Genomic DNA, 139,489 nt, shown 5'->3' on the forward strand with positions numbered 1-139,489 from the left:
AAGTAGTAGTTAGTGAAACAAAAATTTTAAACAAATAAATCGATATCCATCCTATACCGAGGATAAAATAATTATTAATTTGCTGAATGTGTAAATAAAATAATGTTGATATTAAGTTTACACGTAAACAGTACATTTTGTTGATTTCACGGTTTTTAGTAAGTAAATAACGTAAATAATTTCATTTGATATGTGTGCGATCTTTGCATTACAGACATTATAATGAATTAATTATCAATCTTGTTTATCTTTAATATGAAATTGCAACTAATTTGTTCATTAAAATCAAACATAAATTATGTGTGAAACATGTAAACAAAAATTGCTTCAATCCATACTAATATTATAAATGCGAAAGTAACTCTGCCTGTCTGTCTATTACTCAATCACGTCTTAAGTACCTACTGAACCAATTTGCATGAAATTTGGTATAGAGATATTTTGATACCCGAGAAAGGACATGGGCTACTTTTTACCCCGAGAAATAGGATAGGTTTTAGCTCGGAAATCCCACGGGAACGGGAACTATGCGGGTTTTTCTTTGACTGCGCGGGCGAAGCCGCGGGTGGAAAGCTAGTTAACAATAAATACTGAAATAAATACGTTCATCAAAGTTTGATTAATTTTAGCACAAAGTTATTTTAAAAAATTTAAGAAAAATCATTATTTGTTTTAAGTGTTTTTAATTATATTCGTTGTGTTAAGATTTTCTCTTTTATCAGTCTTATTGAGGCACAGCCCGATTTAATTACTGTCTAGTGCTTACAGATAACAGCTGACCCGATTGGTCAGATAATGTGCCTAGTCTAGTACAATTTATGTTATGTTATATACATAGCTGTTATATGTTTATATTGTGATTGCCTAAACTCCGTATTTAGGGCATATTCTATATCCCAAAGGCAGGTGATACACTTGCGATGGTGGTATCTAGGTATTATAATTATTACCTGTGGTGGTTTATAGATTATCATAATAGGAGTCACTGATCACTTACGCTATACTTACTTAGGTAACACGCATCCTTTTTAGTAAAAGAATAAAATAAAATAATCGAGCACTAAAATACGAAATTTTAAGAGGCATCGTAATTTAAATAATCAAATGCCTATTTTTCATTATTATTATCAATCATAGTAAATACACTTACCCAAAAAGAGAAAGATCATCTGAAAAAAATTATGTACGAAACATCACAATATGATAATTTATTCATTGTAGTAACAAGTTACATTAACACTGCATTGCAATCACAGCAGTATGCCCTTTGTCTGATTTGACTAATCTTATATTTGGATAGATTCTACAAAACCAAGAAATATATCTGTATCATACTAGAATAGAAATAATAATAGTAAAATATTGGAATAATATTCTATGCAGAAAGTTATAGTTAAATGCATGTAACAGAAATAAAATGTGTTGATGAAAAAGAACTGCTACGGGCAAAGATTATAATTATTATGTATTAATTGATCTATAATATAAAGTATTCCCAATTAAACTAATTTTCGCATAAACCCGTCAGTCAGTATATTTACTCAAGAATATCACTGCGTAAAAATATAATATTAAGTAGGTATGTAGTTAAAAAGAAGCATACCAAAGTACCTAATACATTTCCTTGCTAAGCCCACACACTAATAAAATCTCGAATAAAAACAGCAATATAAAAATCTAGAGAATAATGGATGCCACATTACATGAAGACACTGTGAGAGAAAATGGAGGGAAAATGCGATCCGAATGATGAAAATAAGTGCAATGCGAATCGGATAGATTTCATTGTATTAGAATTAACATTCATATAAACAAGACGTTTTGTAGGATTTTTATTTTTACTTTGTAACATAAGTATTCATAATCTTAATAAACATTATTTCTTCTCCTTAACTGTCCATAATTGGTTTGAAAAGCCATACAACAACTTCAACATGAACTAATATCAAAGATTTTCCAATTCAATCTAATATTATAATCTCACCTACGAGTTTCATAATTCGACTTTCAATATGTTATACATTTGCCTCTAATAATTTGAAGTAAGTAGAAAATTAAGGTGTGATATGCTGTCTATTTCAAGTCAGTAACGCTTAAAATAAATGTAATTTGCAAAGGTAACATAAAACTTTCTCGGTGCCAGAATTTTATTAAAATCACGTCGCAAAAAGTGTAAAAAATGTAAGAACCTTGCGTTTATATTAGAGCTTAAATTAATAAGCAGATTAGCTCCTTTATCACCAACTCACTTTTTGTGCGTAACGTGACTTGAAAAGTTTTTGTTAAACTCTTATATTATTTTTAAAAATAATAAATAATATTTCTGTATATTAAATACTATTTCTGCCCGGTGGGTATATCCGCATTGGTCTATTGGTCTTAGCGTGATGATGATAGCTTATAAGCATTCTTTAGTAAACTGGCTATGAAATAATCTTTCAAATCGAACTAATAATTGTTAACACACAAACAAACTCTTCAGCTTTATAATATAAAGATATTCACGCAAATATACATACATAGTAGGTTAGACATAATATACATATTAGAAAAGATGTCTTTCTCATAATATTATGTTTGTCTACTATGTTTCTGTATTTGTGAAGAAGAAGTGAAGAGGTGAGCTGATTAATAAATTATTTTGTTTATTTAATTAATTAATATTACTTATTGCAAGCCTAGACCTACCTACTATAACAATATAGGATACCATACTAATAGATAGCGAGTTATTAACAAATTATGGTCTCAGGAACTTGTAGTCACTTGAATCTACAATTTGGTTAATAGACAGCCGAAGTCTAACCATAATTTTATCTATCATCTAACCTAATCTGTTCGAAGGCCAAATGATCAGTCATCAAGCATAAATTATTTTGTAATAACTTTTATAAGTTTTCTTACAACTTTAAAACTTGCTAAGAGTAGTTCTGCTAAAAGCTTCACAGGAAAAAGAGATTTTCACAGAAAATATTGAACCAGGAAGCCGCGGGCGAGAGCCTTTTAAAAATACAAACACGTGGTAAATGTTTAATACACGTGTAACATGTAAACTATCAATAAAGCTATATAAAATATAGGTAACACTAATATAGGGACAGTAGAAATGTTTGTTTGAACCTGCATATCTCAGAAACTACTGAACCGATTTTAAAAATCATTCTAATGATCACTAAGTCTTACAGGTTTCTTTTTCACAAGTGAAGACGGTATGGACCACTAGTATAACAATATATTCGTCGTGTAAAGTTCCAATGCTTTAATTTTTAAACACTAACTAGGTACATAACTGTCTTTACAAATACCTTCGCAAATATAATTTCATTCAGAAATAGCATTTCTAATTAGAATCCATTGCTATCATAGAAATAGCGAGTCACTTATAAACAATATATCACGCAGCAATGAGAAAATGATATTTCGAAGCGGGAAATGCGTCGTTAGCCGACACTCAATGGATGAGATGAAACCCCGCAGGTGACGGGGAAATTACTTAACCCTTGATTATTGCAATGGAAAAAACTAAAGATTTGTATGGATGTGACGTTTATTCTGATGTATTTTATATCTGTAAATATTATGATTTAGGTAGGTAAAATGCGGTTGATGTGGCAATGTAAATCAATGATCTAATTGCAAAATAATACACATTCTGTAGTTTATTGATATTTGTAGTTTATTTAATAATACAATACGTAATACACAATAATCTTGCATCAAATCAACACTGAAGTAGGTAATGCCTTTTTAAGTACCTAATTTATTAAATTTATTAATAATGTCTCATTTTTTTCACTATTTACTTAAGATACTCTCATTTCGACCTACAAATACCTATTAAAAATAATAATATCTATCCAATCACACAAATATCAGATCACATGGAAAAGCACTTATCCATAAAAGCTTTCGTCCGTTCAAGCTCATTTTACACTTTAAGGACGCAATTGCATTCCATTGTTGTCTCGGAACATTCAGGATAAAAAGTAGATTCCATGGTAATTATCCCATGATTAAGAAGCTCTTCTGTTTGATAGTTCCTAACGAGGAACGAAAGAACAACGGCATACCTAAAGTTTTACTAAACTATTTTCGACTCTGAATAGTTCAGACTGATTACTGGGTAGAGTTGCTATTGGCTAACTTTAAAATGGTTTTGTGAGGTAATTTTATCATAAAATTCTAAGCAATCATAATATGCGATTAAGGTAATAAATAACAATGAATAAAAATACATGATCAAATCTATTGTTATATATTAAACTAGCTTTCCGCCCGCTGCTTCGCCCGCGTTTTCAGAGAAAACCCCGCATAGTTCGCTTTCCCGTGAGATTTCCGGGATATAACCTATTATATTGTATATTAAGATGAATTATCAATGTCTTTGGTAGATATATTTATCGATCAATATTTGAAAGTTTATTCATGTCACTTTTCTCTTGAAGTTCAAGTTTTTTGAATATCTCTTAACGGTTACATATAGGTACATTTTAAGGTGAGCTTTTTGATACCTCAAAAATATTAAGGCCTCAAAAAGCTTAGGTTCAGTAAAAAGGTATTCAAATTATTTTTATGTCTACTCAGTAGGTTAACGTCAAACATCGATTGCTCAACACATCATCCTAAGCAATTTAACAGTGACCATGCATTCATTACGATCAGACAGGCATGAAATTAGCTATTATATTATAGTGCATATCTTATAATGGTATCTAAAGTATTTTATTGTGCAATACCTGATCTTTTATTTGCAAAACGATGAATATTTACTTACCTTAGCTTTACTGCTTGAAATTTATGTTGATGTATGAGCCATCACATATTTTTAGAGATATTTTCCTAAAAAATCGCTCTACATTATAAAAATACATAGGTAGTAATTCAAATGATTGATGAAATTCATATGGAAGAACCTATATCTGGAGAGTTTACATACATTTTCAAAATCTCTTCCGGCAAATAACGTTAACTGCTAAACCAATATTTACGTTCTTCCACTGCTAGATAGTTTACTTGCAACAAAAACACGTTGAAGTAAATTTATATCAAACGAGCGAATGATCATTCTAATTTTATTATTTTTATTCATTTTTATTTATTTTAGTGTAAGGCGTAGAGTATTCTTTCGTTGAGTAATCTTTTTGAACACAATCATTTAATGCAAGTCGTTTTGGAGGACTATGATAACTATTGTGACACGGGTATTTTATATAATACTAGCTTACCGCCCGCGGCTTCGCCCGCTTTCTCTAAAACGATTTGAGATTTAAATTATCCTATCTCTCAAGTTGGATCGAACTGCACATGGTGTGCGAATTTTATTATAATCGGTTAAGTGGTTTAGGAGTCCATTGAGGACAAACATTGTGACACGAGATTTATATATATCAAGATTAGAATGCTTACTATTATGATCATGTATACGTATATGTAACACAGGTTTAAAGGGAGAAAAGGTGAGTAAATAAAATGCAAATAAACTTTACAGATATTTTATTATGAAAACTTTCACAATCGTCGTTACAATATCACTTAATTAGACGTCAGTCGATTTCCTAAAACAATATTCTACAACAATTTTAAATTCGTAACAAACGTTTAAATTTCCAACGTAAGCAACAAAACCCTTTGGAATAATTACAATAAAAGAATACTGCATATTCGCGAAAAAAATTAGTTCATAATAATATAAAGGAAAAACACGTAAAAATATTTTTGTAATATTAATAATTTTTATTAAACATTAAAAAAAACATTTTAACTTCACTTTGGACGCATGTTTAAACAATTCATATTATTCATCAAAATTGACAACGCGCAAGCAAAACCTTAAAACATCTCAATATTCAAACAATGACTTAATATTATACACAATAAGATATATTATTATATTATATAAGTAATAAATAAAGAGAAAATACATACAATTACATTCATTAAAATCGATAAATTCTCACACATTAAACAATTATTAACAACGTCAATTGATATCATTGATATTAATTCTTATACCTAGATAAAATATTCACATTACAACTAATTTCTTAAAATTCTTCATTAATTCACTTTATCTTAAATAATATTCAATTAAATGCACAATGAATAATTACAAAACTATAATAAATCAGCCTTTAATTTATTAAAATATATAACGATAATGAACTGAAATCTAATTCACAATCGAAAAGCATAATTATATTAATCGAATTTATCAAACTTATTGAATTTATCAATCGAATTTATGAAAATATTTTCGGCTGATTTTTTAATCTTTGGTTAAAACTTATTCATCGAATAACGTATTAAACTACCATTTCAAAAATATATTGTAATTGTCCGTATTTGACAGTTTACAGGTGACATTTTAAAATGTTCGTGTAATACTTTATTGGACGGATAAATTTTAACCGAGGACTGAAAAATCGGCGCTAAATGAATATACGTAGACCATTTATTTACATATTATTATCTATAAATTGCCTATCTATCTTAAATTCAAGTGAGAAATTACAGTTTCTTACCAATTGTATGAAAAACTTGGACTGTTGATTTTTTGAGATTTCATCAAGAAAATAATAAGAAATCCGATTGTTCCATACATATTGGACATTGGCATTGCCATTAATTAAAAACTAATTTTGAAATATACACCAAAAAAACGACGGTTTAGAAATTGTATGAAAAAAAATCTTGGGTAAAACTAGTTTTACCAGCATAAATTAATAATTCAGAAAAATATTTAACCCTACAATGCCGTACGCATTAAAAATTAAGCATTTTATTTTCGACATTTCCTGTTTAACTGTTATTTTGCTATTACCTTATTGCTTAATCCGGAAGAGATCTACTCGTATTAATTTAACCTGATCCCAAATTTTACGAAAATTTAATTTCCCTAGATATTATTAGTAAGATTTAATATGCAATTATAATTATTTAAAATCTATCCCTTTGATATCTAGCTCACTAATATCTATCAGATATAAAAAAATATGGTAAATGACAAAATAACTTTATTAACTAAAAGAGTATATTTTAAGCCATAATTTTCATAACAATAAACATACCTATTACTTAATTATCATACAACAATTCTCTTAAAGAAAAGTGATATAATTTTTATCCTAAGTGATTTTTTTCGCTTATCTACCTATTTACAAATTTACCGAATATAACAGAATTTGTTATTATTTTAATTTGTGTAGGTACTTATATCTGAATACATTTATAATATCTGTAAAACGTTAGAACCATGTTTTACATTTTGGCAATTCGTGCATGATAAGGTGAAACATCTTTCTTGAGCAATTACAATCCGTGCATAATATAAAACTCCATATAATCTCTTTTTATTGCTACAGTTAAAACCCATTTTTCGTTACAACCCACTTTCTCCAGTTAGAACTAGTTTTTATTAAATGCTTTGGATAGAACTAGGCAAAACGCGTTTTAACTGTAGCTTATAGAAATAATCATAATTCGTATAGATACATAGATTTTGTATGCTATGACGTCACGCACTTTAAAACTATCTTTATCTATACATACTATCATAACTAGTAATGTACAGAATGTAGTTCCATTAAGTAGTTAGGAGGTAGGAAGAGGAGGTTAGGTGTGAATGATTTACAGCAACAGTACTGTACATTTCATGGGAAAACGCACTTGGAAATTACAAATTACTTAATGGTAAATATATTTTAACACGAATTGATAAAAGAATCAAAATTACAGTCTTTTAAAACTGAAACATAGAATCAATCCAGTGTCTATATTTTCCTATACCATACATTTCCAATCCACAGCTTCCTTATAATATGTTTCCTTTTAAAACTGCTATGATTTACCCAGTCCAGTATCTATCATCATACATACATCATAATATATATAGCTTAAGAAATGCACAAAGTTTGGGCTGGAAGCTCTTGAATACATTGGTCTACTAAAAAAGGGGAAAAAATATATACATATCTATCTATAGATATGTATATATTTTTTCCCCTTTTTTGCATTTCTTAAGCTATTGCATAGCTTCTATCGCGGGCCTTGAGAGCGGGGACCGAATCTAGAAATTCCGTAACGAAAAAACCTCACGCTCCCCACTCGGACGGGTGGAGGTGTGGCTTGAAGGCATAGCATGCAATAGCGCAACCGCGGCAGTACCCGAGTGACACACGTATTTTTTTTCTTCTCCAATCCAATCTATACATATATCTTGGTAGGAATAAGGAGGGACCAATCCCATTTCTAAATTTTCCCATACTGCAGCAGTCTTCTGAATACAGGACCCATCTAGTATCTGATATATTATGTGTTTGTATAGTCTATTTCCCATACTGCAGCAGTAAATCATGGCATATAATATACTAGCCTATATGCAGCTCTCTCTGACGTTCGGCAGAGCTGCGGCAATGGCGGCAGCTCGGGCTGTTACACCGCGGTTCACTACTGATATGTTCTGGTGGAGAAAGGTTTGGTTAGTCATTAAAAATATGTGAAGAAAAGGAAAACATTAAACACATTTCTAAGATAATATGAGTTATGGAGTGATTGATTATTAAGTAGGTACTATCTAAAAAATAAATTTACCATCTTGTGAGTTTTGGACAGTGGACACTTCCCGTGAATGATAGAAAAAAAAATTTGAAAGGTGTCAAGGTCAAACACCGGATGGAACGAAGTTACTCAAATAACTTTTCATAAGAAAAACAAAGAAACACGGGCAAGCCGCACGGCTTACAAGTTACAACCATAGCAAAAAGTGTCACCCGTTCGCAACGCACAATAAGAAACTTCGTTCCAAAATCAGATTAATAGTGATTGAAATAATTCCGGATATTCTTTTCGTATTGTTGAATGTAGTTTGTGTAGAAAACTGATAAAATAGCAACTATTGATTTAAAGACATTTGCAATGATTTCAGTATCTTCTAAGTCTCGAAACGTTTAAAACCGTTGCAAATAAAAATCACAAACTACTCAAAAAACGAAATACTCACATAATTATTAGCTACACTATTAAAATCTCGATCGTTGTATATCCGCATCGTGTCGCTCTCCACCACACACGTCTTGTATTCTTCTATTTCTATTCGCTTCTTATCTATGACAATATTCATTTCATTAGAATATCGATTATAAATTAAAACATATTCTAAACAGAAAGTGATAGAGCAATTACTAAATCTAAACATCTTCAAAATTTTAATTTATGTAATATAAAATTGACTCATTCAGAGGTCAAACTATATTTGCATAAAATATTGCAAATTACTATCTAGAGGGTCATAAATTTTAATCATCAAAACGACATTCAGATTTGATCCATTTATTATAATAACTATTAATAACTAGCTTACCGCCTGCGGCTTCGCCCGCTTTTACCTACTTAAACCTAATAAATTATATGTATACTAAAACCTTCCTCTTGAATCACTGTATCTATTAAAAAAATCACATCAAAATCCGTTGCGTAGTTTGAAAGATTTAAGCATACAAAGGGATATAGAATATACATAGGGATAGAGAATTCAAATTCAAATTCAAATTATTTATTTCTTCCTTTTACAATATGTCCATAACTAATTTGTGATTGGAACACTCCTAGTAAGCAAACAAATGCTTGTGTCAGGAGGTTCCGATCTTCCTTAACACTATTAGATACAGAAACAGAAAAAAAAAACCAATAAGAATACAATGCAAAAACAGAAAAGAAAAGAAATAATAAAATCTCTGTGTGTGTGTGTGTGTGTGTGTGTTTGTGTGTATGTGTGTGTGTGTGTGTGTATGTGTGACAGCACGTTTATTTTTTATATTGGAGCAAAGGTTCGGTATCTGAGTAGCTTAAGGGTTTCAACCATTCCATTAATACTTTTTTACAGTTTTTATTGAGCAATTTACCTATATTTAATTTTTTATTTATTTTATTGTACAAGTTTGAAGATTGAGCAGCGAATTGTGAGAGAAAGTGACTTTGTTTTAAACTATGAAGTAGTGATAAAACCATCACGATGATACTTAAGAAATAGTATTAATTTAGGTTACCACAATGCCCATATTATACTGAAAAAGTCCAAAATTTAGAAAATATTTGTTATCAATAGATTGTGTTATCCAAAAAGCTTTTCCAATTCAATTTTCCCCCAGTTCAATACTCTCCACTTTCTAAACGTAAGCGATACGCAAAAAGCAATCAAAACATTAATTGGCTATTATCTAGATGACCGCCACTTTGATTTATTCGTTGAAACGTTAGATTTACAACACTGGGTAAAGTTAAAAAGTTAAACAAATAAATAACACTTTGATAAACACTTTTGATTTATTTATTTATTTATTCAGGGCCACTTACAAAACATACACCAATAAAATAACAGATATACAAGTTACAAATATATATAGCTAAGTGTTGTTTTACTTAAAAGTTGCCACGGCTTGTTAACGGACAAAAATAAAAGAAAAATATACAATTTATTCAAATGACTAAATGACTATTTTGATAATTAACAAAATAAATCTTAGTTAAAAAAAATACATATTTAATTTTAATACAACTGCAGACTACATTAAAAATAAAATTCATTAAAATATAAACATTTAAATTCATAAAAATCAGTAGGGAATATAAAATATAACTTAATCCACATTTAAAAAATTAATATCACAGCAAAATAAATAGGCACATTTAATACAATAAGCAGGTAGGTAATTAATTATAATCTGACTAATATGTACATTAATCCATTAGTCTAAACAATAAAACGTAAATTTCAACTACAATTAAAAACCAATTATTAACAGTTATTAACAGTGTAAATAATGTATAATATGAGAATGTAAATAGAGTAAACCAATAAAAATAAAATCAATAGTAAACACAAGGCAAACACACAAAACTTAACCGAGACCAATGATGTTAATCATGAAACAAATGAAGCAACAACATTATTTTTGAATTTTGGAAGACTGTCTGAGAATATGTCTATGTCTATTGCACGATCTTTTGACAACTTGTTATATTGTTTTAAGAGCCTATTCATTGTGGCATTCTGACCCAGGTTGGTTTTAGATATTTTGGTCGAAAAAGGGGCGTATTTATCTATACGGGGCATCCTCGAAGGTGCGTTAATATTTATTCTCTCAATAAGAAACGGGCAGTCCAACAAACCATTAACTAATTTGTACAAAAAGCTCATGTCCAATAACTGTCTCCTGTCCGATAAACGATGGAGATTAAAGTGTTTTAATTGATTTTCATACGTCGTTAACAATTTTACTTTATTGCATTGAAACGTTAGGTGCCACAGGAAACGTTTTTGGATTTTCTCTAGACGCTTAATATGTACCTCATAATGCGGTGACCAGACTTGAGAGCAATATTCAAGACCGGGTCGAACTAGAGCCGAAAAAAGTTTGATCTTAGTTTGTGGTTTCCTGAATTCTTTTGTGTTTCTAATTACAAAGCCTAGCATTTGAAAGGCTTTATTTGCAACAGTGTCGATATGGGTGTTAAATTTAATTTTATTGTCAAAAACAACTCCGAGATCTTTAATAGTGGTTACCTCTTCCAATATCTTATTATTTATAGTGTATGTCTGTGTGTTACTGAGTATACTTCGCGAAAAACGTATATACTTGCACTTATCTATGTTCAGAGCTAAACCGTTTGTCAAACACCAGTCCACCAAGCGATTTAAGTCAGCTTGTAAATAAAGAGCATCGTCTTTATTATTTATTTGTTTTGCGAGTTTGAGGTCATCAGCGTATAGAAAACATTTACTGTATTTAAAAAGTGGTACGACATCGTTTATAAAAATATTAAACAGGATTGGTCCCAAAACCGATCCCTGGGGAACGCCTGATAGGTTTGGAAAAGGTTGAGACGAATATCCGGCAACAACCACCCTCGAAATCCGACCGTTTAAGTATGAGGAAAACCAATTCAGCAAGTTTCCTGTGATACCAAAAGAAGAAAGTTTGTGAATTAGAGCCTTGTGGTCCACGGTATCAAAAGCTTTGCTTATATCAGTATATATGGTGTCAACAGGGATATTAGCGTCTACTGAATCCGTCAAAAAAGTCGCAAACGAGGTGAGGTTCGTTGTCGTGGATCGAGCTTTGTGGAAACCAAACTGTTGGTGTGAAATCAATTGTTTTATGTGCCACGTTATTTTTGGTCTTATCAAAATCTCGAACAATTTGCCAAAGACAGGTAGTATAGAAACTGGCCTATAGTCCGTCACAGATGTTGAGTTACCACATTTGGGAATGGGAACAACCCTAGACTCTTTCCATGCACTAGGAAAGATACCAGAAGCTATTGACTTATTGAATATCATTGAGAGGGGTAAGGAAAGGGCGACATGACATTCAATTGCAAATAAAGAAGGTAAACCATCGGACCCGGCTCCTTTATTACGGTCTAACTTTTTTAGGCCAATACGTACGTCACTTTCCGAAAAAGACAATTCAGCTAGAATATTGACTAATGAAGAACATTGTAAATTGGAATCATGATAGTGTAATGAAGTGGTAGAAGGCGATTTATAGACAGATGCGAAAAAGGATGCAAAGAGATTGGAGATGTCAGAACCATTAGAGGCCTGCCTGTCACCTAGATACATTGAAGAAGGATAGGTACTTTTATATTGGCGCTTGTTTTTCATATGTGTCCAAAATAGTTTTGGATTTTTTGATAAGGAATCCTCAATGTGCTTTATATAGTTCTTATAACAAGATTCGATTAATGATGCACAACGCTTTTTCAGTAGCAAAAAAGAAAGCTCATCCAAAGGGTTTCTGTACTTAATAAATCTTTTTCGTATTTTATATTTTTCATTCATTGAGATAATATTAATATGGAGACGATACCGCCTACATCACTTATGTTCCACTCAACATACGTCATGTGGCGTAACTGCACTCAGTCGCTTGCTCGCTCATTGGCGCGAACGTCACGCTCATTTTTTATTTGTTTTAAAGTGAAACGCATCAAATATGCCTACGTGTGTGTTACGATATTGCACAAATAATACAAAGAATACGGAAAAGTGCAAAGGAATAACTTTTCATCAGTAAGAAACTAGATAATAATTTTTAAAACTTAGTTAGAGCAAAATTTTTGGCGGGCGACATTTTGTCATAGATTAAAAATTTAAGATATGACATTGGGCATGAAATAAGTGTTGTTAGTAATATTTGCTGGCGTATATTTTTATAGTATAAAATAATAATTTTACATATTTAGAAAAGCATAGACTGGTTGTTAATTGAAAAAAGGTGAAATCATGAAATATGAAAATCAATTACTCAATCACCAATTTTTTTTTGTTAATTGATTTTAATCAAGTTTTTAATTGATATTGTATAAGCTACTGACTTGAACGTATAATTGAATTATTATTTATTTATCTGAACTAATATTATAAAGAGGAAAACTTTGTTTGTTTGTTTGATTGTAATTAATAGGCTCATAAACTACTGGACCGATTTTGATGAAAGGAGAATGCCCATTTTTGGTACTGGTTTTTCTCATGCATCAAGACAACAATACTATTAAAAAAAATCTCGGCAATTTAGAGGCCTTCTTACCATCGGAAAATATATTTTGAACAGGGAATGTTTTGTAAAATCTAATAAGACATGTAATTGTTTAGATCCGTTATTATAGATTTAGTGTCCATTACCGGTTACCACGGTAACCAAGCGGTAACTTATTACATTTACTATGACAAATAGCTAAATGTATTAATATCGATTATTGTTTTCATTGAATTACAAAAAAAAAATCAATTAACATAAAATCACTCTTTAAGGTATTGTTTATACACTGTAGGTTGTTTTAACAAAGATGGTGAAGTAAAATAATATAAATATGTATATATAAAAAAAATATTATTATGACATAGCTTGGTAGGTAACCAGTTATTTATTATTTGTTTCTTTCTTCGAATATGTAGTGAAAAAATGATTCAAACAACAACAACATGTAAACCGAATAAAAACTCAATTGGCATTTTTTAAGTATATATTTAGGTTTTCTTGAAATCCGTCCCGGAAGATTTCTGGTGCCTACCTACACTAGCCGATGAACAGATAGACTTTGTCTGAAAGCATAAACTCTACGCATAGATTAAATATGTTAATCGAAAAATAACCTTTGGACGATAAAATGTTACCTAAATCACACATAAACCTAACTAAATCGGGGTTATTTAAGTTTTGAGGTTATTTCACATTTTTCTCAATATCTTGAAAACCCCTGTTTTTATCACAAAAAAATCAATTGGTAAAAATCTTTTGAATATCGAAGAACCCTCCAAAACCACTCTGACATTGACGCAACACTGTACTGTGGTCCATACTTTCATGGGCATTCTCCTTTGGCACAGACAATCTTAAGACCCTGAGAAAGAACATAGTCTACTTTTTATTGCGAAATATGTGCCACGGGCGAAGCCGGGGCGGACCGCTAGTTCAGAGATAAGTAATTAATATTTTTTCTATTCAAGGTTTCCATGTCTGGGCCGTGAAGAAAGGGAAAAATTATTTTTTTTCTAAAAAAGGCTCAATTTGTAAGGAATAAAACTTCCCATAGCCCTGACTGAACCTAAAACACGAAAAAAATTAAATTATTCCATATGACGTCACTATTTACATCATCCTATATTATATGCCAGATATTGTTAACCCGCGTAGTAAAGTCAGTTTATACCTAAAATAAATATTAAGTAAGTACAAAGAAAATTTCAAGTCAACGTGCATGTAAGAAGTGGCACCCAATAAAATAGACAGAATGAAACAAAGTGTCGCCTCTACAGCGGTGAGTCAGTGACATCGCATAATCTATGACTGTCTAGCCGTCATTCGCGCGCCCCGCGCCGCCGCGCTTGGCGCACAGATTTTGTTCGTGGTGTCTGCTCCATATTAATATTATCTCAATGTTTTCATTAAGCAATTTTATAAGTTCTCTGCTGTACCAACAGGGATATTTTTTATGTTTGGTTTTACATAAAGGTACATGTTTCACGATGACACTTCTTATTATTTTATAAAAAATATTTACCATATCGTTTACGTTCGTTAGATTTGCGAATTCATTAGTCCAAGATATAGAGTTGAGTTCGCATATAATTTTATCAAAATCTGCTTTGTGGAAGTTATATTTATCACCAGGAGTTTGGGATGGAAGACTTGGACTACTGTAACAAGACAAAACAAACTCCAGGGGCGGATGGTATTGGTCAATATTGCTGCTAAGCACATACTTGCTTTCCTGCATATACTCAACGGTCTCTGTCGATAGAATTAAGTCCAGAATTTTACCTTGGTGATTCAATACTGTATTATATTGTTTTAAATTATTTAAAGCTGCAAAATCGATTAATGTCTGCCCGAGTGGACCAGGTAGAGAACAATGATGAGATGTGATATTTTTATCATTAGGCCATAGTACCGAACTTAGATTAAAATCACCAATTATTAGTGTACTGTCGCGAGATTCTAAAATACGATTAGTGTTGTCAATAAAATGCTCAAGGATATGTTTTTGAACGGGGGGAGGTATATACACAGCACATATGCATAACTTATTTAAACAGTCTCGATTTCTATACAAATCAAGTTCAACCCATAGATCTTCGCAACCGCTCTCAAGCTGAGTTAATCTACGAGACTGGAAGCGCTTAGATATGGCAATCAGAACGCCACCACCTGATTTATTTTTGTGATATAAACTAGTTTCTCGGTCACGTCTATATGCCACATAGCGATCGTCAAATAATTCCGAGTCAAGTATTGTGTGGTTTAGCCAAGTTTCACATAGTACAATAACATCATAATCACAGCATAAAACGTTTCTATACAAATCTAATGTTTTAGTGCGTAAGCCTCTAACGTTTTGAAAGTATACATTTAGGGACGAGAATTTAAACAGAATAAACAGTCATAAACAAATGATTAATTTAAAAAAGAATAAATAACCAGTTACAATACATACAATTACTGATTACACAGACTATCTAGAGTTCCTGCGCTACGAACATGGATATATTCTGACGTATCGGTTTTACGCATATATATGCGGCCGCTGCGCACCCATACGTGTTTATAATTCAATTCCCTGGCTTTGAGGCGAGCTGCAGCATGAAGAGCCTTGTTCTCGGGGGATAAATTTTCGGTGACGTATATAGCCGACTTTTTATTTTCACCAAGACCCAAAAGACTGGAGTTCAATTTATTGTCAGGGTTTTGCTTGTTGTATTTTACGGTGGCTGCTAGAAATGTATCACGAAGACGGGGACTGCTCAGCCGAACCAGAATGGCACGGGGCCTCAAGCTTTTAGGGTCTTTCTTAGCGATTCTACTACAGTAAGATATGTCTGTATCGTTTATGGGGCATGCCACTACTTTGCTTAGTTGTTTTACTACTGTAACCAGGTTTTCGGACTTATGCTCGGGTACACATTGAACTTCTAAATTTGACGATCGCATGAGTTGGTCCAGCTGGATGTATCGCGCGGAGATGGTTGAGAGCTCGCTTTTTAATAATTCATTTTCTTTCTTTATACGTTCGATATCAATTTTGTATGACTTTATTTCGGCATTTAAATTTGTTTTGTATAAAAAATTGGTCTAGTGCCAATAAAGTATTTTATGAAAATTAATGGCAGAAGTTTTGAGGTTCTTAGTAGACATTGATAAGTCTTTTGGAAAAACTTTAAGGATTCTCTATAAGGTAATCAGAAAAACTTAACAATAACATAAGAAACGCACTAGTTGAAAAATTCAACAGTAATACTACTACGATAAATTTAAATGTACCGTCTGCCTACCTTATAAAAAAATGTTAATACATTTGCCTTATATTTTACCGGAACATTCCTTTTACATAAGAAGCTACGAACCTCAACCGGTTCGAAAAATCGAATAATCATAAGAACCTACGTCTGTTTTTGGCAGACCAGAACAATTATAAATTTCTTATTACATCTTACCATAATGTACAGGAATGATATCAGGATCTTCATCTGGATCCAATTTGATCTCGAACTGGCTGCTGTAGTCGATCTTCGGGGATGCTGCGTACGAGTTGATGTGATCTCGCTTCGGGAACGAGTCGATACTGTCCTCTGTGTACAGCGCGTTGCTGGGAGAGACAAATGTGAATTGGTATTTGGTAGAATAAAAGAGGAATATTTAATTGTACTGAAATAGTTGATGGGAGTAAAAATAATGGAAATATTGGAAGAATACACGAAATAAAGATTCGTTGGAATCTAAAAGATTAAAACAAGCAAATGTAGATAATGTGATTATTGAATATGTTATAAGAATGCAGGCTTTACTATTTTACTAAATACTTTCAATTATATAATAACATTTCAACTGATTTGAAGTTAATTCTGCATTATTTGCTTAGCCACTCTTACTGATGCTCATAATTCTATGTCTACAGAACTATGTCTATAGAACATTAACAGTAGCGAAACCTCTTATAAATCGTTCGAAACAGTTTACTCGCACTACTACAGCTGTTTCGAGCGTTTGATGGGGAGTTTCGCTACTGTTGGTGTTGTGTATACTGTGTCACTACTCACTCGTTGGGCGGCTTGTCCCGCGCGCTGCGGCGGCGGTACGCGGCGGCGAGCGCCGCGCACACGGCCGCGCCCAGCAGCGCGCTGCTAGCCACCACACACACCACCACCGGTGAGAGGGACAGCGGGAGAGCTGTGTCTGGGTAAGAGACGTTTCTTTAGCCTGTGTAGCCATGTAGCCTATGTAGCCTATGTAGCCATGTAGCCTATGTAGCCATATAGCCACACACAGTTTCCTACCAATAATGTTATTAATAGCTCATGGCTTTGTCAAATAGAACGCGATATTAGCACACGTCAAAGCACTAAGCGGACGCTGCGCTACGCCACCGAGATGTGCCTTATAGACGATAATGTATCGACAAATAGAACGCCAGCGCTAACAGTGCGTACGCTAGCGCTCTGTTTGACAGTTTGTTAGCGCGTAGTAAATATCGGCGTCATAGCACGGCGGCCGCAACGATTTGACGCGCTAAAAATGCATCCCTTGCGACAAAGATATTAAACGAAAAAACTAGCCTATGGCCCTGTGGCATAAAACGGTAAAAACTTAAGTTTTTCAATCGTAAAAAATATATAAAACAAAAGTGTTTGTGTCAAATAGTAACATTAAACGTGAAATTAACTAGAATTTTTTACTAAAGCAAAACTGTCCATTAGGAAAAAAATTACTTGTTTAATTGGTTTGTAAAACAAATCGCTTTTCCCTACAAACTACAAAGCATTTTTAAACCCAAATAAAGTCGCGCGTACATGCCCCTGGTACAGAAATAAAATTAATATACTTAAGGAAACTCATCGGAACTTTCCCGCTTAACGCAATTAATCCATATTAATAGCATACATAATACATTTAATATCCCCGTATCAGAATTTCATAAATATCAATTAATTTATGTAGATTTAGTCTCGCCCTAAGATGGCCGAGTGGAGGCCGAAAGGTCGGGAAAATTCCTCGACACTTTATATTTCGGGAGAAATTTCTAAATATATTGTTTTATTTTTATCTTTGCTGTTTATTATGTGTAATTTAATATTATGCTAATTTTGGCTTGTAATTTCCGGTGTAAAGTGGATAAATTGGATGAAATGGATGGTGAAACAGTATATTCGTTTTTTTAATATTAGATTAATTTATATTCTTAAAAAAAATGTTTGATTGGTAAATTTTCATATTGCGTACCTATATTTAATTTTCCTGTTTCATTCAGACCTAATTACGTAATACTTAGTGATCTAGGTAAATAAACTTTGTGATTTCTATTCTATTTCATCTATATGCTTTAGCTTTTCATACCCTGCAACACGGTCAATACCAATTCTTTACAAAGCATATTTTAACAGCATACATTAATATTATGAGACCCGAGAACTTAACCAATAAGTCTCTCTCAAGCAAGTTATAGATTGGAATTAGATAGTAACACGGTTGAACCTCTTCAATATTTATCAAAGCCGAAACTCAAGTTATGACGTAAGCATCAAGTGGTTCAACTTAGTTCAACGATTAGCAACTCCTAAGTGCGACCAGCTACCAAACTTGCACCGTAACACAACTTATTCAATTTAAGTTTACTTGCATTGAGATAACTTGTAATATCTTGGATTAATTGCTATCACATAAGTGTAAAGTACTATTGTTGTACTTAAGTTGGAATTTTTCAGTTAGTATACGATAAATTTCTAAAGTTTATTTCTAGATCGATTTTTAGAAGCTATATTGGTTAACTCGTAACGCACATAATTGAAAAATGAAAAAAATGAAAAAATATTTATTTAGACCCACATTATAAGAAGTTTACATAAATGAGACACGACAATCGCCTAAACTAGGTACTAGACCTGTGCTATAGGCGATCGACGCTTTCCACTCCATAAGACACAGTGCCATTATAACGTGAGTAAAAGCGAGTTTGTGTTTGTGTGTGTGAGTGAGTGTGTGTGGGTGAGTGTGTGTGGGTGAGTGTGTGTATTTGAGTGTGAGTGTGTTTGTGTGTGTGTAAGTGTAAGAGTGTGTACGAGGTTGCGTGCATAATATAGTAATAGATAAGTTTCACATACCTAATACATTTGATTTTTAAGAAATTTAAATTAATACAAATTACATTTTTACACATTAAATTATTACACATTACATAATATTATTACACAATTTACATTATTACACATTATTAGTTCATAATTTTAGCAATTCTTCGGTTTCTACGTATGATAAGGTAAGTAACATGCTTGTGGTTTTATTTTTTAGTTTAAAATATGTCATGTTGCGGATATTTAATATTTTATTTACTTTATTATAGAGCAAAGGACCCATATAGGCGGGACAACGCTTAGCTGACACAGTATGAACAAGAGGTAAGTTAAAGATTCTATCATTACGTCTTTTTTCAGTATGATTTGTATCTCGAGCTGCCAGGTTATGAGTGCCTTGAACACAGTCCAATATATAAAGTTTCCTGACAGAGAGGAGGTTACAATCATTGTAAAGTGTTAAGGTAGGGTAGAGCATTGGCTTAGCCATCATTGCTTTGAGAACTGCTCGTTGCGCTCTTTCAATCTTGAGCATGTGCGTTTTTGCCGCTCCGCCCCATACTTGGATGCAATAACTTAGAATCGATTGACCAATGGCAAAATATACTTTTTTTTAAATATCTATATCAGCGATGTCGCGAAGCTTCCTGAATATTACCATTAGTTTGCGAGTGCGTGATGCCAGAGTTTGAATTATTATAGCAGACTATATTCAGTTATTAGAATATATACAGACTAATATTATAAAGCTGAAGAGTTTGTTTGTTTGAATGCGCCTCAGGAACTACTGGTACGATTTACAAAATTCTTTCGGTGTTAGATAGCCCAATTATCGAGGCTTTTATATATCAGTTCGCTAAGACCAACAGGAGCGGAGCCAAGCGGGTAAAACCGCGAAGCGTAGCTAGTTATTGTTAAAGATACGAAATGAAACAATGAAAAGAGAAGAGTCACGAATAAAAAGCATAATTGTAAAAAATAACATTAACGAAATTTTTTAAATCACACACATATTCATTTGGAATATAGTTTCGACAACGTTCATTCAACTAACTACACTCGACCAAAATCATTAAAAACTATCAACCCACAGTTGAAAAAAGCCATAACAAAACTATATCCAAATCAAATTTTAGTTACATCTCCTAACATATATATCGCAGGCAAATTTTTTCCGTCCGCGTAGGCCCCCAGGGACCGCGCTACGCTTTGCGACTAACAATGGAAGAACTTTCGAGGCTTTGCGTCCGAAATTCACACGCTATTGTTTTTATTCAGCTACCCGCTTTAAATTTATTGAAAAAACTGTGGTCTGTAGTTTGGAATGCATGGGGTATTGGGTGTGCCTCTAAATACAAAGAGCCTTCTTCTCTGATAATATTGTTCACAGTTTGATAATCGTAATTTTAGGGTTTTGCTATCGCTATTGAAAAAGAAGTTAATTAGGGACCATTTTAACTGATTTTAAACGTTATTTATTCATTAAATAGTTCAATTTTCATCAAATTAAAGTATATATAACTATGTACTTATGAAAAGTATCATTACAATCAGTTTTTGTCAGTTATTTTCTGGCAAGAAATCTGGTTTCTAAAACCATACTCTTTAAATTTAATCCGCGGCAAAATGGCGCACAAGGGATAAATTCCGCGGACGGCATCAAGCCGGAAATCATGTTGTAATGAGGTTTTATGAATACTCTCAAGTGCTGTTGTTTATATCGTTTATCTGTTCTTTCATCTCAATGTATAAACAACTAGCTCTCAATTGGATAGCTTCTACGAAAACGGAATGAATTTCAATTCGTTCGTAGAATTGGTGATTATGTATGGTAAATGCAAGTCGACATAAATAGATCTGAATCTTGTTTGGATGGACTAATCAGTGAATATACATATTAGATTTTGTGATATTCTTTTTAAAAAGAATAGAGCAAATGATACGATACACACAATTCGAAAATTCTTTATAGGTTATCAATAAATTATTTATTTATTGTCATAATAATACAGGATGACTGGTAATTCGACGTGATCCTTCAAAGGATAATATATAAATACTTGAGGTCATTTGGTAGTTTTTTCATAATTAATTGTTTTTGGTAAAAAGGCAGAAAATTTTCATATCAAAATCCGTCATAGCTCAATAACCATACTTTTTTGACCCCTGGTTAACTGGACTTAATTTGTTGCAAATGAACTCTAGTATAACCCCTTTGAAGGATCACGTCGAATTACCAGTCACCCTGTATAAACCATAATACTAACTAAGATTGTCAGGTTTCTATTTATAATATACATTGAATTTTACCAAACCTGAATTTCCGATACAACTAAATTCACTTAAACATTGCAGAACAATGAATATTTTATTTGATACTAGCTTTCGCCCGCGACTCCGTCCGCGCGGATGTCGGTCTTCGCGTGGATGGTTTATTTCTCCATTTTGAGTAACTCTGACATCTTATAAATATCTATTGGACCCAAATACGGCTAGGCCTATAATAATACGCAACGTGTGTTCGCGGTTCTACAGAACAACGTCTATGGATAAAACTGAAAAATTAAGTTTAATTTTTTTCTACGTATTTTTCCAGGATAAAAAGTATCCTATTTTACGGCCAGGATAATAAGGTATAATTATACCAAGTTTCATCGAAATCCAACCGTTAGTTTTCACGTGATGCCTTCACATACAGACAGACAGACAGACAGACAGACAGACAAAAAATTTTTTAATCACATATTTGGGTTTGGTATCGATCCAGTAACACCCCCCGCTATTTATTTTTTCAATATTTTCAATGTACAGAATTGACCCTTCTACAGATTTATTATAATATGTATAGATGATAAGGATCGATAGTTCAAATGTTTAATAATTAAAATGGGTAAACTAGATGCTTACCTAATAGTGAACAGGAATTTGCGCAAAACGTCTTTATAAACAGGAAATAGCTTTAAACTGTTCTAACATTGCTAGAAATTGATTACAGATTAAACTAATTGTAAAATACATGAATGACTTAATTTCAGTACATTTATTAAATTCAGTACAACACAAGGAAAAGGAACAACTTCGAGATTTTTGTGATAACATTATTATTACTTTGTTAAAAAAAAACTCTGGCGGGGATGATTTCATTGTATACCTAAAGGTTATTAAAAGTTACTGATGTTGAAAATTTGAGTACTTGATATGAATATGAATTCAGTAATTGATATGAATTTAAGCGAACTAAACACTTGCAATAATAATATTATGTCGGAGTAGTTTTACAAATGAAAAAGCTCAGACTGCAGATTCAGGAAAAAGATAGGGTTGTTTTAGGGCTGGTACTTTTAAAAAATTAAATACGGAAAAAGTCGCGATCATTCACTAGACACAGAAAGTGAAGTTAAGAGGAAATTGAGGTATATTTAATCAATAATCACTCGTCGTGTGATCCATGAATGTAACCACACCATTACGTGGTCGCGTTATGAAACCGACGAGCTATTATCGTATGTAATAAATTACGGTTCGGTTATCCGTAATATACGGTGCATTTTGTACAAAAACTTGTGATTATGCGCTGGTGGTTACGGTTAAATTGATCAAAAAGTTGTTTGATATCAAATTGACAAACATTCAAATTTTGTTAGATGAACGCGGTCCAAACGGTGGACGACAAATAAATAAAATTGGGATTTTGATTTGGCCAATATATAATTCACTAGCCAGCATAGTAGATTATTGCTTAAATGGTCACAGGAGATGCTATTTATAGTTCTCCTGTGACCATTTCATTTGTGACTGTCATCAGTGATATAATATCATTGATGTATAACACAATGTATAACATTAATTAAACTATCAGTGAATAGTTTCAGCGCTGGATATGTTTTATTTAGCTAATATCTGCAAGTTAAAACACCGAAAAAAAATGGAAATTTATGTCAAAAACTATCAAATAGTACGTCTTTGATAAGTCCACGGAGGCACATATAAATCGGTCCACCCAGACTTCTGAAGTAATAAAAATCTGTCAAATCGGAACCTCCTTTTTTTCTGGAGTTGATTAACAATTAACATACCTATAACAAAGCTTTCAAATAAAAAATAATCATCAAAATCGGTTCACACAGTTGAAACTTCTAAAGTAACAAATAAAAAAAAATACACTTAAAACCCCATTTTTTGTGAAACTATCTACCCTCATTTTCATAAAGTCGGTAAACCAAACTCACCAGTATATCTATCAGGCGACACCACACTATACAGCGACAGCACTTCCCCGCGCCCCGCGCCGTTCGCCGCGTACACCCGCAGTAAGAGGCCCCCGCTAGTGGACAGGTTGGACACTGTGAATGTTGGCGTGTTTGATGTTATGTTCGCTTGTACCTGGGGGGAAATGTTTGTTATTAAATTGTCGTAGTCGAAAATTTTAAACAGGAAATACGTACCCACCACAGCAAAAATTGTTACGGGCATTTTAATCAAAACCGTATTTTAAATATTGAAAGGTAAATCTCACTGTAAATACAGATATGGTGCCATTTTTTTTCTTTTTGTACTAGACAGCAATTCGAAATTAAACATGAGTCTAGCCCCGTTAACTATGCATTACGTTTTTATATTTTTACTGGACTTAAATGTCCAGCTAAAATGTATCTAATAAAAAAAATCATATAATATAAACCCATAAATTTGACTTGTCAAGTTATAAAGATCCTTCCGAAACCTAATCTACTAATCTAATCCTACTCACAGTGAGCGTGGGCAGGTCCAGCACCTCGAGATGGAAGGTGTGCCGGCGGGTCCCCCCCCCCGCGCCGCAGCGCACCGCCAGCGCCGCAGCGCTCTGGTTCAGCACCGAGCAGTTGTGGAGCGGCCCGGGGACACCTTGGGGGTACAGGTTTCATGTGGAGACTATTATTTAAGTCCAAAAAACGGAAAGTGACTTTTTTAGACTTCACATTTAGACGTGACTTAGCTGCGCGGCAGTTGAACTTAGCTGCGCGGCAGTTGAACTTAGCTGCGCGGCAGTTGAACTTAGCTGCGCGGCAGTTGAACGAATGTGGAGATGTCTTAATTTCATAGTATAAGCGTGGCCACCGCGCGAGCGATGAGACAACGTTGCGAGCGCAAATAAATATATGAAATATATATATTTTTCTTCTTGATTATAAACCTTCTATCAAAACAAGGATCATCAATGGAAATTTTGAAATAAGTGTGCCACTCTGATCTAAGCAGAGCTCGCTTATCATGTAAAGGGATATGTTTCTGCCGCGCTTCAGCTGTCGCGCTGCTCACATTGTTATAACAATTATTTCTTTAAATTTTACACACATAATATTTTGTTTTATTCTTTGTAACTTACTGCTTATGTCAAAAGCTTTAAAATTTGAATATGCCACTTATTTTATTCATATTTAATCGGAACATTAAGTCACATCGTTTATTCGCAAAAACAGTATGTGGGTGTTACATTAAAGCACACACGATAAAATAAGCATAAATTGTTTATTGAATATTTCATATTTTCATTCGAAAGCTTAAACAAAATGGTTTATCATAAATAACGCGCCATAAAACATTCAGATATCGCTTATATACAATTCTGTTTACTGCAACAGCGTAAAATTAACTAAATAGAAGCGAAACTTGGAATTTGTGAGTGAAAACTATCTCGCAATTTGGACCATCTAGAAACTTTTATAATAAGTAGCATCTCCGCTATCCAACTCTTTTGGAAAGCATTTGAATTGTAATTTTTGAACAATTTACCGCAGTCGAGAAGTTGGCTGAGAATTGGAGGGAATTCAGTAAGAAACTTTACCTCAGTTGATGTATGCCAGAACTATTATTGGAAAATGATAGTAATTTATACAGAAACTTCGATGAGAATCTATTGGGATGATAATGTTTTCCAATGTTATAGACATGTTTTTGAATTGTAGCGGTTTCGCTGCATTTCTGCTGCGTACAAGCTTTTGTACTGCTAAGTTAACCTATTAAATTATGTGAATGACACCATTCACATAATTTAATAGGTTGACTACTTTTTAATAGTTATCTGTGAAATAGGTACGAAGTTTGTGGGAAAAATAATTTTAACAAGATCAGCGTGGGAGTGATCATATTCAAATTTGTCTCATCACAGAGTATTAACAGACATAATTCGATTAATAAATTGAAAAATAATAAAAAAATTGTATTGATTTTTTTGCTATTACAAAGCTCCGGGTCAATTTATAATTTTCCGTCTAAACTCTATCAAAGTGAAGCCGAGTATCTGGTCAATCATAAAACCATCTCTGCATATACCAAACAAGCTTTCATTATAAAATTTCATTTTGCATTCAACCGTAAAAACAAGGTAAAAACTATCCAACATGCATCTCTTTGAATATCTTTTTATTCGACCAAAACCAATAGAATATTCCCTTACAATTTCTGTGAATATTTATTTTATGTGAAAAATGTAGTGTAGCGGTCAGACAAATGGTCGCCGGCAATGAGGCAGGACACAGCTAGCGGAAACTATTTGTACTTTATTTTTCGGTTCTCGTTGGAATTATTTTTTGTTGGAGAATATATATTTTTGAATTCTAACCATTAGATATTGTAACAATTTCATTTAGAAACTGTAAATAGACCTCCTTATTGTATTGCTATGAATACAAAATGTATGCGAAATAATTTGTATGGGAGCGTTTAATGTAACATTTTTGGATTATTTCTCGTTTTATTTTTAATAATTTATTCTGGCCATTTTACTCATTAGGTTAAGTACTTTCGATATCAGTTTAAAGTTTTTTGATATCTGCAATAGTTACGGAATAATCGCTTGTGCACACTTAACGACAACACCCTGTACCTATATTAGTGACACGGAAAAGTATAATACAATGAACTACTTAAATCTCGATATGTGAAAGAAGGAAAAACAAAGGATACACACTTTCGCATAGTGTTACTAAGTAAAATATTAATTATTAAATCACATTATATTACTAAAGATTTTACGAAAATTTAAGTAAAAATAATATTATCCTAATTATATTATAAATGCGAAAGTTTGTGAGGATGTATATTATATGTGTGTGTTAAGTGTTTGTTACTCTTTCACGCAAATAAAAACCGATTACAATGAAATTAAGCACACATTAGAGGGTAACTTGGATTAACACAAAGGATAGGTTTTATACCGGACAAAATGTGGGTTTTTCTTTGAAAACGCGAGCGAAGCCGCGGGCGGAAAGCTAGTAAGTAATAAATAAAGAATACTCACTAGCAGCCACAACACTAAACCAGCAGTGTTCACTCTGCAAGCCCGCCGCGTTGGTTGCTAGGCAACCGATAGACCCGAAGTCGGTCGCAGATCGCGGCGTGTAGCGGAGTGTCGATGTGTGACCCGATTGCTGGGAGAGGCTTTGGGAATATAGTTTAAATAAATAATTATTTTATGCAAAAAAATAAAGCGTCTTGAAATCGTCAGAACTAGAAAAAATTTAAATGGGAACGCAAGGCACCAGTTTTCAAATAAGAAAGAATCAACAAAATCGTTTCACTCAGTCAAACGTTCTAACTGAATAAATTTTTTTTCAATTCCAAAGACTTGGGAATTTCTTCCTTTTTTTTAAATCGATTGAAACACGATTGAAATCATGAAATTACTGTATTTTCACCGATACAAACTCAATATCAAATACTACCTACCAAAACGTGTTAATATACCTGTTTTTACCTAGAATAATAAATATTTTCCATGACGTAAGTAATTAATATGTACCATTCATTCAATTATACAATTAAAGTCTTATATCTGACTCGATGCTGATAAATTCTACGAATTTTTATCCAATAACCGGATTTTATCAAAAATTTATGACCAAAAGTATTAAATTTGGTCGAATACATTCCCATTTCCTGTTAAATATACTTAAAAAAATGTAATCAGATTAATTTGTGACTATTACCGTTACTCAGTAATAGGGAACTTTACAATTTTCAATTATCAAAATAACTAATGAAACATTTTTATAATACCTTACTGAATTTATTTCAGGAAGATTAAAGTAGCAATTTACATCAAATAATCAGCCAACAAAACAATCCAACGATCAACCAATCAAAAAATTTCACCATCAACAATCAACCATTCACCAATCAATCAAACTTTATTACTCGTAACTTCAGTATACCTACCAGCAAAGTTTGCTTGGAATGTTCGCTGTTTAGCGATAAGGCCGCGCTTCTGTACGTTTTTGAATTCACTGTGTGTTTTCTTATCGTTTCCTTGTTTTGGAGCAAATAAAGTATTTTCATTCATTCATTTGGCCAACTATTCACCAATCACTTCACCATATAACAATGAACATCACTTACCCAGGTTCTATCTCTCTCCCCCCTGTACCATTGAGTGTCCACACAAAGCGAGCTGGCGCCGGGCTGCCGTCCACCTCACAACTTAGTTCCACCACTTCATTGAGAACTGCTTCATATGTGTGGTTTGGTGACTTGCAGGAGGGGGGATCTGGGGGGAAAATATTTGTTACAATATCTTTCAAGTGCCAATGACTCAGGGATACTTAATGTGTTTGCAATGGATGATAGACTTGCCGAATAGGGATATAAACTTATCTGCTCATGATTCTGATTTCAGCTCGCATTTTGATCTAAGTTCTAATTAGTTTCACTTTTAATTCATATGCTGATTCTGTTTCTGCGTTGTCGCGTCGCAGGTGACGTTCCACGCAAATGTAATCCCCATCAGCACTATGTTGTACATTATAATGCAATTTCTGTTCCAACTATTACTGGGTATAACCCTGATATTTTTCCTCACTAACATAATAACTAAATATCATTGACTCTATACTAAACTCGACCTCTAGCACTCACACGCAACCTGCAAGCTGACAGTATTACTGGCACTCCCTTCTTCGTTACTTGCAGCACACGTGTAGTCCCCGGCTGCACTGCGCTGTACATTGTGAAGAACTAGTCTTTGTTCCCCAACTATAAGTCCGCTTGCGTTGTGAGATAGTTCTGTACCCTGGAGGAAAAGAAGTACATATAATATGTAGATATAATACTAAAAGTGCAGAGAAGAATTGGGATTTATATGTTTGTTCTTTGACAATCTATTATCTACCTATCTGTATTAATTCTTAGAACAAAACAGTTTGGATTGTTGGTTACTAATTTATTTTTTAATGTTTAAATAATAAGTAATCTCTGGAATAACTAAACCGATTGAAACAAATAAAAGAAAATAAAGAGTGTGGCTAGTGGTATAGCGCAAAATTCTTCTTGTAGAAAATATTATGAGTTAGCGTATGAACGTTGTAATAATTTAAAAAGTTATATATTTAAGCGAGAGATAGGATGGAAATTATGAAAATATTCTGCTGGAAAAGAAAGATTTAAAACAATAATATTTTCAACAACTGACCAACTTTTAACGTGATTTTTTTTAAACAATAATTATTCTTCAACGCACAATATACGTATATTCAAAAGTGTCGAAAATCAAATATTAATTAATATAGTTTAAAATCATGAAATTATCGTAGTGTCACCGATCCTTGACAAATGTTCAAAGTTTTAATTAAATTTGTCCTTTTCAAGTGGGTCAAAATCGAGTCTAAAGGTCGGTTACATACAAACATACACAAGTGAAGGTTATAAAAGTATATTATTATCAAAGAAACCCATAATGTTCTTATTCTAAACAGGGCAAGAAAAATCAAACAAGAAAATATCATCCACATTATAAAACATTAAATTTAGTATTGTTATTTCATTACATTGGTATACTTCTGCTAAAAGGTTCTAGAATAAATAGTAACATACGAACCAACTTTTATGTACATATCGTGTGAAAAGCTTTTAGCCAAACTGTAAATATAAGTACTGTGATAAACTAAATCAATGATAACGACTTTATGTAATATATACTAAGGTAGGTTTATTTTTATAATAACTTTATTATAATATTATTTTTCCGGAGCTAAGTTTATTTTTTTAACAAAATTTTTCGGAAAGTTAGAAAACTGTAATTATATACACACCGGCACAATTAGCGGAACAGAAAAAAAAGTGAGACTATGAGATAATCTATACATATAATAAATCTGTAGAAGGGTCAATTCTGTACATTGAAAATATTGAAAAAATAACTAGCAGGGGGTGTTACTGGATCGATACCAAACCCAAATATGTGATTAAAAAAATTTTTGTCTGTCTGTCTGTCTGTCTGTCTGTCTGTCTGTCTGTCTGTCTGTATGTGAAGACATCACGTGAAAACTACCGGTTCGATTTCGATGAAACTTGGTATAATTATACCTTATTATCCTGGGCGTAAAATAGGATACTTTTTATCCCATATCAAACAATCGGTCAGCAGGTTTCAGCATGGTTTCACAAAAAATAGATCCACCAGCACAAATCTTCTACTTTATCTCGAATGTCTTGTAGAGGCTGTTGAAGCGCATACTTGTGTTGACGTCATATACACAGATTTCTGCAAGGCATTCGATAAAGTTGATCACAATATATTGATCCAAAAGTTACACAACATAGGTATTGGCGGTGGTCTGTTGGGATGGTTTTCGAGTTATCTTTTGGGTCGCTATTCTAGAGTAGTGGTAAACGGTTTTGCCTCTGAGCCCTTTTCAACTAAATCCGGAGTTCCACAAGGGTCCCACTTAGGCCCCATTTTATTTAATATATTCATAAATGACCTCCCACTTAACTTAAAGTACTCAAAAATATTTTTATTTGCAGATGACCTTAAAATTCTGAGAACAATTAAATCAACCACTGATAGTACTCTTCTCCAAAAGGACATAAACTCTTTGGCAGAATGGTGTAACATTAACAAAATGAAACTTAACTCAGAAAAATGCTACCATATACGATTTAGCAGACATAGAAGTAGAGGCATTATTGCACCCAGTTACCAGATTAATAATCATATCTTAGCAACAGTAGATAAAATAAAAGACTTAGGTGTTTATTTCGATGCAAAACTTAATTTTCACGCCCACTTCAACAATATAATTAATAACGGTTTCAAAATGTTGGGCTTTTTACTGAGAACTTGTAAAAATTTTAGGAACCCTCTCACAAAAATTACCCTCTTTAATGCCCTAGTCAGAAGCAAATTAGAATATTGCAGCGTAATATGGAATCCAAAATACAAGATTCATATTAACAATATTGAACGCATTCAAAAAAAATTTTTGTGGCATCTAGCGTATAGTTGCAACGTAGCCAAAAAAATTCGTAGTTACTCAGAACGTCTTGATTATTTTAAAATACGAACACTTTATCAGAGGAGGAAGGTTTTGGATCAGGTCTTTTTACATAAATTGGTGAATGGGTCAATCGATTGTGCGTCATTGGTATCTCAGCTTAACTTTAAAGTTCCAGTCAGATTGCCTAGAAATTCTAATAATATGCCGTTCCATACAAAATTCCACAATAGTAATCTAGGCCATTATTCAGGCATTTCTCGCCTTACCAAAGAATATAATAATATAGTTTCTGGCAATAATAAGACTATTGACATTTTCTCAAATACTGTACATAAATTTAAAAAGGAATTGCTCTCGATTGAACCTTTGCCAAAACCCAGTTGATCAAATGTAGTTTTCTTTTAACATTAATTTGATTATTTTGCCGTCAAAATTGGATTTATGTTTTATGTATTATGTATATGTGTATTTTTTACCTAATCTGCAGTTAGCTGCAGACTGTGTGTCTTAGATTTGGATTTAATGTTGTATTTGTTAGTGGTGGTTGCCTATAATTGTGACAGCACTATGTCTACGATTGTAATTACTTTAATGCTTTTATCTCTGTATCAGTGTATGTCATGTTGGTGATCCTTAATGAAATAAATAAATAAATAAATAAATATCCTGGAAAAATACGTAGAAAAAAAATTAATCTCAATTTTTCAGTTATCCATAGACGTTGTTCTGTAAGTAGGTACCGCGAACACACGTTGCGTATTATTATAGACCTAGCCGTATTTGGGTCCAATAGATATTTATAAGATGTCATTGTCCGAGTTACTCAAAATGGAGAAATAAAACATCCACGCAAAGACCGACATCCGCGCGGACGGAGTCGCGGGTGGAAGCTAGTAACGCATATATTTGACGAAAATGTAATTAGACACAAAATAACAAGTTGATTAACATCTTTTAACAACGACTTTGAGAAGTCTTCGTTATTTTTTATTGAAAAATAAAGAAATTTGAAATAAGTGAAATTTTTAGATGATTATGAACCATCACAAAAAAATAAAAAAAGTAAGCATTAAATGATTTGACAATAAAATTAAAGTAAAAATAATAACGAGTGTTTCCCCCTCTTGCTCTGATTACGGTTTCCATTCGTCTGGGCTTGCTACAGATTATGTTATCGATGATTTCTTGAGGCAACCGCTCTCACTCCTCAAGTAATGCGTTTCCAAGTTCATTCAGATTGTGGGGGGGTGGCATTCTGGATTTAACCATTCTTTTTAGCAAGTCCCAGACATGCTTTATCGGATTCATATCGGGGGACTTTGCTGGCCACTGCATCACCGGTATACCTACGTGGTTCAAATATGCCTGTACCGATTGTGCACTATGAGCACGAGTATTATCTTGCATTAGAATAAAGTCGTCACCAATTAATGGGGCAAATGGTACAACATGTTCTTCTTAAATGTCTCTGATGTATTTATCTGCTGTCATGGTCCCTCCTGTGACTATCACTAACTCCGTGCGAGCTCTCAAACATATCCCTCCCCTAACCATAATCGAGCCGCCACCATAAGCCACTGTGTGTTCAAAATTAGACTATATTTGGTGTTCTATTCTGTGTCTCCATATTCGCTGCCTCCCATCGATCTGTTTTAAAAGAACTCTGCACTCATCAGTAAAGAGAACCTGCTGCCATTCGTTCAAATCCCAGACGATGTTCTCACGTATAGGTTTCTGTTCCGTTAATTGTGCCGGTGTGTGTATAATCCCACCAAAAACATAAATGTAAAAATTGGAGCCGAGTTCAATCGTTGACTTAATTTGCCAAAAAAAGAAATGAGATCTAAATGTGTGCCAAGTTCTGCAGACAGTCCAGAAATTTATTTACAAAGATGTATTAAGTTCTTAGGTTGACTGAAAACTCAATTGTTTTATTTACCCTTAGAGAACAATGTTTATTCCAAAATATAACTTTTTTAATTTGAATAATACAATTATTTTCACAAAGCAAACAACTAATGACCTATTGAACCCCATAATTTGATGAGGCTAGTTTTTAGAACCTCACAAAATATAGACAGTATGTAAAACTAGCCTCATCAAATTATGGGGTTCAATAGGTCATTAGTTGTTTGCTTTGTGAAAATAATTATATTATTCAAATTAAAAAAGTTATATATTGGAATAAACATTGTTCTCTAAGGGTAAATAAAACAATTGGGTTTTCAGTCAACCTAAGAACTAAATACATCTTTGTAAATAAATTTCTGGACTGTCTGCAGAACTTGGTACACATTTAGATCTCATTTCTTTTTTTGGCAAATTAAGTCAACGATTGAACTCGGCTCCAATTTTTACATTTATGTTTTTGGTGGGATATCATTACTTTTTGTACAGAAAATTACTCTGCAAATTTGATTTACTTTACAAATATAATACTTTTTATATACGTTTATTTTTCTTGCGGTTTCTCTGTATGGTTTGTTTAGTATTATTTTCTATATTTTCTTGTATGTTATGATGTCAGCGCACATTGCCCCGTCATTATCTGGAATTTTTTAAACTCGTTTTCTGTTTAAAAGATTACATGATTTTCTAAACATCCAGCGTGAATTTGTACACACACTATTACCAAGATGCAAAGATCGTTGTAGAAGAATCGTCGCCTTACTCCATGACGTTACGGTATTGCCATGACGCGATCTTGAAATTTTACTCTAAACGCGCCTAAAGATGTTTCACTCATATTAATATTACGCAAATTAAATCATTTCGACCTTCGACGAAGCCTTCTTCCATTACACCATTTATGGTAATTATTTTTGCATGCTTGTATTGGCTAAACATGTTTGTGCTTTATTAATATCATTGTATCACCATTGAATACCATGTTTAAAGCAAAATAAAGATTTTATTTATTTATTTATTTATTTACACTGAAATTAAAACTAAACTAAACACTCATAAATAAAGAATAAATAAATGTGAATATGTAAAATTATATATTATTTTTAACTGTATGAGCAATAAAGGCAATATTTTTATTACAATTTTCTTTTATTTTACGTTTAATAACAGTTTTGAATAAAGAAATCATGCAATCGAAGTAATCCGCCCCAGCGATTCTAGCGCGAGTGAGTGTGATGTCAGAGGCGCTTCGAATCTACGGATGTTTCGTCCTAAAATATGTAAACTTCAATAATCTATATCTCAGTCATTTATTGATGGATTTCAAAATTTTTTTCGGCCACTGATTAGTTTTGATCTATTTTTAAGACTAGTAAGGTGAATATACTATTTTCTTTTTTTTTAAACTTTTCCATTTTTCCATACAAACAAAATTTATGTCATTGAAAAAAAAATTAAATACAAGTAAATTCAGTATTTTCTGATTTTTTCCTTTGTACACTCACTATTACCTAGTTGATTACAAAATTTGAACTTTCTAGGTCATCTGGAAGTGGGTTAGGTTTTGTATATGTCTATAAGTCAGTCAGTCTTAAAAATTGCGATTTTTGGATATTAATATCTACGCAACTGTTTTATCTGTATTTATGAAATTTAAGGTTCTTGTTTATCTTGAGGTCCTCTTGATATGTACCAAATTTGGTTTATATAACTTAAATAGTTTTCGAGTTATAAGGGGGTGAAAAGTGGCTCGAAATGGTTCGTGTAAATATACACACGGCTGCTGCTCGCCAGTTCTCTTCGCTTGAACTCGGCTTGACACGCTGCCGCGTGTCTAGATATTATCGTTATGAACTTTTTTATCAGTTGAAAGAAAAATAGGACACGACATTATTATAATATTCGTATCTTCCTATTTTTGTTATTTATAACTTAATCGAAAAAGAAATATATTCGAAAGATATGAGGAATTTTTAATATTAATTTGCTTACGTTCTGAATAATATTTTATTTGTTCTTATATACTTCACGTAAATACGAAAATATACTCTTAACCCACCGTTACTCTATAACTTTGCAATATAAACCGGTAACCACTTACACGTAACATCAATAAGATAATTAAGGGTCGTTTATCACAAAGAGTAGTTGAGTGAAACTAAATCCAAAATATTGTTTTAATTACAACGTAACTGTAGGCAAAACACGTGTTAGATCAAATAATAAAACCCATATATATTTTATTTTTGTCCTTATCTCACATAGGAAAATAAAATTCTCATGTGACAGTAAATTGTCATAGTCATTGGTACTTCTCGGAAACGGCTTGACCGATTTTTATGAAGTTATATCTACACTAATATTATAAAGAGGAAAACTTTGAAAAACAATCAAACAAACAAATTTGTTTGATTGTTTGATTGTAATGAATAGGCTCATAAACTACTGGGTCGATTTTAAAAATTCTTTCACCATTCGAAAGCTACATTATCCACGAGTAACATAGGCTAGGTTTTATCCCGGAAATCCCACGGGAACGAGAACTATGCGGGTTTTTCTTTGAAAAAGCGGGCGAAGCCGCAGGCGGAAAGGTAGTCTATAATATTTAGTACTTCTTAGAATATGTTGTAATGATGACATGATGTTATTCCCTAAGTGACAAGTAAATGGCATGTCTAATACCGGTTCTATTCCATAAGTAACTTACTTGGTTCATATTTTAATGGGAAAGATTGTCAATCTGTCTGTTATGCTTTGACCACTCAATCACAGGACCGATTTTGTTGAAATTTGTAATGAAATAGTATATGCTTGCTATCGACTTATAGAGGATGAAATTTTTAGATAGGTATATTTTTAATTTATTAATAATTATAATATTAGCCCATGCTTTAGTGCAGTAACAAATAACAATACATTACATTACTCATAAATTACGTTACAAGTTATTAGTTACGCCTTCCATTACCAAATTTATAATACTCCAGAGAGCTCGTGCATAAAACTAAATATTATTTACTAAATAGGTATTACATATTGGATTTTCAATATCTCTATTAGCAAATATTGAAAATCATTATGGACCATTGTGAAGATTATTCTTCATTTACACAAAACTTGCATGTTTTAGATGTTTTCCGAAGACGGTTATTTGTTAGTTGACAAGTGACTGAAAAGACTAATTATATTTTGTTCAATGATTTTATGCATTTTCTTTTATCTATACTAATATTATAAAACTGATGAGTTTGATTGTTTCTTTGTTTGAACGCGCTAATCTCAGAAACTACAGGTACGATTTGAAAAATTCTTTAGGTGTCGGATAGCCCATTTATCGAGGAAGGCTATATATCATCTCGCTAAGACCAACAGGAGCGGAGCACTGCGGGTAAAACCGCGGGGCACAGCTAGTCAGTGATAGTTAAAATTTTCTCGTGTATCTAATATTCGCCTTAACAGCAATTTAAATATTCTACTCTTACAAGTTTTGGGTGATTTTGAAATCAATAAATTAAATAAAAATTAACTTACTTGTTTAAACCAAGTAAACTTATCGGGCCGCGGGTTTGCTTGCGCGCTGCATTCGAAGTAAACATCGTCTCCTTCCTTTATGTGTTCCGGACTCAGGTTCGATCCCAGCTTGAGACTCACGATTGGCACATCTGGTATAACATAAAAAATATAACAATATATCGAAGTACTTATTTTTAACATTTAACCACAATCATAAACTACCTTATGTATTGAACAAAAGGTAGTTTACGTTTTAAAATGGGGAAAAAATGGTATCTGTGATTTCATCTCAATTTTATTGTTCAGCCTATTTGATCCAAAAATCTTTTTGAATTAACAAAAACATAATAAACTTAAAAAAATATAGCAGAAAATACACTAAGAAAGTATAAAATCGTAATTATTTATTTATTTATAAACACACACTAACATTACAGTTTCCCAATACGATAGTGGTTTTACATTTAATTGGTTACATCGAAATTAGAAATATTTAGTTATTATAATAGTTCTCGGACCTATAGGATTGTAGTATAAAATGATCGTGTAGTCTGCTCTTTATTTTTATCCTATTTCAACCCAGAGGCTACCGAGGCTAGTTGCTAGTATACACGAACACAATACAATAAGGATAATTTAGCATAGTGCTACAAATGCAGCTGCACGTCAGTAAACTGTCGGAGAGACAGCTGCTGAATGCTGCTGACGTTTGAATGGAAATATACGGGGATGTACGTGTGATTCGTACTAGCTGTGCTGGGCGGTTTCACCTACGGGCATGACATGCTAATCCGAATCAGTTTATAGATTTAATTGTTTAATGCCATGGCAAAGATTGAATTACTTCCAAATCTTTTTATTTTACTGTAATAGTAATAACTTTTTTTATTACAAAATTCAGAAAATAATATTTCTTGAGCGACCCATTTGCAATCCATTTAATTAATGTAAATGTATCTAAATTTAACTCATAACTACATCATACAATACGCAAACATCATTAAAACTAACAATTCACAGAGCAAACACCAAAATAGTTCCCCACAAAGTAAATACCAACCCACCAAAAATACCTACAGTTTATAATCATTATAGGTTGCCCCAAACCTTAATTATCGGCTGGTCGATTAGAGCCAACGTTGATGGACAGTTTCCCCCGACCTCCCCTCTCAATATATTGCAATTATTTACTCCCAATTTTGCTGAGAGCTTTCATCAAATGATATCGGTAATGGTATTAACTATTCAATATAGCGGTTTGCTTGTTCCATTGAGCTTATATTTTATTCTTGTATATAGATATTCTTAGTTACTAGCTGACCCAGGACCCCTGGCGGTATAAAAAAGTATAAGTAGAATATATAGAAAAAGGGAACCTACGATGATCAAAAGATAAATAACATAGTGAAGCGAAAATTATAAGAAGATTTTATAAATAATTTGCAAAAGGTGAAATAGAGCATGAGTAGGTATCTATTGTGGGGTGACTAAGAAAAATAACTAAAGGAAAAGCGCAAATTAATCGCTGACTAACAATATTTATAACATCAAGAAGAGCATAAGTATGTTAATATAACATCCTTAGATAACATCATTGAGTATAACTAATACGACCGGAACAATATTAAAAAAAACTGTCAAATTGATTCAGTCATTGTTTAATTTTTTTTTCATAACTTTCCGCCCCGGCATCGCCCGTGGTACATTTTTACGTTTTCTCTCCATAAGAACCATCCTCGTACTTCAAGAAATGTAATAAAAAAAGAATTAACGAAATTGGTTCAGTTGTTCTCGAGTTATGCGCTTACCAACACATTTTGCGATTCATTTTTATATTATAGATTAACTTCTGATACAGAGACATTAAAAAAAAGGAAGATAGATTACTTCATCTATATTTTTATTACTCTGAATAAATATAATTTCTTATAATCGCACACTCTAGCAACCACGAATATACAGAAAATCATCAAGCTTCCACGTGTAGCAAACTCTTTGATATTTATATGTATATTTGTTGCTAAAATAATATTACATTACAAGTCAATTTCGTTGACAATGCCTTGAAATATAAACTAGTTAAATGCTTATTTTCCCAGGCCTTTATGTAAGGGCAACGACCCTATAGACGGATATTGTGATATGTTGATAGTTTATGTATATTATTTTCTTCTTTCACTTGAGGATTGTTACTAGGTACTTAGTTCGATATTATAATATTATTTTGATTACATAAAGTGGTTATTGTTGATAACTTCTTTAACCGACTTCAAAAAAAAGGAGGAGGTTATCAATTCGGCCGGTATATTTTTTTTTATATGTATGTACACCGATTACTCCGAGGTTTCTGAATCGATTTACGTGATTCTTTTTTTGTTCGATGCGGGATGGTGTCGAATTGTTCCCATAAAAAATTTATACAGATAGGCCCAGTAGTTTTTATTTTATGAGCATTTTTGTCTGTCAAGTTTGAAGTCGGTTGTTTTTAACGCAGTTATCACTTGTTACAATTATTTTTGACAAGTAAAGTTGTTGATAATTTGGCATGAAACCACTCCCACCCTGACATAGATTTTTTAGGGTGGGAGATATTCCTAAAAATACATTATGCAGCAATTACAGTAGTTTTCCCTGTATTATAACTGTGTCGTTTTTCGAAATTGAAATAAAGATATCCATTTTCATTCTCATTCTGATCATTCTTATTTTCATTTTTATTTACTCATTTTTATTTTCATTACTGTTATCGTTTTAGCGTTCTTAATAAATAAATACATATTTCAGGACAATTTTCACACACGGCACGATCTGATATATCATAAAATAATAGAATATTTTAACATTCTCTGTTTCTTTAGAGTGCAGGCTCACGCGCGCATTTTTGTATAGGTATGTGTGTGCGAGTCTCACCATCAATAAATTAACTAACAAACAAAATATAACTCACAATGCACATCCATCTTCCACGTATCTTCGAGCACAGCATCAGAGAGCCGCGGGTTCTCCGCCCGGCAGCTCACTTCGCCGCCATTATCCCGCGCTTCGGGAACGAACTGCAGTATACTGGTTGTGGAATTGCTGTCGGAAAACTGTAGGGAATGTTTGATATTATAGAAAACTATATTTTTTAATCCGTTTTTATCAATAACATATAAAAAGGATAGACAGGACACCAACAATATTGTATTGTTATAATATTAATTGCTGTTAAATGGCAATGACCGTACTTGGCTAGGTACCATGAAAAGTTAACCATGTTACTCTGGTGTACATTTCCAATGGATTTTTATTTAAATCGTAAGAAATTTAAAATAAATGTCGTATTAAAATTGATACAACTCGGGTACAATGTAACAATATATTGTTTCCTATTTACCATTAAAACATTACATATCTGTATTTGATGTGTATTTGATATATTGAAGATTGATTATGAAAATATTATATCCCAGATGATAAAACTCAACCTAAATAATGAATATTCAATCATGGATATAAGAAATAATAAACCAAAGAATATGTAATAATACTTCGACTCGTGTTTGTGTTTTGTGTAAAGAATTAATGGATAGATACATCGAAAATCAATTAACCTCGACCCTAATAAAGTAAACAAATAGATTATAATATAGTACACGTTTCTTATTTAGTACTTTGCGAGAAAACCCACGGTATAAAGCAGGTACAGCCTAATAAGTAGAAAAATTAGAAGTTATTTGGTCATAGCCAAAATTAATCAGGAAAATAGATAAATCTCTCAGAAATTAGTAGCCTTATTTTAAAGCTCAATATTTGCAGAATACATAACATATCGTATGCATAAAGAACTAATTACCAACTAATAATAAATAAAGGATAGCATGAAACATGAATTGCGCCAATGAGATCGAATTCATCTCATTGGCGCAAACTTTTTACAGTCCATTCGCTGTAAAAGTAAAACAAGCCAATAAAAATGAACGAGAACTTGATATTATTAAATTTATCAGCCAACTGGTGCATAATATTCTAAAAACTAAACTAAAATGTGGGTCGTTTTGATACTTGAAATATTTGAACGTAAATTTCACTCGACGCTAATTTTAAAACCTCGTTCAGTCGTTCACGTCAGTTTTTGGCGCAATTTGGACCAATTTCGCTTCGAATACAGGAGTTTATAGTTCAACTTATATCCTTTTTGTTCCCGGAAATTAGGGGACATGTTCAAACTCACTGCTTCGAATATATTTTTCGTATTTGTATGAGCGCTCGCGTAAACTGCAGTTTGAAATCTCAAAAGCAAACAAATTAATACATTAGATGAACTAACAAGTTTAGCTGTGGCACGTGAATTTGTCTGACACTTAATTTCAGACGATTTAAATTGAAGGGTAAATTTACCAAGTGTGGACGTCACGGTACCTTTTTGAAAAAAATAAGCAAGCAAATTAAAAAGTGTAAACTCATTCATTGTATTCAAAAAACAATTAGCGAAACACATCCTGGAAGACCACACGCTCAAACTTTGAATGCAATGAATGAGTACCTCACCTAAACTTATGTTTATAGTATGTAACTTACTCTAAATTTTTAATTAACTAACGAATGATATTTTTTATAAATACCTATGTTTTAAATTTAAGTTTCTCATGTAAGTGACTTAATGTCTTAATGGGAATAAATGTCTTTAAACCTTAAACCTTTAAAATGAAGAAAAATGTATTATATATGGGGAAACTATAAAAATAGTCCCGTTTATTTTTGTGGTGATGGTGTTACTCAATGACATTTTAGATAAACATCATATAATTCTTAATTAATATCTTAGTAAGAAGATGCTTGCAATGTAACAAATAACAGGAAAATACTCTGAAAACCATGTTCGTAATACGACACAGATTTCCAGAGACAAACTACAAAAGTCCGATTAGGTACAAGACAATTTCACTGCTGTCCATTGTAATTATTTTCCAACGTAAACAAAGAAAGTCCCTTTACTGTCAAACGCAAAACGAACTTTCCAAAGCTTTTTACTTTTATTTACGCACAAGTCGATATTGAGCGGCACCGCGCACCGGTACAAACAAACATATAGCGTGAACGTCCATTTTTAAACCATTGAAGCAAATTCAAACACTATTGATTTCTTAATTGAATTCCAGGATATACTATCAACACAAACTGTATTTGTCTATACGAAGCTTTTAGTGAACTATTTTTCCTTTTACATCTTGTTTAGCTGCACGCTATAGTTAAGCATTTATGCGTGATGGTCGATTGCGCAATTTGAAATATAGAGGTGGATTTTAAAATGTAGGTTTTATATTGAAATTCATGTTTGAAAAACTGTATCTATTCTAAACTCTACAGGTGAGCAGGCACTTTTTTATTTTAGCAATAGGTATCAAAAGAATACTCAATCGATTAATTTGAAAACAAAATCTTTACCGTGTAACATAAGCTAGTATTTCACTTTCACTAATTAATTATTTGAGCAAAAAAGTTTGTAAACAAGACGCTGAATAATAAATAAATTTGCCGCGCCCACAAAAAAGTTTACCCAACCGTACCTGTAGTAATCATCGACAATTTCAACCATAATTAAACAGCAAAGGCGCTGTTGAATAATATTATTCTAGCATTATTTTCGATAACTTTGATGTACAGGCCGGCTTCGATTACCCGCTTCAAGTTTTCCATTAAAGCGGTAAAAATACAAAGTCATTTCTGCACTTAATCGCGCGTAACTCACCGCATTTTTTTTTTTTTTTTTTAATTATTCATTGTAATTTCCGATATTTAAATCATACGATTTTTAAAGCGCGGATATGTAAAATAATATTTTAAAAAGTAAATAGTTGTTAGAACTATGTTTCACAAGCGATGTTATAAGAAATTATTAAACTCTATAAGAACATTTCCCAGTTTGTGTATGATGGATGAGTGGATGTTTCTCGTTCACAAGACTTATATCACGTAACTGTCAATCTTGTGAATCGATTACGAAGGTGAATTTACTAAAGAAATTTGTTGTTTATTGGCATTTATAACGTTAAAAGTTAAGTGTTTCGTTTAATGTAACTTGTTTCCTTGAATTAAAACTATAAGAATATTATAACGTTGTTGAAAATGAATCACTTACTTAATTGGAACTCAAAGAAAATGCTTATGTGCTAATCATAACAGTTATTTGACAAATTTTGAACAAATACATCAGGAAGTTGCATTATAAGAATGAAAAGAAAACAAAATATAACATAAACATGCGCGCACGCACACTATTACACAAACTCTCTTTCCGACTCACACACACTGTTATTCGAGATTATGCAAATCTTTAAAAAAATCGATGAAATTAACTGTATGAGAGATTGGAGTACTTACTGAACTGTCTACAAAGGATAAATGACATGACAGGAAAGGAAAGAGATAGGCAATACAAGAGTGGGATAACAACACGTAAAATCAATTACATTAATTACAATTCCACTTACACTCTTAATATTCTTCTTAATGGGTTTGTCCCCCTTCCACCACGTGACCACAGCGGGAGGTCTGGACCCCGCGCTGACGCAGCGCAGCTCGTAGCCGCGGTCCGCCGACAGCGGCCCGCCCGGACCCACGATCTGGACGCTCAGTGGTTTTACTGTAATAGTGGGGGATTATAGCCTTGGACACAGGTGGCATAAACTCGAAAACATTAATTATTCCATAATTCAGTGCTGAGGCATTATGCCTCAGGTATCCTGAGTGGCTTTTTAGCACGCAACCACATATAAATTCATGCTTTCTATTACTATTTGATATGTGTGTTGTGTGTGTTGGAATGAATGGTTTCATTCTTTCTTTCTTTTTCAATTAGACTTCTTCTATAAACACTTTTAAATCGTCATAACATAGTTTTAGCATTTCCCATATCATATTTTATTAATCATGTTTCGTTAATTCGTACTCGCTTCACTCTAAAGCCAAGTGTTGACAACTTCAGAGTGGTCATTAAAGTTATAAACAGCTTGAGTTTAAATTGTAAACAACGCATAACAAACAGCATTTTAACTGAAGTTATTAATTAAAAATAAATATTGGATGAGCATATCTTTTTTATTTTTGCTATTTTATTATTTTGAACAAGCTTGTGTTCCTGACTTTGTCGGTATAAAAATATTACAAATATGATACTGTTATAATAAAACGAGCGTCGAATGTCGAAATCGATTAAACAATTTTAGTATTTAAATTGAATACAAAAGTTGCGAAGTGAATTTAACAGATTTTATGCATTCCTTTAACTGTGTTATCAAATTTTATATACGTTTTTAATGTTCAAATTTCAACGTGAGTTAAAAAATAAATTAATTTTAAAATATTAAATTAAAAAATACGTCATTTTATATTGCAGTTATTACTTTTTTATTTTGAAATTATTATTAAAACGATTTTATTTATCCAATCCATACTAATATTATAAATGCGAAAGTAACTCTGTCCGTCTGTCTGTTACTCAATCACGCCTTAACTACTGAACCAATTTGCATGAAATTTGGTTACATAGAGATATTTTGATACCCGAGAAAGGACATAGGCTACTTTTTACCCCGGGACATAGGATAGGTTTTATCACGGAAATCCCACGGGAACGGGAACTATGCTTTTTCTTTGAAAACGCGGGCGCAGCCGCGGGCGGAAAGCTAGTGCCTAATAATTGTAACTAATATGTACCTACCTATTGTTTTATAAACGCTTTAATATCGATAACGTTTTAAAAATAGCTCCAATTACGGAAAGCTTTCCCAGAATTTGAATATTGTGTTAGTTTATATCCAAAAATAATATAATCTCTATGAGAGAGACTAGCGAGTGTTGTTCAGATATTTACAAATCAAATCTCGTAGAATTTCTGTGTCGGTTGTTATATTTTATAAATTGGATCCGTTAGTCCCAAAATAATGGCTTCAAATTTTATCAGCTAGGCCTTTACTGAAGTTTGTTTTAAAACATTTGTGTATGTGTATATTGAACACAATAATTGTAAGCAAATTCGCTTCAATATCATTTGACTCCATATAATTTTCATTGGCTTCATTTGTTACTTCTTATTAAATTATTTTATTGAAGCTTTATAATGATTAGGTAAAATATCAAAAAAGCTTCAGAGTAACAAATGGAAACAGACACGCATGAATTATGTTACATAGATTGGATAGTTACATAGATTTACTAATAAACAGAACAGTAATGATATAAAAGTGCCTCAAAAACTATTCGCTGGTTAAACACCGCTTTCTATCTCTTCATAAACAAGAGAATAAAAGAATGCATTTCAAACCACACACAACAACAATTGCACCACCCTTAACTTACTTATTCTCCCTATAATTACCCAAAAATACTTACAATTAATATCCAAAATGAGCAATTTACTCTGCGGCGGCGCCAGGTTAGTATTCGACGCTTGACAGATCAACCTTGCGTTGAGGTGCTGTCGTCCGACGCGCGGGAACGTTAGCGTGTTTGTCGTCACGCCGTCGTCACGCTGCTCGTACGACTCATCGATTACCGTATTCTCTAGATACCAGAGTACGGATGGTCGTGGGTCACCTGTTTTAATGGATGGTGTGTTACAAAATTGAATTTGTAGACTAATAGATTACTAAAGACTTCCAAGGCAATCAGAGAAAACAAAATAAAAATATATAACTTATCAGTCACCGATAACGTGGTTTTATGTTGGTAAAAAAATCGGTTCATTCGATGCAGATATTTACACCCTACAACGTCACAAACTAACAAACTTAACTCTTTATAATAACAGAAGATAATAGGTACAGGTGTGATGAGCCTGTCTGTTCTGCGCACTGTATGTTCTATGCTAAGTTTTCATGGCCAAGCCTGATTCAGATGAAATTTGGAATGAAAAGGATCTATAAAGAGTAGCACAGATTTATTTGAAACTGAGTCGCAAAACTTTTTAACTTTTCGTGGAAAAATAATTAGGTTTGACGCAAAAAACAATTCAATTATTCACGTCCTCTTTTAGCAATAATCGCGATAGCTATTCCATAACATTTTTAATCCAAATGTTTGACATTTAAATGTTAATTTGCAGAGTCGTTAAGCCAAAAACAAATGAAAGGCAAGGCCTGTTCGAAGCTTCCCAAGAGATCGAATTTCAGTTGCGTGTCGACACCGAATCTCGATTCCTAGAATTGAATTGTAGGACGGATTCGCAACGTTATTCCACCATAAAGCTTGCTGCGTATCGCTTTATGTAAATAAGAAACCCACACATAACAAGCAATCAAAAAATAGATCAAACTAATATAAACTTGTATCTGCTCTATGTACCTACAAGAAATGTTAATTTCTTCTATCGATAATTTTATAAAAATAATCGTTTGTGTGCCTGATTTTCAGTAACACTATTCGTCTTATTTTCAGTTTAATATTGAAACCTGAGACTTTGTGTTTAATGTGTTTGAATTCAGGAGAATGTAAATAACAAAATATTAAACACCGCAATGTATATGAAATGATGTTCATTTCAGAGCAAAACATGACTTTAACGACCTTTTACATTTCACTTATAGCAATAATTGAATTGAACTCGAACTGAAGATAATATTATGTCTATGGAAAAATATGTTTTAGAAAATATAGTAAGGAAGCGTATACTCTAGGGTATGTGCCATTTTCTAGATTTATGAGTGAGATCTACTAACAAATCTATAAAATTGCATCATCGCCATGACATATTTCAACATTCAATTACAACTCTCCTCCCTACATTTTATTTAAATCCATAATTATACGATATATAATTAAATCATCCAAAAATACACCGACAAAGCTGTCGACTCAGAATAATTTGTAACAAAACTCCAGCAGCAATAAATAGTTATTATTTAATGCATTCCCTGTGCGGTTAATGTATTTTCAATATCCAAGAGCTGAAAATAACGAGATATGTTGATATAATTACTGTTAACTTTTTAATACGCGCGCGTCGTTTTTACTCATTTTGTACGAAAAATTGTTTATTTTTCATAATTAAAGTTTACTGATGCGTGTACAGTATACCGCTGTGAAATTTCCTGACGACTCTTGATGGGGATTGTCTGGTGGTAAGCAAATTTCATCAGATTTACTTATTAATATTAAATGGACTTTGCAAAAAGAAATATATACAATAAAAATGTTCACTTTGTTTCCTCCAATAAATATTTCTCTCAAAGTACCTAGTACCTACCTATATAATTATTATCTACTGTCAAAAAGGTAGGTGTCTAGTTCTTACGTAAATATAAGGAAAGATATTAGACAGCTAACATCGTTATAGAAGATTAAGCGGATATACATATCTAAACGCGCTGACGTAAACTTCTGCAAGATTCAAATCGAGATATGCACCACCCGCCGTATCTCAAATCTGTCCATTTCACTGTGCAAACCTATCCACCTAAATCAATGGTTATTACAATATCTTACAATATTTTCTTTAATAAAGAATTCCTGGAAGTAAAAGGATCAGTCTTTCAACGTGGTGAATTTAAAAAAATATCTAACAATATTCTTAATGAATTATGGGAAATCTTCTCGAATATAGTAAAAATTCGCATTTATTCTCACTTCTTAGAAACCAATGGACAGATTTTCTGCATAATTATGGTTCGTGTATCAAAATATAATACACATGATATCTAATGACTTACTTTTATTGTATCTAAATGAGAAGGAAAACTGTATTAACGTATATTGGTATTTAATATGAAAAAAGAGATACCAAAAATCGTCCCCTGACTCAATGACGTGACGGTATTACCATGCCGCGACCTTACAATTTTACTCTCAACGCGCCTAAAGAAGTTTCACTTCAATAATAGATTGCATTTAAATAATAATTTTATTATAGTATGAGACTACTATCAGTTTGTAATTATGTATGTATGTATGGTTTTCACGCATAAACTACAGGACCGATTTTGATGAAATTTGGCACAGATAATCTTTTATTGCGAAATATGTACCACGGGCGAAGCCGGGGCGGACCGCTAGTGCTTAGATTAAAAAGTTGTCATGAAAAGTTACATTTTTCATACAATTTTATTATTTTGTTCCATATGTTTCAAACAGACATTAACAACGGAAAACAAGCGCTGCAACCGTAACACCAGCTTTCCGGAATTTAGTTCACAGCAATTTTGCGTAATTAGTACATGAAATAAATGATTTACATAATTTACTAGCATTTCACCTGCAGCTTTGCTTTTGTGATATTTATTTGCAATTTCAACATTTATATTAATATCTATACATTACGTTCAATAATGTGAACTATTACCTATGACCTACGTAATACTATTAAGAACTAGGAAAATTCCCGGAATGAGTATAACATCTGTTGATTTAGAGAGGGAAATAATAACAGATACCAAAGTTTCCAAAATAGCAAGGGATAAAGATAAGATTGAGGGTAAATATTATTTGATTACTGAGCATTTTTGCGAAATAAAGTGAGATTATCCCAATAAATAAGTATTTGACATTGCCATTGTATTCAATTGAAGAATATCACGCGTAGGCGTTGACTTTAGGATTTCTCTACAGAATAGATGGAAAATAAACAGCGAAAATATCATATTTGTCCCACATACGATATTAGTGATTTCGTACATATGTGCCTTCGTGTTGGCTTCTTTTTTTGAATTATTGTATCTGGTTATTCTCTCTCTGGTATATATTATTATGTACAATAAAGTATAAATAAATAAATAGATATTATTAAAATGAGGTACAAACAAAATATAGGAAATTGGCTACTGAATAACAGACACGAATTTTTTTAAACATCGTAGCATGAGTTGTATTGTTTTTGTCAGAGATGCACTTCGTCTTTGCAATTTATTATTTTTACTATAAAGTTTAGTTGAAATTATTATTATTTTAAGATATCCTTTTAAAAATATTTATTAGATTCCTTATTATTGAATAGTTTTCATTGATTTAAATTTGTTTCAAAGTTTCAGTCGCAGTTTCGCTATCCTTCGCTATCCTCAATTTCTTCCCATCTCGCTTCAACAATCAGAATTACTTCGACATTATTTAACCTTTAATCATAATTTACTTAAGTTGAGCCACCGACTCTACTATGATATTATTATGTCACGTTTAAAATCAATTTAAAAATAATTAACATCTATTAAAGTTTTTAGGTTAAAGCCCATCGATACTTATAGATGAACTTATCCATTTTTAACATTAAGAATTAATTTCTCATCAAATAAATTAACAAAACAATGGCGATTACCTCCAAACACTTCACAGAGTAACTCCAAAGTGTCTCCTTCGTTATACGGCTCTAACAGCCGCGTGTGGTCTCGGGTTCTGGCGTCCATTATTGTTGGCCGATTCGCTGGTGCTGTAAGAACATAAATATATTAATATTTAAATTATATTACATAAATTATATTCTATACTAGCTGTGCTCCGCAGTTCCACCCGCATTGCTACAATCCTGTTGGTCTTAGAGTTATGATATCAAATCGGACCAGTAGTTCCTGAGATTAGTGCGTTCAAACAAACAAACAAACACTACAGCTTTTTAATATAGTAAAGATTTAAATTTAAAACGTCTATCACCGCTCTTGCCGAGTGGTGTTTAAACGCTTCATACTATCGAGAACGCATGTTTTATTTATTTCATTTACTTTCTGCTTTTTTACTCCACTTTGGGACCTGTATAATTATATATATGGTCAAATAAATGTTTCTACCTTTCCAAGAAGTCAATGACACAGAGGAAATATTAAAACTGGAGTTATATTGCAATTATAAAAGAACATTACAACATAAAAATTAAAAATAAAAGAACAGACTCCAACTCTATCAAGCTATAACATTTCTTTTAATTAATGTTTCCATCTGCAATATTACGCGGACGTAAAAACTTTATCTTTAATTAAATAACAAGGATATGATAAAAAAAGAACTAGAAGTGATCGGAACAATAAAAGAGAGCTGTAATTCCCGCGGCAGCGTGCCAACACGGAATGGCTCAGTCTACGAAGGGTTAACTTGTAAACAATTTTCACAATATCGAAGTATCTACTTTTATGGATGGCAAAGAAACTAACTTGTCAAGTAACTGAATTAGCTGGGTGGTTTACTAAGAAAGGAATTGTAAGTATATTTTGTACAAGTCGCTTCTAACTGGTTGACTCCGATACAATAATAAAATATAGCTTAAGGAAAAAGGAATAATGAAACATTCAGCATGCTGGTGATGGTTTTTTAAATCGATTCCGTTCTTTTTGAGTTATTCCCAAATTGCATGCGGGTCAAATCGTGAAATGGTTTATTTCACCGATTCGAAAATTAGCAGTATTTTAAGCAATTTCAAACGGTTCAATTTAGCGAAAATGTTTTAAAAATTGATCCATTTTAAGTTAATGAAATGCTTCTTTTATTATGATTGGTTAATCGAGCCAAAAATAATTGTTCAGTTTGTTACTTTGGTCTTTATTTAAGCAATTTATTAAACATTAATTAGGGAGAGAGCGATTGTTCTAGAAACTTGCTGCCACAGATACACCAAGACAATAAAATTAACACAGGCTAATTCAATTCCAACATTTTTACATTCAATTCGACTACTCGGCCAAATGAGTTTGCAAATGCCGATACTGTTACATAAAAGCTAAAAGCATCGTTTTCATGGAACTGCGATAAATTACAATAAAAGAAAATGGTTTTGGAAATAAGGAAATTGTAACGTGGAATTAAATTTAATTGCGATTTCTGTTCGATATTCATAATTATAAATTCATGTGCTGTTAGCTATCAAATTTTGAAACACGGTATCTAAGCACGGTATAATATACACAAAAGCAACAACTTAGGTAAGTATCAAATTTGTATGTGTAATGTGTATAAATTACGAACGATTTCGGTTTCACGTCAATCAAATTTCGTAAAATTACTATATCATGGACACGCGAAAAATGATTTTCAAAATTTACATAAATATTTTACATCGCAGGCAACATATAACTGAAATACATTTTATAAAAGCTACATTATCTCAAATATTTCTTATTTTTATGTATAAAATAAGTGAAATAAACCAATGATAATATTATTTTTATTAGGAACAGTACATAATGTTTACATTTCTTTCCATTGTTTATTCTTAACGACAGTAAACATCGTAAATATTTTAGCGTGAAACAAACATTCTACAACATTTTTAAGCTATTGCATAGCTTCTATCGCGGGCCTTGAGCGCGGGGACCGAATCCAGAAATTCCGTAACGAAAAAACCTCACGCTCCCCACTCCGACGGGCACGGAGGTGTGGCTTGAAGGCATAGCATGCAATAGCTTTACCGCGGCAGTCCCCGAGTGCCGCGCGTCTTTTTTTAAATTATTTACCTGTGGTATCTACTAAAAATAATGTTCACATTAAGTTGTTATTTAACTATGATACGCGTATAATACACACAGAAAACAAAAAATGTATACTATGTATTTCTTTCTTGAAATATACGTATCAACGTGCGTGCCCGAATTTCCCTAAGAACGTGGATTTTTTCCCAAAAAATTCGGGAGCTATGTAAAACCTAACAAATTTTATCACACCCTGGATTATCGGAGGTTGCGGAAAAAGACATCCGTAGCGGATCCCTCAAAGAAATACGTGTCGGTATACAATGTATCGATTTAGCAAACTTGTACATTACACTTTTTTTAAGGCTCTTCACACACCGAGGCAATTTCGCGAAGTTTTAAAGCGGTCATGCTGCTGCTCATTTTGTTGCTTTCAAAAAGCGCAATTTAATATCTTAATAAGTATAAAATTATACTATACATTAATTATTTATGTAATATATGTAAACCATTGCTCTACTAGCTACCTGTATGTATGTATATATAGATGTTGAATTCGCCACTTAACCACACAAAGCTGGCTACCAAAATTTAATTTATCTAACCATAATCCCGCTTTAATTATTCATATAACACAATTTAATTCCAATTCAACGCAATATCCTTAAAAGCATATGCAACGAATCTTTATTTTACTCTTCGTTTTTTTTCTCAAAATGTTTAAAATGTGATGAAATAATTAGTTATAAAATATTAAATTATAAGCCTCATTAAAATTCGCGATAAAATTCTCTACTTGACTTTAAACGCTCCGTGTGCCTCAAGCCTAACTTCATTGGGTTACGAGGGTCGGGCGGCAAGGTCAACGACATAAAGACTGAGGTGTTAAGACACTGGGACATTTTACTTTTTCCAAACCCACGTAAATAAGCATTTAGTTTTGTTGGGTAAACAAGGTTGAGTGTGTGTTTTACGGACAGAAAAAACTCGGATAAGTTGAAATAGTATTTGTACTGGGGGATGGTATGAAATAAAAGATATTTATGTTTCATGAGACAAAAGATTTATTAGTTTATATAATTTTTGTGTAAGAGAAGATAATATAAAATTTAATGTCCAATCTGTTGTGATTACTTTTACTGTATGTGTAATGTAAATTCAATTATACAATCAACATCATCATCTTCTTCACAAAACAAGAGTCGAAGATAAATTATTATTATTGTAAATTCGGCTATGCCTTTAACGCTATTAATATTGGAAGTCAAAATAATTATAACCACTTAATTATTTTACACTTTACCTACATGTAAAATATAAATAACCTCTTCATACAACATTTTGATAATACATATTAACAAATATCGTGACTTCATTAAGTTTTATACAAACCCAAGATGTCAAACACGTGCAAATTCACGAAAGCATGTACAATGGCCGAACTATTAGCATTTCTCGAACATTCTGCACCATCTCGCATGACAGTACTCAAAGCTAATGTTCCAAAGACGGGAGACTTCCCCTTAACTGATTATTGCTAACTATATGCAGATCGTCTGTACTTCTTGTTACAACTGCAATTGGATAATTTCGGGGAATAAATTTCAACATCCATAATATGTCTCCATATGTAGTAAAGTTCCAATTTATTCCATACTTAGATTCCATACATACGTTCTGTTATAAACGTCAGTAAACGTCGATGTGAATTTGGATGTATTTTGATGTGCAGATGAAAAGTTATAGAAGAAGGTGATGTGATGTAGGTTCTATTCCAAATACTATCTATATTTTATTGCTGACTATTATAATACCTTATATTATATCTACTTTATATTATATTATAATGAAGATATTTATGTGTAATTATTTATCTGGATAATAGTAATATTTGTCTTAGCCAGTCATTTTAAAACATACCTTTCGAAAATTAATTTATTCACAATATTACCATCACATCTTTGCAATCTATCGTAACACCATAACCAGAAATAATCCCTAGACCATATCAGAAAACGACCATAATATAAGTCCTACGTCCTACACATAAGTCATAAGCACATGAACACACTATCCACAATAGCATAAATAAACGTGACAGTGTACCCTACTGTGTAGTTGTGTACAATACATAGTATAGATCCTTCGCCAGTACATAAACGCAAATCCCCGGTTTGAGCGACACCTCTGAAATCGGCAAAGCTTACGCAATCAAACTCAGGATAGATTTCAACTAGCAATCCACATGGGAACGACTGTTTGTTGGATGTGTGACGTGTGCTCGCATGTAATAGGAATGTATATAGTATGTATATAGTATGCATACTGTATAGTGTATAGCCATGATCGGAAATTGTTACCTAGCACAAAAATCAGTGACTCATGTAAAAAATCCCCCTTAAAATTAGATACCATAATTTTTTATTTCAAACGGTTTTCCTACAACTCAAATGTGACAAATAAATACGCATAGATACTTACTCGTACTTAATTTTTTTACTACCCACCTTTTTCTGTTGATACAAATAACAAACTAATTTTATTTTCTCAGATTCTTCTGCTTTATATTGGTATCGAAAATAAAATGAAAGAGTGGGTAGATAATAGTATGTAGGTAAAAGTATATTTAAGTTAAAGTTCAATGAGAAAATTATAAAAATGGAATGAAAATTAATCCGGCAAAGTAACGAGCGGTAACGGTTACGTTTCGTGAAACAAATTTACAAAATATTCAAAAGTTGCTGTTGAATTTAATGCAATTATTTATCAGACGGAAAATTTAAAGAGAATAGTTTACGTATTTCCAAACTCTACTCGGAGTTTCGATACTATTTGCAAAAGTTATTGAGAAATCAGACAAGGTGAGCAGAAAAACATATTATCATTTCAATGTATTTTTACATTTAGGTATAGTTCTCAGAATTATATTGTTCTGTTTTTCATTTAAATGTTTCACTGCCTTAAGCCAACGGCTGCTCTCCTGTAGCACCTGAATAAAAAAATGTCTATATGCGTCAATATCTATTGACTACTCTTCAATATTCTTTTCTCATGAGTAAAAAATATCTATTTTGCTCACAACACGGTCTATTTTTCTCACAGCGACTCAAGCGTGGAATAAACATTATAACAAGATTATATAGAATTAACACATTATTGAAGTGAAACTTCTTTATCGGGTTTGGAATTTAGTGTAACATTTTTTTCCGTTACGCGCCATCTTTTTCTTATCCCTACCACGCGTGATTTGACCGACGTATTTCTGTAAAGTTGCATATAGTAAATTATTCTTTGAAAAATAAGGTCATAAAGAAGTTTCACTTCTTACGTGTGTACACTAGTACACGCACACATTTTTTTTCTTTCTACCCACCACTACATCCTTCTACAACAAAAATAAAACTCACTAATAACAGTAAAATTGATCCTCAGATTCCTCGTCGGCGAATTCTTGAAGTCCACCCTGCACCTATACACCCCGCTATCTGTAGTAGCTACGCTATCCACTAGGAGCGTGGCAGGCGACGCCGTGGCGCGGAAGTAGGCTCGTGTCCCGAACCCAGTTGGAGACGACCATAGCTTCGGCTGGTAGATGGTCCTGCCGCGGACGTCGTAACTGAGAAGAAAGGTTAATTTTATCACAACGTTGAATCTCCAATATCCTTAATACGTCTATATAGGTAGTAATACTGTGTTGAGACTGTTTACTTTTTATTTAATACTAGCTGGCCTATGGTTTCACTCGAGTACTTGCACGAGATAGGGCTAATAGATTTTTGGAGCTTATAAAATAAGTCTATCAATTTTATGATATTATTTACAATAGAATGAGATTTTACACTAATTATCAATACGTAAACGTTTCTTCAAATAAAACTCTCATCACAACATATGCATTCCCGTCCGATTAGGGCCCTTCTGGCCTCCTCCACTCAAGCGACAGCTCAAGCCGAGGTTCGTGGTCCCCGTGGCGGGGGGACGCCCTTGTGCATGTCGCTACCAGGGTGAACCTTCAGTTCACCCCCGCGTCCGCGTTAAAATGTAGTAGCCCTTCTGGCTAACATTGAGAAACACCATACAAAAAAAAAAAAAACATATGCATTATTTACATAAAACTTTTTTTATATACAAAATATACTTAGTAACCTAATACGAACTATATAAACGACACACGATTTAACTATCCTCTGTAATGTAATAACTCTGTGTGCTCTGACCATTTAAACACATTGCTAATCTAAAAGCTTTTCATTTAACGAATTCTCTCATTAAACCTTTATTCCTGCAGGTCGTGAGTCGTGACCATAATGTTTATACGCTGTGCAAAGATTTTAATTCAACACATTACATAGGTACAATATGCAGTGTATAGCTTCATATTTAATATTGCATTTATATTACAAGAACGAATTAACAATATAATATTTATATTATGTGTTTCTGTAGAACAATCAATTTAATTCAAGCTCAATCTTTTTTTTTAATAAGTATAAAACGAGTTCAAATATTAAAAAGCAACCAACTTATTAAGCGTAAATTCTCCTGAAGTGTCAATCCAGCGAAATTACGGTGGATTAAAATTGAATCTAGACTTGAAATTAAATCTAAGATTAAATAAGTTTAATATTGTAGATGAAAGGCTTTATCACACTACAGTTGTATAATTACAGTTGAATAAATTAAAATATTAAACGCACTTCACACACGATGAATTCACAAAACTTTGTTGTGAATTATACTTTTGTGTTAGTTCTGTTTGAATTTAGCTTCATATATCTTAGAATTGTTTGGTTAAATTACTTAAGACGATTAATTGGCAAAGAGTTTGGTGAATATATGAGTCTAAGAATGATAGATACTAATAAGAAGGCTAATGCGTAGTTATTATAAAAAACTGATATTTTATGCAATCAAATATAAAGTAGGCATAATAAATTTAAACAGACGTAACTTTTTCACAAGTTTCACGCCAGAAATTACTGTTATAGCTATAATATGGCAATTTTATCGATTATTAAGTTCTTAATTAGCAGGTAAAAATCATCCGAATTTAGTGCATTTAACAGTTTCTGATACAGCAATTTATATCGGTTAGTTTCTTATAAAAAAGTACGAATATAACCACTATCCTTTACTTGATAACAAGATGCATTTCAATCTGTTAAATTTTCTACCCTGTTCTAACGGACAAAGGCCTTTGAAATTGCCCGCCGAGGATGATCCAGATTTGAATGAATTTGAAATATAAATAGCTACCTTAGAGGACATAGGATATTGTTTTCTTTTGTTTGGTTTTAATACAGTAGTGTCTCAGTGGTAAATGGTAATATTATGATGTTTAAGTGTGGATGTATGTTTCTACGTAAGCATTAGAAAATACCGATTACATTGATAATAAGAAAAACAATAACTCTCTGATGGAATCTGACTATTATGGAAATAAAACATTAAATAATAACAATAAGTTTTATTGAATTTATATTTTTTGGTTTTATGGCATTCAAATGCTTTATAAATATAAATTTATAAAGTATAGAAAAGATTCGAGTTGGTGAGGCATCCGCCCCGGAATGGCGCGAAGGATGCGGGTTCGAGTCCCGCCTCGTAATCGAATTTTTTCTATTCTTTATAAATTTATATAATAAGTTTTATTTTAAAATTCGTACTAGCCAATAGATGAATAGAACATAATTAACATGTAATCTACCCAAGCATAGTCACAGGCGGAAAACTAGTTAGCTTATAAAACATTAAAATACGTAGGTACTACATAATATTTAATCTTGTTGCGACAATCTATACATATAATAAATCTGTAGAAGGGTCAATTCTGTACATTGAAAATATTGAAAAAATAAATAGCAGGGGGTGTTACTGGATAGATACCAAACCCAAATATGTGATTAAAAAAATTTTTGTCTGTCTGTCTGTCTGTCTGTCTGTCTGTCTGTCTGTATGTGAAGGCATCACGTGAATTAAACTAGCGGTTCGATTTCGATGAAACTTGGTATAATTATACTTTATTATCCTGGGCGTAAAATAGGATACTTTTTATCCTGGAAAAATACGTAGAAAAAAAATAATCTTAATTTTTCAGTTTTATCCATAGACGTTGTTCCGTAGAACCGCGAACACACGTTGCGTATTATTATAGGCCTAGCCGTATTTAGGAATTGGGTCCAATAGATATTTATAAGATGTTATTGTCAGAGGTACTCAAAATGGATAAATAAACCATCCACGCGAAGACCGACATCCGCGCGGACGGAGTCGCGGGCGGAAGCTAGTCATCAATAAAAGCATTGTTGACCCAGTGTTCATTTTCAGGTCACATCTATAAAACACTAGGCTTATACTTTATACCCAACAGAGTACAATATAATGAATACCGACATTTTACGTTGCAAATAGTTCGCAGATTTTTTTATACTAGCTTCAGTCGGTTAGATAGTTATTTAAACTATAATCGAAGCGACTGAACCGATTTTAAACTGCTTCTACGAGAAGATAGATCAAAATATTATCAGTAACTAAATCTAGTCCTACGCACAAAATGAATGCTTTAAAATTATTATGCCTTTTTTTCTTATATGCATGCAGTAAATAATGGTAACACTAAAAATAATATTTTACTATAGTGAAATTCTTTTACAAATGAACACTACAAAGCTCCTTTGCGACTTTATCCGTGATTAAAAAAGGGCGAGCCGGGGTCAATCGACTAGTAAATTATAATGGTCTTCTGTGAGAATCACAAACCAAATCACCCAATTAACACAATATCTATTCCAGACCCAAAAAAAACATCAATTAAGGCACATAGGGCTTGTTTGTAAAGAAAGTCAATCTATGAAACATATATGCGCCACTCCCAAAACCCTACAAGGGCCCGTCACTTCTCATGCTTGTAAACTAAATTACTTGAACCCTATAAATTGGTATAATCGTGATAAAGGTCCAACCTACATCGAGCCTACACCACAGGCTGTATCGTTTATTATAATTACTGCTCCTACGTGGACTAAATTATTTAAATTGGACAATTTCACAATATATATTTTCTAATTAAATTTCGACACCGCTATAATCACACTGTCGCTTTTAACGGTAAATAATTAATTAAAAATTACTTTTTATGATATGACACGAAATTAAAATTGTATTCTTCGTTAATTGTTCTATTTTATATCCTTTTATGCTTATAGTTCATCATCTTATTATGTACAATGTAAATAATCTAAACTATCAATTTTATATTAAGATTGAAATACGAGCGAGGCCTTTACCGCTGAACCACCGCTACAATATTATCAATTACCCTACAAGATTTAATCATTAAATTTGCTATTACTACAAGGACTTCAAAATCCACCACTCACTTCACTACCATCGAAAGACTATCTACAAAACTATCTCCATTAAATAAAGGTGAAAATTTATATCGAACAACTTTCCCGTTTCACTAAATCAAGATAAGCCCATCCAGTGAGAATTAACCAACGGTCCCCGGTTGCTTTGAATCGACGACCGTTTCCAGATGTTGCCAGCTTGCTAGAATATTCTATCAGATTTATAAGTTTTAATTGCTTGCCTGCGCAAACTTTGTTGGGCTAATTTTTATCTAGTTTATGTGTGTTATCGAATTTGGTTTCGATACATTTGTTTTTTTGGATTTAAATCTGTCTGGTCTGTATCTTTTTACTACAAATTGATTTGAAATTTAAATTCTCTAATTATCTAACTTCCGGTAAAATTTTAATGTGTTATAAACTAGCTTAATCGCGCGGTTCCGTATTTGGTTTTATAATCTTCTATATTCATACCTGCTAGATTCAAATATATAGGTTAAACAGGTGAATAAGATATGAACTTGAATGCCATAAATCATTATCATTGATCGTGGCACATAATATCAGATTTCTTTGATCGCGTCCGCGTTAAAATGTAGTAGCCCTTCTGGCTAACATTGAGAATCACCACACAAAAAAAAAATCTTTGAGATCAACAAATAAACATGATATCATCCAAAAGATGTATTTATTTATTGCATTGCCCCTATGTTTATAAGCTCACCTATACAGTGGTTCCCAGTCTGCCTCCTTGAACCACAGCACCATCGCGACTCTGTCGTCAGATGAGAGGGGCTGCGTGTCGCACGGCAGCGACGCCTTCTTCCCGAGCACGCCTGTCACGTGCGCGGTTGGTACTGTAAAAAATATATGATGTTAGTTAAATACAGCACAAATTAAAGTCATTACCTAACACATTTTAAAAATAAGTAAATCAGCAGACATTAACAGATTTTAACACTTTGCAGTGAGCGTGTTCACGGAGAGGAAATCAAACGTAAGTAAACACAAAGTACAGCAGTTAAAAAGGAATAGCCATATTGATCACATATCGATATCAACATCTTTGAAATGGTTAAGCTTGTGATTGATGGTTATGTCCTTTATGGGGAAAAAAGTCTTTTATTTCATGTAAGCAAAAAGAATCATACACTTTAGGAAGAAATGAAAAACAGACATGTAGGTTTTGACAACTCTCACAGTAAGGTCACGATACCTAGCAAGAAGCATTCCTAAAATTTCAGCAATATTAATATACACAGTAATTTCCTTTGTTATCATCACTCGAAATAATTTCGTATTCTAATGCAAATGAGCGCCATAAAATTACAGCCCGGAGATAATAAGCGCATAATTAACTAGATAATTTAATACAATATTTTAAAATTCAATTTTTTTACCAATAAAAGTAATGAATAATCATATTTTCTCGACCTTATTTAAATTTATATTAAATCGTGATCATGTAGACAAATCTATAGAATATAATTATGTATAACAAGATACGTATAGCATTCATACATACAAAGCAGACAATAAAAATATCACGTGGAATAATCGATTCGAACAAAGTTCCTTTCGTTTTGAAATAAGTAGGATATTATAGGAGGTATAATTAAATAAATTAACAATATTTAGGAGTTAAATGATAAATGAAATAAGTGAAGGAAAGCTCATATACTTTTACAAATAGCAAAAGTGTCGTGAGGATTGATCTAAATTACTAATTATAGACTATTTTACTCAAAGGCAACGCTCCTCTCAATTTACAGTTCAAGCGCACTCAATATCATCATTCAGTCGAATCCCATCATCATTGGCACCATACAAAATGTTCAAATGAGCCACGATGAATTATAAACGATCAAAACGTTTTCGCCGCACTACAAATTACTGCTTTCATGATAAACAACGCTTTTCATTAACACTTGCTCTGTTAAACGTCGAGTTTCAAATTTCATGAAGATCAAATCGTGGCTCAGCCAAGTTTTAAGTGCATTAATTATACTCCGAAATTACTTTGTTAAGGTTAGGATGCATTGATTACATTTATTTATACTTGTTGTGTTGTTTTACGAGGTATAGTAAACTTCATAGACATAAAAACAAGCTAAGACCCTTTTTGGTTCCGTTTGCCTTTTTTTCTATTGTTGTTGTCAACATACTTTTCGCAATATAAGCGATAAGTAAAATTGATTACCTATTTGAACCGATCTCGTGTACTTTAGTTTTACATTGTTAACCTATATTTTAATTAGCTTACGGATAAATATTTTTTTTTAATTTAAAGTATTTCAAGAAGAATTTAATTAATCCCCTTCCGCCCTCGTTCCGAATAACATTCAGTGGAATCCATTTCACAGTGAAAACAATTAAAGGTTGATCAAGTGTATTTGCGATAAAAATATACTATACCAATATTTAAATGTTTTAGCTGGTACGAGCTGTTAGCGCGAAAGTTTGTGATGATGTATGTATGTATTAGCACAGGTATTAGTACCTAGTTTGTCGCCCTTTCAAGCGAACATGATTGGACGGATTTTGATTATACTTGGCAGTTAGCAGTGATGTGGCTTATGTACCATAAAAGCTATAGAAATCCATACTAATATTATAAATGCGAAAGTAACTCTGTCTGTCTGTCTGTCTGTTACTCAATCACGCTTATACTACTGAACCAATTGTCATAAAATTTGGTATGGAGATATTTTGATACCCGAGAAAGGACATAGCTACTTTTTATCCCGGGAAAATGACGCAATCTCGGAAATCCCACGGGAGCGGGAACTATGTGGGTTTTTCTTTGACTGCGCGGGCGAAGCCGCGGGCGGAAACCTAGTACTTGTATAAGCACGCTGGTTCGCACGCGGGTGCGCCGTAGCTAGTATATTAATTTATTATACAACTACCTGCACATGATCCGCAGTATAGTCTGTATATTATTATACTACAACAAAAATCACATCCCTACTGTGATTCACCTCCTCTAGGACAAACAAAGTGTCAACGCCCGATCCGACACCGTGACGATCTCACGGTATCGGATGTCTTGCTCACATTACCAGCTCCACTCTTGTCTACATGATGAACTAGGCGAATGGACCGTGACTACAGATATTTTATCGTGACTGTTTTATAACATACGATACGAGATACTATCCCACTTCCGATATTTATGTAAACTGGATGGTTTACGCATGAAATTGTAGAAAAATAATGTTTTTTTTGAAATCCAATAATTGGATTAAATTTCACTTATTTGTTATTTATTTAAACATCGTAATTAATGTATAAGACATTTTTTATATTAGATACACGATATCGTGTCGATAAATAACATCGGCTTATGTAAAAGCGCTCTTAAGATGGCTAAAGTGTATAACATTATAGTTGCTATATAGTTAACGTTTCGAGTTTCTTGGCTCTTCTCAAATGCTATTTCAAAGTGCATTCGCCTTGTAAGGTCATATTCCGAATGTATAATTTTAAATTGTTTAATTAAATTTTGTTGAAAATTTCTTCGTGTTAAATATCGTTTCACTGCTTTAATATCACATTCAAATTTCTGCTTACTTTCTTGAGTCAACGGAGTGAGGGCTGTCGGGCAACTGGTTATTTCGATGACTCATACCTTTAGTTAGGTTTCTGTATGGCTATGTATATTCTTGCTAAATTAATGTTCCCGTTGAAATTCCAGATCAGACTGAAATATTTCGTTAGATAAGTGGGTTAGTATGCATAATTGAAACGTATAAAAAAAAGTTCTATTTAAGTATTTGTATGTTCTCTCTCCATTCATGTTTTTTCTTTCGCACATACTTAGATATTATGTCGTCAGTTGCCTCTGAAAACTTGTTGAAAAAATAAATATTTATAATTTGTTTCGTAATCGGCCGAATCCGAAGGTGACTGATGAGCTTATAGGTACCTAATCTATAACGGACAGTCCATCCTTTTTATTATTAACAAATTTTTATTATTAAATTCAAAGACTTAACCCACAGAAATGTACAGATCTCAGATACCGTATATCATTTCACACGGTGTTATCAAGTACGGTCTGGACCTCCCAAACACACGTTGGAATCAAATATTAGACAGACGTAATATTTTCGCTATGTAAGCCCTCACATGATTTAGGGCTACATTTATTCACTTTCCTCTACATAATAGCAATATATAGTCTTCATTTGAATGAAATATTTGCCTCTTGAATAGCTATTTATTACATTAACGTTGGAATACGTTGTAACTCGGCATGACAAAGAGATATTTATTTCAAAATTAAAACGAGCGCCAAATTAAAATGTTTTATAGTATCGCTTTTAACATTTTTTTGTTTTTGTATATTGATAATTTTATTTAATATTTTTGAAGTGTATTTTTTTAAATAAAAGTAGCGTGAATTACATCATAACAATTAAATATATTTTTATTGTAACAAAATTCAGGCAAAATTTGAGTACAGATTAAATCGCGCCTTAAAACCGTCGTATTCATTCCTAAACACAGATGTTCGTACATTTGTTTATTTACAAGTGTATTGTAAATGTCTGGTGGTCTGTATGTCAGGATAATAAACAAATATGTGATTCGAGACAGGAGTTCAAGTGATAAACTGTATTTATAGATGTGGTTTTCATTTAAAAGGATTAATTGCAGTTTTTTCACAATCATGGAAAATATTCTAATTTTGTGTGGGCGTTACTATTTTTTTAGCGTCCTTTACATTACGTACGTACGTACTTAGTTTCCATTTACGACTATAAGTATATCATTGTGCAATATAAAACGAAACGTGAAATTATTTGAATCTAAGATACTAAACATAAAATATTGAATACACAATTTAATCAGCATAATATAGGAAACCTTCAATTAAATTAGTATGGAAATTAAATTATTTACCCATCAGGGGAAGGATAACAAACAAGAATTTGACACTTGTTGCTTTGGGGACTCGTCAAAAGTTTGATTGGTTCATTTATCCGACTACGCAGCAAATAGTGTTATGTATTCATACAAAATATTACTATTTAGTAATATATTGTGCCAATATTATTTTAAACACCAGCTGTACAAAGGTTTGAGTGTAAGTTCGTCGTTTTATTATAACAATTATGAAAGTGACCCGTAATAAAAACGCATCCAAAATAATCAAAGTACGCTGAAAAAAAATTGTTTGTTTTGAACAAGCTTTATCTCGTCTAACCACAACTGTACCACATGTTTTACAAAGGGAAGGGCAGTTGTCTACAACTGTGTTTATTCTTCCCTTCAAAGGGACTATGTAGTTAGAATCGATCTACTGATTGACAAGTTTAAGGTACGCTTCTCGATAATTTGGAGTTTTATCGAGTGATTTAACTGTTTTCGGAATAGTTTAATACGGTTCGGTTTAGTACAATGTGAGTACAATCAACTGTGTAGTATTTTATTATATTTGATGCGACGCGAGTATTAGAAGTGTTGTAAAACGAATTTCAGATACTAGAAATAGTTTAATTTTGAAAAAAAAAAATATTGTGTGTACCTACTTGTCTACACGCGTTGGAAGTTATACTTCTTTGGCGTATGGAAAATAATACTAGAATATACAACTTGAACATAGTTATCAATTTTCATACCACCTAGAACTAACTCCATGCTGTTAAATTTAGGTGTCGGTGTGCGCGCGCATCGTAAAAATTCACTCTCATCATTTTTCTCCATCGCGCCAAAAGAAGTATTATTACTTCAAAAATATATAAACTTCGTACTAAACATTTAATATAAAATAATTCAAAGTTTCTAATTGGGTGAATTATTGGAAATATGAATGTTTATATATACCTACTCATACCTATCGTTAATCTTATAAGTAGACCACTATCTTCCCTCATATCTTTTCCTCTTTTTGTTCCAACTTGTTGCTACTAACGAGCAACAACTTGGCTGCACAGCCACAGTATTATTTTTCTTACATCCATCGTTTATTTTTAGTAAAAATAAACGTGGTACAAGTCGTCGAAAACAATACACGACAACATTAAAAGCGGTCAAAGCCACAGCCACTAGTATTTCAATAAAAGTGAAACAGCAATTTAAAGTGACATAGTTAAAGTGTTAGAGTTCGATAACCCCTTTGTGCGGATTTAATCGATTCATATTGGACACACAGACCACAAAGAGTATTCCCGTATTGTACGTCAATCTAGAACCTTCCACAAATGACCAACCCGCGGTAGATACATACGTAAACATCATAAAACATTTCAGTCCGTGACCTCGCAAATATCTATAAAAATATACGACGTAGCTATTCCAACACTGCAGAATAAAGTTGGAAAAGTTGCGAGTTTGAAGTATCGGGCTCGATATTCGCGTGTTTTGATTCCTGTGTAGATAAATTTTGGTTAGAAACGAAACGAGTCGGCCACGGTGGTCAATCTCGAGCAACAAATATTGCAGGTCATATAGTGTGGACTGTAGAGACGGTAGAGACCGTATGCACACAAACTACAGTCGCTTTTCCATAATTTTGATTAATATCATCAATATCATCGTTTAAAAATCCATTTATGTTATTATAAACGGGCTGAAACAGAAGATTGACATTTTTCTAGGGAACGTTTGCTAGGTATGAACTGTAATTTGTGTCTGCAAACTGTAGAAGCGCCACAATCTGTATAATATTTAGTAGACATGGAAATAAAGCTACTGTGCAACCAGAGGCGGCTCGCCCTAAGGAGCGCTGGTGCAGTGAACTCCCATAAATAATTATAATAAAATCATACTCCTTAATTTCATTATTAATATTAATTATTACTATTTAAAATCAATCGTAATCGTAAAAAACTACTGGCAATACCAATGAATATATCCATCATTCCATCATTCCATACACCTGTAGGTATAATACTGTATTATAAAACGCGCGTAGCGGAGCGCTCACGATTGCGCTCCAATGAAAAAATATTTAGTACATTTTCTAATACGAAATCCAATAGGAGTGAAAGAGATAGTTTTGTCAGAGTCCTGCGCGTGAAACAGAAGATTTTCTATGAAAAAATAGCAAAATTCGGAGCGCCGCTCCCGCAAACGTTGCCGGTTCGTTTTTACCGCGCGCCCGTACGACAGCGATTTCGCGCGACGTTGCCTATATAAACAAACACTCTAGTCAACTTGACTGCACGCGCGCGAATGTATATTCGGGAATTTTCTAATTAAAATCATAAGATATGTGTTGCTGTTGAAATAGCCTGTAGTTATCAGTATTACTTGTGAGTGTTAAAATGGACAATTATAATGTGGCGTTCATTAAAAAGTGTGTTAAAACGTTACAAATTCGGCTTGAATTGAAAGCTAAGGGACCGCCACGGCTTGAACTTGACCTTACGCAAAAATGTACGACAAAAACGAAAACATATACGCGTGTGTTTAAATCCAAACAATATGTGAAAACACCGTGGTTGTGTGGTTGTGATGAACATGAAAGCAACAAAATATTTTGTTTTCCGTGTCTTTTATTTGAAGCGGGCGCAGCCGGCGGAGGTGAGAGTGCTTGGACTGAAACGGGCGTTGACGACTTAGCTCATCTTTCAATCAAGATGAAAAAACATTCACAATCTCGGTAGGTACCATTTGTTGAATGAACTGCAATTGGCGTCTATCGAACGACAAGACATTCGTAAAGCATTAGATTCCGCGTACCGAAAGGCAATACGCGAGTTCAATGACCGTGTCGATGAAAACAGACATATTTTACGAAGGTTAATAGATTGTGTCAAGTTACAGTTATTGTGTTAGTTATTGCACACCAAAAAGAAAGACGTACGCATTTCCTTTATAAGTAATTTTTTAATTAAATTGTACTGATTTACACCATGTATTTTCAGTGTTTTATTTCAAGTGAACACCCATAAAATTTTGTCACGAGCCGCCTCTGTGTGCAACAGTGATAGAAATCGACATACATGTTTTCTATTAACTCTGATGTTTATTCGTCATAGAAAACACAATAGCTAGTTAACATTTAAGCAGAAATGTACAACTTCCCTTTCGAAACGCGTTCATGAAATCTCCTTTTATCTACTTCAAAATCCACTACAAGATCCGCTTTCTACCACAACACCTGAATCTAATAAAGACACCCACAACACCAAGGCGAGCTCACATTAAACTCCTCTCATTTCCGCGCAGTTTGTTTTCCCGTGACAAAGTACAGATTATATATAAACAAAGACGCCCGCCGGTATTAATGGTGAAGCAACAGAGTAAATTGCGGACACGTGAATTATCATGCTTGGTATATCAAACAAACATACTTATATAATATTTTAGATATATGTACAATCTTCATACCTAATAAATAGCTATGTTCGGTACTTGGAGTTTTAAAATGTTTGTTGGCAGCCCTGATTCAAGAGAAAATAAGATATTATTTTAAAAAGCGGTATAATGAAGTACGTTATACTAAACATTAAAAAACGATACGGCTTTTATCTAGAAACATTCCTTTGTAATACTTGTTTATTCTCAATGCTATCAAAATAAAAATATTTTGCACAATTGCTTAGGTACATTAAGAGGTAAGTATTATTGTAACTTTAACTTTTCGATAATATATAACATATTATATTGCACAATCTAGTTAATGCATTTAATGTGAAGTGTGTGATTAAAAACTGTTCTCTCTCCGTCTAACTTGTGACAGACATTCGACATTTATTGAGAAAGTTAAACGTCAACAGTAACTACGTTTAAATAAATGCTGTATTATTAAATAAATTCACTTAATTTCTAGAATATAGGTATCTAATTTTGTATATTGTTAGAATACATTTGTACTACAGAGGCTTATTGCGTATAAATTTTTTTAATAATGGCTAATTGCGGATATACATGAACCTATTTATCAGAAGCTCTAAATTCACAATGTTTTCATATAAGATTTAACTAATATGTTCGATATTTTACCACGAATTGTAGCGACCTGAATATTGCAACTACGGACAGTGGCCCAATCAGGAAGCGATAGGCAAAAGCTAACCTTTGTTCAATCTCACTATAGGTGCCTGTAAAGGAAAATTGAGTTTTGTGTCTCCTTGTTTTTTTGCGTTTAATTTAACACTTCTCTATTTCTATGTCTATAAATAGGTACATTGCACCTACGCATAATGTAAAAATCAATAACTGTTCGATTGTGTCGCTAAAACTCGAGAGTGGGTGACCCGATTTGCCTTATTTACAGTCTTGTTTACTTCCGGAATCATCACTGTATAAACCCAATTTCATTAATAATCTGAACACAATAATCTCATAATACTTACATAGAACAGAATCTATAAATATATTCAATACAATGAGCACAAAGTGGAACTCTTCAATCTAATCAAGCGTCCATCAAAATCCCATAATAATAATCAATATTTAATCAAATTAACTAGGAGGCGAACAAAGCGAAAATTTCCCAGCAAATATCGGCCATGAAATACTGTGATGTTATTTTGTACAAATAAGATATTTTCATTAGCGACGGAAATTGGTTCTTCCAAACAGAATGATTACCCAATCAATTATTTAGTAATTATTGACTTGTTTGTTGCTGTGCCTTGCGGTTGAGGTGATGTATCCTCAACGTATAGTTAAGGGAAACTAAGCTTATCGGAATTGTTAATTTTATAAGCTGCTTTGATCGAATACTTTTGTTTGAAAGGGTCCATTCAACGTTTAAGTCCTTGAACAGCGAGCGTGGTCACGGATAGACTAAGCTTCAACAACGTTTTAAAGGCTGGGAAATATACCTACTACCAACAATGTTTCGGAATAGATACAATAAGATATATTATGATGACTTCTATTAGATTTGGAATATGTGTGTTACATATTCTGTCTGTTCATGAAAATAATAAACGGACTACTAACGCGAAAAAACTATGTGTTCATTTTTCATCATAATCCGATTAGTAGTTACAATATTAAGTTAAAACCACTTTTTGTATCGAAAATTGTTTATATATTCTTTTTCAATATAATATGTCAGAGAATTTAAATAACTCTCCATAATTAATTATAGTTAGGTAGATATGTGAAATAATATTAAATAATGACTCAGTGCGCACACCTTGCGCGGTCGATGGTAGTACCGAGACTATATCATCGAGCTACTGACTCAAGGAATATAAACCATCGCATGGCCCGTAACTCCATGCATTTCATATCAATTCAATATCGCCATTATGTTGTACACCATAGAGTACTTTATAATAGGAAGGTATAGCCACATAACAACTACTCTGTTATAATTCTCTCACACGGCCATTCTGACAACGAGCGCGTTCTCGCGCGAACATTCGACTAGTAATTTTGCGCAGATTACTTACTGCGTTGCTATTTCATTTGCTGTATTCAAACTCTTTTCCCTTCACGGTTTGTAACTTTTCACACCGACTCACAAATTATTACTCATCATCGTCATCATCGGTGATATCAACAATGGCCACTGTCGCCTAAAGACGAAGCTTTGAATGTATTGTGTGTGTGTGTGTATTATATTGTAAGTGTAGAGCTCTGAACAAATACTGGAACTACATGCAGCGCGGAGCCTGACATGTACTGTAGTCACATGAAGCGCAATGCTTCGCACAAAATCTGGAACTACATACAGCGCGGAGCCTGTCATGTACTGTGACTACAAGGAGCTTAAAGCTACCCACAACAACTGAAACTACACGAAGCGCGAAGCTTCCAATGTACTGTGATCACAAGGAGCGCAATGCTACCCACAACATCTGGAACTACATGCAGCGCGGAGCCTGCCATGTACTGTGATCACAAGGAGCGCAATGCTACCCATAACATCTGGAACTACATGCAGCGCGGAGCTTGCCATGTACTGGTGTGTGTGTGTGTATTATATATTGTAAATGTAGAGCTCTGAACAAATACTGGAACTACATGCAGCGCGGAGCCTGACATGTACTGTAGTCACATGAAGCGCAATGCTTCGCACAAAATCTGGAACTACATACAGCGCGGAGCCTGTCATGTACTGTGACTACAAGGAGCTTAAAGCTACCCACAACAACTGGAACTACACGAAGCGCGAAGCTTCCAATGTACTGTGATCACAAGGAGCGCAATGCTACCCACAACATCTGGAACTACATGCAGCGCGGAGCCTGCCATGTACTGTGATTACAAGGAGCGCAAGCGCTACCCACAACTACACGAAGCGCGGAGCTTCCAATGTACAATATGACATACACGCCTTGCTATGTCAAACACAGAGCTATTATTGAGCTATTAAAGTGTGGTGTGCATGTGTGTTATGAAACTTTTGTGTAATACTTAGATTAACTATACGGAATTATGTAACAACCGAGGAAATGAATAGGTAAAAATAATAAAATAAAACAAAAATAAAAATATACGGAGTATTTATTTTTTTTACAATACTTTATTGTACAAAACAATGTAAGAAAATCTAGTACAAACTTATAAGGTAAAAATATTTTGCACAATATGCGGCCTTATTGCTACACAGCAATCTCTGCCAGGCAACTTGCAAATTACTGGAAGTAAGGAGTAACATTTGTGGAATACATTTTTATTCATTGGCTCACTTTCCAACTGCTTAGATGAATTTGTAAGTTCTTGACACAAATATGTACTGAGCATGACCTCCAGTTTGAGGCTCGATTCGATACCTCTCGTTATCGCAAAGTTGAGATTATTTTGTATGGACTGGAGAACTTTTCTCCTAACTTAGTAATTTACATCGTATGACACGCCATCAAATCGTCGTCCAGTGACATATCTAGTGTATTAACAGGAATACACAAAACCACCTTGAACTTATACCTTGATGTATACTAGGTATAATAAGAACACTTTACGGGGCAGATTAACAGCTAATAATTAATTTACGAGGACTGAACCTAAAGTCTAAGGTTCTAAAGTCACACCGACTTTCATATCATTTACCACTACCGACGATATCACATTTTCATAGTCTACCTTGAGACAATTCAATAATCATAAATGACCGCCAAAACAAGTAAAATAATATTGATGTTACAATCGGCTTTTCTTTCTTACTAACACAATATCAACATTAAACAGAATGCTTTTTTTTTTTTTTTTTCAATACGAGTCTTATAGACGTTCAAATGCTCGTCCATCCTGACTTTTGCGTTATTTCTAATTTCAAACAGGTTAACTTTTAAACTGTTGACACTCGTACTAAATCATTATAGCGTAGTGGTCTTGCAGCCTATAGACAATTGCATTGGGCTGTCGCCTGTGTTAAACTTTTTGATAAAATACAATTCAAAGTAAGTTGAATTTCGCCAATTGTAGAATACCAATATCTACGTTCATGACTACGCGGAGGACTTGCAGCCTATAGACAATTGCAATGGGCTGTCGCCTGTGCTGTGCGTTTCTTTCATACAATACAATTCAAAGTAAGTTGAATTTTGCCAATAACTGTAAAATACCATTATCTACGTTCATGATTTTCAGCGATAATGAAACAATGAACTTAAGAACAGACATAAACCTTTTAAAATAACCCGTTAGCGCAATAATTCATCCCGCTTGTAATTTTATGAAACTCAAAAGAACACTGCCAACTCAAGTCTATGAGTTCGCTACCTGCGAATGACGTAGCTTGATCGGCTACTATTCCTTTCAGCGCACAACAAAAACAAAGCGCTTAACATGCTCTTTTTTTTTTTTGAAGACACATTTTTAACAGGAGCTAGGTGACAATATTAACCAGTAAATGCGTCAACAATTATAAGTAAGTGCCATTCGTATTTATGGCTATGTATGAAGTGGTTCTGATACATTTTCTATCGGATGTCAAGTCAACTGTATAGCTCTAGAGGGCCTTTAATTAACTTTGCAATCTAAAAATGTTCAATGTACGTTCTAACAAATTAAGTACACTAAGTTTTTGCAGGTTTTTCCTAACTAAAATGTTTCAAATAAGTAATCATGAAATGATTGTATCAATAAATGAATGATAACACTTCGTTTGCACCAAACAAAAGAAAATGTTTATACAGCAAGCATTTTTTTTATCATATGTGACACCTTAAATTTAAATCAATAATATCATTTTATCGGCTTCAATTACTTTACTTATGTTCGGATCTAAGTTGTTCGGCTTGTAGTCGTCGCGAATCTTTACTATTTTTGCCCAAATTGAACATTATGTTAAGACAACTAGTTTCTACTAATAAAATCTACACGCGGTATTCTTGGACCCTTGCGTAGGTACCGACTTCGAAATCAAAAGCTTGTATGTAAGCCGATCATCTATGAACACGAGGAGAAAATATTTTTCTTATGACATGATGCTTTGAGACTATTTCAGTCTGTTAATATTCTAAAATGTTAACGCTTAATAGATTATGCTTGAGGTCTTCTTAAATCTTATAACTCTATTTAATAACTATGATAACAACTTTCTGTGTCAGTGATTCTTTGATAATATTCGATTTTTAAGTTGATCATTACTTTCTTGTAGGAAAACTGAACCACTATTAATCTATTGAACAGGAATCTGTTTGTACTTCAACAACGAGATTTGTCCGAAAATCGTTAATAAAGAAGCAGAAATCTTTTTTTTTATCATTCTAAAATATTTCGCGAACTTAAACGTTCTTTTGACAATAATGCTTCAGCAAGAGCCTTATTTTTTTTTTATATCTGACAAGTCTACCGTTCGATGTTATGAAACCTTGTGGTGAATACCTATTCAATGTTGCAACAGCAACTTGCATTTATTCCAATTAAATGAAAACTCTGCGCAAGCGAGACTTTCAATACTCTTTTTAAACAAAAGAATGTAACCTCTTATGATTTTGAAAACCCGAGAACATCGTTGAATATAAAAAGTAGCTATGAAGTCACGTAATTTATCTAGTCCTTGGTTTTACAACAAGGGCATTACAAAACCTTATCAATGTTGAAAGAACTGTAGATTGTGCTAGGCTTGTATTCTTAAGTCTTATTCCCATTTCACAAAATTTTTTACTTTCAATAATGGATCTCACACGATGAACACCATTAAAATCATTTAAATCCGTGTCTATAGATTCAAAATTATTGTCCGCAATAACAAATATTGTTTATTTTAAATTCACGAATAATTTGAGTCCCATTGTTATCCATAATCAAACTACGTCCGGCTCTAGTACAAACATCTCGACCCCGTTACTCCATCCCAAGAAGTACTCGAGAGTCTACAATAACCAAAGCTCATATCATTAACAGTTATGGGTAATGTTGTACGGGCGAATGAATAGGTTGATACAGTGCCAGTTCTTGTTACGCGAGTGTATACAAATTCTAGAGGCCCGGTCATGCTATCGGCTATCCTTTTACAAAGGAAAAAAAAAAACAATCGGACCTGCTGTCAATAAGGCACTTGAACTTTACGCCGGCAACGTCTGTGACTGTAGGTAAGCGGGGTATCGTGCTGTAAACACACATTAATAAGGGTATTGTTTCTTTAAGAGCGTGCCGCCCGTTGCTTTGGAAAAACAAACCTCTTCTATGCTATGTGACCAAATTTATGACAATAAATGCGTTGTTGTTTCTTAAATATTGAGCGGACCTTTGTTATTCTTATCGATTAAACTAACTGATTTTGTTTCATGGGCGAGATTTACAGTCACGTTTGTAATGACATGTGAACACACAGTTATAGCAAACAATTTGCAACATGCGACGCTTTAAATGATTTATGCCAAAATGTCTATCAAGACCCACAAAATCAATCGGCGTGTATCATAATAAATCAGATCATACCTGGTCATCTGCAATACCTTCTACCACGAATTTACTATATTCGCATAGTTCGAGCCCGTTCTCAGCCGGTCGATTAGCGCCAACTTTGTAGTGGAGCACTCGATGTATGTTGAAACTCGATCACTTTTTTACCATACCATATCTCGAAAAGGTATTTCCTTTCGCTTCTTAGCTTCTTTTCACGTTAAAAATAATGTCCACACAGGTAGATGAAGGCTGGCCTCGTAGTGGGTCTACCTTACTTATGCGTTAGACCCGGAAACAAAATGTTTCGTTTTAGGAAAGTGTATCTGCCATTTCTTTTAACAGAGATGCGCACGACATGGTGCTTTACAACCCACACACAACACATGATGTTGTTGTTGTTGTGTTAACATTCTCACGATTTATTGGTGGAAACTCTGGTTCTTCTCGAACCTCATTAACACTATCTATTTCTTCTTGAACTTCACTAACACTATCACTCGTTTCACTCACTTGCAGATTTGCATCGTTTAACGTAGTCTTACTCTTATTGGAATCGGGGGTAATAAGTGCCGATCCCACCGCTGCTGTCAGAGAATTTAAATAACTCTCCATAATTAATTATAGTTAGGTAGATATGTGAAATAATATTAAATAATGACTCAGTGCGCACACCTTGCGCGGTCGATGGTAGTACCGAGACTATATCATCGAGCTACTGACTCAAGGAATATAAACCATCGCATGGCCCGTAACTCCATGCATTTCATATCAATTCAATATCGCCATTATGTTGTACACCATAGAGTACTTTATAATAGGAAGGTATAGCCACATAACAACTACTCTGTTATAATTCTCTCACATGTACATATATAAATGAAAATATAAAAAATGTCGCAGCAAAACCGTTCAAAAATTGTTCAAAACGTATTGCGTTTTCCAATTTAATGACACTAGTTGTTAGCGTTTGAAGTTTTTAAAATTTTATTAGTTTGTGTTTTGTTACTTATTTATAGCATATAATGATTTGTAGTGTATATTTTTATACAATAGGTATACTAATATGAATGTACATTGTACAACTAGTTTCAGCTGTAGGTATGTTCAATTATTATTTTTTTGTTTCACGCCTATAATTCATTTTAGGATATTGAAAAAGGAGACAACATCATTCATCACATATCGAAGGATTCGTGTGCTCTTTTATATGTATATTTTGTCCTTTTGTATAAGTCTCAATCGTAATTTCCGCCATGACCAAAATTCGGTCGGGTCTATAAATAATTAAAACCGGAAACAGATCTGATGTGATCACACAATCATGTTAAGGTTGAAGCGGCTTGTCATTATTATAGCGAAATTATCGAGCAAATAATTTAATGTTGGTGTTGTACCAATTTATTTTGCTGCAATTAAAACGGATAATTTTATTCGATTTAACGCAAATATTGTTAACATTGCTAAATATTTTATAGGGAATTGAAAATGCGTTTCGTTTGTACTTATAGGTTGTTAACACAAGTGGCTTACAACTACAAGGACATGTAAAATTTAACAAAATGTATCCTAGAACTTATATTTATTATATTATATTTATTATAAGAAAATATAATATGTAGTATATAAGTTTTTAGTTCAGAATAAATGGGCTTTTTTTTTTTTTATTTATCCTAGAACTATAAAATATGCTGCTACATTATAAGAGATGTAACTACATAAGTAAAAACGCAATCGAATATTGTGCAATTTGGGCATACTCTTCCTTACCTAAAATATCTAAAATAAACTCTTTATAAAAAAAAAAACAAACAGAGTGTTTAATTAATATGAAAATACCACTACTTCATGTTACCACAAGTGGTCTAGATCACCCACGCTAACCGGATCAAACTTTGATTCCTTTATATAAAATTGACTGCTTTATTAAAAATGTTACCCTTTATAACCCTTAGCAACAGAATTAGTGTTGCTAAGGGAGAGAAGCACCTTAATTGGTGAAGACAAGAGCAAAACACAGAAACTTTCGCAATTATTTCTGCGGAGCCTCGACCGATCGAATCAGGGACTTTTGACGGTTACATACCTGTTATAATCAAATTATTTGTTTGTATGTACCTACACAATAATTTATCAGAGCAAACGAACTTTATCAGATTTGATGTTTTGACTTGTTTTTCCAAAGTTTTTCCGGTGTTAATCTTGATATTTCAGTTGTCTCAAATGCTCGTGGGTAATGTAAAATATAAAAATAAAAACTCTGCATAATATCCAGTCCTAAATAAAACCGTAACAATTAGATTTCGAAAATTTCCCCTAAATTACAATAATTCTATACAAAAAAATAACTATTCTTTATTAGGACCAGACAATGCCCTCCCCACCTAACCTATCAAAATAGTTAAAACAAAGGATGGCCAGAAACTGCTCACAAAAGATATCTTTTCAGTGTATAATTTTCCAATTTGCCAACAATATTAAGTGGTAACACCGGCTAGTCACGCTCATTGAGCAATAAAAAAGCGGAGTAATTTATAAGTTTCTAGACGGTTCTTTAGAGCTCTCGACATTCTGACGGTCTGAGCTTTTCGCTTCTACTGAGTTACGTAAAGTGCTCTCGTGAAACACGATATTATATTTAAATTCAATTACCCGCTTTAAATAACATTTCTTAATCAAATCATCTGTTTGTAGCAGATTAAACCACATTTCGAGGAATCTACTTTGACAAACGTAAATACTGACTTATTTGTACATATTATAGATTTAAATAAATTGTGAAATATTGACGTCGCAAAATTATGTCCCAGAGAATCTCTCAGATACACAGAAACAAATTCAAATATAACATAGGACAAAGATCAATCAAATAAAATTAAGGCCTAATGACTGGCGTTTAATAACTACGCATTGCTAAAACCCAAATCTAAGGATATAATTAAACCAACGTTATATTCAAATGTGGAAGAGAAACCTAGCCTAACCAACAAAAGTAAAGAAACCTTGTATTGAAGAACCACCGTGAAATCAAAACGTTGCTATTCAAGAATGGTAAGCAAATAATACAACCAATAGCAGAAACAACCGCTTCTTGCGTAGCGTAGGATTTTAAACAATGGCTTAATTTTGTACTGCCACTCACTTCATTCCACTACAAAAATGTTGTAAAGATTATCTGAAATATATGGCATATTCTGAATAAGTAATTATCAAAATATCCTTACTATTGCGTGCTATTGCGAGCGCAAAACTAAACCGTTATCACAAAAAGTAAAAGATAAAAGTGAGTTTCAAAACACGAAACGTAGCAACCATTATAATAAGACCTTTGCCTACTATCAAATAACATACGTAATAGAGATCAAGCTCTAACAGTTCATTTACAAATTCTATGTTTATAAAATAAACATTGGATAGCAAAACAAATAAGTACCTAATTGAATTTGAAAATGACAAGAAATGTATGTAACGTAAAATTTTATAAAAAACGATTAATAATTATTATTCTGCGTTAAATAATAATTATTTGAATAATAGGTATGTGGACTATCTGTACGGTGTGATTTATAAATCCATTCGGGACCTATAAGACTACCTTTGAGGTATTACATAAATTTGTAGTCTTAAAAAAATCATTTTCAATGTACGCTTGGATATTAGGTAATCTTAAGCCATAGTCTGCAAAACCCGAAACATACATAAAACTTAACAACCAGTAACTTGAATAAAATTACATTACAAAACATTAGCAATTCAATGTCCATTACGAGTAAGCTGTAAAAATTAAAAACAAAAGCAACATAATGGAAAAAGCGGAGCATATAATTAAAAAGTACTAGATAACATTGGAACAATTCAACACAAAAACCCTAAACTCACCTTTCATAAGCCGCATAATAACTTGAATTTTATAAACGCATGAATACCAGGTCGCACTTGATTTTCAAATAAAGTTTTTCGACAATTTTCATTTAAAATGCAGATTATGAGAACAATTTTTCATTTAATTCCAAATTTAAATATGCTGATTTGCTTTTGATGAGTTACAAAGCGTTTATTTTATAATAAAAAAAAAGAGTTTTAAGTAGTATTATCCTATGACCTATTATACTAGTAGACGCGGCATACGCCAACATCATTGCACTAAAAAACAGCGTAATTAATACATACCTACTTACTAACGCATTATCACCAATACAGTTGTTCTCTCTTTCACTCTCACGCACGAGACATAATACATGTCTCACTCATGTACTTCGTAATAACAACTGCCGACTAAAATACAAAAAGAACGTCCAGCCACGACGCTGAATGGTGCGTGACTAAGTGAAACTCGGGCACTTACCTGAGTTTTTTCTTGCCAAAATAGAGAGCGGGTAACGTATCTAGCTCTTTTATATATCATAGGTATTATCACGTTTATTTTAAAAAAGTTATATGAATGGTCGGTTTAACAGCTTCTGAAGGTAGAAAACCGAATGGTAGGTACTGAAACACAACATTTGTAAATACAAAACTTTTTATTAACAGCGCAGTGAGAGCGTATAGTTTCATTTAAACACTAGCTTCCGCCCGCGACTCCTTCTGCGCGGAAAAATTAAGAAAAATTAAGATTTATTTTTTTTTCTACGTATTTTTCCGGGATAAAAAGTATCCTATTTTATGCCCAGGATAATAAGGTATAAGGTATATACCACATATACCAAGTTTCATCGAAATCGAACCGTTAGTTTTCACGTGATGCCTGAACATACAGACAGACAGACAAAAATTTTTTTAATCACATATTTGGGCTTGGTACAGAACACCCTCTGCTATTTATTTTTTCAATATTTTCAATGTACAGAATTGACCCTTCTACAGATTTATTATATGTATATTGTATACCTAGATGAGCATTTCAAGTATGATAAATTGTATAAGGGCGGCCGTACACGGACCGCTCGAGCAGTTAACGGCTGAGCGACGTACACGGACGGCTCGAGCGGTCGGTCGTTGACGGCTCGAGCCGTCGGTTCTTGACTGCTCGAGCCGTCGCTACCAACCGCTCGAGCCGTTGATTTTTTGACTAGTCGCGTCATTGATTTTCAGGGGGAGAGGAAGCCGTCGACGGCTCTAGCGCAGTCAACGGCTCGAGCAGTCAGTGTATGCCTCACGACCGCTCGCGAGCCGTCAACGGCACGATGGAATTTCGTCATGCAGTTGACGGCTTGAAGCGGTCGCGACGGCTCGAGCCGTCACGTGTACGGCGGTGAATGAATGCCTATAGTTCACCGCGCGGTCGCGGCTTCAAGCGGTCGGTCTCAACTGCTTGAAGCGGTCCGTGTACGGCCGCCCTTATAGATAATGATATTCGTAATTATGGATTCATAACTCCAGATCGCTCAAGTCACTTTTACTTCTCCACTGAAACAAAAAATATCTAATTTTATTTACTAATATCAAAGCGAACATTTCATGCACATTTCTTAATCGCGCTCACAAAAATAATTTATCCAAGTCCATTAAATCCCATGACAGTCAATACAAACATAACCTCACTTCCAGAGACTTAACCGATCAAATATTCAAACTTTGATTAGATTTCGTTCAGCGTGCCAGTCATTTTAATATCGACTCACAAACTAGCGCGATAAAATCTAATTTACATCGACTGGGGGGCGGCACGAACTTCGAATAACGTATTTTGGCCACGGGGAAGGTCCGTAATCCCAAAAGACAAGTGTAAATGTATTAAGTCAGTATCTTTTATAATATCTCGTTACGGGTTGTCGCCGGCGGGAACGGGCTTTACACTGGATGAACCAGAATTACAGCATTACACCCATTTTTTCGTGCGGAAAAAAGTAAACTTAATAAAGGCGTGACACAATATGAATGCTTTATTTACGTTTCTTTACTTTCACGAAACTTGAACACTGTATCAATGCTAATACTGAAAGCTATAGTCGGCGTTGTGACGAAGGATGGATGGTTTTTCTAGCATTTCACGGAAAATCAGCTGATTGGATTTACATAAGAACTTAGCTACTTTTTATATGGATTTGACGCGAGCCAAAGACTCGGGATTATTTTGAAAATTTAAAGACGCATTGGTTTTATCAATATTTTATGGCTAATTTTGAGTTTGTGTGTCGCATGTGGATTCTCGTAAGTGACGTTGGGATAAAAATCAAGTACCTACCTATGATGAATAGTTATCTAATCTTAATTAATATAACTTAAAAGTAACATTTCAGGCAGAGATTAAATATATTAATTTTTTTATTTATTTGTGTTTTACTTTATTTTTCTATCTAAACTACAGTATGAGTTTATGTATGTATTTATATTATATTATTTGAATGTGTATTATATTGTATTATATTATATGTAATATATATAATATTTTATATGTATGTATTTATTATAGATCATATATAGCTATGTATGTATATATATTTATATATATTTTGTACTTCCTACCTACCTCCTCTTTCATAATATTACTCCACACAGTAGGTTGCCTGGAAGAGATCACTCTTAAGTGATAAGGCCGCCTTCTGTGCTGGACTAGTTATAAGTTTTAATTTTAAGGATTTATTTGTATGCCAGCACAATAAAGTGTAAATAAATAAATAAATAAATAAATAAATAAATAAATAAATAAATAATTTTATCTAACAAGACAGCAAAAAGCGTTGCTTAACCACTTTATCAATTAATTTGTTGTACAAAACATCGTAAGAAATGTTTCATTAAAGTCAGTTAATAATATTTTCCTTTTATTTTGTTAACAGAATCATACTTCTACTGCATACGTTTAAACTAGAATTGCCCTCTGGAGATTTGACCTTTCATCTCTAGACTGCATTTTGCTGCACATATTGCAATAAAACATAGTACATAACATTCGAACATTCGACAGATCACCAATCTATTATGTATCATAACGATATATGGAAGTAAGTTATGCCTAAAATGCGTTTGAGAATACGACCCAGTATCTACGTAGGTATTATTTATATGACAATGTTAAAATTCAAAACTAGGTTTATCAACTGTAAAATAAATGTAGACTGTAATGGAACAGTATATTTTTATTTCAGTAGTGTTACGCCTGCGGCTTCTGTTCCTTCAAATCCTCATAATTAATAGGTACGTAAAAATATCTACAATTCGACCAATTAATGTTTGCTTTGAGATAGAAATTAAAAATCAATTTTACGAATGCATAAACCTATATCAAAGTATAGAATGTATCGAAATTATGATTTTCATGCCTTAAATCTTCATACAACTGAGAGATCTCTGTACACTGGTTACTGATATAGGTACGAACCTTAGTGAAGGTTTCGTTGATCTCATATAACGCTACATTTGTTTATTCCGATTATGATAAACTATAACCCGGCTTAAAGAAAGGTTGTTTTTCATATAGATAAAACCTTAGTATAAAAATCAACTGAAAAAATCTAGTTGTGTTGTTTTTGTACTATTATTATTTTAGTGGTTCGTATTTATATTTAACGGAATAAAATGGTTGTTCTTATTAAAAAAGAAAGCCAATATTTTGCAAACGGCCGCGGCGTAACCTTCTAATACATAATATGATTTCGGTTTAAAAAGAGGTGAGTACCGAGGTATTTTATTTTTAATAAAAAATATTCATATTTATCTGAACAATGTGGCTAACAAAGTAAGCAAATCTCATTAATAAATCCATTCTAAATTAGTGACGTCTATAATAGGTACAGCTTACATACAAAACGTATCCTATCCTTATATGTATTATTCAAATGTAACAAAGAAATGTCAGTCCAAATCAACTTTGAATGTTGATTCAAATTGACAGCTGCCAGAAATAATTTTTATGGAATAAAGTTAGGTAGGTACCTACTTTTTATCACTTCACATACACGTGCGCTTTAAGCATTTTATCTTATGAACTAAAAAATAATTTAACATTCGTATTCAGAATAACTTACAAATTGTAATGGACTCACTCTTATCTGCAATACTGGAGCCGGCAAGGAAGATGAATATTTCTTCTATTTTCACAAAACACATAAAACTTAAATTATTTCATTCATGTGAGACCAAACATTGTTTTACATATTAAATCTACGCAAAATAAAAAAGTGATGATAATTGGAGGCAAAATCGAATTCCAAATTCGAATTTTGTTTCTGCGCAGCGTTGGCTTGAAAAAAATGTTATTTTATGCCGCGCCATTCACGATAAAGATTCTATTCACGGGTTACGCTACTATTAAAAATTCTGAAATCGTTAGATAGTTTTAGTTATCGTAATTAAAATTGTTTTTCTTAAAAAAATATAACAAAATAATGAATTGCTCTTACATTTTTTTTTTGTTTTTTGCTTAAACGAACGGCAGTCTGTTCTTACAAACCGTTTTAAATAAATTGAAATTTAAAAACATCCCAACCGCATAATCGTTTGCTGGCCATCTAGAATTTGAAAAATACATATTAGTGTGAGTGTAATGGCGGGATGTGACGAGTGTGGCGGAATCAAAAAGATCCAAATTCAAAAAATTTGGTCCTATTAGTCCTATGCTTAGAGTATATATACTATCTATAGAGTGCGAACAACCAAGTGGGAACAGTAGGCACAGGTGGGAACAACACGACGCTCCCGCCGCGAGCGCTCGCAGTCGTGGTTGAGTGGTCACGAAGTGCATTGCTCTAGATTTTTTTCATATTTACGAATAAACGTGGTGAAATGTGCAGTTCTATCTTGCAAAAACGATACTAGAAAATAAACAAAATTGAAATCCACTATCAAATTTCATCAGTAAGTCGATTGTTTTACATAATTTGATGAAAATAAATCTAGCATCGCGGGGGTGAAGAGTAGGTGGGAGGCGGACACGCGCAGGCTCGCTCGCGCGCCTCACTGCCGCCACGTGATCGTAGTGATGTGACCTGACCAACGCTGTACTCGATATAAAGTTTACTAGAAGAACTATATTTTAACAAATTATTTATTTAACTTTAAAATTAAAACTCTTTTAAAAATGTATTATAAATAAATTTGTGGTGTGTTTTGTATGATACACTTTCTAAATTATGAATGCGAATGTATTATAGTGTAAATGTAAAGTATGTAATGTTACGATATATTTTCTGAACCGCTAAATTGATTTTGAAGATTTTGATAGTAGAATGGATAAAATTGAATAAAAAAATTATTAATATTATTTATTATATTATCATTTTAAATTATTAATTATTCCTTAATATTTTTTACCATTTTTAAAACATTATTATTATTGTTTGATTTATTATTAAATAAATAGCACTAAACCCGATCTTTTATTTTATTAACTTTATTATTTAAAAAGTACTCACGTTTTTCTGATATTCCAATCAAACATATTTTTTTAAAGTACTTATAATTAATACAAGAAAATTTCTTATATAATATTTAATATTCAAATGGAATAAACAAACTTTATTCAGTTGGTAAACAAATTTAAAATTACATATTTATACTTTATTCATATATTTTTCCTTTAATAACTTATTGAACATAAAATTTACTTATGATACATATTTATTTACATAACTTATCGATAGTTCAACACGCAACTGATATCTACCCATCCCTATTTGTCACACACACATCTATATAGTATCTATAGCTCATCTGCCTACGATGCGCACTATGCAATTTGTGCAATACACTCGCTCTATACTATTGTAATATTATATACTCTAAGGTCCTATGGCTAAATAGATAAGTATGAAAATATTTCTCGGAAGAGAGAAAAAATAGAAAATAAAGTTATGTAAAGGAATTTACGTAACTTTATTTTCTATTTTTTCTACAAGTAGATATTATCTTTTCAGAAAGTTTTGGTGGGCCTTCTTAGAATTATTTTCCGGATAAATTAAATATCCGTATCACATAAAACGATGATGAATGAGCAAATTAGGGTCAATACATAAGCTTCTACGTCGAAAACATATTTTCTTCGCCGTTACCATGGGAACGGGGAAGGAAATAATTAGGACAATCCAGCTAAGACTTAATTAATTAATTGTACTTCAAATTGTGTGATATATTGTTTAATTCTATTTTAATCTCTCCGCACGTTCTAACAATCCGCTCACGTATATTTGGAAGACTGATTTTGTAAAAATAAGTCGACAAGTATTTTCCTTGCAAATTTTATAGGTATACTACCTTACCGCCCTCAGCTTAGCCCGCTTTGTCTAAAACCTAAGTCCCTATGTAGTGATAAATCATTGAGATAATATTACACGTATGGAGGAGACACCACGAACAAAATCTGTATAACTAAGTTTTAAAAATTATTATCTATCATGAAAAGCAATATCGTAACACACACGAAGGCATATTTGATGCGTTTCACTTTAAAACAAATAAAAAATGAGCGTGCAGTTAAGCCATATGGCTTATGGTGAGCGGAACATAAGTGATGTAGGCGGTGTCGTCTCCATATGTATATCTCAATGTGATAAATATTAACGAGAGTATTGTTAAAAAAAATATGCGAATAAAGACATAGGAGTAAATTACAATTTAAATAGGAACTACTAGTTCCTATTTAAATTCTTTTTCTTTTCCTTTTTCGTAACTATTTAAACTGCTTAATACACTTCATTTAAAGTACAAAAATTAACTAACCTCAAACACGAACTGAAGTCTGTAACAGCATTTCACTAAACAGAATAATTTATACCACTCCAATTCCTTCGAGAATGTTCGAGAGTTCCACATTATCAGATCAGTATCGGAGTATATCAAAGTTTTAGCTCCTGTCACAGGCTTTGTTTTCACAAACTCGCCGTGTATTCCTGTGAGGTATACTGGCTCTGGCTTAAACGTCTTTTATAAACTTTTATTTCCTTTGAAAGTAATAGAAAGGAAGTGGGAATTGCTGTTAATATATTATAATGTGGTAGGTGTGCTATTGTTTTGAAGTATTAGCCGTTAAATGTATGTATGACTTACCTAGGTACTAGTTTTTTTTAACGCCAAAATATTTAAGTTTGTTTTAGAAATGCATTTTTACGTCGTTAAAAATTAAATTTCCAACCTTTATATAAAACTACACATAATCATACCAAAAATCACTTTTCCCATCATATCAAAATATGGAAAATAATAAACATTTTATCCCCATTTACATACTGTCAAAAGAGCATCATCTTGAATTTAGAATTGCGTAAAATTGTAAAGGACAGCCAAAACCGGTGTTTATAAATATATTGATCAAATTAAGGTACGAAAAATCAAAATAAACAATTTCATAGTAGGTACAACATATAAATCACAAAAACACCTCATTCCGATTCGTTCGAATAAACACGTTTAACTCTCATTCTCAGCCATGCCATTAATAAACGGGAAAAAAACAGTAATTAAAAACACGTTCATTTGACATTAATGAAGGTAGGCATTGAATTACAACCAGGTCAGCACAAACTGTATGCACCCATTTGCTAACATTAATTAAGGCGTTGTATAGGAAACCAGTGACCGTCACTATACCTTTAGTACCTACCTTGAAACTGGAAAATTAAAACGAAGAAAGGCTGCAATTCTAAAAAATCTAATTTAATTTGCGCTGGCGCATAATGAGTCACTTGAAGACTATTTTTGTTGTTTTTTTAATTAAGAACTTAGTTAATAATTACGGTGATAATACATATTGTTCTATAAAAAGTCATAATAGTAAGCTTTGAATTAAGTATGTGTAAGAAAAATTCAAAAGTAAAAATATCACATCATTAGGTACCTACCCAATACCCATTTTAATTCAATTTGAAGTTTTTTTTTAATATAACAAACTAACAAAGACATAATATTATATCCTAGTACCTAATAAAAATATTAATTGTTTGACACAATAGTTTTTTCAATAGACTACTAATGGACATATCAAATCTATTGCAAATAATATCCAATGATAATTAATCCAATATCGGCTTACAACTGTATCAGTTTCCAATTAACAAATCAATCAGATTTTCTGATTATCTACTTTAATCTAAACAATACGCTTTTATTGCGTGAATACATTTTAATCTGCCATTGTTACAAAAATCAATAATAATTGTCCATACAATTTAATCCCGTTTAAAGTTGATTTATTATATCAATTAAGTACAAGAGTATGATTTTATCATCATATTTAAATATTATGTAGTTAAAAAACTATAAAAATCACACGTAAATGATATAAAAAAAAATTAGTCAGGGGCTAATTCCGTAGCCGCCACATATTGTGTCAGTATAAATAAACCTCTATAAACCAACGTGATAGGTATACAACTAAGTGCATTCCGATTCAATGAATTAATGTTTAAAATACTAAATGTTTTAATTATTATTTAGTAGATAGTAAACAAATCAATGGCGCAGAAAAGTACCACAATACAAGGTGCGCAAACTGACACCGCCGCACGCAGTCCCCGTTGGCGGAGCGGCAACGCCAGGTTTTTTGTTTGACCATTTTCTTAGATAAGAAAGGATAGGAAAATTTCCAATTAATTTTAACTGAGTAACAAACATAATAATTCTTTGAAATAAAAAATCAATAGTATTACCAGGAAAGAAAAATACTCAAGATATTGATGTTTCCTTTAAAATGTAGGTATATTAATAGTTATGCAATACTAAAGGTCCTGGCAAATTCATAAAGATTACTGAATAGTGTGCGTTGTAATTTAATTGGAAATTTGCTATACCTGTAATAACTAGTTCGAGCAAATAAATCACATGCAGCAGCGCAAAATGACTAAATTTCAATACACTGGATTGCAAATATTTTACGTGGGTAGGTACATTTAGTGTCTCGGCTTTATGAATTTACCGATTATTAAGTTCCATTTACCAGGATGCGCCATTTTGAACCGTTGTGACCAATAAGGGCAGACATGTGAATTACTAGGAATATTATATAAATATTTTAGACTTTTAGTAACAATATAATTTTTTTTCAAATTCTACAATCTTAATATTATAAACATTTACGCATACAACATTCACATTATTATAAGTGGGAAAGAGATATTAAGAAGATGTAGATCTTAAACTTACTGAACCTTCCCCAATGCGATTGTTACTTAAGACATTAGAAACTCACATCAAATTAAATTTCTCTACAAACTTCGGTCTATAACTACGAGTACAATTAACCTGAAAAATATACCTTCACTTTCATACATTAAGTTAATACAATTATATGAGACCTCCTTCAGTTACTGGCAAAGATCTCATCTCGTAAATATTTGTCTTGACAGGATCACGTATACCTCATAAGAGGCCTAATGATCGTTACCTATATGTAGAGATTTCCCAGTGGATTGTTAAGGTAAATGTGTAAAAACATTGCTCTTTTAGTTTGGAAATAGGTACGGTTTTTCTTGATAGTTTTACTAACATTGGTTTTCACGCTTAAGTCACAATACAATAAAATAATTAATAAAAATTTAAATAACATAAAAGAGAAAAATGTAAGATGTAAGATGCAATAAACTCAACCGTTATTTAATTATGTCGTCTAAATGACCGGAAGGAAGTTAGCGCGGAAAGTTTTTTTTTTATTATTATTAATATCTCAAAAAATTGCTCCTTAAATGCTCCATCAGAATCTGTAATTGCTCCACTTCTATAATTATTAGTTTATTTATAATTAATTTTTAAAAAAATCCAAATACTGAAAACTTGATTTCCCTATAGAATGAAAAATATTCACTTTTCATAAAAAAATTTTTTCCAAAAAAATTGCTCCCGATTTGCTCTATCAATTACAAAAAAAAATTATTTAATTTTGATAATTTTTACAATAATTAACTGAAAAACTATGTTTGCATAGTAAACTACTGCGCTGTGACGTCATCAATGATTGTCGTTGCGACGCATAAGGGCCATATTTACATGTATCAGCACTGCAGCGATATGTATAGACCTTAATGTTTATGTTTTCTTATTTATATTATTCACTAGATTTCCGCCCGCGGCTTCGCCCGCGTTTTCATAGGAAAACCCGCATAGTTCCCCTTCGCGTGGGATTACCGGGATAAAACCTATCCTATGTGTTAATCCAAGTTACGGTCTATATGTGTGCTAAATTTCATTTTAATCGGTTCAGTAGTATTTGCGTGAATGAGTAACAAACACACACACATCCTCACAAACTTTCGCATTTATTATATTACTAGCGGTCCGCCCCGGCTTCGCCCGTGGTACATATTTCGCAATAAAAGGTAGCCTATGTTCTTTCTCAGGGTCTAAAGATTGTCTGTGCCAAATTTCATCAAAATCGGTAAAGTAGTTTATGCGTGAAAACCATACATACATACATACAAACCTTTCCTCTTTATAATATTAGTATAGAAGTATAGATTAGTAGGATGGTATTACTTAAAAGGTTATTAATTATTATCATGTAATTATTTGGTTCTGATCACAGATCACAGAACTTAAGGGTTCTGATGATAAGAATAATAAGAAATAATTATAATTTTTGTTTTATTGAGTCTTCAAGTTAGGATTGCATGTTCGAATGATAATAATTTTTGTATACCATCGTATATATTACATATAACATAATATGGAGACATTTCATCATGTCCACAACAATATCAAGGTTAGTAATAAATATTTCTACTATCAATTATCATCAAAGTATTAAATCGGTAGTAAGTATTTTTATAATTGAATTTGAATTTCTGTTTACTATAAGAAAAATTAATAGGCACTTTTTATTTTAGGGTGTGAAGGGATTCAGTCAAGGAGTTTTAAATTATTGAAGAGTGGTAATTATTTAGAAGTAGGGTTCGCGAAAAAATTGAGCCCTACTCTTATATAATCACCTGAAAATTTTTCACTAGAGTATAAATAATAAAATATGTGCTAATTAAATTAAATAAAAAAAGGTTTTTTATACAAGACATAACTGCGTTAAAAACAACCGACTTCAAACTTGCACTTGCAACATTTACAAATACAGACAAAAATGCTCATAAAATAAAATACTGGGCCTATCCTAATAAAATTTTTATGGGACCAATTCGACACCATCCCGCATCGAACAAAAAAAGAATCACGTAAATGATTTATTAAATAATTCACAAAACACGAAGATTGAATTTGATATTTTTGGTTTTATGACATTCAAATGCTTTATAAATATAAATTTATAAATATAAAGAATATAAACATTCGATCACGAAATTATGCGGGTTCGAGTCCCGCCTCGTGATCGAATTTTTTCTATTCTTTATAAATTTATAAAACACGAAGATTTTAAAAATGTAACCAATGAACACAATCAATATTAGATTAATTGTAATGGTGTATAAAAAGTATTATGTCCTATGGAATTCTACTATGGGGCAGGGCAGCAGATATAGAAACTATATTTATCTTACAGAAAAGAGCCATTCGCTCTATATATAATTTACGTGCTCGGGACTCGCTAAGAGATCTCTTTAAGAATACTGGTATCCTTACTGTACCATCACAGTATATATTTAATAATATTTTGCATGTACACAAAAACGCCGACTTACACACAAGAGTAGGAGATAAACACTGTTATGGCACAAGGAACAGAAATAAAATTGAAATGCCATTTTACCGGTTAGCCAAAGTTAAAAATTCATTTATGGGTCTAGGTATACGCTTTTACAACAGAATTCCACATTGTATTAAAGAGTTTGGTAGTGCTAAATTCAGGTAAAACTCATGTAAAAAATATATTAGTTCAGAGAGCCTATTATAGCATTAAGGAATATATGGAAGATGAAAATGATATATTATGAAGTTAGATATAAGTTACAGATTATGACGTAATATTGACATGATTTTAAAAGAGCAACTATTTAATATGATTAATTACATTAAAATTACATAAATAAGTTTTATGCTGGGAATAATAATAATTAATATTATTATTTAATACTTAGTACTTACCTTATGTTGCTATTAATTATACTCTAAGAATATCTAGGCGCCATATTTTAATTATTGAGTTTTCATCTAGCAAAATTTCAAGGAACAGATATTATTATGTACCTATTTAAATCATTCTTATTATAGGTATTTTTATAAACATTTCCCTACCCATCCCTAAACTCGTACGTTTATTCGTATTATTAAAACTTCAAGTATAATCAATTAATTTGTGTTTCAGTCGTTTGTTTCATCTTTCGGTGTCAAGTTGCTATCGTTTGCGTTAGCGGGAACTACCAATGCGGGTTTTCCTTTGAAAACGCGGGCGAAGCCGCGGGCGGAAATCTAGTGAATAATATAAATAAGAAAACATAAACATTAAGGTCTATACATATCGCTGCAGTGCTGATACATGTAAATATGGCCCTTATGCGTCGCAACGACAATCATTGATGACGTCACAGCGCAGTAGTTTACTATGCAAACATAGTTTTTCAGTTAATTATTGTAAAAATTATCAAAATTAAATAATTTTTTTTGTAATTGATAGAGCAAATCGGGAGCAATTTTTTTGGAAAAAATTTTTTTATGAAAAGTGAATATTTTTCATTCTATAGGGAAATCAAGTTTTCAGTATTTGGATTTTTTTTTAAATTAATTATAAATAAACTAATAATTATAGAAGTGGAGCAATTACTGATTCTGATGGAGCATTTAAGGAGCAATTTTTTTGCAAAAAAATTTTTTATGAAAAGTGAATATTTTTCATTCTATAGGGAAATCAAGTTTTCAGTATTTGGATTTTTTTTTAAATTAATTATAAATAAACTAATAATTATAGAAGTGGAGCAATTACTGATTCTGATGGAGCATTTAAGGAGCAATTTTTTTGCAAAAAAATTTTTTATGAAAAGTGAATATTTTTCATTCTATAGGGAAATCAAGTTTTCAGTATTTGGATTTTTTTTTAAATTAATTATAAATAAACTAATAATTATAGAAGTGGAGCAATTACTGATTCTGATGGAGCATTTAAGGAGCAATTTTTTTGCAAAAAAATTTTTTATGAAAAGTGTATATTTTTCATTCTATAGGGAAATCAAGTTTTCAGTATTTGGATTTTTTTAAAAATTAATTATAAATAAACTAATAATTATAGAAGTGGAGCAATTACTGATTCTGATGGAGCATTTAAGGAGCAATTTTTTGAGATATTAATAATTAAAAAAAAAAAACTTTCCGCGCTAACTTCCTTCCGGTGTCTAAATGTAGTAGAAATAATAACAAATCTTCTAATATCCTATTTTACCTAACCAAAAAATTTAACCATCACTTCGTGTAAGTAATGGTTAAATAAATAATAAAATAAGTATTTCGGGACAATTTTCACACACGGCACGATCTGATCCCATACTAAGCTTTTCGATTGTGTTATGGAAACCAGATGGCTGATAAACATACATATATAATTTTAAATAAATACTTATATAGATAATTAACACCACAAAGATATTTGCTCCGTGAGCAAATATCTTTGTTCATCACACAAATATTTGCCCCGGGTGGGAATCGAACCCACGACCTCTGGCTTGGAAGGCAGGGCCACTACCAACCAAGCCAACCGGTCAGTCATAATATCTATAAAGTAAATTTGTTGATTGTTATCATAGTAATAACAGGAAAAAGTCCTCAAACGTTGAACTATCGATATAAAAGATATTATTTATAGTTACAAAGGAATTGTGACACAAACACTCATAGTGAACAATGATACAAGAACCCCACGTGCATTTTATAATTAAAAGCTATTCTCGGCACCATTTATAGTTATTGGATAACAATGTATTGCAAAAAGAAATATATGAGTTGAATTCAGGACAAGCACCTTACTAAGAACTAAGTTCTTAGTTTGTTAGATGATAGAACACTAAAAAATAGTAAAACTATAAAAAGAAACAGTAATATGGAAAAGAAAGGCAAATTTGTAATTCATTAAATCTTTGATGTAATTTTATTAGAATTAAGAACGCCCATATAAGTATTTTAATTCCACTCGTATCATAACACAAAATCCTCACTTATCTCGCAAATAAACCTTACAAAATCCGGAATTCAACAAATCATAACTTCAACATATGCTAAAGTTCATAACAGTTATCTATAATGATGCTTATCTAAGTGCAGAAGTTTTAACATTTCCGAGCGAGCATTAGCATATTATCAGGCTCCTGGCCCGGGGCCGCTACATTTGTCATCATAACTGCGACTGTGTGAAAAATTGTTCAATTCAAATCAAGACTCTATTGTGATACGCGCAAGTGTTATAATGAAAAACACGCGTTTAAATTATGCACACATTTATGGGATATGAATTGTTATATTTTTGTGCAGAATTGTTAAATTAATGAGTTCATTTGCTGATGTGTTCAAAAGAGTTTGCGAAAGTAATTGTCATTTTAACTTTCTTTGTATGTCATGGAAAACAGTATCATCTTATATAAGATCTTATAGAAGCCGCGGTGCGAAGGTAGCAAATAATCTATACATACCTATAATAAATCTGTAGAAGGGTCAATTCTGTACATTGAAAATATTGAAAAAATAAATACCAGGGGGTGTTACTGGATCGATACCAAACCCAAATATGTGATTAAAAAAATTTTTGTCTGTCTGTCTGTCTGTCTGTCTGTCTGTATGTGAAGGCATCACGTGAAAACTAGCGGTTCCATTTCGATGAAACTTGGTATAATTATACCTTATTATCCTGGGCGTAAAATAGGATACTTTTTATCCTGGAAAAATACGTAGAAAAAAATTAATCTTAATTTTTCAGTTTTATCCATAGACGTTGTTCCGTAGAACCGCGAACACACGTTGCGTATTATTATAGGCCTAACCGTATTTGGGAATTGGGTTCAATAGATATTTATAAGATGTTATTGTCAGAGGTCTCAAAATGGAGAAATAAACCATCCACGCGAAGAACGACATCCGCGCGGACGGAGTCGCGGGCGGAAGCTAGTATAAAATAAGACCCTCCATACACATAAAACCAAGACAAGAAACTCATAATTCTATAATCATATTTGGCAACGCATAATATATCATTCATATTCATTCATGCATATTTAATTCTCTCGTTTGATTATTCATTCATTCACGACAGCACTATTTGTTGCAGTTATGAGAAATGTAGCACCAGCATAAAACGTAGTTTTTTTCATCACATTACTTAAAGCTTCTCTAACTAATATTATGAAGAGGAAATTTTGATTTTTTGTTTGTAAATTATGATTTAAAACTTATGAAAGCGATTTCAAAAATAATTTTACCACAAGACTTTTAAATTCTTCCGAAGTATATTTTTTAAACATGGCTAGAACACCGGGAATTTTCTACACGTTGTAAATCAGAAGGCTTGTCGAAATAATGATAAAAAAAGTCAGTATGTTACATGAAGTTGGTTCATGTAAATTTTATAAATAAAATTTAACTTTAGAGAAAACATAATTACTTTACAATTGAGTTCAAATGGAAGTTGGATCCATCACCGCGTTAAGATATAAAGTTCCCTTAATGCTCTTTTTATAGTGTCTAGCTTTACCTATTTTTATACAATGTACTATCTAATTGTATTTAGTTTAAACGCGTTTTGTTTCTGGAGTAATGGCTTCGTTATTATGAAACAGTTTCAATTCCTTATGCATATTCAGTATTTACTAATTAATGTTAACGTTTACAAGATAATTAATATTATTGTTTGTAAGTAATAGATAGGAGATAATATTCAATTCATCATCTTAAGAGATCGCGGGTTGACATCACTGATGACTCAATATACAGAGCGAATTAATATTAAACAGTTTTCTTTTGTTCAATTATGTATAAGAGTGAGTAGGCTAAGCATTAATATATCAGGATGTCTAGCCTTGTATTATTACTATTTAGATAGTGCTCTAAATGTATCTTCTGTAAGAGATTACATATTTTAATGAAAAAAATTATTTCATTGATTTTAAAAAGAACTATTTTCAGCTATGAGATCTCAATTTAGCAATAATTTAATGTATATTATAATTGAAATTAAAATACGTTATATTACTTATAGAATCGACTATTCAAAGTGTGATATTTGTTTGTAAATATTAAATTCTTCTTTCATAATAAAACAAGTACTAATATACTTGTAACAAACTAACATTCCAGTATATACTTCGAAAGTAATAAGGAAAAACTTTGAATGACCAGTGCCAACTAATATATACTTACTTTTATATCCAGTCCCACTAAGCCCTCAATATTTATATTGAAGAGTATCACGACATCCTTATGAGATATTCGTGTTTTTATCGTGAGAAACATTGCCTGTAGAACGTTAAAGAGTACATTTGTTTATATTATTATTCATATTTTTAGCTCGTGTGATGTTATGTTAACTGTGCTTTTTTATATAACTAGCGCAGCGTGTCAGATGATGTAAATATTTTTAATGTGAATGTAATGAAAATGTTTCATTTATAATTAACATATTTTTCTCTTTAACATGCTCTGCTCTCTTTGAATTTTGTTGAAGAAAGTAGCTTATGTCTTTTCCTGGATCTGAAACTACACTCTTTTCAAATTGCATCAAAATTGGTGCTGTTTTTAGCCATGAAAGCTATACATACGGAAAGACAAAAATACTTTTGCATAAACTTGGTATGGTTAATAGGGACTTACTAGTTACTCGTATAGGTGATAATAAATTAACCATTGTGCGTTAGATTGGAACAGAGCTATTAAGAGATGTACTAATTGTCTTCGCTGCGGATTCCGAGGCATTACAGGTTGAGCATCAGTTAAACGGTTGTTGGCATATTAAGCCAATGTTATATGCAGTTAATCTGTAGATTTATGGCATTTTATTTGAAGTAAAAATTAAATCGTAGTTATATTCAGTGAAGTCGTAGTTCTAGAAGTTTCTGTTCGATTCTGCGGTACCAATATAGAAAGAATTTCGTGACATTACAGACACGATTATTTTTTATTTTTATGGGTTTCAAGAAACTTCTATTCTGTAAATACATTATTTTTGGTAATAGGTATAAAAGAAACAACTGCAACTCTGTTTTTCTGTTTGTCTACCTGTGCATTCACGAAATACCTAATGGAACTTTGATAAGGAAATACGTCCCGTTTTGTCCCAACGAAAACTTGGACGGGAAATAAGTCTCTTGAAATTTATAACGTGAAACGATATCCTTTTTTAACCGACATTAATATTGCGTTGGAAATCACATCCCTTGAGGACGGATGGACCAATTTTGTTATTTGTCTTAAAATTTGTTTCCAAATTAGGTTTTTATGGAAATAGAAAAAGTTTGGTGGAACTTTGAAAAATCTGAACAAAACTGTGATTTTATACTTCACCACTTTGAGAATGAAAATTTGAGGTTTTAGAATTATTTTTATTACTATTGAATAATAATTTAAAAATATAATTTATTAGATTGAAACTGCAGTCATCAAACCATTCGTGTCGTGCATATCTAGACTCATTTTGAGAACTCCACCGGGAATCGAATCCCACTAAATATAATCAGCAGTTCTCGAAATTATATCATAAATCTTGTTAATTCGACGATACGTAGTAACTACTTCTACTTTACTTTACACGAATTTCACGCACACGAAGAGAAAATACAAAAAGGGATTACATACAAAAATACTTTTCAGTGATTTCATATTTTTGATAGTAACACGAGTTTTATCATCGGGAAAACAGAATTTACAATGTATAGCTTATGCACCTACCTACTATATTTTGTTTACAAAAAACATAGTGGTATCATAGATTACGAGCAACACAACATAATTATAAATTCACAACAATCCGAACAAGATACTTAAGAAGAGTCGTGCAAACTTTGCCTATTATATTATCCCGGATCGAAGTTTATAAACAAAACATTAAGGTAAGAGTGAAACTTTACATTAGCTAGCCGCAGAATACCTAACAGTGTTCTTAGGAGTTTCACTTTAAGTAGCTCGCAGTTGGCAAGGCAAGCTTAAAGCTCCCGTACACAATGGCGTGTGATGGGCCATGCCATTCATTGCACAACTATAGGCCACGATCACGTGATCACATAATGCGCATGGCTTGTTGCTGCTGCAGCTGGCAAACCACTTGCGATGGACGTAGAATAAAGAATTATAAAATATCATAAGCGCGCAACAAAAATTTACTAACCTGCTATGGGCCATTTTGTGAACACAACCACAGGTAGGTAACGTTACGCCATAATTCCTTTGAAGTGTGCCCGAAAAACAACATCCCGATCGCGTGCCACGACTGACAGTTGTGTGCCACGATATACCATCACCCCCTGTACACAATGGTGATTGCCTGAAATGGGCCAAAATACGCCGTTGTCTACTGGGGCCTTTACGATTCGATGCGTCGGCGGTTACGGCATAGTTTGCGGTGCCGTAATTCCTTCATAGTGTGCGTAATGGGCCAATACAGGGCCGTCTTGTCATGATTGCATATTAAGTTAACGTTATGACTGTAACAAATTTCATCTTGGATTGTATAGATAGCATCTTGATTTCGGCTATCGATTTCTTAATAACTTTGAAAATAATTCAAGATCTTGCCATGCCATTTGGTGAAATGATATTATTACCTACTACGTCGTATATATACAACTGCTTTTTACTAACTAAAAAGAGCTAAATGATTCTTATAAACTAATCATACGCCTATGGGCATGATTAATCCAGATTCCACTTCAATGCCGTAGATTTTTACGTCATATTGAACTAATATTAATTACCTATACCTTTCATAAAATCTGCAAGAGTACTTGCACATCCAATTAATAAAATCAATATACAACTGAGTTTGATTAGAGGAAAAATATAAATAAAACAAAAAAACTACCTGTGTTTTTAAGCAAAACATATGATACGGAATCAGCAGAAGCCTTATATAGATTTGTATAAAAACTTTGGTCTGTAATAACATAATTTTATTATATTGCGAAAATCCGTGTACCGAAAGTAGTTTCACAAAACTTATAGAAGTTATGCAATTTTTCTATCAATTTGCGCGACAAGCGTTTACTAAAACTTCAATTTCTTGAAATCCACTCGTCGATACATTTCTGCATTAAATACTTTGACAGTTTTCTTTACCTGCACTCTGCGTTGTTTACCACTGCTTCTATTATTGAAGTAAATCCGCTATGTATATATGTAGAACATATGTATGTATATAGAACATTCGTCACCATCACCAACTAACCAACCTTAATATCTATAAAGTATTAGCGTAGATAATAAAATAAGCTTAAATGATGATGATAATAGTGATGTTGTAAGTGATTGTGGTGATCATGGTGATGGTGTTAGCGGGGATGATAATGAATAAAAAAGTTGATTTTGTGTGAGTATGGTGATTATAATGTTTATTTATTTTATTTATTTATTTAAACAATTAGATAACAGAGATCCATTTATGTTAGTACGTGACTTATTAACTAATGTTAGTAAATATTAAAAATATACTAATTATTATAAGTTGATGAGGCACCCTATGCGTAAACCTGTCTCTTTGAATGGACAAGTTCACGCACAAAGTATCCCATGAAAGATGACATGTATCGCTCCGAAATGATCATCATGAGACTGTTGCGACTGCGCCGCACTCTATCTAAAGTAGACGCTGTTTTTCTGCGTATAATCGCCCAGAAGTCGTCAGTATGCGCATCAGCAAACATTCCAGACGCACTGCAGTAGCGAGGCAGTCCCAACAGCATTCTAAACGCATTATTGTACATGACACGTAAGGCATTAAGCGATCTATCAGTATAGTCAAACCATAGACTACCCGTGTAGAAATTTTGACAGTAGCCTTTAAAAAACGTGATTTTCACTGGATTACTACAACGGGCAAATCTACGGGCCAACATATTACTTCGGATCGCCAATGCCCTACGCTCACGCTCTATATCTACATTATGATGATGATGATTATGCGTATAACAACGGTGGAAAAGCGCTAAATTTCCAGCCTCACAAGAAACAGTAACCCAAAGGGATTGTATAACTAGAAAACAGCATTACATTGTGCACATCCCATCCGTCAACGCAATGCGTATTTGAAACACAAACAAACTTAAAATTCACAAACACGAGGCAAAGCTGCTTGCTGCCAACCTTGTGTGCGATGTTTATTAAAGTTTTGGATTTGTCGTGTTATTTGTTACAGCATATCCCGCTTTTATGAGTTTCCAAATTAGTCATAAACGGCTGAACGAATATGGAAACCTTTACTCTCGATTTTAGTTTGCTTTCTTGCTTAAAACTTTTGAAGGAATAAGTTGTTTTACAAAGTACGACGAATACATAGAGTAACAAAATACATACCTACATTATTTCTGACAAATTCCCAATAGGGCTGGATGAATATTGTGGACATAAGGACTTTCATTTGCAAATCGACTCATCACGAGAAAATTAGCTCTATCCAAATAAATACAAATAAGAAATTAGAGTTGAGGGGAATATACCTAACATAACGTTAAGTAGGTAGGAACGTTGCCGAGAGCATCATATGAAAAATTATCTTCTCAAAAACAAGTCAAGCGCGGGTCGGATTCGCAACACCAAGGGTTCTGTACAATTAATAGGCTAAAGAGCAAACTTAAAAAATTCAACTGCGGCAATCGCTGCTTAACCTTAACTTCGATTTATTTATTTATTTTTTTATATCGGCAACAGATATAAATCGCCTCTGCAGATTACAATTGTCTATATCTATCACGGTTCATGAGATACAGCCTGATTACTGACGGACAGACAACGAAGTCTCAGTTATAGGGTCCTGTTTTTCCCTTTATGTACGGAACTCTAAAAACCATTACCTCTTAATGCTTAACAGTTACCTCAGGGAGGTATTCCGCACAGATTAACTTAAACACATAGGTTAATGTGAAAATTTTGTTGTTATTAAAATTATTATGGTGATTTTTAGGTGAGATTTTTTAACAAAGGATAGACTCGACAGGCGACACGCATGATCATGGAGTTAATGTTAATTAATTAATATCCTATTATTATTGTTTATTCAGACTCGCAAAATATTAAAAAGAGTAATTAAATAAATGCTAGAGCTTATTTTAAAGACAAAAACAAAAATTATTAAAAACTATAAATACATTTGTTATCTGTTTTGTGTCAGACAATATTCGAACACAAATAAATCCTATTAAATCCCAATGTAAAAAATAACAATTAATATGAAACTAAAAATAGGTGACCAATTTTAGTCAATTTTAATCCAATCGAACCAAATAATAGATATTATAAATAACATCAATTTAATTCACAGTAGAAATTATATGCAAATATAACAGACAATTATAATGCTAATTTGACATGTTAATAGGGTTCAAAGTGCGTACATAGATAGTAATTAACGCAGTTCATTAGGCGAGCATGCCTGCCACGCTAGCTCTTGTTAACACATCCTTATGATATTTTAAAGATGCATAACTTTGTAACGTGCAATGATTAAGACGCATAACTCATATTCAAGTTAGAAATGTGTTGGTAAGCGCATAACTCGAGAACAACTGAACCGATTTCGTTAATTCTTTTTATAATACATTTCTTGAAGTACGAGGATGGTTTTTATGGAGAGAAAACGTAAAAATGTACCACGGGCGAAGCCGGGGCGGACCGTTAGTATAATAATATATATACGAATGTTAAATTGTTTGTTTATTTGTATTTATCTGATGTCGGTTTTTTATTATATTATTTTTGTATGATAAGGACAATCTGGGATGGTGTAACAGTATCTTGGCTTCTCCTCTTTCTCGAGAAGCAAATAAGTTGATTAAACTATATTTATAGTGGTAATAGTTAATTTATCTGTATTTAAGTATCGTGTAATTTGTTTCTACGGGGGTGACATTGTCAACTGTTGACAAAACCTCTTTAAATAAAATAAGATGAAAAAAATAACTCATTATAAAAAAATCTTAATAGTATGGATGAAATATGCATGAACTTTGCATGAAGTAGAATACCATGCAATAGTATGTTACATCCATGTACTTATTAATTTATTAGAATCAATACAAATAGTTTGAGGAACGTAGGCGTGAAAAAACAAATATTATGCCTTCACCTTTACTTTCACTCTTAATATTAGTAGGCACGTACTTCCAAAAACGTGTTACATCTTTCTTCTCAATATAATCTCATCCAGCATCACAAATCCCATTTGATGAAGCCATAATCCCGCTACAGGCTGTATTAACTTCGAAATTTTGACATAAAAAACGCCACATTTTAACGCACATACAAGCACTACAGAAACCATTTTTGCAGTTTTGCTAGAGCACCAACACAGACTGCATGAAGACCTACATTGTTGTTATAATTTAGCTAGATAGGTACCTAATAGGAAAATGTGTTAAATTCATCACGCTACACGCTATAGATGAGCAAATAAGTGACAACCCTGAAGATTTATTTTAAATTTTAATACTTTAACAATTTATAAAAGTATAAATCTATGGTAAAATAAACAACAAGCACGATATAGGACAATTTCAGGACAATTTTCACACACGGCACGATCTGATCCCAGACTAAGTTTTCGCTTGTGTTATGGAATACAATAATTGATGTTTTTATACAGAGGTAAGTACCTATAGTTCAGGATACATCGCCCATTTTTGCAAGTGACTACTATCAACGTCTGTTAAGCTAGAAAGGTCAAGTCAGCAGAATCACTTGTATTATATTTCAAAATTTAGTGCTCATTTAGTGCTAATTTAGTGCTGATAACAGATATTTGGTGCTGTGATAGGAGGACTAAAAATGAGAACACTGCTAACTTTTCATTAAGCTAGCAGTGTACCATTTGTGACTGCGCTATAATACAGTTGGAGCTAGGGGCACATCTGCTAATCATTTAGTGCTCAATTAGCCCTAGATCACTACCCTTCGTCGATTCGACGACGCGTCACCAAAAAAACCGCTATAACTTTTACGCGCGCGACCGTATGGTTTTCTGACTTCAGCTAATCTCAGCCAACCCGTTGCGCTTGCGATGGACGGTAGTGCTTTGTGCGTGGAAGGTCCACACGCGCTGTTCCAGCAACCATGGCTCGTCACATCGACGAAGGTTAGTATTAACGTAACTTTTTGTACTATTTAATTAAGTTAAAATTACGTTATTTTATCTTTTATAATGGTGCCTATTATTTTATTTTTTAGATACGATTCATGTGTTATTTTTAGAAGTTGAAAGCGATGATGAAAATTCATCTGCGAGAGAGCCTGAAGACCACATTGAGGCTGAAGAGGCATGAAACGGAGGGTGATGATGAAGTTTCTACTGTAAATAAAGAGCAATTTCCAGATCAAGATTATGAGGCAAGTAGTACTACATCTTCTCACGTTCCATTAAAGACGCCTAACACTTCAGCTGACCCTAGCGATTTGATTATAAGACCATCGCGTACCATTCTTCTTGGGAAAGACAAACACATTTTATGGTCATCACAACAGTCAAGGTCACAAAGCAGAAGATCTTCAAAGAACATAGATACATGAGACATGACACGTGGGCCTGTACGCTTTTTTCAAGATATTTTAGATCCTCTTCAATGTTTTTCAGGTATAATTACTAGTGACATTACTGATACTCTGCGGAACTCAATCACATAAATTTTAAAAATGCCAGCAAGAAATAATGTGAAAGTTATAAATGAGACTGAGCAAAGTAATGCTGCTAATGTGCCTCCATAGTAAAATAAAATAAACATCTAAGCTATATGTCCCTCCGTAAAGCAAAATTAGACTAAAAATAGGTGCACTAGGTGCAAAAAATCGTTGTGTGAGGAACACAAACTTGATGTGTGTCACAAATATTTTAGATCCTAAGCTATTATCAAAATTATATTTTTATTTAATTTTCCAGGTATTATTTTTGTTATTAATAGTTTATTTCGAGCATTTAGAGGATTATATTATATGTACAGAATTTTTCAAAAAAATTAAGAATGTTCATAAAGCGTGTAAACTGTGTTCTCATTTTGATGACTGTTTGAATTAAAACTATGTTAAAATAAATATTTATATATGTAGATTAATACATTATCCTTAAAATAAAAACATAACTACAAATATATTTTTTTAATTAAACCCCTAAATCCCCTCCAATAAACAGCGTAGTCGAAACGACGAAGGTTAGTATTAAACGTCGAAAAATAAGGTTAGTGTTCTAGGGTTAGTGCTGCCTGTACAAGCAAACAGATTTTTCAAAAAATGTTTTATGAAAAACCTGTTTGCTTGTACAGGCAGCACTAATTGAGCACTAAATTATTAGCAGATGTGCCCCTAGCTCCAACTGTATCATAGCGCGGTCACAAATGGTACACTGCTAGCTTAATGAAAAGTTAGCAGTGTTCTCATTTTTAGTCCCCCTTTCACAGCACCAAATAACTGTTATCAGCACTAAATTGGCACTAAATGAGCACTAAATTTTGAGATATTTGCGACCCAGAATAATAACCTATAACTTTTCAACTTTTGAAAATCTTCGACTTTCTTAGCGGGCAGATGAAAAATGATATTTTGTTTTTTGTAATTCTTCTGGGTTTACCGGTAGCATTAATTGAGCACTAATTAGTAACTCTAATGAATTCCACCACTACCGATTCTAAAGTGATCTTTCAGCTCTATGATTGCTCATATCGTTGTGTCCGCAGTTATGTATACTTAAAAACTGAAAAATTTTTTTTTTTTGAAAAATCTGTTTGCTTGTACAGGCACTAGGCAGCACTTATTGAGCACTAAATTATTAGCAGATGTGCCCCTCGCTCCAACTGTATCATAGCGCGGTCACGAATGGTACACTGCTAGCTTAATGAAAAGTTAGCAGTGTTCTCATTTTTAAAAACTGATAATTTTTTTTTGAAATATCTGTTTGCTTGTACAGGCAGCACTAATTGAGCACTAAATTATTAGCAGATGTGCCCCTCGCTCCAACTGTATCATAGCGCGGTCACAAATGGTACACTGCTAGCTTAATGAAAAGTTAGCAGTGTTCTCATTTTTAGTCCTCCTATCACAGCACCAAATATCTGTTATCAGCACTAAATTAGCACTAAATGAGCACTAAATTTTGAAATATAATACGAGTGATTCTGCTGACTTGACCTTTCTAGCTTAACAGACGTCTACTATCAAGCTGATTTTCCGTTTGTAGCTTTATTTTGATGAGACACCGAATAATTTCGTGTACGAAACTCTCGATTGTGGTAGCTAACAGAGATAACAAGGATAAAAATTTTTGATTTGATGGTTCTCAAATATTTATTACGCAATTTGTAGGACAATATGTCTGTTGAATTATATAAACATTAACTAAGTGAAAACAAAAAAATCAGCTTGTTAGTAATCATTTATGATGACCTCGTTATCGATACACTTTGGAAAGGGGGACTCTTTGAACCAACCATAGATTTTGTAGGACAAATATTTTTTCGAATAATTTAGGTAATTATCTTGAGATTGAACAAAAAAAAATTCAGTTAGTAATAAATATTTGAGAACCATCAAATCAAAAATTTTTATCCTTGTTATCTCTGTTAGCTACCACAATCGAGACTTTCGTACACGAAATTATTGGGTGTCTCATCAAAATAAAGCTACAAACGGAAAATTAGCTTGATAGTTTAGTCACTTGCAAAAATGGGCGATGTATCCTGAACTACAGACTACTCAATAGCTAAAAATACTAGTAAAACTACGGACTAAATAATGTCTTATCTGTTTAATTACTGACTAGATTTAGTAATTATATACATATTTAATTTAATTCAGAATGGAAAACGAGCTTGGGAAAAGCTTCCATCATAATTTAAATAGGTAAGTTAAAAAATAATTGTGAATGCTAACACTAGATTAACCCCGCTGCTGCGCTTGCGTACCTAGTAGATACGTAAATATTATGCATACCTTTTTTTTATAGTGGGGAAATCTTCCAAAGATACCCACGGCCCCCGTGGAAAGAGCCGTGGGTTATGTCGGATTCTTACCGACTAAAAAGTAAAACCCCACTGTGTTCCGTCGAGCCGCTTTAATAATGGGGCCGCGGGTATTGGTTAGAATTATTCCGCGACCAAATATTATGCATACCTAGGTACTTATAATAATCTTAAATAGCTGCATGAAATATCTCAGTCAAAACGGCTTAGGAGTTTTCCCTTGGAAAGCAACAAACATCGTCCTTTACTTTTGGATTACCTTTTAGTAGTGGTATTGGTACTTATTTCAATAATTAGGTAAGTAGGGAGGTATAGGTATAGGTACCTACGCAACCCATTCAACTTATTCATTTTTGCGAACGATTTTTATCAAATAAAACTCAACAGGACCCATTTATTTACAAATTGATGTAAAAGAATAACAATAAAGGGTTGTACCTTGTAACCGTTACGAGACATTAATTCTCACGTTTTTCGGATTACTGCCTCAGAAAACACCGGAAAAATAAAGTTTACGGCACGCCCCGCGGTCGCCGGTGGCTCCACAATCTTCGACCTTAATTAAATTGCTCCTAACTTTTATGCGGCAGGCACAAAGAGATTTTGCAAAACGCTACAAAGTGACGGATCGAAACGCTTAATTTCATGAACAATAAATTCAACGAAAATGTCACTAAAAAACGTGCAAATTGAACACGCAGTATCACTTTTAATCGTTACAATAATATAAATTGTCGAACAATCCTTTCGGAAAAGCTACGCGAATTCAGTTGAATTTCTACGTTTGATAAAGTGTCGCGATTTTTCACGAGGGACTTTTTGCGTCGTAATATATCATGCTTATGTATGAGCTGTGTGTGGAAGGTCAGTGCTCTTTATATATCCTTGGTTTTATATTTTTAATTAATGGGATGATTGTATTTCTTATGCGATATTAATGTGCAAATTTCCACACTTACTTGGCATGTCTAAATCGCTGATAAACTCCTCCGTGTCCACGAAGCCCCGTCCCATGGTTGTCATGGCAACCAGTATCACCAGGGTCTGCATGTGTGCGACTCCGGGAGCACCCCGTTGTCGATCTTGAAAGCTCAGTAATTGCTCCATAATTGCACTTTAACAGCTAATAAACACAAAAATGCACTCATCCAAAAGGGCGAAATGTTATCTCGAATTTAGTTTACATAATTTACGTTCATCCATCTTACACAGCAACACATGTCATTCCAGCGGGCCGTTTATAATTAGTTTCTAAACAACACGTGTTTATGTAAACAATCCGCCGGGAGGCACACGTGCGTACGGCGAGGCGGCGCTCGGCGAACTGATCGGAAAACGATAGCACGCGGTAAACAAACGGTCAAATTGAAAATTGGATCGTGGAAATTACGAATTTGGAATCAAAATCAAATGTTTAAAAGTTGTGTGCAGTGGAAAGTTGCAGCAGCTGACGGCACGCGAGTGTCGCTTCCGCGCGCCCGAAAAACAACCACCCGAGCGTCGGAATCAGAGGTCCGCTTCCAGTTTTCATACATTGTTTAAGTAAACAGAATTATATCAGCTCATAGAAACATCCGAGCTTAGGACTTCACCTGCTCCTCTTTATTTGCTAACTTTTATAACAATAGCGAGATTTTCAGAGTGATTTTCTAGATTACTGAGTGGCCTGAATTTCATTTTAACTTTTGTTTTATGAGTTTCGTTTATTTTTATACTCTATAAACCGGTGTTATATTAATGTGTTTCTTTATTTTATTAAGCTTTATTAAATCCTTCGTTTGTGAGATATTTAATGAAAATAAATAGAAATCGAAACCAGAATACAGAACATACTGAAACATCAGAAATCATTATTGTCCACTAAAATTAGGGACAAATCCAATAAATATCAACTACAAGCTACGTTTTATGTACATTACGGTTTATGTATCGTTTGGCCAAACAGGACTTTAACGATTGCGTCGAAACTTCTGGAACGGGCGGACATAATTCAATCTAGATAAATGTCATCTCAGGAAAATTCTTTGAGAACTCAACAGCTTTGTAATCAGTTCGTTTAGCTAAGCTAAAAGTAAACAGATTCAGATTATATTTTTCATAATAATCTGTAGACTAATATAGGTAGTTTAGTTCAATGGAGATGGTACACGCAAAAAAACTTGACCATTATAAATGAATGTACTTTTAAAACAGGTGGTGCTCTATACCTACCTCTAGACTTACTCTAGAGATTTTTAACAGTAGTTATAAAGTGGTGAAATAATATTCTAATACTAGGAAGATATCCAATTGAAGCCAGGTACTTCAACATGTCGCATATTATTATACTTGTAAAGAAGCACATAAACACACAGTATTGCACTATAAAATCACCTGTATTGCTTGTATCTGTTGAGAATGGCCGCCATTACCGAAACGGGGTCAAAAGGTTATTTTTATTACTAAATGTCCTCTTTTATAGGCGTTCATACATTTATGAGAAAGATTGGAATATGCCAGTTTTTAAACTGTATTAAGAATGATTGTTTTACAAAATGGGCAACTCAACTTGCGTCTTCAAACATTTCTTCATTTAACTATATCTTCTAGATTCGCTTTTGAATCGTAATTTTATAGAACAATTAGCACCAGATCGAAAGTAGTTTTTACAGAATCAGCAAGATTTCTCTTCTCAAGCTTATCCTATTTTTTCAGTCTGAAAGAACAATGAAACTGGTGCGTCGAGCGACCAAAACCGCTCATGAACATTTTCAGAGGGCCTTTGCAAGTAATGCTTGTTCAGGTTTGATACAGATTACAAAGAAAATAATTAATTTATATAAAAGATAATGCAACAACCTATAAGCTTTTTCACTGACATGTAGACGGAACCTAGAAATACAAAATTGCGTTCTATTTTATTAATATTATAATATTTATACAGACAGACAAATCCAAACTCTAGTAAGAAGTTTCTATTTACATAACAACAAAATACTTGAAAACACTAACGCTTATGCTAATTAAGTTTAATTTCAAACGCTCTGTGATCAAATTTAATTATTTCCGCTTAAATAATGCCCGTTAATACAAATTGCTGGCAACACTAAGTTTCACAGAGCAAACAATTTAATCCTACTTAGACGTGATGTTAATTCAACTGACTTTACTAAACTAGTTAACTGAAAATTAGGACCCGTAACTTTTGCCTACCTGAATGCAATTTTGTTTATATTATATAATATGGTAAAGTATCAAATAGTACAAATAACTATAAACTGCTTTTTAATGCATCAATTTGAATTATATTTTACATGTCAAATTAAAAATATTCTGTCCAATAAACTTGTATTAATTTATATTTTAATATCATTAGGTAATATCTATTGTTAATTCTGCTCTGCACAGATATTAACGTTATTTGACAAACAGACGTAAATTAAATTAATTAAATTATAAACAAGACAAACTTTAAACAATTAATTTAGCGTTAATTAAAATTAGGTACCTTGCTTCCCACATTCTATCTTCCGATTATTAATATTTTCCAATAATGGAGCACTTATTTTCTTTTGATAATCATGTATATAATATTTATTGGAGGCCATAATATCTTAAATTTTGCTTGTCGCTTGTTGAAAGACCCAGCAAATTAACTATTACCTACTTGAAAACAATATAGTATTCAAATAATTTCCGATTTAACCTCACAAAGTCACAGTCGATTACATAAACTTATCTATTATATATCTATTATTCACTATATCTATTATTCACATTCAATTAATTACATATGTTTTAGCTCAAAGCGATCTATAATTAAATTTATATTGGTTTGATATATTTTTTTTATTTTAAATAATTAATGACTAGCATATCAGTAACACTAAATTTACACTTAACTGAAAGTTTTTCAAAACAATCTTCAACTATCTTTCTTCTCAGTTCTCGTGTCGTGTATAGAGATTAAATTTTTGTCTATATATTATATTGAACTTATATACAACTGAAAAGCCCTTTTAACTATTGCATTGATAATGGCGTTCACAATTAAGCCGCACGCAAACCATTTAATATTTATCTAGAGCTAGGTAAAATAATGAATCACGCGGTTTCAAAGCGACGAAACTCTAGCACATTACTGTGAAACAAAAATAAATCAGAAAAATCGCCAACAATATAAAACTAACAATGGTCTAATCTAAAATATTAATTCAGCAAGTTATCCATTTTACAAACAGTTGGCAAAAACAGCAAAGTAAATTGTATAAATTGAATTCGTCCAAACCGGTATTATTGTTACAATTAGAAGTTCCCGAAGATTGAGTTATGAATGAATTATTCAAAGGCCAGAGAGACGATCGCGGAAACAGGTCAAGCGTGATCTTCATTCACATGCAGGAACTATATCTGGCGTCGCCTCGGACATTATTCAAAAACTCGAAGAATATACTATGTTCCAAGATATGCTACATTCCGTCGATTCTTGAATATTTTGTTTTGGATATTCGGTTTAAATTTATGAAGTACTGCGGATGCCTGATGCGGCGTTTTGGCAAGGAGACACTTTTTACCTGGATCAAGGTAATCAATAGAATTACTGTACAAGCTGGTCAGGTCGGCCGCGCAATGTTAAAATGTGACCTAAGTTGCTTCTTGATCATGTAGAGATAAATTATGATATTGTGAAATTTAACATGTAGAGATAAATTATGATAAATTTAAAAGAATCAGGAATATTAAATTTAACTACTATTTGCTCATATTACAAAAGATCCCTTGTTATTATAATATAACAGTTACGTAAGGAAACCTCTATTCAACATTCAGGCATCTAATTCTTAGAATTTTTCCATTTTTGTATCGACAAATAAACTAGCATCGATTCACAAAATCCCGAAGAATACTAGGTTATAACTTCACCCTATCTGCTGCCTATGGATCCGAGCTATCTACGATCGGTCTGCGGAACCCTACGTGGTGAGATTTATTAAACTAGTAGATTGCGTCGGTCACGTGTTGGATAGATGATACGCCTAAGCCGTCTTTTGTTTGATTCCCAGTAGAGCCGTGTTCATTTAAAAGGAATATTGTGAAACATTTTGCAGAATGATAAAATTGCATTCACATAGTATTAGAAAGAAAGAAAGAAATAAGTTATTTATTACATAGTATTACACAGTAAAAACAATGATTTATAGTAGCGTTTAATTTACACATAATATGCGATGTTAGGCTTATGGTGTTTTTATAGGAAACCAGATTTTCAAGTAGGTACAATTTGAGTACATACATTTTGATCGAGAAAAATAAAAGGATCTGTGAAAATGATGATTGTAATTTCCTATTTTTATTATCAAATACATGACAAATAAGTGTATTTATTCAGTAATGAGATTAAAAACGAATGTCTTTCGAAATGATTCGACTTCTAAGTCGAATTCTTGTTCTGATGGAGAGACCTCTAAAATTGTAATTTACTTATTTGTTTAGGTCCCCATCCGAAATATTTGCGACGAAGTCTTTTCCAATTTCAATCTAATTTGTCTAGAAAAAGTTATTTATGAATTTAATACATACTTTTATGTACTCGAACGATATTTTGTGTTCTGTGCATTTTTAATATTGCTCAAGTTTAAGTTTATTATCAGAACCAAATTTTCTTAGAAAGCAAATTTTAACGTTCTTTTTCGTTACCTACTAAATAAGTTCGTTTTTATTTAATCGGATCCTTAAAAGAAATGAAAAAGCTGACAAAAGTGAAAATAAATGAAATCGTAACATTAGGTATATTAGATAAAATTATAGGTAATAATATATACGTAGTATATTATTATTAGTCTGTGGTAATATCAACGATTGTCATATGATAAATTACCTACTTGGTATTTCTTATTAGATACAATAATTTACACTACTATTTATTTAGAATATAAAGTTTTCAAGGCATCTAACTTAAAAAGTTCCACTAAAAATATCCTGCATAAAAACAACAGCGCACAACGAAGAAATTAAGACTTCCGTAATAATCCTATTTCCGTTACCAAGTCCTTCTAATAATACATAGCTGAAAGTATTTATATAAATCCCTAACGTCATCGCTCATAACACTACATTATGGTATTTACCATCGGAACATTCATCAAAAATACATGATGGAAAGGCAAAGCTAATATGGCTTTTGACATTTTCGTCTGCTGATACATTTCAAGGGTCTTATATGTGAAGCCAGGATAAAATCGATAGCATTGTATAGCGTTGTCAACTTGAAACTACTTTGAATATTACTGTTAAAGGGCTTTCCGAAATAGAGATTTAAATTCCTAGAATTCAGTAGGTTTGCGTCTAATTTTACAGGAATTTTCACTTTTGATTCGTTACTTGACTTTTGTTAGACGCGACGGTTTTAGTGGAATTATTAAATTTATTTATTACGTTCGACGAAAATTAATTTTAATTTCGTTTTAAATTTCAAATAAGAGTGGATAAACATGATATTCTTTTAGCAAATACGTAAATATATGATTTGAACCCGATATAACATTTCGATTCAAAAAGAGTTTCTCGAAGTTTCCCTCCCCCTTGAAATGTAAGCATATTCCGTTTTTAAGAGATTTATTATACCAGCCAGGTATTGCTTATTCACCGTGTAATATGAGATTAAAAACATAGCTTTTCAGTTGAATACCGTCGAAAAATATAAATTGAAACTCGAAAACATATTCTGTTTAACAACACGAGGTATTAACTAAAGTAAACAGCAATCAATCAAATAAAACTACAATTCAAACGAAATAAAAATGGCGATGATTTATCGCAAACTGTGCTCATATAACGCGCTGCAAATTATGTCCAGCCATTTTAAACGCTCGCTGATAAAAAATATATTTTTTAACGAAATAACTTCGCATGTTTTATTCAAAGCAGACGCTGTTATGCGCGAATGGAGTTGTGTTCTTGCACTTGTATAAAAGCGTCGATATGAAGAATATAATATACTAACATTTTACAGTTTACAAGTTAGTATCCGTTATTACTTGAGCTATTGAAGTTACGGAAGAAATGTGCGGAGTGTGACTTCAAGTTTTCTTTGCTCGTGCATTTCTTTCAGGAGTATATAATTTCTACTAGATAATATTTGTTCAGATAACAAACATGCCTTTAGATGTACTAATTTATAATAGATACATTAGGTTTCTACTAAAAAGTATTCATGAACTGATTGTCTTCAATTTAAAATTAAGTATGGAACATCCTTCAAAAATGTAAATCATCAGCAAAATCATCCTTACTGATCACAATTTTAAAGATCTTGTTTACATGAACAGGTGCTTTTTCCCATTTTCTCAGCTTGTCACATTACAGTCGATAAACAAGGCAACTGACATGAATCCTCCTCAAGGGAGGCGTTTGATCCTCACGATGGGAGGCTTACACTCTATAAGACCTAATTTGAAATAACTCTAACACAATACATCACGTATTCACGATTTTTTTATTGTTATTTTTGTTACCTTAAAAGGTAATAATAGTTTCAATTTTTATTGGTTATAGTTCTCAATTCAAATAATATCACAGCCATTATTTAAATACCTGTGAATTAAAAACAACGTGTAAAGGGTATACCATATTTTTTTTTTTTTTTTTTTTTTTTTTATGTCAGAGCAAGCAAAGGAGCAGGTGGGCCACCTGATGTTAAGTGGTCACCACCGCCCATAAACACTTGTAACACAAGGAGTGTTACAGGTGCTTTGCCGGCCTTTAATGGACAAATACGCTCTTTTCTTGAAGGCCCCAATGTCGTAGTTGTTCGGGAACACCGCAGGTGGCAGATCGTTCCACAGTTTCACCGTACGCGGAAGGAAGTTGCGGGTGAAGCGGACAGTGGTGGAGCGCCAACCATCCAGATGGTGCGGATGGAACTGGTTTTTACGGCGTGAGGTCCGGTGGTGGAACTGTGCGGCTGGTAAAAGGTGGAACAATTCCTCAGAGCACTCCCCATAGTAGATTCTGTACAGTATACAGAGAGACGCAACGTCTCTCCGCACTGACAGTGGATCGAGCCTATCGGAAAGCCTACGGTCATCGACAATTCGAGCTGCTCGACGTTGGATGCGGTCAAGAGGAAGGAGTTGATACTGTGGGGCTCCGGCCCAGAGATGAGAACAGTACTCCATATGCGGTCGCACCTGAGCCTTGTACAGCTGAAGTCGGTGGGCCGGCTTGAAGTACTGTCTCGATCTACTGAGCACACCAAGTTTTTTCGAGGCTAATTTAGCCTTCGCTTCCAAATGACTGCGGAATTGAACGTCACTCGAGATTTCAACTCCGAGGATTCCGATTTTCGGCGATATACTAAGGGGAGTACTCTTAAACCGAGGTTCTACGACAAATGGGGTCTTTTTAGCGGTGAACGCGCAAACCTGTGTCTTTACGGGATTGAACTCGACAAGATTAAGTTCGCCCCAATCCGAGACTTCTTGGAGAGAAGACTCGACTTCAGACACAAGTTTGTTTCGACTCTCATTGAGGCTTTCCTTTGAGGTGTTTGCACGGCCGGGATAAAGAGCATCCCCCGTACTGTCATCTGCATAGCAATGAATGTTACTGATTTGTAACAAATCATTGATATGCAGAAGAAACAGTGTAGGAGATAGCACGCAGCCTTGTGGGACACCAGCGTTCACATGAAGAGGCTTAGAGCAAGAACCGTCGATAACGACCTTAATGCTCCTCTCTTCCAGGAAGCTGGCAACCCAATCGCATAACCTCGCAGGAAGTCCGAAAGATGGTAATTTCGCTAGAAGTGCCTTGTGCCAGACCCGATCGAAGGCTTTCGCTACATCCAAACTTACAGCCAATGCCTCCCCTTTACTCTCAACCGCCTCCGCCCATCTGTGAGTGAGGTACACCAAAAGATCACCAGTCGAGCGACCACTACGGAAACCGTATTGCCGGTCGCTTAACAACTGGTTCTCCTCCAGATACCTCATGAGCTGGCTGTTAATAATGGATTCCATTATTTTGGAGAGTAAAGAAGTGATGGCGATCGGTCTGTAGTTAGACGGATTTGAGCGATCGCCTTTTTTAGGGATTGGGTGGACAAGAGCAGTCTTCCACGAATTCGGAACAATGCCTTTGGCGTAAGAGAGCCGAAAAAGACGCGTTACAACCGGTGCCAACTCAGGAGCACATGTCCTAAGCACAATAGGGGAGACTCCATCCGGCCCTGTCGACTTATGGATGTCAAGGGAAAAGAGAGCGTTTCGAACGGCACGTTGTGTGAAACGTATATCCGCCATTGAATGGTTGCACCGCGGGATGGTCGGCGGTGTCTTTCCCCTGTCATCAAGCGTCGAGTTCCTAGCAAAGAGAGCGCCCAAGAGTTCGGCTTTCTCTTTAGCGGAATGGGCCAGAGAGTCTTCGTCCTTGTGCAAAGGTGGAAAGGATGAACGACAGAAGTTACCTTGGATGGCCTTGGCGAGGGACCAAAACGCCCTTGTTCCCGAAGGAAGTCGCGTTAGTCTATCGCCAAGTGCACCAATATAACTAGATTTAGCCCTAGCGATTTCTCTTTTGTAGGATCTGGAGGCAAAGTTGTACTTCTTCCTGATGAGACCAACGCTTGGATCGCGACACGCCGTTGCTGCAACCCAGGCTTGAAAAAGTTCCTGTTTCTGGCGAGACGCCATGTTACAGGAACGTCCAAACCAAGGCTTGGATTTGCCACCGACGGGCACAACAGAGTATGGCACAAATAGTTCCATACCCTGCAGTACCACGTCAGTGATAGACTCAGCACAAGCGTTGGGATCCTCCGAGGAGAAGCAAACAGGCCCCCATGGGTAGGAAGCGAAAAAACCACGCATTCCGTCCCAGTCTGCCGACTTGTAGTGCCACACACGGCGTCGAGCTGCAGGTGTCTGCTGTTTCGAACCCGTAAGTGGCACCATACTCCGTATCAGGCAATGGTCTGATGATCCCAGTGGGGCCACGACGGAGACCTGATAGTTCTCGGGATGTGTGGTCAGCAGAAGATCCAGAAGAGAGGGAGTATGGCCCTCCACATCCGGTATTCGCGTAGGCGATGAGACCAGCTGTGTTAGGCCATAGGCTAGAGCGAAATCGTGCACAGTTCGTCCCGCGTGGTCAGTTGTACGCGACCCAAGCCATTCAACGTGGTGGGCATTGAAATCGCCTAAAACCACAAGCTCCGCAGAAGGGAACTGTACAAGCAAAGTGTCGATCATCTCTTGGATGTGCTCAAATAAACGGTCGGTACCAGTATTCCCGCTGTGGGATCTGTACAGGCAAGCATAGACGCGAGGGTGGTCGCCGCAGTCAATATGCAGCCAGATAATGGACAGATCCTCACCTTCAAGGGTGCCAAGACGTCGACAACAGATATCTTCCCTAACGTATGCGCATACCCCGGCACGCGGTGCAAAAGTATGCTCCAGCTTAAAGCCAGGGTATGTGAGATAAGATACGTCGGCCGGAGTTGATATCTGAGTCTCAGTCAGGAAGAGCAAGGCCGGCTTAGCCGTCTCAAGATGGTAGTGGACGGCGTTTAAATTAGTGTGCAGCCCCCGGATGTTACAAAAGTCCACCGTGAGAGTGGAGGGGGGTGATTTTCTTCGCTTGCTCTGCGAACCCCTTGGCACATGACCGAGCGGAATTATGCCCGCCCCAGAATACGACGGGCTGCCGCAGCGCAGGCGCTGCGGGAGGGATTCTCCTGCACCGTAGGTGCCGGTACCCTCCTGGGGTATTCTGCCTGATAATACCGCGTTCATATTTGGGGGTTGTTTTTGGGTCTCCGGACCCCTCACTCACCGTACGAAACACGGTAGCATACTGTATAAAATACTTTTTGGGGCTTAATAAGTCGTAACTTTACTTTTATTTTAAATACTACTTTGCCATATCTATGACGGTTTTACGCACCATATAAACTGAATTTAAATAAATTTTGTCGAAGACGTAAGTAGATATTATTTATCAAATTAACAAAACACTACTATTCCTATTGAAGCGTTTAGCTTGGAGAGAAAACAAGGATTAAATAATAACGTTACATCGTTAATTATGGTGTTTTTAAAGAGAAAACTTAAAGCTTAGTTCACACAAAAACTTATAAAATTTTCTAGCTCTTGTTAAAGTTTGTGCCTTGAACTTTGCGATGCTCCTATTTCTTGCTTGTTTACTTACAAACTATCCAATTCAAGAGAATGAAAATACATTATCTTTTATACGAGGATTACCTAAGTATTTTTATTTCAGCCTTTATGAGTTGTACTAAATATGTATAAGAGGCATGAAAATATAAATATTTTATTGTATGTACACTTCTCTAAACATAGTTACCTAATATTGTACCTATATGAAAACTGAGTGAACATAACGTAGATGTTCTCACATATTCTCTTACATCTGTATGAAATTTGATTTCATATGAATCCAATAAGTTACTTAGAAACCATTTACAGTTATACTTGAATATATTCCCAGTGTCTTTACTTAACTTAAACGCAGAAGTTTGGACCACGGAACAAAAACTATAAAATTATTATTAAATCAAAATGTTTCATATAAGTACAGTTAAATGTTAAAAAAATAAAATCATATCTTATACATATTAAGCTGTATATTTCCAATTAATTTCTTAGCAACACATAACGGTTGGCCGGAGCATATGTACACAATATACAAGCACATAGGTATTGCCTGCATGCTCCAACAGCCCCCAATATATCCGATATTGATCTCGGTTTAACGCAATTCCAAGATATAATATTATATTGTATCATTAATTCCATCACATAACGTCCAATTAGTGTAAATACGTGTTTGTTTATCGTTTAACAACGGCTTTTAAAATGTTTTCTAGGAACTTTTAACGGGCTTCCAAGAAGGAGGTGATTCTATGTTCTGTATTTATTTATTGGTTTATAATAAATTTATTAGTTCTAGGAATACAGTTTATGATAAAAGTGATGATTTTTGCTTTTCAAAAATAGAATTAAGAATAATAAGAATTAAGCGTATAGGTAATCACAAAAGGTGGTAGAGTTTAGCAAGTTGTTTCGAATCAATGTCATGTAGATACACAACACGCATATTGTAAGTTGTGACCATGTTGTGACACTATTATTCTAAATATATAAAATAAAATTTAAATTACTGGTAATTGCAACTAATTCACGTTATAATTATGAGTTTTATTGATAATTAAATTAAATTCTCATACTCTACATTTTAGTTACCCAAAAGTAGGTATCAACTAATAATTTACCCTGTTTGTTATAAAATTGTAACTAACCTAATTTTTCAATTTCGCTCCTACCACACACAAGGCCTTAATGAAACGCAGTAATAATTGAGGAGGCTCGATACAGGCTTTGCTATTAAATTGTTCAGGTCATAATCTCGTAAAGATATGCATTATGCATGTTTATAAAGCCATTGTGTTTCGCAGGTGAATAAGGTTAGAAGCTGAATAATCAACGATTCTGAAGCCAATAATTATTCAGTGGGATCCCTTGAAATTCGGCTTTCTAACGTAGTAACATTTGACAAATGTACATTGTAATTCCTTTTCCAATGATATGCGTGGAACTCTCTGAAATAGAGCAAGATTCCGACCAACTATGTATTTAAACATGGATTATATCCTGTTGACATTTGAGTACCAATGATGTAAAATAATTATTTTTATATTGTTATCGTTAATTAAAAATTAATATAAATTAACAAAGATGAATAATGAGAAGATTTTATCTCTATAAGTAGAGAACAAAATATTATGAATTAATATTAATTTATATTGTATTTTTAACAAAACAATCTGAAAATTATGATGACTTTTACTATAGGGATTACGATACATATTTTGTTCTAAAAGAAGAATAAGGTACAAGACACTCATAATTATAATCAAACTCAGTTATCACATAGTACTTCATAACAGACGTTATATTTCCTACTATTTTATACAACAATGTATATTGTATATATAATATAATTTAACAAAGAGAAAGCATGTGCGCAGCGGAGTAAAATCTGCAAATTAGTTTATCCATATGTACTATGTAGTGCTGTGTAGAAAATTTATGTTGCGTCGTTATATGTATGTTTGCAGCTCCCTACATTGTTATTCTAAACTGTACAATTATTTCACACTTTATTCGTCCATACTTAATATTATGCTAGAAAGGATATAATTTTTAACAATATATTATTATGAGTTATAATACTATACTTTAGCTCTGTTTCCCGGTTCATTTTTGATTGATCAGCAAAATAAATTCAGTTTTCGGTAGGTTTTAAATTTATTGAAAATCAAATAACATTATTATCCCAAAAACTCTATCGAAAACAATTTTTACGCAAAAAATGTATAACATTTAATTCGATTAATATATTTTCAAACGCTTTCCACGAACAAAAACTCAAATTAAACGGTTTAAAACAAACCCTGATATTCCCTGCACATATTTAGTTGGGGATTTTTTAAATTTTTGCCTCACAATATTGAACTTAAAGCGGCCTTATTTATTGTAAGCGCTATAACATACACATGGTCAACTATAAAACTTTCAATGCTATTACTTAGGTATAGTAATTGATCATGTGTACCTAATATAAACAATAGGAATATCTTTGAGAGAGACTAAAGGTACTCATTTACGAAATTTTCAATTATCACAATCCAAAAGGTAAATCATTTTAAGTATTCAATTTTTAATTATAAGATACTCTAATATATTCAGAAATAATCTATTCTGGATTTGTAAGTAGGATAAATTTTAAATTACCTTAATAATTAGAATAAACTAAATAATTAATTGCCATGCAATCCATGTCGTCAATATTATTGCAAATAAATCTCCATTCACATACTTTATTGTTTATAAAAACATAATATAATATCTCATACCATTGTATAGTTTTAAGAGGAAAAATATTTGAATAAACTTTCTCTTATTTTAGACTGACTATACTGCTGTCAGAAGATTATCAACGTCGAGTGACACTTGCAATGCCAGCGCTATGCCACTGAAATTCAGCACATATCGCAGTCGCACGTATGTCGGGAGATAATAACATACAAACAAAACCGCAACCCATTTATAACATTACTCTCCTGACGCGTATCGCGTAATGTGGCGGCGTCATTCGCGTAAATTACAACTCGTAATGACGACATCATTATAATGAATAATGATCTCAGACGTGATTCCATTTGTATGGGAGCTCATTACCATCGTCCTCGCGTTATGACACTCCATCATTGGTTTCGGATTTAAGTGTTGTGGAAGTATGCTAAGCTTTGTCTCGTAGGTAGAGTTGGTATTATACTCTTAGAATAATATAATAAATTCTAGTACCTATATTTTATAGAAGGAATAATATTTATGTATTCACAAAAGCAATTTAGCCGTAATATGTGTAGCTTGTTGCTAAATCTCTCTTAATTAATATGAATATCTTATGTGTTGTTATTTTAAATGATATCCAAGTACTTTAACACCACATAATATAGATTATGTGGACATAGCATTTGTGTGTGAAACAAAAGTGAAACAAAGTAAAAACTATCTTTCAAATCTCTGTTATTTGCAAACTCATCCATACATTTTTACAGCTATAAAATTCCATCATAATAAATACAGCAAACAATATTTGCAAACCATATTTTGTAACTAATAACTTAAACCTCGCCACATCCAAATAATTAATTATCGAAAATATCAAATTATTTTATAATAATTCATCGAAATTAATACAGATTATTGAGTTAAATCGGCTTCGTTCACTACATTTGGCTGATCTCGTGTGGGTTTCGTTTCATTTGAACAAAACATAACAATTTTATGAAAAAAAAATCATATTTTAATTAATTGAAAAACTGGAATATCAACCTACCAAATTTCATCGTTATATCTGTCGAGCCGTTTTACATATTATCATAGTTAAAATTAATCTGAAAGCTAAGCTAGCTAAGCGCAAAAACTATTAAACGTCTTTTGCTAGTTTGAATAGACTTCCCTAGATTTTATTTTTTACTTGGCAGGGTGCATCCCTATGCCATGACATATTACAGACATGATACTGTAGATCTCTTCCATATAATATATGGCTGATAACCGTCCGATTATAGATATATTATGGCTCTTCCTGACTTATACATACTAAAGCGTGTCTCACACGGTAAAGATAACATTTGTAACAGGATGGCGGTTCTACAGGGGTCTTAGTACGCAATGACAAAAAGAAAAATAATAGTCAGAACGCTGATACCGGATACCTTAAGATACTTTAACGTTTTATATTAGAGAATCTTAACATAAAATATTATAGTATCTTCACCGTGTGTGACGCGCTTAATGCGGTATTTATATCATAAATATAAAAAATATTTTATATTATTTGCTTATGCAATAAAATATTTTTTATATGAAATAACGTTTGCTTATGCAATAACTTGGAAAAATTTTTAATATATCCGTGTTCGTCGGCGAAAGAAAAATGAGATAACATTATGAATGTATATAATGTTTTTTATATAAAATTCTTATTTATATTCTACTACTAAATACACTAACATAAATTGAAGAGGCCTTTTAAAACGTCATATCGTATTAAGTCATTTAGAGCTATATTTGTCTCGGTAATAGTTTCCGTCCTATTATTTATTAGCCGATAACAACTTCTCCATAGTTCCATATCGATTTTCCGTCAGCCATTGTAAATAAATAAAGCTAATTACGCAGTTTTGACAGCTTCGCTTTCAATTGTCTCACGCCAATTAAAAATAATTTTCCGCAAAATCCTTGAGTAAGCGAAATAATTGGCACTTATTATAGAAACTTTATTCAAAGACGAGAAAGCTTTGCGATTGTACGCTTTTAGCATTTTATCAGTTTATATTTTAAACCTCCCGGGGCCCTTTACGTGTCTAGAATAAATTTGCACTCAAAAAGCCGCTATTTACGTTGAAAATAAAAATCTTACAAAACAGTCCGGAGCTCTTATTTTGCGGCAAAATGGAGCTATGTTTATTTTATGTTATAATTAATTCTTTCTTAGAAATATACGGTGCAGACGTGAACTCACCTGAGATTAACAATACGAAGCCGGCGGATTTATCAGAAACAGGTTATTGAGTAGCTCTTCATAACTACACAGAAAAACCATTCTTACTGAATTCATGCTCAAGTAAAAAAAATGGCTTAAACAAACTAAAGCTGACAAACAATAAAAAATCGACCCTGACTTCCCTACTGTCTCGGAAATCTCTTTCTTCCCTATCCTTGTAATAGATAGACCCACAAATTTTAAATACATTTTTTTCAGGAGTTAATTAGATATGTATTTAACCTCCCAAAAAAAAAACAGACAGACTTCAACGCTTTAAAAATTGAAAGAACGTTACTATTGCGTAGACACAGTGTGGGCGTAGTTTCGTTGATAAAACGTAATTCACTTACTATCTTACAATCCCGCTAAGGCTACCTTTCATGTTTGTATCACGTCTACAAATGTTATGAATATCGATGAGTTTCAAATATCGCTTACCTTTCACGTGACTATACTCATGTACGTATTACCCTTTTTACCTTAACAAATACAAAAAAAAAACACACAAGTATCCCGCGCTGAAGTCCTTAAAATGTTAAACGAAGGTGAAGTAAAATCATAGTCAATTATTATGTTGAAAAGTTAAAAGCTGCAAGGTATTAGGCGCATGCTTAAATTTAATGATAAATAAGAAACTACATAACATTTAACAAGATCACAATGAAAAAATAGTCCACATCTCAGCTAAACATCAGGTGAGATTGTGGAAAAGCGCTAATCACTTGAATAACTTTCGTCTAAAATTTAATTTATCAGTATAAATAATTAAGGATCCTTCCTGAGTCCTGACAAATTATTTAATTGGTCGGTGTTATGCACAAGGTTACATATCCCGAAGCCAACATTCAATAACGCATTTCCGTAGCTGTCACATATTGCATAATCGAACCGGCACTGAGATGCGATGACGTGACGAATTATCGACAGTGAAATAGTGATGTGATACCTGTTACTATGTCGATAAAATTACATTAATAATATAATATTATGTTTTGTATATAATGCTGATTTGGTAAGTGAAAGGCCTTCTATAAATGATATAAACTGTTATAATCATGTCATTTTACATTAATAGAATGCCTAATACTTACGTTAATTTAACAAATATAGTATATAATTATTCATTCCTAATAGGAGAGATTTGCATGCAAATCTAAAATTGCATCAATCTCAAATACCTCAGTAATATTTTTACTAAGTAATTGTTATAAAAGCTTATTGTGGGCGAACTGCGCTTGGCACTATTAAGTATAAAAAATAAAAGAGAAAGTATTAGAATAAAAGCAGAGTACTGCACAAAGCACTTTCGAAAGAGATGCCGTTTATCTGAAATACCCCTAAAGCGGGAACAAAACTAAACATATAAAAAGAAAAAGCGAGCTGAAAATTTTATAGAAAAAAGATAGACTGAAATGTGTCCACTAATGAAATAGAAATGACGTCATTGCATCCAACTCAGATAAAGGCACGGAATTGAATTGAATGGACTTGTTGAAAACATAACGAGGGAAAATTTCTTTCAGATTGCCGTAAGCAATATAGCAAATATATTTGAGGATAACGGAGTAAATTCTAGCATTAAAAACAAGTTTTGTCATATTATTATTATTGTAATTTAATGCGTCAACTATTATAGAAAAATATTTTTTTTTGTTTATTTATGCATTTATTCAAAATTATTTAACTTATTTCCATTTGAATTGAACAAGCATAATTTGAATTCTGATTTAATAGCAATAGCTGTTTGGTGAAGCTATTTTAAGAAGTATTGAAACGTTGGAAACTAAATTACACGATTCAGCGTCCTTGTTAGTCCATTAGAACCTCTACAACACTTCCATTCTTTTCACGTACTTGGTTTTCTTTTAGAACAAGGTCAACATTCGTTTTTTACCTTTCTTTAAAAACTATTAAGAAATACAGGCTAGGCGTTATCCTTACATGCCTAACCTTACTTATATAGTACTACTATAGTGTGAAAGTTCGTTTGTTTGTCTTTCCTTCATGTGTCACGTGATTATGTAATCTTATATTTTTGTCAAGTTAGTAAGATTTATAGTAATACAGGCTACATTTAACCGAGGTGAAAAATCGATTTCCCATGGGAATTTTATTTGAGCTTGACCGCCTTTGACTTCATAAGAGCAACTTCCCTTCGTACCTTGCTTTCCGCACCGATGGTAAATAAAAAGTGCGTCTAAAAGAAGTCTTATTCAATTAAGTTTTATGTGTGGTGTGGTTTAAAATCGAGTACATCTATAATATATATCCATTGAACAACAATGTCAAAGATAGTAAGTGAATTAGGATAAGGCTGATGAAAGCGCTGGCGATGATTATGGAATGTAAATCAAATTGTAAGAGCTCTATTACCGGCTCGAACAAAGGAACGGATTGAATATCGAGCACTTCTCTAACTCGAATTGCTTTAGAACAATAAATATGGGTAAGAATAAGTTTTGCGCTATACCGAACTAACCGCTACCGCTACGTACAGAATTGTATAATATAAATGTATGATTCGTTTTATTTAAGTGATTTTACGTATCTTTCAATGTATATTGCTTCACAGAATTACATATTGCTATATTTTTCCCGGTAAGTTCTTGAATATCACAATTTGTGTTTAGTTTTGTCTTCTGGGTTGGTTTTATTGGAAACACTGCATTCTGAAACGAATAATATAATAAATTAATGTTATTGAAATTCCAAAATATTTCTTTAAAAAAAATACCATAGACACATTTGAATGCTATAAAACTAAATATCAATTGCTTGAGGTATAATTGTCTTATGACTTTCACTTTCACGTAGAATTTCACAACATTCGTCGATAAACAAAATCGACACATGCACATCACTACACCTGTTCCCGTCACTTGTCGATTGGGCAGACATCTGTCCGCTCTAGTGCAGTCAGTCACGCTCGACGGCCAGCTTCATCCGAATTGCTTGGGTTTGCAAAAAGTTCTGCCAATCATGCAGTGTAGTGGTCCATGCTTATCTTCGATGCGTTTGTTTACACTTTACAGTGATTGTATGAACATAATAGAAATGTTGTGAGAAAAAAAGGCTATTTGACGAAATTAAAATATTAAAAATTTATAGAAATTTAAATACTTTTTGTGTTAGCATCTTGAGCAGAGATTCACTATAAAGCATTTTAAATGACAGAAATAGATTAACAATGCAGTAGTTTATAGGTAATGGTAACATTTCGAAATTATAAACTACTAGTTACTACTATAGTTATACATATTTGTAGTTCAATCAGACGAAACATAATATGCGCATCAACATGATTAATTTACTACCTGCCTCCTGGTTATATTTTTATATTTTAGAGTGAAAAAAATAAAACAGCACGAAAATGATGTAAATGATTATCTTCAAGTGATGAGTTTTTACTGACCAAAGAATAATAAAAAATATGTTATCCGCGTTTAGCACATCTCACACACACTATGAAAATTATTATTATGTTTGAAAATTTCATAATAATATCACAAAAGTTGTAACATAAACTAATATGAGCGTCGGAACTAGTTTACCGAATATATTCCATTGGTACTGTACTCATGCGATAACGTAAAATATGTATAACTCACGATGCATGAATATTGTTATGTTGTCCTTATAAAACTAAACAATCCTAGTCAGTAATACTAAGCCAAAGAAACTTGCAAATAAATATTGATGCCAAGACACAATTTTTTTATGTTTCTCTAAAGTAAGAAAGCTTCAAAATCAAGGTACGTAATCTTTTGAAAGCCTCGACAAATTTAATTGAGACGTAGAATATTGATAGAGCTGTTTATAACGCAATATAGGCAAACTTTCAAGTCCTAGGAATAGGAGACCCACTTTCACTGGACGAAATTTTTGCCTAACATGTGCATTTAACAGCATACAACTTGTAAACGCGCTGAACCAGTAATAATATTATACTTTCTTAATTCCAAACATTCAACAAAGAATAACTACGAACAAACACCAGTATAACAACGAACCATTACAATGATTACAAGCTGCCAATTGTCGCAAATTAATCCGTCATGTCTGTAACATGTAAATTATTGTTGGAAGGTTCAGAATTAAAATCAATGCCGTAACTAGGTTCGTCAATATTGACCCGCTACGTCCATCATGATAGTTCACTTAAGTGCCTTACAAACACCCAACACACTTTCTTTCTTACTTGTGCAATTATTAACATGAAAATCTTAATCTTAATAAAACATTAATTAACACAAATAAACACATTATAACAATACACAATGTTTCGCTTAAGAATAAAAGGACTACGTAGTGATAAAACAGAAATAACAAGTCTAATTCAGGGTCAATTATATAATTTGCAAAGCATTGTACTTGAGATTAGGCTGCTCACTCAAATACCATTGCAACGTAGCGGTTAACACTTATTGTATAACTAGCTACCGCAGCAGATAGGCACAGGCATCTGTTGTTCTGTTGTTGCCCCTCTTTTCGTGTTTTCTCTCCATAGATACCTTGCTTGTGCCTTCAAAACACATTCATTTTTATTATATAGATAAATAACACGAGGACTCGGTTTAGATTCCTGAAACTAATACCTAATATCGTGAAATTTTACGTGAGAGAATAAGGTTAAACTTGTTTTAAAAGCACGAATAAAATATATATTAAAATTATTTTATCAGTTATCATTATTTCCAATTCCAGATGAAATTTCATCAAAAATATAAACTATTTAAAAAAATATCTCAATATCTCACACAAAAAGCAATTCCCAGCTGGTAACCTTTCGTCTATACTAAGCCTAAATGTTAATTAAATTTGATGAGACGGCAACAAAATAAACGATTGTATCTCATTTCATTGTAATCGTATCTGATAGAATATCATTGTACATATTTGATTATTGAAATACAAAAACAAAAAAATATAAATTTTTAATGGGGATTTGAACTGAAATAATGAATCTATTAAAATAAAAAGTATTCGTTGTAGAGCTTGTAACTTTAGAACAGCTGAATGGATTTTAATGCTTTTATGGTTTATTGGTTTTTTTATTTTTTTTTTTATTTAGATAATATCGTTAAATTGCATTATATAACTTTAAAAGTACTTTTTCTCTTACTGTTGTTATGATGTGTTGAAAATTTTATAACGGTGCTCATGAGCGACCAGCCACTCGCCCCGACTCCCTATCCCACTCCACGTTTACAGTGATATAAAGATCAGTATTTTTAACCGACTTCAAAAAAAAGGAGGAGGTTATCAATTCGGCCGGTATATTTTTTTTTTATGTATGTACACCGATTACTCCGAGGTTTCTGAACCGATTTACGTGATTCTTTTTTTGTTCGATGCGGGATGGTGTCGAATTGGTCCCATAAAAATTTTATTCGGATAGGCCTAGTAGTTTTTATTTTATGAGCATTTTTGTCTGTAGGTATTTGTAAATTTTGCAAGTGCAAGTTTGAAGTCGGTTGTTTTTAACGCAGTTATCACTTGATAAGTTCATCCTTTATATTTAATACTAGCTGCTCCGCGCGGTTTCACCCCCGTGGCTCCTATCCTGTTGGTCGTAGCGTGATGATATATAACCTATAGTCTTCCTCGATAAATGAGCTACCCAACACCGAAAGAATTTTTCATATCGGACCAGTAGTTCCCGAGATTAGCGCGTTCAAACAAACAAACAAACTCTTCAGCTTTATAATATTAGTATATGTAGATATTTCCCTATGCTAATCTAAATTAATGCAGAAAAAATACACGCATAGACAAGCTTAATTATGATATGATTCCTTGTATCATTTTTATAATTAATTACATGGGATATGAAGGAATCTCTTATGGAAGTGATTCTTAAGGACATTAATTAAGAGAAGCCAACCATTCACAGCTTTTTCTTAGTAACGTCACATTTTTCTTTGAAACTGAGGTAGTATATAATGAAAATGTATTTTAAAAATAAAATGGAACGTATAAGTATTACAATTTATTATTGAAAGGCATGATAAATAACTTTTTATAATAATTCAAGGAATTTCAATACGTTCTTTGTAATATTTTGGGTGAGAGGGAATTTCATTGCGGCTTTTAAACTAGCGGAAAATGTAGTTCTTTGTCTTTTTAAACAGATATTTATACATCAATATCAAAGTTTGCTTATAGATTGTTCACACTTATGCCAACTACACCATTTTGAATTAAACTAGGCCAATCTTATAGGTTATAATAACAAAGATTTAAACGAAGGTACCTACAATAAATAATATAAATCGATGTCTACTTATCATCAAAAATAAATTTGAAAAAGCCTTTAAACCCATTTATATGCATTCATATGGATATAAATATTAATATCTATACTATCTATACTAATATTATAAAACTGAAGAGTTTGTTTGTTTGTTTGATTGTTTGTTTGAACGCGCTAATCTCGCGCGAACTACTGGTCCGATTTGAAAAATTCTTTCGGTGTTATATAGCCCATTTATCGAGGAAGGCTATAATAGGCTATATATCATCACGCTAAGACCAACAGGAGCGGAGCAATGCGGGTGAAACCGCGGGGAACAGCTAGTTAATAATATTAATTAAATGATCAATCTTATTATTTTCCTTAACAGAGTCAATAGGTAATCATGTCGTAAAACCGTTCATCAAAACATAATCATTATTGATATAACACGTCTATGATTTATGAATACATGTTATAATTATTATAGGGTCATAAACCACCGCGTGACATAGACATTTAAGATACAATTAAAATAGGACCGCTGTTTGTGGGACCCCAATACATTTCTGATATAAAATATAACACCTGCATTGTTTTCCGTATTGATGTATGTAACAAATTATACGGCCATTTCGCATTATTGCGAATAATATATATTATTATGTTCAGTAGTTTTATGGATTATCGGCGCTAGAAACGTTGATGGCTTACTGAAAATATATTTTCGAAATCTTACAGCATAGTACGTCTAGGTATATATTTGCAAAACAATTTACAAAAATCATATAATTGCAAAACAAATTAATGTCGATATCTAAAAAAACACACACTTCCTATAACTTTTTGGCTTCTCAAACTCAAACATTTATTTATCCAATTAGAGAAATGTATTTGATATGGTAAATGTTGTTCTGATATTGCATGTTTCTCCGATTAAAAATAAGAAAGATTACTTCCGATGGATCCGCATACATATAATATAGGAAGGCGTAAAAACATAGTGAAGTTTCTTCGTAGCCTATAAACTTAAACAGACATATCGTTTCGATAGACATCGCAGAAAGACAAATCTCACATCAAGTTGTTGAACTGCTATTCAATATTCATATACGTATAGATTGTCCGAATACGTTAATCATGATTATGAACATACAGTCGTCGAGAGGCTATAGGCGCCCAGGGAAATCTGGCAGGGCGATAAAGTTAACAATTAAACTTTGTTCACTCAAAAGTACCAAATAACTTGGTAAAAGTTTACAATTACCGTGGCTGCGTCAACCCGTCTCGTCCCCGGGGTGATATCCTTACCCTGTAAGATCCTCTTATTACCATGCTAATATAATAACGGTAGGTACACTTCGTCAATATTTTAACGTGCGTCATTTTAGTCAGACTAGTCGCGATTAAGTGTTAACCGACTTAGTGAAAAGGAGGGTTATGTCTTTGGAGATTTTGTTTATATCTTGCCTTACTTATGCACTATTTTATGCACCGACGGCATAATATAAAATATTATGGACTATAAGAAAAGGTTCAAAGCTTGTGTTAAATTCATCTTAATAATTATGAGAATGACATAAAACTGTGAATTTTGGCGCCAAAAATGTTCTTCAACAAGTTCTTATTACTCGATTAAAAATCGGTCGTACTTTTGATAATAGACAACACATTTATGAACTTCAAATCGTTTCATAACCTTTTATTCAGATTTAATTTAAAAAGTAAAGAGTTTTATGGAAATCCATAAAATTTTAGTGGAGCCTCCACTTAGTGAGTCAAAGTTTTGTAAGTTTAGTTATAAAGAAAAAGTCGAAGCTGAAATATTTTCCCGAATCTGTTATTTTTCATAATCCTTGGATTTTTCAATAAGTGATATCGGTAAAATTTACGATCCTATGTAAATGCTGTTTAGATCGTAAATGTCTGTCCACTTTTTAATTAGTGTAATTTTTTACAAATGTACACTTTACAGATTACATCCTCAAGAATCGCACTATCTATCTTTATATCTAATGGTGAAAACAAAACGAAAATCAGTGCAGCAGTTTTTAAGGTAATCGTAAACAGACTTTGACGAGAAAGTAATAAATCATGAAGTGTTTGTTATACAATGAATATAATCAACGATGTAATAATACACTCACGATAAAGTCTCTTCAAGGAGTCGCTAAACATAGCAAATAATCCCAATAAAAGACAGGTCATTAAAACTAGTGTTGTTGTTGTATCGAATAACAAGATTATGAGTTCGTAACAATCCCGGACGGCGGAAACTTCGGCAATCGAGTTAAAACAAGGGAGTGATTTCTTGTTCCACCTTATTTGAAGTTTTTCCAATAAATATGGTAATTTTACGGAGGTAATGATGATTGAAATGGCTTTAGCGCGTGTTACATTCTGTTGTTTTCAATGGAAGCTAGACTGCTAGTTAGAATGTTTATTATTACAGTTTGAGTTTAAATGTTTGGGAATTTTTTTTCATAATTTATCGTAAAATAATTAACTTCACGAAAAGATTTTACATTAAATGAATTAAGTTACTAATAGACTGTCCTATACGTATATCTGTCGTCTTGAAGATGATCTTATTTAATTGATTACTTTACATACAGATTTAGCTCAAACAATTTTCTAATAGGCGTTATCGAACTTAGCCATTCATAATACTAGGTAAATATATTACTATACTACTATACTACAATATGTACTTGGTAACCACTCTTCCAGAAACTTTTATCATCTTCAAACCACTCTCACCTAAGAAGCTAAACCCATTAGCATAATATAAACCTCTGCAATACATAAGCCTTGGATCAGGGTGTCAGTAGTTATCCCGGTCAATTTTCAGCTCCGCCGGCGCCAATAGCCGTGCTTTCCGGGAAATTATCACCCATAACCGCCTTCGCGATAAAGTGGCTCATTGAAAAGCTTCAGCGACGTTGTAATATATTTTCAGTGGGTACCTACTCGGAATTTTATCGCTTGGCCGCGCTCCATGGATGTTTGACCGCGTGTATCACAGACTAGCGTGTATCTTGTATGATTAGGTTAACTTTTACTATATAAATATTATTTATTAATTCATGGTATTGAAAAAATAGACACGTCCGCTTTGCAGTAATAAATTAGTTACAAATTACAATCAATGTTAATTTGTAGAGTATCATAATTCATAATACGACTGGAAGATTAATTTTTTCCAAAATAATTCGTCGACAAATATTTTTTTCTTGGAAAAACTATTAGTTTCCCAAGATAAAAATAGTCAAAATTACTTCTTATAACATGATACACGAGCTAGGTACTAATTAATCCTATTCATAGTACATAAGTAGAGTCTATTTCTCAAGAAATAGAGAGGTATCTAGATTTTTTTTATTGCTGTTGAAAATAGCCTTGGTAAGTCTCTTAATTATTCTGAATATAGCATCACTTCGTACTCGTAATGCAGGTTACAATGTACCTCTTCTTATTCAGATGTCATGAAGAAATTATCACAGATACCGAAGATACGTAATTGCAATAAGATACTCATGTTACATAAATTGGATAAGTAGTTAGTTATGTCAGGGGTTGATGTTTTTGTTGCTTTTATATAACGTTATATTGCAGAAACATGATATCGATGTTCTCTCTAATAAGGGAAGGGAATGTTTGTCCAAATGCCAATCCAAACAAACCGCCACACATTATAAAACAGGAAATAAAGTCCCTTGTCAATTTAGGGACTGCTTACACGAGATTGCTATCGATAAACACGAAATGAGAGTAATTATCACGAGAAAGGGCCCATAAATCCGGAGTGGGTTCCACGGTGACCCGCTTTAAACTATAGCGGCATTATGCCACAATACCGGCAGCTATTACAAACTGCTGTGCTGCGTGGACGCAGTGAAAGCGGGAAGGAATTTTTGTGTACGATGAGATAATTAATTAATTGGCATGATCGGTGATATAAATTTCTGAATTCACAGCACGTTCTTTTATTCCTAGTTTTTTTTACTCATTATTGTATGACATATTAAAAAGTGTACATTCAAACGAATTTATTTAAACGTATACACCTGAAATGATTTTATTTGTATAATCATAAAGTAATGTAATAGAAATGCGGTACATAAGTTAACATAATCTCAACTGCCTTGACATGATATCTGACGAAAAAGCATCAGTACTGCTCACAAAATCCTGTAAAATACACAGTGTTTAAACAAAACTTCTATTAACCTTATCCTCTTCTCACTAAAATTGCGTCTGTTTGCAACTATACATAAAATGAGGTGTTACCTAGTATATAATATTATAATTACACTGTACTATTATTTAACTATGTGAAAAAGGCGTAGGTAGAAGCTTTTATCCAATTTGATTAAATATTTTTTTAATAACAATCTAATACGCCTCCGCTCCATCTCACACTTTGGCCCCAACCACCGTACCCAAGTAGTAATTAAAATAGAAATACGATATCGAGTGGGCCTCCAGAGGCTTAGCCAATAATTGGACGGCGACTTTATGTCGGCCACGTCACTGATTCATTGTAATAACTTATGAATATCTAATGTCGTGTGACTTTGCTGAGAGAAATGAGACGGTGGTAGAGGACGTTTAGAAGGTACTAGTTTAGTGTTATATTATCTGTGGCATTTGCTAAAGATTTGTGGGTTTATGACGAATGCTCGTTTATTGTGTGTAATTGTTTCGAAAAGGGTGATATTTACCAATCTACTGTTTCAGTTATATTGAAGTAGATGAATTTATAAATGTAGACTCACTCTAACGACTCCCACCTTTAAGTATTGCATTGAAATACATTTGGATACTTGGAATGAATACGGTAACACAGCACTAAGATATGAGAGAAATACCTAAATCTCTTCATACATAAATATAATTGAATTAAAAGTAGTGTTACTTAGCATTTTACCAATTTTGTAGAAATCATTTTTATTCTATACTAGCTGCGTCCCGCAGTTTCACCCGCCTAAATGGTTTTTTTTTTATTTTAATCCTGTTGTTTGCTACGAAGCTACGATTCCAAGCATATTTTCGTAGCAACAGTTTTATGTTCAAAACATCGCAGGCTACACATGGAATCATATCGCTTTTTCAACAAAAACACCTCTCCTAGTAATGTTATATTTTCTCAACAAAGTTTCCAAACATTCTTTAGATTCTAGAACAACAATAAAGCAGACTCATTAGTGCGGGAGCTGCACCGCTCACAGCATCCAGCGGGTTAAGAAATTGACTAATTACTTTACCATTTATAAGCTAGTGTTTCCTGTGAACATTTGGCAACGTATATTAATGGCCTAGACTTGGCGTCTTGTGGCTAGATCAAACTGTAAGTTAAAACCAAATCTTTATATTAATATAAACTTTTAACGATTATGAATCTATACTTCACTACATAGTATAAAACAAAGTCGATTTCTCTGTCCCTATGTCCCTTTGTATGCTTAAATCTTTAAAACTACGCAACGGATTTTGATACGGTTTTTTTAATAGATAGAGTGATTCAAGAGTTATAAGTAGTTTAGTATATAATTTATTAGGTTTTAGACAAAGCGTGCGAAGCCGCGGGCGGTAAGCTAGTAATATTATAAAGCTTAAGAGTTTGTTTGTTTGAATGCGCTTATATCAGGAACTATTGGTCCGATTTCAAAATTTCTTTCGATGTTAGATAGCTCATTTATAGAGGAAGGCTTATAAGCTCTATATCACGCTAAGACCAACAGGAGCGGAGCAATGCAGGTGAAACCGCGACGCACAGCTAGTTGTACATATTCCTGTAAAACAGGATATTCACCTACGATCGATGAATGAAACAGGTGGCACTACATTCGCCCCATAACCCACGGGGTAACGAGTACCCAGTATAACAAATCAAATAAATAGTACCTACTAATAACTGAGATCATGTTCTAAGAAGTAAAAAAAACACCTTTTATAAATGATTAATAGAAGTTCTTATTAAATTTGCCCACGCACGGTCCAAGTTCATTTTGGTAGAACTTCGCGAAAAATCCATACAATAACTAATTTATTTGTAAGTTAGCACTATTAGTAGCTTTTGTCATAATAATTGTATTATTATGACAAAAGCTACTGCTCTAACAAAATTGTTACCTAATATTTAGGTGAATACATACGCTCCCGAAATATCAGGTAGTGATATAATCTGTGTAGACACTTGCTATGATTAATTATTGCTATACAGTTCTTAGTATTAGTAAATAAAAGTAGCAAAAATTAAGACTATTGCTTTAAAATGTGGGAACCTACGTACCTATGCTGTTACACAAAATGTTTTACACTTTTTCGCGAAAAATGTTGCATCTATATATATAAAAATCAATGCCACTTTTCGTTGTAATTCCATAACTCGAGAACGGCTGAACCGATTTCGATAATTCTTTTTTTATTATATTCCTTGAAGTACGAGGATGGTTCTTATGTAGAGAAAACGTTAATATGTACCACGGGCGAAGCCGGGGCGGACCGCTAGTATTATATAAAAATGACAAATCTACAATTTAAATTGCTCACATCTACACAAATCTATTCACAGTCTCACCCGGAGGAAACGCTTCAGACGGCACAATAACGCGAAGATAATTACGTAACATCATTATCCGTCGCACTCCGCGCGTGTGAAAACGCCCTTACCCACCTCTTTCTATTTTTTCGTTTGACACCGCGCTCTTGGCTGCGTATTTTTATAATTACTGGGCTAAAGACAAAGCTAGCTTTTAAATGAGTAATTATTTTGATCGTTAGCGCTGCGGCTCCATCGCTGGAATAATTTACGCGGGAATTTAGTTTGCGGTGTGTTTGTTTGGTGGATGAGACTTTACAATAAATAGGTTTAATTATATACTTCATTTTGTGCTCGTTAGTGGTGGATTTATTTTTAGTAGATAAACTGTTTATAAACTGCAATGAATAACGTAGTTGATATCTAGACTGTGAATTGATAGTGCCAAGTTGAGTGAGATTGAGTGAAACCTAAAATTACATAGCCTAGTTATTCGAGTATAATATAACTAAGCACAGCTGGGCAGTGTCTAAGGCCGAGCCGAGAAATTTGCATCAAGTATCGCACGACTTAAACAAACTAGACAGCTTTCATAAATTGTTTTAACAGTTATTATTACGAACTCATACATATTTCTAATTGATTTGCTATGAAAAAATATGTATCCACAAGTCACCTATTTAAAGCATTCAATTAATGATATCTCACACTTACAATACCCATACACACTGTCCATCTAACACCAAAGACACGCTTTTCTTCCATGAACAAAGCTACACTACAATAGCTTGAAGTACAGTCAAGCGCAATGAGGCGACAACGCCACGGTATTTGTAATGAAGTGACGTGCGCATTGTGCAGCCGACTGTACCGCTTTGTTACCTCCTCATTATTGTACATTTAGCCGTGGAAATTATTCCCTATGATGTATTGCGTTTGAATCCGTATGGACAGGCCTTTATAGCGTTTGTACAAACTTCGTATGTCGAAGTATTTCAGCCTATTTTGGGTTCAAATCTAATTATACAACTATTTGTTGGATCTTTCTTAATGAAATTTCTTTGGAGTTTATTATCCCCTACGTGGCCAAGTGTGGGTTGGTAGATATCACGTGTCGAAATTTTGATACATGGCTGTTTCTTTGCGAAATTTTATTTAATTAATTATTTGATGCATTAGTAGAATGTAAATATATAAAAACAGAACGCTCCGAAGTGCAAATGAATCAATCTGTCCTTTAAAGTTTAGCTATAGATTTTTTCATAACAAAGAACATATACCTACACATTACACAAGTACCGTACTACTCGACTACTTTACAAACATATCACAGCTTCCAAGAATCAAAACCGATACGCGGTTTTCAATATCACTCCGCGTAATGAGTTATATGTAAAGGTTGTCTGTGTGTTGTCTGTGCCAATCGAAGCGTTTAAATAATTCATGTATCGGTATTCAATAAGGCAGGCTAGGCAAGCAATCTAGCTGTGGGGATCCCCCAGGATTTGTGGTGAAACGTGCGCAATGAATAAACATGGTCGTTTTAAAATAAACTTTATTTCAACGCGGATTTAAATTAAATTACAGATGTAGTGTTGGCAAATAATTATGCTAATTCGTTAAAAAAAACTGTCTAGGGACAAGACTGGACAAGACAGTCCGCATTGTAATTTTCTCATTGATATTGTTTTGCGTTGATTTTATGCGAGTACTTTACAAAAAACTCGTATTCAAATTTCATCTACATCGAAGTTGTGATTTACTCATGTAAGCGTAGCAAACAGAAAGACAATTTCGCATACAATATAATATTCACATTGATGTTTACTTACAGTTACTTAGTTTTTAATGTTACTATATTTTTGAGCTGATCTGCATGTACCAAAATACAAACGCAGAAAGCAAAATATCTGGAAAAAAAACATTGTCCACGTTTTTTCCTCAATATTTTTAAAATAAATTAAAGCATGGCTTATTTCGAGTAATAACTTGCAACCCATAATGAACGCAGAGTCATATAACAGAAAGTTATTTTTACACTGGTTAGGTTTAAGAAATTAATCTCTTGGTGGAACTAAAGTAAAACGAGAGGTTACTCTATATAAAATTTAGTACGCTCTAAACTGAGCTATAAAGTTTTATGGGCAGAATGATATTCTTTTTCGATGTATTGCCGTAGAAATTCAAGAAATCTTATACCATTTTATACGTCGGTTATAACATAAAACTAGTTATTCGTTATTTCCGCCTAGACTTTCATGCTATTCGTCAACAAAGACAAAGAATATTCATAAATCTGCAACAGTTAAACAGAGTGAAAAAAGTAATTGAGTATAACAATATTATTATTAGAGTAACAAAGAAAACAATTTAAGCTAACAAAAAACTTTTTGGCTTATAACAAATTTCTTGACTTATAAGTGGGGTGACTAACCTAAGTTTTATATTAAAATATACAAATTTATGTATATTATTCTGAAAATTAATATAAATGTGGCTTGAAACGTTTTTCAAAGTCCATTTATTCACGAATATGCTGTTTATAAGGGAATAAGTGGTAAAATTAAATAAAACACATAACTCAACATTAAAACAACAAATAATTTAAATGCCAGATTGGTTAAGACGAGGCAGTGCGACACAAATCCCGTAAGCCTGAAAACTGGCCAAATGCGGTTGAATTCGCGTCGGATATTACTTTATAATATTATGTTTTATACATTTAATAAAACATAAGTTTGCTAAATGTGATAAAGTTAAATATTTCAGTGATTCGTTTCAATTTCCAATGTAGGCTAATAATGATGATGATGATGTTCCAATTTCCATACATATGGAACGGGCTATGCTTGGGGTTTCTTTTCGTGATCGAATCAGAAATGAGGAGATCCGCAAAATAACTAAAGTCACCGACATAGCCCACCGTATTAGTAAGTTGAAGTGGCGTTGGGCGGGCATATAGCCCGTAGAACCTATGGCCGTTGGGGCAAAAAGATCCTCGAATGGGGACCACGTACAGGACGTCGCCGTTTGGGACGGCCTTCAACGAGGTGGACAGACGACCTGATCAAAGTGGCGGGGAGCCGCTGGAGTCAGGCCGCTGGTGATCGGTCGTTATGGAAATCTTTGGGGATGCCTATGTCCTGCAGTGGACGTCTTAAAAGGCTGGAACGGAATGTCTATAACGACTAAAATCATAAATCATCAATATACCAAAAATTAAGACATATCGAATATCCAAACCCGCAATACATATCAGTTGAGCCTCTATCCATCTTCCAGCAGCAATAGATCGCTTCAACATTACAGTTATTGAACACAACCATTCTTTGAAGAAATTGTTCATATCAACCAGTTTACGGCCAAGCTTCCCACTTCTGATATTCACCCTTATTACAAGTACATAGAGTTGAAATTCCCTCTTTAAATATCTCAAGTAATACTGTTCAAGGTTTTCAATTGTGATTTATCATCGATACAAGAAAAAGGAATTCGCTTATATGCGAAACATTCCCGAAATTTATGCTAATGTTTTGCGGTGATTGTTTTCATGTTTTCGCGTTGTTTTCACCGTTATAAGGGTTAGAAATGCAAATAATAAAAATGATTCATCGTATGATTTTGTATTATCTTTTGTGAGTATTTTTATTATATTAAAGCATATTTTTTGCAGCAAGCAAAAGGAAATTTTAATGAAAGATACATAGTAGGAGACGATATACAAAATAAACTTACTCAATCATTAAACCGCTTTCAATTCATCGCTAACTGTTACTAATATACGATTCAACTTTTGTTTTGATATTTCATAAAAATTAGGAACAATAGGAGTACAATCAAAGCTAGGTAGTAAATAAATAAAATTAATTTGAATTATATTTATTTCTTGTAGCTTGTCTATAAAATACTTCATCTGTGCATAGCGATTGTCTTAGTGCTTTGACACTGTCTAATTGATATCGGAGCCAACGCTTCGCTTAGCTATTATAGCCCCCGTGACTGGCTATGATTCGTTATGAACTGACTACCTCAATTAATGTAGATTCGCAGTACAATTGTATTATGTTCAACCTAGTTTTACCCAAGTTTAATTCGAACAATATATTATGGAAATTATCTTGAAACTATAAATAACAACGTTAAACTATTTAATAATATGCTGTTCACACCCTTTATTATTATATGAAGATATAACCACAGATTAGAGAATAGACTTCGTAAATATAAATTCGCTAAGACAAAACCCATCGGCCAGACACATGAGAAACACTAACATATTGGTTTCGTCTCAGATTGTTTATTGGTTAACTCACGTACTCTCGGACTTCATGATGTTATTAAGTATTCTATTAATATTTAAATTTCACTTGAAATTAAGTAGTAACATCTTCAAGAATATCTACAATCTTTAGTAAATAAGATCTCCATTATGTAAGCAAAAGGCTTTAGAACAAATCATTTATCTATAAAAGATCTAATTATGATATCTTATAATGTTTAAATCAAACATTTAACCTTAATTTATGAAAATGAAATTGAACATCTCAATATTTATATTATTACTTTATGAAATTTACAACTTATTACAACACAGATTATTATTGATATAACAAAATGCTAAGGGCAATTAAAACTTTATCTTTTACATAAATACATGAATCACTGTAATAAATTTCAGTCGTAGATTGTATCGTATCAATAATGTATAACATAACCTATGTTTGAGTCAAAAAGTCATTATTATTTTTACTTATTTTAAATTATTTATTTGCGTATAAAAATCAGTCATAAGCTATTATCATTAACAATGAATTAATACATTCAAATAAAAATTGTATCGATAGAAAATGGCAATATCAACAAAATCATAAATTTTGTAAAGTTACAATCAAATCAGTCACAAAGACTGTATTAAAAGGTTTCCAAATTCAATTGTATCTCACCCAGCTTCAACAAGATACACAGACAGCTATATCTTCCGTTTTATTACACCAAAACACTTATTTAGACATTAAATAGGAGTGTCCTCATGGCTGCCATTCACGCGTATTATCCTCTGACAAATGGGCCCCATAAACAGGATTTATACGCCCTCACACTGTTTATCCGAATGGCTTTATGATGCCTCCCTCTACAGATATTGCCAATGGGTTTAAGCGCTTTGCTTTCTCAGTTTAACGGACTTAGACGCTAAATGGTAGTTAATAAGACGTTAATTATGGTTTGTGAGGTGGGAATGGTGCAATTTTTGGGGACGGGGGGAATATTTACGTTTTCTTGATTGCTCTAATTGCTGAGAAATATCTCTACCTCTCTACAATCGATAGTATTGTACGTAAAAGTCAGCTACAAAAAATTAAATATTAATAAATCTTGAGATATTTTATTTCCCTTTTCAGAGCAATTTTTTTAATGTTTACTTAAGGACATTTTAATATTCGATTTTAGGCAATTTTTACTCTCAAGTCCAAATTTACAACACTTACCTTATACATACCTACGATTATAAAAATTCCTCAAAAATCTCAATCACCGTTTAGCCAAAAATCACACAGCATCGTTATAACAAGACGTACATTCACCGTTTACATAACATGAAAACTGGGATCAAAGGCAGTCTCCGATCAATTCGGCTTACAAACGCAAAACGAATTGGCTGATCGGCAGCCAGAGCCGTGTGACCAGCTTAGTGTTATCCGGTCTTTCAGGACTTCAATCTGAGCTAAAACGGGCTTTTCACTCGTGATCCGTTTTGTGAAAAAACGAAATGTCACTCCTGTGTATCATTTTTTGTAGTAAGTGCCTTACGGTTGCACCTTTGAGCTTGTTATTTGCACTAATCGATTTATGCTTAGCAGAGATAGACTGATTTGGTGAAAATTTGTGGATGTTCATTTCGTTATTGAAAAAAAAATGGTCAAAAACTATAATTCTTAGTTTCACTTCTTATATACTTTTGTCATACTAACAGCTAAACTAACAGCTTACTAATATAAGATACTTAATCTATTTTAGATTATATTTGATTGATGAGATGTATAGAGCTACCCAATACATTATTTTTAATAATTTCTTTATGAATAAATAAACGTATACTCATTAAAAACTGAGAGAAACATAAAATACAAGTAACGCCTTAAAATGAGCATTCAAATTGTGTTCTCCGAAAAGGTCTTGGTTCAGCCTAATGTCATGACGCTGATATTCTGCAAAGCCTTTATTTAATGTATAATAAACTCATTTGTTTACGCAATGTTACTATTTCTATCTACGTTATATAATAAAGTTCATTATATAAACGTATACAATTACGAATTCCCCAAAGCTAAATTGCACTCAATTTAGATTTGGGGAATTTGTGTTGTTGCCCCATTTTAATTTACAAACTTCAAATATGATCATGTTGTCGAATGTAATCATTCGTTCAATCTACATAAATAAATGATTCAATAGCTTTTAATACATCGTCTAGCTCACGTCTCGTACACACGCAATAACATCAATGCGTTTTCAACTTATAATCGGATGGTAAGAGGTAATTAGTCAACTATTTCACAGCATCGTTAGCAGTACGAGGGTTAACTTTAATTGGCTCCAGTAAAGTTTAATTAACCAGTTAAAGGCTGCACTTACGTATGCAAGTACGCATATTTATCAATACAGTTCATTCTGCTCTTTATATGTGCAGAAAACTTGGAATATATTTTATAAATTGTGGGGAATATGTTTGTTACCCAGATTGATTAGCCCTGTAGTTAGCGAGCTCTATATTTTGACAATTATTAAGTTTAACAAGATGACGAAATGGGGGTTTACTCTAATGGGACACGTAGAAGACCTTGCAAAGCCTCCTGCGCTGCTAGATGGATAGTTATTTTTATCAGTAGTCAAATAATAAGTTATTTTTAAAAGTATCACGTATTATTTGGTTAAAGGTACAAGCTTTTATGCTGTATTATAGGTCAGAGGTTGCAAAAGGTTCCACGTATTACATTAATTACAATTTTGACTGGTACTTCTTGCAAGCTTATGAGATTTCAAGCTATTCATTTTATGGACAATTTTGTAATCATTTAAGTCTTGCTTTGACTTTATTCAGTAAATATTGCATATTCTATACGAATAATAAATGAATATTATCTATATATGTAACAGTTAACACCTGTTCCAAGCCTTTTATGAAACATTACTTAAATTCCACTGATCCTCACGTCAAATGTTAAAAAGCACTCGTAACGAGAGAACACAAATTCAACATTAACAAGAGAAAGCGCCACGACGTCGGTACAAAGAAATGAAGATAAATTACATGTACCAAATATAAGATAAAACTGACGCCCGCATCATCGTTCTAATATAAATATACGGTGAATAAACATACGTAGATCTGCTGGAAGCAGCCCCTAGACTGCACGCTTCGTTCTGAAGACAAAGAATATTTGGAAATTTACATATCTAAGTGTTCAGTTATATTGCACTTAACATTTACAGTGCTACAAGAAAGGTCTTTGTAATACGCAAAGCGACCCAGACAGCCTAGCTATATTCATTCTAGTTATAATTGTGAATTTGTATGATACAAACTGCGGGATAATTATAAAGTCTGCTTCACACTAGTAACACGCCTAACAAATTTTGTAGTATAAGTTCTCTAATAACACTAATAAGCAAGAACACAGACCAGTAAAACATTGTTTAGTGCCCTAAAGGTTTCATAAACTAAACTGTACCCAGTGTCCGTCTCTACCAAAACTAGTTACACCATATTATGTCCGCGTCGGTTCTATGCTCGAATCTTTGCAGCCACCTCATTATTTTCGCTCAAATCCCGA

The 139,489-nt window shown here is 33.0% G+C and overlaps 1 protein-coding gene across 1 annotated transcript; it reads right to left on the reverse strand.

Annotated features, from left to right (window-relative positions):
- Nucleotides 1–8,352: 8,352 nt before the first annotated feature.
- On the reverse strand, nt 8,353–104,059 carry LOC123699929 (hemicentin-1-like). Its single transcript, XM_045646978.1, has 17 exons — nt 103,719–104,059; nt 58,731–58,863; nt 54,065–54,273; nt 48,581–48,691; nt 44,671–44,874; nt 42,771–42,922; nt 39,245–39,386; nt 36,316–36,446; nt 28,517–28,670; nt 28,001–28,148; nt 26,904–27,043; nt 24,375–24,508; nt 23,854–24,007; nt 17,597–17,732; nt 16,994–17,145; nt 8,999–9,102; nt 8,353–8,458 (listed from the first exon to the last, which is right to left on the reverse strand). The coding sequence occupies exons 1-17, from the start codon at nt 103,864–103,866 to the stop codon at nt 8,372–8,374; spliced, it is 2,439 nt and encodes an 812-aa protein (XP_045502934.1). The 5' UTR covers nt 103,867–104,059; the 3' UTR covers nt 8,353–8,371.
- Between the last annotated feature and the right edge of the window lie 35,430 nt (nt 104,060–139,489).

The sequence above is a fragment of the Colias croceus genome, chromosome 18, assembly GCF_905220415.1.
Source record: "Colias croceus chromosome 18, ilColCroc2.1".
NCBI classification, from domain to species: Eukaryota; Metazoa; Arthropoda; class Insecta; order Lepidoptera; family Pieridae; genus Colias; species Colias croceus.

What these genes read in the sequence shown, in the direction of transcription:
- LOC123699929 (XM_045646978.1), bottom strand. Translation starts at nt 103,866, where the DNA reads ATGGAGCAATTACTGAGCTTTCAAGATCGACAACGGGGTGCTCCCGGA. An exon ending in AGTTTACTTGGTTTAAACAA is followed by an intron (nt 28,671 to 36,315) that starts GTAAGTTAATTT and finishes CTTTTCCTCCAG; the next exon opens with GGTACAGAACTATCTCACAA. An exon ending in CGGGACAAGCCGCCCAACGA is followed by an intron (nt 17,146 to 17,596) that starts GTGAGTAGTGAC and finishes TGTCTCTCCCAG; the next exon opens with CAACGCGCTGTACACAGAGG.